Source organism: Ranitomeya variabilis, chromosome 5 (assembly GCF_051348905.1).
Source record: "Ranitomeya variabilis isolate aRanVar5 chromosome 5, aRanVar5.hap1, whole genome shotgun sequence".
In the NCBI taxonomy this organism is placed as follows: domain Eukaryota; kingdom Metazoa; phylum Chordata; class Amphibia; order Anura; family Dendrobatidae; genus Ranitomeya; species Ranitomeya variabilis.
This window is the reverse complement of record NC_135236.1, coordinates 43,994,797-44,138,975: the sequence shown is the minus strand read 5'-3', so window position 1 is coordinate 44,138,975 and position 144,179 is coordinate 43,994,797. Positions and strand designations below refer to the sequence as shown.

General features: G+C 43.2%; 2 protein-coding genes across 2 annotated transcripts; both read left to right on the top strand.

Moving 5' to 3' along the window:
• Positions 1–4,843: 4,843 nt before the first annotated feature.
• Positions 4,844–29,302, top strand: LOC143774311 (uncharacterized). The gene is made up of 11 exons (XM_077261760.1): positions 4,844–7,738; positions 9,652–9,753; positions 11,443–11,564; positions 14,876–14,934; positions 19,946–20,091; positions 20,286–20,345; positions 20,437–20,602; positions 23,508–23,672; positions 25,308–25,423; positions 26,468–26,544; positions 28,090–29,302. The coding sequence occupies exons 1-11, from the start codon at positions 5,056–5,058 to the stop codon at positions 28,123–28,125; spliced, it is 3,732 nt and encodes a 1,243-aa protein (XP_077117875.1). The 5' UTR covers positions 4,844–5,055; the 3' UTR covers positions 28,126–29,302.
• A 6,229-nt stretch (positions 29,303–35,531) lies between these two features.
• Positions 35,532–130,242, top strand: LOC143773276 (uncharacterized). Its single transcript, XM_077260762.1, has 12 exons — positions 35,532–35,642; positions 55,685–59,728; positions 97,858–97,959; positions 99,109–99,227; positions 99,318–99,376; positions 102,200–102,336; positions 105,042–105,098; positions 105,491–105,656; positions 107,193–107,360; positions 109,331–109,422; positions 129,139–129,212; positions 129,563–130,242. Exons 1-12 carry the CDS (start codon positions 35,591–35,593, stop codon positions 129,626–129,628), a joined length of 5,136 nt encoding a protein of 1,711 aa, XP_077116877.1. The 5' UTR covers positions 35,532–35,590; the 3' UTR covers positions 129,629–130,242.
• The last annotated feature ends 13,937 nt before the right edge of the window (positions 130,243–144,179 follow it).

Sequence of the window (144,179 nt, the reverse complement as noted above, 5' to 3'; positions counted from 1 at the left end):
GTATCACCTGAAGTAGGATCATCACCTGTAACTGATATATCACCTGAAGTAGGATCATCATCTGTAACTGATGTGTCACCTGAAATAGGATCATCACCAGTAACTGATTTATCACCTGAGGTAGGATCATCAACTGTAACAGATATATCACCTGAAGTAGGATCATCACCTGTAACTGATATATCACCTGAAGTAGGATCATCACCTGTAATTGATGTGTCACCTGAAATAGGATCATCACCAGTAACTGATTTATCACCTGAGGTAGGATCATCACCTGTAACTGATGTATCACCTGAAGTAGGATCATCACCTGTAACTGATGTATCACCTGAAGTAGGATCATCACCTGTAACTGATGTATCACCTGAAGTAGGATCATCAACTGTAACTGATGTATCACCTGAAGTAGGATCATCACCTGTAACTGATGTATCTCCTGAAGTAGGATCTTCACCTGTAACTGATGTATCACCTGAAATAGGATCATCACCTGTAACTGATGTATCACCTGAAATAAGATCATCACCTGTAACTGATGTATCTCCTGAAGTAGGATCTTCACCTGTAAATGATGTATCACCTGAAGTAGGATCATCACCTGTAACTGATGTATCACCTGAAGTAGGATCCACGCCAGTAAATGATGTATCACCTGAAATAGGATCATCACCTGTAACTGATGTATCTCCTGAAGTAGGATCTTCACCTGTAACTGATGTATCACCTGAAATAGGATCATCACCTGTAACTGATGTATCACCTGAAATAAGATCATCACCTGTAACTGATGTATCTCCTGAAGTAGGATCTTCACCTGTAACTGATGTATCACCTGAAGTAGGATCATCACCTGTAACTGATGTATCACCTGAAGTAGGATCCACGCCAGTAACTGATGTATCACCTGAAATAGGATCATCACCTGTAATTGATGTATCACCTGAAGTAGGATCATCACCTGTAACTGATGTATCACCTGAAATAGGATCATCACCTGTAACTGATGTGTCACCTGAAATAGGATCATCACCTGTAATTGATGTATCACCTGTAACTGATGTATCACCTGAAGTAGGATCCACGCCAGTAACTGATGTATCACCTGAAATAGGATCATCTCCTGTAATTGATGTATCACCTGAAGTAGGATCATCACCTGTAACTGATGTATCACCTGAAATAGGATCATCACCTGTAACTGATGTGTCAACTGAAATAGGATCATCACCTGTAACTGATGTATCACCTGAAATAGGATCATCACCTGTAATTGATGTGTCACCTGAAGTAGGATCATCACCTGTAACTGATGTTTCACCTGAAGTAGGATCCACAGCTATAACTTATGTATCACCTGAAGTAGGATCATCACCAGTAACTGATTTATCACCTGAGGTAGGATCATCACCTGTAACTGATGTATCACCTGAAGTAGGATCATCACCTGTAACTGATGTAACACCTGAAATAGGATCATCACCTGTAACTGATGTGTCACCTGAAATAGGATCATCACCTGTAACTGATGTATCACCTGAAATAGGATCATCACCTGTAATTGATGTATCACCTGAAGTAGGATCATCACCTGTAACTGATGTATCACCTGAAGTAGGATCCACGCCAGTAACTGATGTATCACCTGAAATAGGATCATCTCCTGTAATTGATGTATCACCTGAAGTAGGATCATCACCTGTAACTGATGTATCACCTGAAATAGGATCATCACCTGTAACTGATGTGTCACCTGAAATAGGATCATCACCTGTAACTGATGTATCACCTGAAATAGGATCATCACCTGTAATTGATGTGTCACCTGAAGTAGGATCATCACCTGTAACTGATGTTTCACCTGAAGTAGGATCCACAGCTATAACTTATGTATCACCTGAAGTAGGATCATCACCAGTAACTGATTTATCACCTGAGGTAGGATCATCACCTGTAACTGATGTATCACCTGAAGTAGGATCATCACCTGTAACTTATGTATCACCTGAAGTAGGATCATCACCAGTAACTGATTTATCACCTGAGGTAGGATCATCACCTGTAACTGATGTATCACCTGAAGTAAGATCATCACCGGTAACTGATGTATCAGCTGAACAAGAATCATCACCTGTAACTGATGTGTCACCTGAAATAGGGTCAACAGCTGTAAATGATATAACGCCTGAAATAGGATCATCATCACCAATAAGTGATGTATCACCTGAATTAGGATCATCACCTGTAACTGATGTGTCATCTGAAATAGGATCAACATCTGTAACTGATGAATTACCTGAAGTAGGATCATCACCTGTAACTGATGTATCACCTGAAGTAGGATCAACACCTGTAACTGATGTTTCACCTGAAGTAGGATCATCACCTGTAACTGATGTATCACCTGAAGTAGGATCAACACCTGTAACTGATGTATCACCTGAAGTAGGATCATCACCAGTAACTGATGTATCACCTGAACTAGGATCATCACCTGTAACTGATTTATCACCTGAACTAGGATCATCACCTGTAACTGATGTATCACCTGAAGTAGGATCATCACCTGTAACTGATGTATCACCTGAAGTAGGATCATCACCTGTAACTGATGTATCACCTGAAGTAGGATCAACACCTGTAACTGATGTATCACCTGAACTTGGATCATCACCTGTAACTTATGTATCACCTGAACTAGGATCATCACCTGTAACTTATGTTTCACCTGAACTAGGATCATCACCTGTAACTGATGTAACACCAGAAATAGGATCATCATCACCTGCAACTGATATATCACCTGAAATGGGATCAACACCTGTAACTGATGTATCACCTGAAATAGGATCATCACCTGTAACTGATGTATCACCTGAACTAGGATCCACGCCAGTAACTGATGTATCACCTGAAGTAGGATCATCACCTGTAACTGATGTGTCACCTGAAGTAGGATCCACAGCTATAACTCATGTATCACCTGAAGTAGGATCATCACCAGTAACTGATGTATCACCTGAACTAGGATCATCACCTGTAACTGATTTATCACCTGAACTAGGATCATCACCCATAACTGATGTATCATCTGAAGTAGGATCACCACCAGTAACTGATGTTTCACCTGAACTAGGATCATCACCTGTAACTGATGTATCACATGAACAAGGATCATCACCTGTAACTGATGTACCACCTGAACTAGGATCATCACCTGTAACAGATGTATCACCTGAAGTAGGATCATCAACTGTAACAGATATATCACCTGAAGTAGGATCATCACCTGTAACTGATATATCTCCTGAAGTAGGATCATCACCTGTAACTGATGTGTCACCTGAAATAGGATCATCACCATTAACTGATTTATCACCTGAGGTAGGATCATCACCTGTAACTGATGTATCACCTGAAGTAGGATCATCACCTGTAACTGATATATCTCCTGAAGTAGGATCATCACCTGTAACTGATGTATCACCTGAAGTAGGATCACCACCAGTAACTGATGTTTCACCTGAACTAGGATCATCACCTGTAACTGATGTATCACATGAACAAGGATCATCACCTGTAACTGATGTACCACCTGAACTAGGATCATCACCTGTAACAGATGTATCACCTGAAGTAGGATCATCAACTGTAACAGATATATCACCTGAAGTAGGATCATCACCTGTAACTGATATATCTCCTGAAGTAGGATCATCACCTGTAACTGATGTGTCACCTGAAATAGGATCATCACCTGTAACTGATGTATCCCCTGAAGTAGGATCATCACCTGTAACTGATGTATCACCTGAAGTAGGATCATCACCTGTAACTGATGTATCACCTGAAATAGGATCATCACCTGTAATTGATGTATCACCTGAAGTAGGATCATCACCTATAACTGATGTATCACCTGAAGTAGGATCATCAACTGTAACTGATGTATCACCTGAAGTAGGATCATCACCTGTAACTGATGTATCACCTGAAGTAGGATCATTACCTGTAACTGATGTATCACCTGAAGTAGGATCATCACCTGTAACTGATGTATCACCTGAAGTAGGATCATTACCTGTAACTGATGCATCACCTGAAATAGGATCATCACCTGTAATTGATGTATCACCTGAAGTAGGATCATCACCTGTAACTGATGTGTCACCTGAAATAGGATCATCACCTATAACTGATGTATCACCTGAAATAGGATCATCACCTGTAATTGATGTATCACCTGAAGTAGGATCATCACCTGTAACTGATGTATCACCTGAAGTAGGATCCACGCCAGTAACTGATGTATCACCTGAAATAGGATCATCACCTGTAACTGATGTATCACCTGAAATAGGATCATCACCTGTAACTGATGTGTCACCTGAAATAGGATCATCACCTGTAACTGATGTATCACCTGAAATAGGATCATCACCTGTAATTGATGTGTCACCTGAAGTAGGATCATCACCTGTAACTGATGTGTCACCTGAAGTAGGATCCACAGCTATAACTTATGTATCACCTGAAGTAGGATCATCACCTGTAACTGATGTATCACCTGAAGTAGGATCCACGCCAGTAACTGATGTATCACCTGAAATAGGATCATCACCTGTAATTGATGTATCACCTGAAGTAGGATCATCACCTGTAACTGATGTATCACCTGAAATAGGATCATCACCTGTAACTGATGTGTCACCTGAAATAGGATCATCACCTGTAACTGATGTATCACCTGAAATAGGATCATCACCTGTAATTGATGTGTCACCTGAAGTAGGATCATCACCTGTAACTGATGTGTCACCTGAAGTAGGATCCACAGCTATAACTTATGTATCACCTGAAGTAGGATCATCACCAGTAACTGATTTATCACCTGAGGTAGGATCATCACCTGTAACTGATGTATCACCTGAAGTAGGATCATCACCTGTAACTGATGTATCACCTGAAGTAGGATCCACAGCTGTGACTGATGTATCACCTGAGGTAGGATCATCACCTGTAACTGATTTCACACCTGAAGTAGGATCATCACCAATGACTGAAACTGTATCATCTGAGAAATCACCAGAAACATCCCCACTATATGTTATTACCACGGGAGGGACATCACTGATTACAGACGATTTAAGAGAAGAAACAACAACCATAATTAAGCAAACTATAAAAACATCCCCAGTTACAGATTTTTCATCAGAAACATTTCCAGCATATGATAAAACAACGGATTACTTGAAAACAGAAACATCTCCACTAGTTTATATAACAACTACAAAAAGTTCATCACCCGAACAATCAACGAATACAAGTCTAATATCAGATAAAACAACTGATGACATAGTAACATCACCAACATCTGATGTAACCACAGATATAGCATCATCAAAAACAGATTCATCAACAGCAGGAACATCTTCAGTAGTTGATTCAACAATTACCACAGGCTTGACATTACCAGGGACATTGCAAGGAACCACACCAATATTCAGTACAGCAAAGGAAGAAACAACTTTTCTCTATTCTACAATGTCTTTAGTTACTGTGTCTGATGTAACAACCGAAGTACCAGATTCCACAACAGCAGAAACATCATCTTTTTCATATGCAACAGGCAAGACATCTACAGCATCTGACATTTCCACTGATACTGATGTAACTAAAAGAACGTCACTTCCAGATACAACACGTGAAGCGACAGGAGGAACTTCTTCAGAGCCTAAAACTACAGGTGTATCACAAAGAACGACTCAAATGACTGACAAAGTTTCTTCTATACCTCTGACAAAAACATATTCTGTACCTGATATGACACAACAAGAAACAAGTCAAGTAGCTGGTACAGCAGAAACATCTACAGCCAAAACAATATTGACAATAGACTCTCTATCCACTGGTACCACAAAATTAGAAACACATCAAGTGACTGATTTAACTACTGAACCAGCACTAACAATGACTTCAGAATCAATAGTAAGTGGTAAAACATCCACAACCTCGAAGCCAGAAACAATTATGACAACTACAGAATCATTACCCTCTACTGAGGCAACAACCTTACAAATAGCCTTAACTTCCTCAAAACAACCAGGAGAAACATCACAACTGAGTTCAACCACTGTTACTGATCTGAAAACTGTAGAAATTACACTATTACCTCAAACATCATCACCTACATTTCCCGTAACAGCAGCTACAAAAGATGAAACATCAGAAGTGGCTTCTACCATAAAACAAGGTTCAACTCTTATGACCCTCACAACAAAGATGGCAACAGCTCTTGTGACTGAGGCAGAAACTGATCAAACATTACCAACAAGATCAGACACTGACAAAACAACTGTAAAACTAACGTCAATGACCACTAAGATGACAGAAGGGACATTGACTAGTGATTTAACAACCCCTGAATCATCTTCAGACTTCTCAACAAGAAAACACTCTGCTTCACCAACAGATGTAAAAACATCTGAAACAGGTACTTTGAAAACAACTTTTGCTTCAAATGAAAAAACATCAAAGGTGCTTTCAACCACAAATTCTGGTTCAACTGTTGCATCTCCTATATCTGATGATGCCACTTTTGTGACTAAAATAACAACTAAACAAACATTTCCAGGATCTTCAGCAGCAACAGCTGAGCAAACAACACGATTAAGTCAAGAAACCAGTGTAACAAATGGAGCTCAACCTACTTTTACTAAATCAACAATTGTGCAAACATCTGTAGGTTCCTTAGGAGTATCTGAGGTATCACCTTCAACAGTAGGAGACCTTTCTTCAGCAGGTTCTACAAGATTTGAAACAACTTCGGTGTCTCATACAACACGTGCTCAAACAGCTCTTGTGACTGATAAAACAAGTGCTACAACCTTAGAAAAATATTCAACTTTGAGAAGAACGTCAACATTTGGGACTAATTTTTCGACAAAATCTGAATCTTCTCCACTTACTCAAACATATGGCCAAACAGCTATTGTAAGTGATAACACAAAAGATACTACATTAGGAAAATCTTCAACCTTGGGAAAAACACCAACAGTTGGGACTGATTTTTCGACAAAACCAATATCTTTTCCAGTAATTCAAACAACTCATGGCCAAACAGCTATTGAGACCGATAAAACAGCTGGTACAGCAACAAAAACTTTAACCTCAGAAACTTCACCATCAATTGGGGCTGTTTCCGCAACAAAACCAGACTCGTCTCTTGCAACTGAAACAGCGCATGACCAAACAGCTCTTGTGACTGGTAAAACAACATCAGCATCAGCTTTCACATTAGGAACATCCCCTCTTACTTCTGCTACAATGAGGACAACTCCAAAACATGGGTCATCCCTTGTAACTCAAACACATGAACAAACAACTCTTGTGACTGATGTAACAATTAAACCATCATCATTGCCAACCATGACGGCTTCAGCAACTGTCACACCAAGTGACACCACAAGTGTACAAACTCAGGTACCTGGTTCCACCAAAACTACGGTTCCTGTGATTGTTACAACATTAGCAGTGTCAACCGCACCTCCTACAATTCAACCTCCTGTGTCCTTCTCGTCACCCCAAACAACAAAACAAGAAACAATGACTACCACGATTAAAGCTACAATTGCACCTACTACAACCACAACTACTACAACCACTACTACTACAACCACAACTACTACAACCAAACCTACTACAACCATACCTGCTACAACTACAAGACCACCTCAAGGTAATTGTAGTTCTCAGTTATTTTCTCTGCTTCTAAATCTGAGATTACTATATGGTAAACGCGTACATATTCATTACCTTAATGAGCGGTACCATGTGACCGCTGAACACAGGAAGAGCTGCCGCACCGGGGCAGCAGAGATACAGGGACGTGCAGCGACTGCTCAAGGAGGGTGAGTATGATGTCACAGCCGCCGTCTCCTGCCGCTGCTCCGCCGTTTCCCCTCCCCCTCCCCACTGGCTTTCTGGACAATGACTTGTGTATAAGTCAAGGGGGGAGTTTTCAGCACAAAAAAAGTGCTGAAAATCTCGGCTTATACACGAATATATATGGTAAATATACAATCAAGTAATTGTTTTTTCTATTCACCACCACCCAAAAAAATAAATAAAAAATAAATAAAACAAATAAAAGTTAAGTTTATGTACCCCAAAATATTGCCCCATAAAACAAGCTTTCAAATAACTATGGTGATGTATAAATACAATAATTGTGGTTCCCAGAATGTGGAAGTAAAAAAACCACAGTGACAGAATTAAAATGAGGGTCTGGCCTAAATATCAAACATGAGACTTTATTATGCCTTTATTTCGCTGCATATGTTATTTTATAAAACTAATAGCGGTCTTGTGTGTAACTTTTTTATAACAACAAGAGAAACAAATAAACACTGGAATAATTAATAAAATATAAATTTGTATTGACACTAAATATTAAAAAACTGCATATTAGCAGAGAGATAAAAAAATACATATAGAAGGGAATAAGACCAGCACAGGAAAATAAAAGGGAAAAACGCATAAAAAATGGGCCTAGTGATAATATGGTATAATTCACAGATATCAATGAGTGATGGAGAAATAACAACAGGGTAGCCTTTGTAAATAATAAATGGCAATATAAATCCACATGAACAGCTAAGTAATTACATATAAAGACATCCAACAGATATTCTGAACACACATCACTAAAGATAAATTACCACATATGAATACCCAAAAACTCCAACGTATGTTTCGCCAGGTGGCTTTCTCAAGGAGTGTGAGGCAAACTTTTTTAGTTTAAGGGAATCTGTCGGTAGGATCAACCCACCAAAGTCTTCTAGATGAGCATGAAGGGCATACAAAAATGTAATAAAATGACATTTTGATAGTTGCGATCCGATGTCTTATTCCAGAGAAATCCATATGTTACTTATTAAGTAAATGAGCTGTTAAGTTCTATGGACAAGACACTAATCTCCCTGAGAATCTGCCTCCAGAGCGTATTTTATATGAAAAGAGGAGTTACCAGTGTGAGACATGTAACTCCCCTTTCATTTAAAATATGCTCTGGAGGCAGAGTCTCTGGGAGATCTATGTCCAGCCCATAGATCTTAACTGCTCATTTACAGTACATATTAATAAAAGTGTGGATTTCTCTGGAAGAAAATATTGGATTGCAGATAACACGGTATTATTTTATTCAGCTTCCCATGACATACATGCCCATATAAACAGCCTAGGAGGGTTGATCCTACTGATAGATTCATTAGATATCTTTAGTAATGCGGCACTTTATGGTATATGTACAGTTCTGAAAAAAGTTCTGTTTTTACCACATATTCTTCAAAGGATGAAAAATCCTTTTTTAGGAGTAAAATGTCAGTCCTATATCACTGTGTTATTTAGGTTTTCAGCAGTATAAAAGAGCTTTTATTTACCACCCCAAATCTAATGATGAGATGACTCTGCTCATTCTGTCACAACCTATAGAGTAAACCTGACAATTGAATTATAGAAAATGGGTAAAGTTAGCCCTCTGTGACGGCTCACGTGAAGACAAGGCTTTCTTAACTGTAGTTAGATCATAAATCTGGATACAGTCATGTTCTAATGATCAAATTTTCCTACTTTAATTTTCTTCTTTAACAGTTATATGTCAAAATGGAGGAAACTATGATGGAATCAAATGTAATTGTACAGAAATGTTCTATGGCCCACGTTGCGAAACTATCATAGATAGAATTGAACCAGGTAAGTTATTATCTTCAGGCTTCGGCTTATTCTAGATTTACATGACATTCTGAATGTTATTGAGAACGTGTGACATCTGATTTCTAACTTTGCTATGCAGGAGCAGGATCATCACAGCCTGCTATTATGTCTACTTAGAAAAGTCAATAATTTTGTTCTGGTAGCCTACAGACCAGTCTATTTTACTTAAAGAACTATTCTGGCTAAAAACATTTATCACCTATTCTCTAGATAGCAGCTGATCTATCATTAATCACCTAAGACCCCGGTGGTCACTATGATAAAGACTGCTGTAGGTGTAAATGATTACTGTGAAAGCAGAATATGTTGCTCTCAGAGGGTTCTATTAGACAGTTATTGTGTATAGTCAAACGTGGTTTAATTTTAACATGACTGTGGATTGGTAGATTGAGATTATTTTTTCTAGTGATTTATGATGATCAAAAGGTCATAGAATAAAAGAATCATAGAATGTTAGAGTTGGAAGGGACCTCAAGGGTCATCATGTTCGACCCCTGCTCAATGCAGGATTCACTAAACCATCTCAGACAGGTACTGTATCTGTCCAGCCTCTGTTTGAAGACTTTCATTGAAAGAGAACTCACCATCATCAGGTCAGCCTACCCCCTCTCCAGTATTTATTTATTTTGGCCTAATGAGTTTCATGAACCTTAAAATCTGCATTATGATACTGATTAACCAAAAACTTGAACTCAGAAATTGAGCTAGTGGGCAACAACTAACAGAATGGTTTTTAACAGGGAAAAATTTAAAGTTCTACATCTGGGCAATAAAAATGAAAGAAGCATATACAGAATGGGAGGAATAGGGTAAGCTACAGCACATGTGAAAAAGACTTAGGTATACTAATAGATCACAGACAGAACATGAGTCAACAGTGTGATGCAGCAGCAAAAAAGAGAAATGCTATTCTGGGATGTATTAACAGAAGCACACAGTCTAGATCATGTGAAGTCATTATTGCCCTCTACTCCTCTTTGGTCAGACCTCATCTGGAATACTGTGTCCTGTTTTGGACACCACATTTAAAAAAGACCAACAAACTCGAGCAAGTTCAGAGAAGAGTGACCAGAATGGTGACCGGTCTGCAAACCATGTCCTATGAGGAACGGTTACAGGATCTGGGAATGTTTAGCTGCAAATAAGAAGACTGAGAAGAGACTTAATAGCTGTCTACAAATATCTCAAGAGCTGTCACACTGTAGAAGGATCATCTCTATTCTCATTTGTACAAGGGAAGACTAGAAGCAATGGGATGAAACTGAATGAGAGGAGACACAGATTAGATATTAGAAAACTCTTTTTGACAGTGAGGGTGATCAATGAGTGGAACAGGCTGCCACGAGAGGTGGTGACTTCTCCTTCAATGGAAGTCTTCAAACAGAGGCTGGACAGACATCTGTCTGGGATGATTTAGTGAATCCTGCTTTGAGCAGGGGGTTGGACCAGATGACCCAGAATGTCCCTTCCAACTCTACCATTCTATAATTCTAGTTTGTTCTTCTGATATTTTTATGATTGAGTTAAAAAAAATCTTCCCAAACATGTGACAAAATTTTGAAGAAGGCTTCAGGTGAACTGGAGTTACTATCTCATGGGTTTCATTTACTTCTGAAAGTTTTTATGAGCTGTTAAAAGTCAATTTTACATCTTATTTTTATCTTGCAGTAAAGTCCGTGGAAACTTCTGTGAAGGTAGAGTTGAAGATCACTAATAAACCTTTTGATGACAACTATAAAAATAATCAATCAGAGGAATATATAAAATTTGAAGCAGACTTTAAAGACGAGGTAAGGAGACAAAACACTGAAAGGTGACTGTTATGACCCCAATGGCAGAGGGTCTCAGGAATTATGCTAAGTCAGTAAATACAGAAAACCAGCTCATAGGGCAGTGGTAACTGGGCTGACCATATAACTAATCCTAGCACCACAAATACCAGCAGCCGGGGAACGTTCCTACGTTGATCCTAGATGTCTCACGCCAGCCGGAGAGCTAACTACCCCTAGAAGGGAAAAGAAAGACCTTTCTTGCCTCCAGAGGAAATACCCCAAAAAGTTGGATAGAAGCCCCCCACAAATAATAACGGTGAGGTAAGAGGAAAAGACAAACATAAGAATGAGCTAGGAATTTAGCAAAGAGAGGCCCACTAGCTAATAGCAGAATATAGAAAGATAACTTATATGGTCAGCAAAAAATCCTATCAAAAATATCTACACTGGAAATTCAAGAACCCCCGAACAGTCTAACGGCCCGGGGGGAGAACACCAGCCCCCTAGAGCTTCCAGCAAGGTCAGGAATCACATTTAGTACAAGCTGGACAAAAATGATAGCAAACAAATAACCCAAAAAACAAAGAAGCAAGACTTAGCTTAATTTAGCACGAACCAGGACCAGCAAACAGGAGCAAACAGAATGTGTCTGATAACACCGATGCCAGGCACTGGACTAAGGTTCCAGGAGGTTTATATAGCAACACCCCTGAAGTAACGACCCAGCTGGGTGCAGACAGAGGGAAGGAAATCCCAGAGTCATATCACTAGTAACCACTAGAGGGAGCCAAAAAGGTCTAATTCACAACAGGTGACCATACACTTTTAAGCGCTGTTGGCTGATGGTTTTTCCTTTTGATCTTCTTCACCCACATAAATGTGCTCACAATGGGGGGAGAAGAGTAAGCTGATGCCGGACACCTCTGGTGGCAACTTTTCAGTGTTAAGATAAAAGTATAGGGTATTCAAGTTCAACATGCCCTATCCCTCATAGACCTCTGAACACATAAGATTGTTGGTACATCTGACCAAAATTACTGAGTTTCTCCAACTACATTGTCATGTCATTGTCAAAATTACTGATAATGTGAACAGTTAAAGGGAACCTGTTACCCCCAAAATCGAAGATGAGCTAAGCCCACCGGCATCAGGGGCTTATCTACAGTATTCTGTAATGCTGTAGATAAGCCCCAGATGTATCCTGAAAGATGAGAAAAAGAGGTTAGATTATACTCACCCAGGGGCGGTCCCGCTGCGATCCGGTCCGGGGCCTCCCATCTTCTTACGATGACGTTCTCTTCTTGTCTTCACGCTGCGGCTTCGGCGCACGCGTACTTTGTCTGCCCTTTTGAGGGCAGAACAAAGTACTGCAGTTTGCAGGCGCTGGGAAAGATTAGAGAGGCCCGGCACCTGTGCACTGCAGTATTTTGCTCTGCCCTCAACAGGACAGACACAGTATGCCTGCGCCAGAGCACGAGAAGAAGAGGACATCATCATATGAAGATAGGAGGCCCCGGATTGGACCACGACGCCCATCGGATTGGACCGCCCACCCAGGTGAGTATAATCTAACCTCTTTTCCTCATCTTTCAGGATACATCGGGGGCTTATCTACAACATTACAGAATGCTGTAGATAAGCCCCTGATGCTGGTGGGCTTAGCTCCTTTTTGATTTTGGGGGTGACAGGTTCCCTTTAAGAAAGTTGGAGAAGAAATAAGCTTTAAAAAGCCTAAAGTTAAGGATGATACATTTCCTTTGTTTATTAGGTAAATATATATTTTCATTTTTTACATTTTAAAAATTACAAAAAGAAAAATGGGCCAATGCAAAAGTTTGGGGATCCTTGGTGATATGTGTGCTCAAATAACTTTGACCAAGGTTTCAGATCTTAATTATCTTGTTAGGGTTATGGCTTGTTCACTATCATCATTCGGAAAGGCCAGGTGATGCTAATTTCCCAGCTTCATAAAAACCCAGCCTCGTCTAACCTTGTTCCAAATACCAGCAGCCATGGGTTATTTTAAGCAGCTAGCTAGCACTCTAAAGATAAAAATAGTGGAGTCCCATAAATCAGGAGAAGGCTATAAGTAGATAACACAGTGTTTTCAAGTTTCCCTTTCCTCAGTTTGAAATGTGATTAAGGAATAACAGTCAACCCGAACAGTGAAGGTCAAGATAAGGTCTGGAAGACCAAGCAAAATTTCAGAGCGAGCTGTTCATAGGATTGCTAGAGAGGAAACCTCCGTTTGACTGTGAAAGACCTTCAGAAAGATTTTGCAGACTCTGAAGTTGTGGTACATTGTCCTACTATTCCGAAACACCTGCATAGATATGGCCTTCATGGAAGAGTCATCAGAAGAAAACCACTCCTGCATCCTCACAATAAAATTCAGTATCAGAAGTATGCAAAAGGACATCCAAACAAGCCTGATGCATTTTGGAAAAAAGTCCTGTGGATCGATGAGGTTAAAATAGAACTCGTTGGCCACAATAATTAAACTGATGTGTGGAGAAAAAAGGGCACAGAATTCAGTAAAAAAATATGTCTCCAACCCTTAAGCATGGAGAAGGATCAATCATGTTTTGGGCATGTTTGCAGTCAATGGCACAGGGAGCATTTCACATGTAGAAGGAAGAATGGATTCCATGAAATCTAAACAAATTCTTGATGCAAACATAACACCATCTGTCAAAAAAAGCTGAAGATGAAAAGAGGATGGTTTCTACAAATGGATAATGATCCTAAACACATGTCAAAATCCACAATAGACTACCTCAGAAAGCACAAGATGAAGGTTTTGCAATTGCCCTCACAGTCCCTTGATCTTAACATCATTGACACTCTGTGGCTAGATCTCAAAATAGTAGTGCATGGTAGACAAACAAGGAATCCCACAGAAATGGAAGAATTTTTCAAGGAAGAATGGATGAAAATCCCATGAACAAGAATTGAAAGACTCTTAGCTGGCTACAAAAAGCATTTACCACCTGTGGTAGTTTCACATGTGGATGATACTAGAAACTTACCATGCAAGGTGCACAAACCTTTGCATTGGCCCATTTTCCTTTTTGTAATTTTTAAAATGTAAAAGATGAAAACATATATATTTTTTGCCTAAAATACAAAGGGGAAATGTGTCATATTTAACTTTAGGCCTTTTCAAAATTATTTAATCTTCAACTTGATTAATTGCTCACAATAACAGTAATTTTGACCAGGGGTGCCCAAACTGTTACATGACACTTTATACTCTAGTACATATGGGGAACATATATTTTCAACTTCATTCCAGCAAAAGCAATAATCTTCATTCTTTGTTTATATAGATGAGAGAAGTCTATAAAGGTTTGGAAGGCTATAAAGATATAAAAATTTTGGAAATAAGGTAAGTTTCTTGCAGGTGGCAATTGGTCCTTTGACAGCAGCAAAAAGTTTAAGCCACAAATGAAGATCTACAGGTGCTTCTCACAAAATTAGAATATCATGAAAAATTTAATTTATTTCAGTTCTTCAATACAAAAAGTGAATCTCATATATTATATAGAGTCACTACACACAGAGTGATCTATTTCACTTGTTTATTTCTGTTAATGTTGATGATTATGGCTTACAGCCAATGAAAACCCAAAAGTCATTATCTCAGTAAATTAGAATAATTAACAAAAAACACCTGCAAAGCCTTCCTAAGCATTTAAAAAGGTCCATTAGTCTGTTTCAGTCGGCTCCACAATCATGGGGAATACTGCTGACTCGACAGATGTCCAGAAGACAGTCATTGACACACTCCATAAATAGGGTAACCCACAAATGGTCATTGCTAAAGAAGCTGGCTTCAAGACTCACCACACACAGACGTATCCAGGACATGGGCTACAAGTGTCACATTCCTTGTGTCAAGCCAATCATGACCAATAGACAATGCCAGAAGCGTCTTACCTGGGCCAAGGAGAAAAAGAACTGGACTGTTGTCAGTGGTCCAGGGTGTTGTTTTCAGATGAAAGTAAAGTTTGCATTTCATTTGGAAATCATGTTCCCATAGTCTGGAGGAAGAGTGGAGAGGCCACAATCCGAGCTGCTTGAGGTCTAGTGTTAAGTTTCCACAATCAGTGATGGTTTGGTGTTATGACCCCAATGGCAGAGGGTCTCAGGAATAATGCTAAGTCAGTAAATACAGAAAACCAGCTCATAGGGCAGTGGTAACTGGGCTGACCATATAACTAATCCTAGCACCACAAATACCAGCAGCCGGGGAACGTTCCTATGTTGATCCTAGACGTCTCGCGCCAGCCGGAGAGCTAACTACCCCTAGAAGGGAAAAGAAAGACCTTTCTTGCCTCCAGAGGAAATACCCCAAAAAGTTGGATAGAAGCCCCCCACAAATAATAACGGTGAGGTAAGAGGAAAAGACAAACATAAGAATGAGCTAGGAATTTAGCAAAGAGAGGCCCACTAGCTAATAGCAGAATATAGAAAGATAACTTATATGGTCAGCAAAAAAATCCTATCAAAAATATCCACACTGGAAATTCAAGAACCCCCGAACCGTCTAACGGCCCGGGGGGAGAACACCAGCCCCCTAGAGCTTCCAGCAAGGTCAGGAATCACTTTAGTACAAGCTGGACAAAAATGATAGCAAACAAATAACCCAAAAAACAAAGAAGCAAGACTTAGCTTAATTTAGCACGAACCAGGACCAGCAACCAGGAGCAAACAGAATGTGTCTGATAACACCGATGCCAGGCACTGGACTAAGGTTCCAGGAGGTTTATATAGCAACACCCCTGAAGTAACGACCCAGCTGGGTGCAAACAGAGGGAAGGAAATCCCAGAGTCATATCACTAGTAACCACTAGAGGGAGCCAAAAAAGTCTAATTCACAACAGTTTGGGGAGCCATGTTATCTGCTGGTGTAGTTCCACTGTGTTTTATCAAGACCAAAGTCAGCGCAGCCGTCTACCAGGAAATTTTAGAGCACTTCATGCTTCCCTCTGCAGACAAGCTTTTTGGAGATGGAAATGTCATTCTCCAGCAGAACTTGGCCCCTGTCCACACTGCCAAAATTACCAATGCCTGGTTTATAAACAATAGTATCACTGGGCTTGATTGGCAGCAAACTCACCTGACCGTAACCCCATAGAGAATCTATGGAGCATTGTCAAGAGGAAGATGAGACACCAGACCCAACAATGCAGATGAGCTGAAGGTTACAATCAAAGCAACATGGGCTTCCATAGCCCCTCAGCAATGCCATAGGCTGATCGCCTCCATGCCACGCCGCATTGATGCAGTAATTAATGCAAAAGGAGCCCGACCAAGTATTGAGTGCATTTACTGAACATACATTTCAGTATGCCATCATTCAAAATCATTTTTCAAGTTGGTGTTATAAAGTGTTCTAATTTACTGAGATAATGACTTTTAGGTTTTCATTGGCTGTAAGCCATAATCATCAACATTAACAGAAATAAACACTTGAAATGCATCACTCTGTTTGTAATGATTCTATATAATATATGAGTATCACTTTTTGCATTAAAGAACTGAAATAAATTAACTTTTTGATGATATTCTAATTTTGTGAGAGGCACCTGTATATACAGTTGTGCTCAAAAGTTTACATACCCCAGCAGAATTTTTGCTTCCTTGGCTTTTTTTCAGAGAATTTGAATGTTAACACCAAAACTTTTCCTCCACTCATGGTTAGTGGTTGGGTGAAGCCATTTATTGTCAAACTACTGTGTTTTCTCTTTTTAAATCATAATGACAACCCAAAACATCCAAATGACCCTGATCAAAAGTTCACATACCCTGGTGATTTTGGCCTGATAACATGCGCAGACGTTGACACAAATGGGTGTGAATGGTGACTTAGGGTATGTGCACACGTTGCGGATTTCTTGCAGAAATTTCCTGAAGAAAACCGGAAATTTTCTGCAAGAAATCCGCATTTTTTTTTTTGCGTTTTTTTTCCGGTTTTTTTGCGTTTTTTTAGCATTCTGCAAGCGTAATTAGCTTGCAGAATGCTAAAGTTTTCCAAGCGATCTGTAGCATCGCTTGGAAAACTGACTGACAGGTTGGTCACACTTGTCAAACATAGCGTTTGACAAGTGTGACCAACTTGTTACTATAGATGCTGCTTTTGCAGCATCTATAGTAAAAGATAGAACGTTTAAAAATAATAAAAAAAATAAAAAAATGCTTATACTCACCCGCAGACATCAGATCTCCTCACCGGCGTCCGTTCCTATAGCTGATGTGTGCGCGCAGGGCCTTCCATGACGTCACGGTCACGTGAGCGGTCTCGGCCAATCACAGGACAGTGACGTCATTCGGCAAGGTCCTTCACCGCACACCAGCTACAGGAACCGAAGCCAGCGTGCAGCACAGAGGCGGGAACACTTCGGGGGCCATCAGAGGGTGAGTATAGGACTATTTTTTATTTTAATTCTTATTTTTTTACCAATTTTATGGTGCCCAGTGCGTGGAGGAGAGTCTCCTCTCCTCCACCCTGGGTACCAACCGCACATAATCTGCTTACTTCCCGCATCGTGGGCACAGCCCCGTGCGGGAAGTAAGCAGATCAATGGACCCCTAGGTGTGCGGAATCCCCTGCAATTCCGCATTTTAATGAACATGTTGCTTTTTTTTCCGCGATGCGATTTTTTCGCGGAAAAAAAGGCTACATTTGCACAAAAAATGCGGAATACACTGAAAATAATGGGAGGCATATGTTAGCGTTTTTTTCGCGTTTTTATCACGTTTTTATAGCGAAAAAACGCGAAAAAAACGCGAAAAATACTGAACGTGTGCACATGGCCTAAAGGTAACATCCTCACCTGTGACCTGTTTGCTTATAATCAGCGTGTGTGCATAAAAGCGGAGTGAGTTTCTGGGATCCAGACAGACTCTTGCATCTTTCATCCAGCCACTGACATTTCTGGATTTTGAGTCATGGGGAAAGGAAAATAATTGTGAATGGATCTACGGAAAAGTTAGTTGAACTGTATAAAACAGAAAAGGGATACAAAAAGATATCCAAGGAATTGATAATGTCAGTTAGCAGCATTCAAACTGTGATTAACAAATGGAAAATCAGGGGCTCTGTAAAAACAAAACCATGGTCAAGTAGACCAACAAAAATTTTGTCCACAACTGTTGCGAATATGCTTCAATTTTGATTCAATGTTGCGAATATGCTTCTTTCTGACATGCTGGGTTAAATGGTTAAATATTTTATTGGTAATCCTTCTAATCTATTTGATCTTTTTGTCAGTGTAATTCATAAAAACAAGCAAACAAACAAACAAACCATCAATTCTGCCTTTGCATTGCCTCTTTTTTAGTTGGTGGTATAGATAAGTAACACTAAAGTTTACTTTATTCTACAAGTCAGTTTAATTGCGTCAGCATCAAAAATGTACTATGCTGAACTATTTAAAAAAATATATTTAATTTTTTGGGAGTGCACTTTTCTATTATTTGTTAAGCCTTTGTTATACTCAGTATTTCAATGCTTTACACACTGACACTGGCACACTTACCAGGTAAAGGGAATCTCTTAGCAGGATTTCACCCCTCAAACTAGTAATTACTTGCTTATGTATCTCATTCAAAGACAAGTCCAGAAATACCTTTACGTGGTCAGTCTGTTCCTTTTTCACTGAGAAATCATCATTTAAATTGATATGTAAATGGCTATGGTAAATCTGAAGCCTCAGTCACTCCAGCTCTATTCCCTACCCAGCGCTGCCTCCTCCTGCTGCTTGGCTGACAGCTCCCTTGTCTGAAGTCATATAGCATAGAGGCTGTCAGTCAAGCAGGAGAAGGCTTCACTGAGTGGAGAATAGAGCTGGAGTGACAGAGGCCTCAGATTTAGTGTAGCCATTTGCATATCAATTCAAACGCTGATTTCTCACTAACATAGAAACGGACTGGCCATGTAGGGGTAAATTAATTAATTTTAAAAATCACAAATTCGATTATTTCGCAAAAAATAATATTTTTTTTAATGATTTTAAGCTACTCTCACCACTTTTTTAATTAATTAAATTAATGTAACCAAATGTATTATAAGTTGCAAACTAACTCCCATGGGGTGTAAATGCCAAATTTATCAATCATCATGCAACACTTAGAAATTAAGTTTCTAAGAAGTTAAAAGTCAAGTACCACCAACTGCATGTTATATATCATCCAGATCTAAAGGATCCATGGATCACTGGCCTGGTCCTGTGCCAGCTGTAAGTTGCCAATATAGGTCGGTCCCCGGAGCCAAAGTTTAGTTCTAGGATTACATTTATTAAAGCTCCAGCATCTCCACCCTCGTCGCTGTCTCGACTGCTGGGTGGACAAAACAGTTTGACGTTGTATTGACAAGTTTTACGCTACTTTGGCAGGAATGGGAGCATCATAGTGGACCACAGAGTGATTGTGGAAATTCAGTACAACGAAGATGTCAACATAACAGACCAATATGAGGTGATCTTAGAGCAAATCAAGGATACAGTGGACGCTGTAAAGACCGATAACTGCACAGACTCAGGTTAGTGAATCTAATTTATCATCTCCCGGGTTTAACTTTTCTTGAATACTTGGGACAAACATCTAAAAAGGTTTTCCACCTAAAATAATATTTGGAAAATCAGATTTCTCTCCCAACTTAGGAGCTTGAACGAGCTCTACTTACCTTACGAGGCCCAACCTATTTGTACTTTCTGGCTGTGCTTATTCCCGCAGGTATTCTATGTTATGATCCAGATTTTGGAACGGTCACAAAGGAGGAAATCCCAAATATCGGTAGGAAAAAAAATATGCCTATCTTTTTGAACTCTTTTCTTTATTTTGCTTACTTTAATTTTTTTTTTATTGTGGTTACTTTTTTCCACAGACTTTTGTAAAGATAAAATTCTTCTGGAGTTTCAAGAATTTTACACGCAAATCATCACTTCTGAAGGTCTGACCTGCATTTCTCACTGCGATCCGTCATCCCGCTACTACCATGACTGTAATGGTGGTCGATGTGTGATACAGAATGAGACAGGTGTACAGTGCTAGTAAGTGTGCTGTCAACCTCATAGACTTGGCACAGCATGGTATGAATTTGTGATTCATCTTTGGTGAAAGTGAGATCTTTTGAGAAGATCAATGTTCACAAAGAAGGTACTACTTGGCAGGTCTGCGTCGTCTTTTGTATGTTTCCGAAACTATCAGTCTTATAGAAATCCTGCAGACAATATACAAGTTCATTTCCTGCAGATCACTTCCTTCTTCTTCTGGTAGCTGTCTGAATCTGCACCCTCTTAGTTATAGGGGTAGGGCGTAGTAATATTTTGTCCTACAGAAGGCATACCAAGCTCCTGTTGTAGCAAGTTTTCTTATACCTATACACAGGACAGTGAGAAGAAGCACAAGGGACATGTTTCAGCTCCTGGGGAGGAAGAGGAAAGAATTTTTCTTAATTTTTTTAACTTTTCTGATAATTCTCCATTAAAGCAAGCATAAACAATTGCCGTAAGACGACAAATACTGTATTAGGGCACATGAATACATTTGGAATATGCATTGAAGTTTTCCTGGCTCATAAATCAATCCTTAGCCTGTATTTTCACCCTCACCTCTGATGATAATAGTAGAAACAAGCATCTATGAACCAGAAAACAAAGAAACAATGTGTAAGGTGCATCTTATTTAAAGTCATATAACACTACTGTGACAACACAGCATTTATTATTAATTATGCCAGATGTATTATTCAGTAGGTCAAGAGACATAAGCCATTGTTCATATAAGCCTGCATGTTGACTCTTGTTGTATGTTGATTTGTTGAAAGCCTGCTGATTACTTATTGTGTCAGCCCCTACAATTTCTTCTTCTAAATAACCTTGAAGGACAAAGATGCAGGTTAATTGAACAATCGATGTTTGTTAATACGTTGCATTGAAAACCTACTGGTCTCCCATTGTAGCAGCTCTGCAGTTTATTATTCTACAACCACTGAAGGACAAAATATGCAGGTGAATTGAATTGATAATGCCCTGAATGACAGCTGTGGGTATAAAAGGGACCTGGCCACATAGCTCAACGTACTCTGTCAGCTTCCTCCTTTTTGTGGGTGCCCGCCAAATGTGGAGTGGTACTGCTTGGGATAGTTGGCCGTGAAAGTCCAGAGTCGCAGATGTTCTAATTCCTGGTGAACAAGCAGAAGGGTGAAATTCTGACATTATCTATTCACTGGGAATGTACTATATGTTATGGACTGTTAGTGAACCCAAAAAGTATCACCCTATTGTTAAACCCTCACTCTGTGTTGTCTGAGTAGCATTATGCCCAACAGTAGGGCAAATGTCGGTTCAGTGGGATGAACCCTGGTCCAAGTGGTCGTTCTAAAGACAGCTGGGCCAACAGACAAGAACACCCACTGACCCTCAAGTCTCCACACTTGGTGGCAGAAGTGGAGCAACTGGGGACTGGTGTTTGTAGACACTATCCAAGGGCTCCTCAAACAAGGAGACAGACTGACCCAACAGACCATAGGTGAGGCATACACAGCAGATTTCGGATGCCACCATGTCCATGCCCACCAGCTCGGCCTTGAGAAGTGGACAGGAGCTGATATACAGCATCAACAGGAAACTGCAACTACAAGAGGTGTGCCAGTTTTGATGGATCGAATCCAGGGCCACCAACAAATGGTCAGATTTGATCCAGGAATTCATCCTTTGGGATGTCCAGAGCTTTGTGGAGGATGATGAGTTTGATGAAGAGGAATTGAACTGCCGGCCAAATCAAGTATCCAGTGTCAGTCTGAAATTAAATACCCAGTCCCAAGCAACCCGAATCCAGGAGTTGTTGGTCGCATTGTGACCCAGAGCCTCAAGTGAGGAGAGGGCTTGTGTTATCGAGTTTTGGAAGTTCCAGTATCACTACTGTCAGCACTGGCCCCTACCTTCATGTTGGCCCACCTCCAAGGAAATCATCTCCACTACAGAGATATGTCAGTGTTTAATGACTCCAACACAGAGGTTGATGAACATCTGCAAAGCTTTGAAACCCTGATGCTGATGCACCAAGTGTCCACAGCTGATTGGGCAAAATGCCTGTGGATTTGCTTGACTGGCCATACACAGATTGCTGTTCGGTCGCTTGGGCTCAGGACTGCCTGGACTATTGGACTATTAAGGAGACTCTGTTGGTCCTTGTTACCATCACCCCTGAGAGATATCGCACCAAGTTCTGGAGTTTGTCTCCCAAATTGGCATACCTATGTAGAATTTAGCAGTAAACTCCATTGACACAGCAACCTCTGGCTCGATGGCTGTGTTGCCCACTCCGCTGACGTAATCATTTTCAAGCAACCTATGGAGAACATTACCCCATAAATGCAAGAGTGGGTAGCCGACCAGAAGCCCGACACCCCAGAGCAAGGAGCTCTGGTTCAAGTGGTCTTTCTAAAGACAGCCAGGCCAACGGATGAGAGCTCCCACTGACCCCTGTGTCTCCACAACTACATTTGCCCAGCCTTTAATCCTTGGCTTGCTAGTGTTTACTGGAAATATCAGTAAATATCTTTTGATCCGTCGATCAAAAGATTATTGTGGGGCTGCATTCTGCTAATTCTACCAGTCAAAGGTTATGGTGTACACTTTACCAGACATCCACCAAGATGCAATACTGGCTCTCAACACTTGAGTTTAGAGATCTTGATCCATCATCTTAAATCTGGAGGTTTGAACCTCCCCACTTTCTCCCCAGCAATTATTACTGCCAGAGCCTATGGTTAGGTTTTTTCTATCTTCTTATGCATAAAAATCTTAATGTCTTCTTTGTTCTAAGGTTGTCATTAATTCAAGAAAGATTGACGTTTGTTGACATAACTAGATCTTTTTATGTTCATAAATTCATAATGCCATGATTTTTCCTAGAATTGTTTTTTCAATGTTTTACTTTGTTTCCACATAGTTGTCCAAGGACAGATCTCTACATCTACTCTGGTTCTGAATGCACAGGAAGAATCCTAAAATCAGGAGTGTATGGAGGCGTCGGAGCATCCATTGGTATCCTGGCAATCATTATTGCCACTGTGGCATTCCTTTTATTCAAAGCAAAGAAGGATAAGACATCTTGGTGAGTTCTGTTGAGAAAAAACAAATTCATCTAATATTGTGGAGGCAATGTTAATACTTGTTGACCAAGCTTATTAAAGTAAAAAACAAAATGTTTGAAAACAGCTACAAATATCACAAAATAACAAAATAAACTATCCTCACATTTTCCGCCTTCCCATCTTTGGTTGATGGCAGCGCTGTATAGCCAGTAGTTATATCCTTTTAATTCACATTACCCCCTTTCCTCTCCAAAAATCTATTGCATAAGGGTGCTTTCACATTGAGTTTAGTCACCCATTCAGGGGCCCCATCAGGGTTTACATCCGAACCTTCCCCAAAGTGGCATTTGGACTTATGTGCCAATAGTTATAGATTGTAATGGTGCCGTCAGAGCGAACATACACTCTGACGTGCACCATTATTGGGAGTATTCGCCTACTGAAGGTTGCACATTCATACATAGTAGACTTAGTCTAAGTGACCGCCTCCTGCAGGCGTACACTCCCAAAAATGATGCATGTCAGAGCACACATTCACTCTGCCGGAATCATTACAGTGTATAGCCCCCTCAGAGTATACATCGAATCACAGTTTGAGAGGGGTTCGGTCATAAACCTGAACCTGGGCCACTGAACGGGTGACTAAACACAATGGGAAGCGCCCTAATACTTCTGTGATCCTCTTAATGGATGAAAATGATAATAAACAAACAAATGTCATTTTGTCTTTTTTTTGTTTTGATTCTCATAATTTTTAGCATGCATTAATGGGTTATTCTCAACGTGCGTGTTCAGGAGAGCAAAGTTCGCGAGGCTTCTCATTTCTGATTTGCTGGGGGGTATGACCTCCCCTTAAGTGACAGTTCTGGTGAAGTAGCATCATTTTTCTGCTACACTTTACCTTGCTACTGTAACATGCTCTGTTATGTCAGTGCTTGTTCTGAAGTCTACACTATATTTGTATACACTGTAGATAGTGTGAACAGTGAATATGTTAACTGCTCTGGAAACTGACGGTAGGGGCTGGAAGATTGTCATTTTGCAGGACTGATAACAGCTCAGTTAGGTACTAGTAGTGAATAAAGAGGTGAATAGCTAATTGCTGAATAGAATGGCACGTTGGTTCTATTCTGTGGGTCTGCATAGTGTTCATTAAATGTATATAGTTGTTTTTGTTCACTTTCTTAAAGGAGGTGAGATGATTAATTAAATGAAGTGATGGCTTCATGTTTTTTGTTTGTTTTGTTTTCTTTTTAAAGTGTTGATCGTGCAATATAAATAATGTGACGTTATTATTTTGGATTGTTACAAACAAGGCAATATTTTTTAACGATGGTGGTTTGGACTCCTTTTTAAATATTACAGGAGTCCCTATGACATCATTCTAAAGAGGCAGTTTGTGTGCCAGTGTTCGGTGCTTCCATTTTCCCAGAAAATATGCCTCAACAGCTGGCCACAATTTTCTGTACTCCATAGGAAATCAGAGAAGTGGGGGTTCACCGAAGAGCCCCAAAGAATTCTATGGGCATGATATTATCTAAGAACTATAGATTTCTATCGGCATGAGATTTGCTCATCTTATAACTCAATGGTTTTATTGCATTACTTGATGGATCTCTCGGTTGACCGTTTATATGTAATTTTTGATTCTTTAGGGATGTGTACAGCAAAGATAACAATGAAAAATGGTTTGAAGATTATGAAGAAGATCAATGGAGCCAAGAACATGGATTTACCAACGTGAACCTACAGGGAGACTCTAATGAGGAAGGTGAGAATAATATGACATCATTTTAGAAATTAGGAGGGCGTTCTACCAGTGGCGTAACCTGAAACTCATGGGTCCCGTTATGTAAGCTCCAACGGGGCCCCCAAATATCTTAAATCTTTAATAGCAAAAAGTATTTTTCTATAGGCCAAAGGGACTTTTAAGGCTACCTAGGCTCCAAGGCCCGGGTGCGATTGCAACCCCTGCCCCTGTTGTAGTTACGCCCCTGCGTTCTACAGAGCTTGTTCAATATTGCACTTAAAGGGAACGTGTCATGTCCATAAACTTTATTAATCTGCAGATATAGGGTAAGTCTGCAGGTTTATAGCCTTACAGTAATTCCTGGTTACTAGACTGAGAGCGTGCCTATTGGGAGAAAATTAGCTTTATATCTCCCAGAAGCCGCCAGCTCTCAGTCATAGAGGCGTGCTCGGAGAGGCTCATTACACAGTGAGCAGAGACTGTAAGGACGATCCATCACTTTTATTGACAGCTCGCAGTGGAGCACATCAATGCAGAGTAAACTGTCAATCAAAGTGCTGGGGTGTGCCTATACAATGTTGTGAACGATGACAAGAACCTCTCTGGGCACACCATATTGACTGAAAGCCAGCAGCTCCAGGAAGGAATAAAGTTCTTGTTCTCCTGGTAGCCGCACATTCAATGAGGCAGGAGAGCAATGTAATGCTTTTTACCTATATAATAGCCCTATATCTGCAGGTTAATAGCACTTGGGAACATGACAGGTTCCTTTTTATGATGAGGACAATGGACTATATTATATGCTCAATCTGTGGTAGTACAATCAGTCAATGGACATTTCCTATGGCATATATGACAAAAGTCCTGTGTTTGCAGCCCAGTCCCATCATATGAACCACAAAAGAGACAGGGATTTTGTAAAATTTCATTCAAAGGGCAGTTTCTGACCATCTTGAGGGTTATTCCCGGCTATAAATGTGGATGTACTATTAAATGTTCAATTTTCTACAGACGGTAGTTTCTCCTCTTCCTCCTTCCTCAATGTCCCTTTCTACATCTCTTAAGGTTCATCTAGTATGAGCAGTCAGTCCAATAAAGAGAAATTCACGCCCAGACTGGAAACTGTGGACACAACACTTCAGGTACTGGTATACATATTCTTCATTTTGTTCTCCGATCCCTAATACTTACATGTATCTTTGAAGTGTCGCTAAACCAGAAGCAAAGATTTCATTCACTTCCCTAGCATCGGTTTCTTAATACCCTTAACGTAACAATGTGGGGCATTTTTTGGACAGCCCTGCCACTCAGAACTCAGAGCACATTCTGCTAACTACAGTCCTGAATATTTGGCACCAAATACCTAAAGTAAAGATTCTGGACCCTAAAGTAAAATCTGTAACACTTCACCAACCCACCATGTGCTACACTTGGGTCCTCGTAAGAAGGGTCCTTGTGTAACTCATTGTTAAATCCAAAAGTCTTAAAAACTAACTTTTTGTACAGTAACAATGTTAAAAGGGTGAGGTTAATAAAGCTAATTATCTCATAATAATGGTCCCTATCAGGGGTGGAATATATTACGCAGCAAGTGGAGGAATGCTTTGATGGCCAGAAAAATTGACAAGTACAAAGATCTGAGCAACTATCAAAAGTGCTGAGTCAAAGAATATCCTAAGTGGCCGGTTTGTAGTGGTTAGTACTTCATAAAAATGGTCCAAGGAAGGACAGCCTGTTAAAGGGAACCTGTCACCATAAAATTCCTATCCGATCTACAGGTCTCATGTTATTGAGCACAAGGAGCAGATTGATATCTGGTTTTGTGAATTTATAACTTAATTCTCTGCTCATTTTGGGATTTTGGGTCCTGTGGGCAGTCCTAACAGTTACTGACAACTATCTCTATGCACTCCTACAAAGAAAGGACCACCCACTGGACCGAAAATCCCAGAATTAACAGAGGTTTAACTGATCAAATCATTGGTTAAACTGAATCTTTTCTCACCAAACTATCAAAGTACTCCACTTCCCCTGCTCTTTAACGTGGTGCCTGCAGATTGCACTGAATTTTCATGGTGGCAGGTTCCCTTCGGGTGGAGCTCCAGTGATTGGCATTCAAGAGACCTAGTGAGGATCTGAGGATCATCAGGATAGGAGATAACTTGGTGATCATTGGACGTCTGAACTCTCGGGACCTTTTATTACTGTTACAATAGATCAGCAGTACACATGTTTGATCCACTCCAATTATTTAGTTTGAGAAGTCTGAGCACTGCATTTGTTCAGCCATGTAGAGAATGGATGGAGTGACAGTCGGGGAGAAAATGTAAATGTTCTGACAATCAGTGCAAGTCCCAAAGGTCAGACCACCACCAATTATATGTGATCATCTACCCTGTGGATAGGTAATAACTACTTTTCACCATACATTCCCTTTAAGACATTTATTTGGACATAATTGTTCGATTGGAAGATCTTATTAAAGTAGTTGTGTAAATTCAGAAAATGTCCTGTTGTCCTAGCCATATCGTATCAAAAATGTAGACATTTTTCTCAGTTGTTCAGGTTAATGCCATTCTCAATTCCAAAATGTAGAATTTTGACCTCCCACTTGTCTTTCCAAATTTCTGTCATCTTCTTTGTTCTAACAGCAAGCACGTTTTTTTTTATTTTTATTTTTTATATAGATTAAAATCCAGAGGCCTGAAGTTTCTTTTGTATGATTCATCGGCGTTGCTGACAAGAACCTTATCCAAGATCCTTGGGAGAGAAAGGATCCACAAACCATACAGAGATCCTGACCTATCACCCTAGATCGTAGGACCTTGATTTGAGGCTTGTGACAAGGAAACCGATGCCTTATGAACTGATGAAGCTGAACTAACCGGAAGAAAATAATCCAAACATTCAATAAAAAACAAACACTGATTGATTTTAGAAGAAACATTTGGGTTTTGTGGTTCAGAACTTTCCCATTGGACCCTATCTCCTACAATGTTGTTTTCTGATTTGTTTTTTGATGTCTACCTCACTGACATTGAGACCTAGCTACATTGAAAAGACAACATCATACTTCTGGACTCAAAGTTTCTGGACGTTCTCATTCATTGTAGTGGACCATACAGAGAACCTCACAGTCCATATGTATTATGACACAACCAAAAGAAATTGGTGGCTGTGTGTTTATCGTGTTATAGTCAACGTGTCAATAATTATTTATACTAAACTATTTAGAATTTTTGTAATGCAAAATTGTATATATTTCACCCATAAATGTGAACTATTAAATTATTATTGTGAGTAAAATAAAAAAAATCTGCTTTGTTTATTACAAATAGAAAAAACAAAACGAAAGAAACCCCGAAAAACGATAGTTACAAACTACAATAGTATTCAGACACACAAAAAATGAGGCACTATAAGGGAACATTGGGTACAGTCTAAAGGGGTAAATATATAGAAACTATGCCTATATTACCGTGTTAGGCCCTATAGGTTGATGGCCTGCCTGTCAATGGATGTTGGCACCCAAGATGAGCGATGTGGCGCCCCTGCTCCTTGACGGCTCTCCCTTAATTCCCCTACCTAATGATAGTTATATATACAACAAAAATAAACTATTTTTAATAAAATATTGTTTTTAGGGGTTTCTTTAGTTTTGTTTTTTCTTGTCGTTGACCTCTTGGCAGTACACATTTTTTTCTTCTTTTGTTTATTAAAATTACATTGTTTTATGATGAAAACTAGATTTGGAGAACAGTCAATGAAGTATCTGCAGTCTTGAAGATCAGAAGAATTGTGATTCAAGTGATCAAAGTATTCAATAAAAGCAATCGAAAATAATAATGTGATCATTCGATAATAATCAGTGAAAAAGAGACAATTTCTTCACGTTAATTTTTGGGGCTGATAATAAAACATCATATGCATTAGAATAACTGTGAGGTATCTCATCAATGCTCCCTTCACATGTTCGAGTTTTCAGACACACACGATACTCACTTTATCATATACACGTCCCTTGTAATCCTCAAGGAAGATCATATGTACCACCTAGGTATTATATTTGGCTGATATAATGGGCCTCTTCTTTCAAGGGGCCTGATAACTGGTGTTGAGAACCAGCATAGGAGTGTGAGGTCAGTACTCAATACCGAAATGTAAAAGAAATTGACATTTTACGGGAGACATTATTTTTTTCTTAAATGCAAGTATTTTGGGCTAAAATTTTTAAAATTGTTTCTTAACAAAAATTTCGGCTTAGCTTTCCCTGTTCTTTTGTTTCCCTGCACGTTGAAGATTGTAGAATGATTTAAATGAGGATCTGTTGGGAAGTGTGTAGCTCTTTCATTAGTCTTTTTCTGACCTTCACTTTCCACTGACCACATCAAAGTTGAAAATAATTTTGATGTGGTTATGTAACAAGGTGGCATGGGGTGGTAGTCGTGGGCGAGTTCATTAAGCAACAGTTAGCGAGCATCCTGGCACCATGCACATGGAGAGATGGGTGCAGTGGAGTACTCACTTCTGCTGCTGGGATTCCCTCAGTCTCTGTCACACAAGCCTCTGGTTCCCAGGTTCCATGAAACACCACAAAGTCACAATTCTTTTCCAACAGTTGAAATTTACTAAAGGGCAAGGCATCCATCACATCAGCAGCACCGTTCACATAGGGCAACATTTCCTGTCCTTTCCCTGCCTTCTGGGCAGACTCTACTATCTCTGTAATTTCTCTCTCTTTACTCTCGGCTTTCACGGCCGTACCTCTAGCCAGACTCTGTCCTGTCTGTGCTTTCCTTTCCTCTGCCATCCAGGCAGCATCTCTGGACAGTTTATGTCTCATCTGTACTTTCAGAATCACCAGCTCTCTGTCAGCCCCTTGTCCTTCCTGGGGATGATCCTATTGAGCTGGTGCCCGACTGCACTATTCTCCAGCCTGGGGTCCCTTACTGCCATCCACAGCTTTACCCCCACAGCCTGTAACTGTCTCACTGTATGTGTCTTGCCCTTAGGCAGACTGCCCGGGTGTCTGACAGAACCAGGAAGTATCTGTCCTATACCTCCCTGTTCTGTGCTGCTCTGCTGTGTGATTCCTCCCATCTGCTTAACCCCTATGCTGCCTGTATCTAACCAACACTTCTATCTATTCTATGCTATCCTATGCTCTATCTCTACTGTGCCCCCTCTATTCTAATCCCCCTATGATCCTGCACTACTTACTAATCTATCCCTAAGCTAAAGCACAATACATCACATTACAGTACATGACAAATACATTACAGTGCACACAATAGCAAAACATTAATAAAACATCAGGGTGTCACAAGTGTACAGCATTAAGGAGAGAGAAGGTACATGAGGGTCCCCACCACCTCCTTATAGCTATACATAAGTTGAAAACGGCTCAGAAAAGAAAAATAAGGCAGGGTTCACATTTGTACATTTGCAGATGTATAACTTCTGCATCCATCAGATATTTATGTTGAAAATGTGTACAAAAGTGCATCATATGTTTGTCTACTTCCACCTAAATTTAGATATATACTTTTAATATTCCTCATTATACATCCAGCGCTGTATGAATCTGAATGTAGTGCAAAAGACGTACAGACTCAACTCAGAACAAGCTCACTGGAGGATTCTCAGTTAATTAATTGTGTAGTCAGCAATGTGCAAGAGTCTGTAAGAGCCTAAAAGTGCAAAATTTTCAATCAAACACAGTTACCTTAAAAAATCATGTAATTCTGTAAAAATAAAACCTCTTTACATCATACCCCAGAATATAAATCTAAATTATCGCAAAATAAAAACAGACCCTAAACCAGACTAAGCCAAGAACCCGAAAAACGTAAATTCAAACCATAAACCTATCTCGTAAATGATGTCTTTATGATAGACATAGTTTTAGAGTTTTTGTTGATCTTTTTGTTATTTTCTTTATCTTTATGTTAAATACTAAATTCTGAAATCTTATAGTTTTCACTTTGGCTGTTGAGCCTGGTAATAGAATAATACCTCCTGTTACATATGAATCATGAATGCAACGAAAGATAAGACTTCTATGTATGGATAACACAGGATCCACTACTCACATCCTCCTCCTCCCTGCTCAATAACCTCTGCACAGATTACAGAGCATGCCCAGAGCACTCACACAGAGCCATTTCAAGACAACAATTTCCAGTGTTCCATGTATCCATGCTAAGAGAACAGGGCAGCGTTTTTGCTCAGAGAAGATGGCTACTTCTTTAACCATGTAAAGAAAGCAAAATAAAAAAAATCAGAAAGAAGAATATATATCACTAACTGGTTTAAATTAGTAAAAAAGTGAAAGATTAAACAATCAATTAATTGCAAAAATAGACATTGATCACACTTATTCTTTCAGACTTAAGCCACATTTTCGTATTTCGGAGACCAATGCAATAGACGGTCATAGGTTTTGTTACTCAAATTCGACAGCCATCTCTGAGGCTGTCAAGGTCATGTCAGGAGACCCACAACTGGTACAGATATCGTGGTCTGTCCTCATAACATGGAACACGGATGTGTGAATCTGACCTAACAAGTCAGAAAAAAAATAAACTAAAAATGTGGCAAAATTTTGTGTGGAAACATCGCCAGTAACGCCTTGTTGCAAAATTACACAACTGTATGCCAAGAGTGCAAGTGATTTCACACAATCCAACATACAATTAAGTCAGAGGGATGGCACAAGGTCAGAAGTTCTGCCCGTGCCGACAGTCGCAGGAGTCATTTGTTATACAGAGCTGAGCTCCTGCTCTTGTGTGCTGGCACCAAACCTACCTCCGATCCCAGCCCTTAAAAGGGTAGTCCAATACTTGAACAACCATTTCTGAATCGCTCTGTTTCCCCCTTGTAAAATGATAACACTTATACTCACCTCAGGTGCCAAAACCATTCCAGCGATGTCGGTACTGACTCTTCTGGAAATTACATGACATTGTTAAATCATGAGTGCCATGTGGTCAATCAGAGCTGGCTTCACTCTTCCCACCTTTTAAAGTGAGATTTCCCGCTATCCCGTTTCCTCCAGCTGTATGTGATTAATCCAAAGGCGGGGAGAGTGAAACTAGAGCTCCTTGGCTGCAGGAAGAGCAATGCAAACACCAAAAATGAGTATAAGTGTTATTATTTTACAAGGGGAAACCAAAGGTATTCAGAAGGGATTGTTCAAGTAGTGGACAACACTTTTAAATGCCTCTCAGATGCTATTGTCAATAGTGAAAGAGGCAAGTGAGGAGTCTGGCAAAGAGAAATCTCTCTTTCTGTTACCCCATTGGCCCACCGCAGCACAATCGCAGGGTAACGGTTGTTATGGCAAAAAGGGGCGCACAAATAGCTTATGTGTCTGCCATAAGCCTCAGCCTATGAAACTCCACTGGAGGTTGGGCTTGATAGGCTGTAAGTCAAACACTGACAATATAGATAAAAGCTATGTGCTACATATGTGAACAGTTTATTATCAATGCAATCGTAGCATCGCAGGTTAAAGTCCCATTGTAAAGCTAGTAAGCACTGTAAAAAATATAACATTTTCCAGTACAATTGGCCAAAGAGGAGCTCTGGAGATGAGGAGTGGATGAGCTATGGAAGGAGATGCAGAAAGGAAGTGCTGTGGAAAGTGATGTGGGGAGCATAGAAGATCTAGGGAAAGGAGGTGCTGTGGGAGGAGATGTGGGGACCAGAGGTGATATGGGAGGAGATTTGGAGAACCACAGTGTTGTGGAAGGAAATGCATGGGGCTATAGAATAAGATGCAGGAGCATAGGAGCTGTGGGAAAAGATGCCGGCAGCATAAGAACTGTGAGAAACATGCAGGAGCAAAGAAGTCTTGGGAGAAGATGAGGGAGCGGAGAACCTGTGGGAAAAAAATTCAAGAGTGGGTAAGCTATGGAAGAAGATGTGGGTGCGGAAGAGCTGTACATGAAAACGTGGGAGCAAAGGACCTGTGGGAGAAGATGTTGGAGTGCATGAGCTGTGGTAGAAGATGTGGGGAGCAGAGGAGTGGTGGGAAAGGTGTAGGAGCAGAGAAGCCTCGGGAAAAGATGTGAGAGTGGTGGAGCTGTGTGTGAAGATGGAGAAATGGATGAGCTGCGGGAAAAGATGTAGGAGTGGAGGAGCGGTAGGTGAAGATGTTGGAGACGCTGGAGCAGAGGATCTATGGTGTGAGATGCAGGAGTGGAGGAGCTGCAGGAATAGATTGTAGGAATGTATGTGCTGCTAGAAGAGATGTGGGGAGAAGAGCAGTTATTGGATGAGATGAGGGTGCTAAGTAAAGCAGTCAGCGACTGCTTTGTCAACTCTATTGCTGTTACTAAGCCTACGTAGATTTCGGCAGTGAAGACAAGTCTGTCAAGGCTGCAGTGTTCTGCTTAAGCAGTGAACGAAATATGAAAGTTCATGTCATTACCTGAGAGCTTTGCTATCTCGACATTTGCCCATGCAGATCGCTCAACCGATGACAAGCTCATCTCCACCGTTGCGCTCTACATACGTGCATTGGTAACAGCTATGGAGAAGACAGAGCAGCTGCTGGCTGCTTTACTGATTCAGTTATCTGCTCCAAGAAATAGATGAGGAGAAATGTATTCATTATTATTAAACTCTAATTACAATAAACAGTAGGGTGGGAGGAAGATCAGAAACTCCTGCCCTGATGTGCCGAGAGTGTCTGGTTGCAGTCACTTCAGATGCTTCCAGAGGACACCTGCTTCAGTCAACAGGTTAAGATCCATCTTAGATGGAGAGCTCTTGCTTTTGCGGCAGCAGTAGAGTAATGGGAAAAAGAACCACACATGCTTGGCCACTAGAAGTGCAGTTTAGATGGATGGAAAAATAGTCTAAAAGTACTAACACTAGGGGGCACCACACAAAACATTAAAGGTTATTATTTTTTGAGTGAAGCATAATATTTCACAATAATTTATTCACAAGACTTTTGCACTATGAACAGGATGTTATATGGTGGCACAACCCATTTATTGGCTAGTCTTTCCTAACAAATCCAAGAGCACCCCATTGACTCTGTGAGAGGAACCAGGGCTGTAGTCGTGGCTGACATATATTGCTCAATCGCGCCCTGGTTCCCCGTCACATAAATACTATGTCCCCTTTTTAGCATAGCTTCTGCTTCACCTTCTGCACTATAAGGTTCCATCAGGGTTGCGGAAGTTCTGCTGCTGGTGCTGTTACGCAAAAAGAGACACATTCCAAGTTCAACTGAAAACAGACAACTTTACTGGGTTCTTCTCTCAGCACATCCAAGTCTATTGCAGCATCAACATAGGGTTTCACACAGTTTACATCCTTTGCTTTCCCTGTGCTCTCCCTCATCTCCTTCAGCACATTCCCAGATCGTCCCATCTTGTCCGGTTTCGCAGCGTCCTTCTTGTCCAGCTTCACTACTCTTAGGAGTTCCCCTGTCCACTTCGCAGCAGATAAAAAGGCATCTTCCCACGTAGTAAGCTGCCACATGATAGAGCCACCTGTGTTGCTGTACTGCTGCAATTCGTGATCTCCTGGTATTGGATGTCTGTGCTTCTTGCTTCCTACGTTATGGGGTCCACTGTGTTGCCCCTGGGCTCTAAGGCCCTGTGGGACTGCCTGGGCTCTCTGGCCCTCCTGGGCTGTTTTAGCTCCCTGGCATCACTGAACAACAACAAGGAAATGCCCCTATCTTATCCACAGCTGTCCCCCCTACATTAACTATTTACACTATCCTGTCCCCTCTAGAGTCCTAACTACTAACTGCATTCTCCCTAAGCTACAACACAATGCACATCGTACAGCATGCAGTATACAACAGTATTTACACATCATGTATATACTTGGCAGCATAAGGTATTAAAACATTTACAATCAGCAACATTTAACAACGTTGAAATGGGACGTGACTCTGTGACCCGTTACAACTTCACCTTTAAGCGTTTGTTCAATTTGTTTGTGTGTTATTTTTACTGCTCCCAAGTAACACTTCCCTGAGATATCAAACTTCCCTGAGATATCAAATTATATTACGCTGATATTATAAATGATGGCATTATCAAGCAAGTGCTAAAGATCACTGCAATATAAAGCCACGTCCTAGCAAAACCCCTCATTTTTAATTCTATACCTTCTGGATTACTTAAACTTCATGTTGGTGGTAAAGAAAGATCTGAAGACATGGAGAGAGCATTGCTCGTCCTACTGGTAATTGTGCCTATTCTAAGGACAGGTAAGATTCGGTGATATCTGACAAACCAATCTCCAATAATAGTTATTTGCCTTATTTCTAATTAACACATTTTTGATTGAGTCACTTATATATTAGGTACGAAAAAAGTAATGAATTGTTTGATAAGGGGGTCAATGATTGATTAGGGGTGATCTGGGATCACTGAGACCACTCTAGTGTTGCAGTCATTGTAGTCATTAGGGACGAGATCCCATATTCAGAATTGACTTAGTTAAACCTGCATTGTGGAGGTGCATATCAATTATGTCGGAACATGATTTTGCAAAGGACACATTGACCATTAGGCTAGACTTAAAGATTGCCCTAAGGGTAGGACTTTTTAGTAATGGTCACGCCAGTGTATATTCTCTCATCTGTGTGATACCAATCAGACTCTGATTAAACTCTGACCGGTGTTGTATCATTGTGATTAGACATGAGTGAATATATTTGGCTGCCTTCTTATTCGGCAAGCTATGGCATTACCGAATAAGCTGCCGTGGGAACCCGGATACCTGGAGGGCTCCCGATTATCAGCTGTTCGGCTCCGCAGCTGCATGTGTCGCGGCTGTGTGACAATCACAACAAGCAGGCTCTCCATGAATGTGCTGTGACTGTGACATGCAGCTGTGGCCCTGAACAGCTGATCAGCCGGCACAATCCAGGATGCCGGGTTCTCTCTGCAGCTAATTCGGTAATCTCCATAGCTTGCTGAATAAGAAGGGATCCGAAGATATTCGCTCATATCTAATTGGGATGTGATTCTCTTGATGTTCTGTCAGTCCATAGAAATTGGACTGCACTCAGGTATCATCCGAATGCAGTCCAATGTTTTCCACGCACTCATTGACTTACATGGCCAAGTGCAGTCCGATCATGGGATCCAACTTGGGCATGCTGTGATTTTTTTCTTTGATCCGGCTGGGTCCAAGCAAAGAATCTGACATGTGCACAGCAACATGGACTAACATGGGTCCGAGTGCAATCCAATGTTTGGTCCAATGGTATTCGGCCCGAAAGTATAATTTGTAGTAAGTGTTTTGATTTAGTTTTGGAAATCTTAATTTTCGCTAGTTTACCTGTATACAAAGTATATATATTATTCTTTAACCCCTTCATGACCTTGGGATTTTTCGTTTTTCCGTGTTCGTTTTTCACTCCCCTCCTTCCCAGAGCCATAACTTTTTTATTTTTCCGTCAATTTGGCCATGTGAGGGCTTATTTTTTGTGGGACGAGTTGTACTTTTGAACAACGTCATTGGTTTTACCATGCCGTGTACTAGAAAACAGGAAAAAAATTCCAAGTGCGGTGAAATTGCAAAAAAAGTTCAATCCCACACTTGTTTTTTGTTTGGCTTCTTTGCTAGGTTCACTAATTGCTAAAACTGACCTGATATTATGATTCTCCAGGTCATTACGAGTTCATAGACACCAAACATGACTAGGTTCTCTTTTATCTAACTGGTGAAAAAAAATTCCAAACTTTGCTAAAAAAAAAAAAAAAAAAAAAATTCCGCCATTTTCCGATACCCGTAGCATCTCCATTTTTTGTGATCTGAGGTCGGATGAGGGCTTATTATTTGCGTGCCGAGCTGATGTTTTTATTGATACCACTTTTGTGCAGATACATTCTTTTGATCGCCCGTTATTGCATTTTAATTCAATGTCGCGGCGACCATAAAAACGTAATTCTGGAGTTTCAAATTGTTTTCTCGCTACACTGTTTAGCGATCAGGTTAATGCTTTTTTTTATTGATAGATCGGGCAATTCGAAACCCGGCGATACTAAATATGTGTATGTTTGATTTTTTTTAATTGTTTTATTGTTTTATTTTGAATGGGGTGAAAGGGGGGTGATTTAAACTTTTTTTATTTTTTTTAGTTTTTTCACATTTTTTTTACTTTTTTTTTTTTACTTTTGCCATGCTTCAATAGCCTCCATGGGAGGCTAGAAGCTGGCACAAAGTCGATCGGCTCTGCTACATAGCAGCGATCTGATGATCGCTGCAATGTAGCTGAATTGCAGGCTTGCTATGAGCGCCGTCCACAGGGTGGCGCTCACAGCAATCCAGCATCAGTAAACATAGAAGTCTCAAGGACCTCTATGGTTACTATGCAAAAGCATCGCTGACCCCCATCATGTGACGGGGGTCAGCGATGCGCTCATTTCCGGCCCGATGGCCGGAATCGCCGGTTAAATGCCGCTGTCTACATTTGACAGCGGCATTTAACCCGCCGCTATTGTGGGCACATGTCAGCTGTTCAAAACAGCTGACATGTCCCGGCTTTGATGCAGGCTCACCGCCGGAGCCCTGCATCAAAGCAGGGGATCTGACCTCAGATGTACTATCCCGTCCGAGGTCAGAAAGGGGTTAAAACTATATATGAATTAGATATTTATATTGTAAATATCAAATTTATATATAATATAATATAAATATAATTTAAAAAAATAAAAAGGAAGAAAAGACACTGAACTTTAAGGCGGTGTCAGAAATTAACAAGAAATTATTTTGAAATTCATATAATAAATACCAAAAAACAGCCCGGGATAGAAGTGGATTTCAAAATCGACTTTACCAACCAATGTCTGGTAGCTGCTGCCAAGACAGATAAATTTATAGGATGCAGTAAAGAAGATTAAGATTTTTTTTTTAACCAATATTAGCTTTATGAAAATCACCAAAGACCTGATTGTGCAAAGTCTTTGAAAGACAATTTTCCAGCAATGTGATTACTGGAGTGGGTAAATTGTTCTAAAGTGAAAGTCTCACCGACACTGCTTGATTATCATGAAGAAGCGTTTCTGTGAACTCTTGTTTCTTGGTTATTGGCCTGGCTAAACATTCTGCCAATCACCCAAAGAATATCCACAGCCTAGTGCTGCCGAGAACAATGACAGTCTATGGGTACAGATCAATGTATTAAATGATTTTTTTTTTTACGGCTGAAGATACTGCTGAACTTTGGGATCCAGAGCAGCCACTACACCGTCTACACAGCAGCGCTTTCTGCCCCTACACTGCTGGTAACAATTTTTCAGTGTGGGGTTGCAGGTATCGGGTTCCCACCGATCTGATGTTGATGACCAATCACAGGGATTTCTTTGTACTATCTCAGGGATAGATCATCAATATTACAGTGGATGGCAATCCCTTTTAATGTCATACCCCTAACTCCATGCGTACCTTTTTGAGTGTTTTTTTAGCAGATCTGCTAAAATAAAGACACCACAAAAGTCTTGTATTGAACGATTTAAAGAGTCTTCTTATCCAGCTTAATGTAAATCCTCTTTGCCATTGATATGTTCCATTTTTTGAGTGTTTGTTTCCACTTCAGGTTTTGTAAAACATCTGGTGAAAAAAAATGGAGAGTGCATGTCCACACTAACCCAGGGGTATTAGAAAACTGTTCCCAAAACACTTAAAAGAATTGTCATAACTGCTTCGGAATAAAAGAAAAACTTTCCAAAAAAAGTAACGTCCTAGAAGCAGGTTCCAATTGAAAAACTCATCGTTCATGTTCACACAGCCTAAGATTTTCAGACAAGTTAAAGGCCCTTGGGCTTGATCAAATGAAAGGTCTTAATCAACTCCTGATATCAGAAGATGATGTGGACAGTTATTCAGATAAATAATCGTCCATCTTATACATTCCCCCAGAGCAAAAAGTTGCTCATAGAACAAGGGTCCTGAGTTGGGAGACCCCCTTCAATGGCATCGAAATGCTCGGATTAGTAATCGGTCACTCTCCCGAAATGGACAAGCCCTTTTCATTGTCCTTGATTTCGTAAAACTATTCGATTTATTAGTGACTTCTAGTGATGCAGCCAGAACGAAGGTTAATGTGGAGTCATCCTTGTTAATTGTGCAATAAGATTTCCATTGTGACATTAACTTCTTTATTACGATCCATAAATGAGTCAGAAACCAAGTAACCTTTGGAAAAAAAAAAACATATTTTATACTGATTTGGAATATGTTAACCTATTAAGGCCCGGGCTAATATGCCCGATTTTCTTTTCTTTTTTGTTGTCAATGCCTCACTTCAAGAATCAACTTTTCTTTTTTTTTTTTACAAAGTAGTCAACACTAGCATATATTTTACACTCATAAGTTGTATTTTTCAATGGCACCATTTTAGGACACATATCAATTACTGATTACTTAAGGTGAGCAAACAAAATTTGCACTGCCCAGGTCTCCCTCCAGTCCAATCTCATCCTTCGTCTCAGTTGGACCAGGGTAGTCTTCACTTCTGTGGCCAGACATCTTTTGGTCTTGATCACTTAGTAGACACCAAAGCCTGTCATTGTGAAGCTGGCCATACTGTACACATTACAGAGCTGTCATCTAACAGCCATTCCTCCCAATTCCTCATATAATTGCAGACTTCTCTAACAGTTACTTATCTCCTTTGAGTTAAAAAAAACTATTGGTCATGTTGAAATCTATGCGCCTAGAGTTCCCTGACTCTGAGAGCCATAAACGTAAGACCGTTGTCTAGTCCCGTTGCAATCAATATAATTTGATGACATTCTTCAAATGTATATGGCCATCTTAACATTTCAGCATTCTAATTTGGGGGTAATGATAGAGTGACCATGGCACCTAAAAAGTTGGACGGATGAAAGAGGCTTTGGGAGGTAATGATAGAGTGACCATGACACCTAATAAGCTTGACGGATAAAAGAGGCTTCTATAAAACTCTTTAAGTGTTGCAATTTTTATCATATCTGCCAAGAAATCGATCCTGAAGATCTTTTGTCTTGGTTGGTAAAGCAAGACCATAACTCCTCAGACCAATTATAGTACGCTTTACCCCACTATAGACAATAATTGGGATTTTGGGGGTTGGCTTGTGGCTATGAAGCCATGAAAACCACAATCAACCAAAAAAATACAGAAGAAATCTAAGAAATTCTGTTTACGAAATTCTTTCAAATATAGTTTTTTGGAGCTTGACATTCATTTGGAACCACCATATCTGCATTTCGATCTCAAAATGTAATTGATTATTATACCATCTGTTTCCATTGAGCAGCTTTCAAACACATAACTCACTAATTGGAGTCACATTTCCACTGTGTGGATTACTAGATTTATCCTGCAAAAATAGTGACTGCTCCTCGTGGCTTCCCCCGACAACATCACTTGTGTGTTCTACATTGAAGGGTTCTCTTTTTTTCATCACTCCATAATTTTAGAGTTGAAGGTAGACTTAGGTCCATCAAGTTCAACCTATAGACAAACATAAAGGCAGAAACATAATAAGTTAATACTCCGTAGTACATAAACTGCAATTGTGCATGAAAATAATATAGGGCACTTAGTTAACAATTTAGATGAAAAAATGCAAAACTCACCCCACCACTTCACGTTGACCCTAATTGGGGCAGTCCTAACTCTAATGTTAAAAACCTTACCGTTTGTCAGGTGACATGAATATGGATAAGGGCTGAGTAGAGCTGTGTGTGTACTAGCTGGGCTCAGTCCTTCTCAGCCCTTATCCACATGCAAGTCCCAATTAGGGTCACTGTGAAGTGGTGGGATGGCTTTTGTATTTTTGTGATCAAAATTATATTTAGAGCTGACCGAACCTTTCAAAATTCAGTTCTGTTCGGTTCGGCGAACGTCCCCAAGTTCGTTGAAAGGTTCGGCAAACATACCCAAACCCCTTTGAATTCAATGGGAGACAAAACCAAACATATACCTTAAAGGGGGAAAAGCTTCCAAAACAGATCAAATTGAGGGCAAATTACAGGATATGTGGCATCAATTAACCCAGAGTACAAATAGTATACCGCAAATGGGCAGTATGGATGCATGGAACAGGGCTTGGACCAGCATTTCTAGCTTAAACATTGACCAGTAACAGGTGGATGAGTAGCAGGTGTAAGTCTGGTGCTCAGAGAGCCCTGCCACCAAATTCAGGCAACACACCTGAAAGATACCCAACTAGTATTCCAAACATTTCCAAAAATTAGGGGCAGAAAACTGGAAAAGTGGCACCAATTTACCCATAGAAGAAATATGATAACGTCACAGCAGCAGTCAGCCATGGGGAATGCATGAGGTATCGGGGTCTGGGGCAGTATTTACAGCTTTGAATTGAAGTTTTAATTAAGACGAGGTGGGTAAGGGAGCAGTGTTAGCCTTCTCTGTTGGGAACTCTGAAACCTCATGCAACAGCTGAAATTGTTTTTTTCTCAGCCACACTCAACTGGCACAAAAATCACTCTCATAGGTTTCTATTGTTAAAGAAAAGTAAGGATGGTAACACAGGTAGTTGACGGATCAATTGACCCACAGAAGAACATTTTATAATGGCACAGAAATAGTCAACCATGGGCCATGCATGAAGTATAGGGGTCTGGGCCAGCATTTAGACCTTTAAATTGAAGTTTACATTAATACAAGGTGGGTAAAGGAGTGGTGAGAACCTTCTCTGCTGAGAGCCCTGATACCTCATGCAACAGCTCAATTTTATTTTTCTCAGAAAGAATCAGGAGGTACAAATATCAGCTTGGTAGACCACTAACCTGAGATAAATGTAAGGATATCAACACAGGTTGTTAACTGAAAGTCAGTTTAGGTCTGCCAGTCAAGGAGCCCTACTGCTACAGGCAACACACATGATGGAGACCCAACTTAGATTCTCCACATTTCAAAAAATTATTGCCCAACACCACTAAAGTCACATCAATTTACACAGAGAAGAAATAGTCTAATGAGCACCTGACACCCCTTCCACAACAGGCAAACCACCAGATGGAGACCCAAGTTGGAGTCTCCACATTTCAAAAAGATGTTATTAACATCAGCAGCAGTAGCAAGAGCAGGCACAGAAGCCACGACAAAGGTGTGACAGACTGCAAAAATGTAAGATCAATGCATGACACTAAAAACAACATCATGGCCTAGTCTGCACAGTCTGCGACAGGGGTGCAAAAGTCATTGGAGATCCATGACTTGTTCATTTTGATGAAAGTTAGGCAGTCTACACTTTCAGGGGACAGCTGGATGGGTTATCCATCAGAACACCACCAGCAGTGCTAAAGACACATTCTCAGAGAACATTGGCTACTGGACATGACAAAACCTCCGAGGCGTGACAGGCGACCTCAGGACACTCTTCCATTTTTGAAGACCAAAATGCGAAAGGGTCCAAATTCCCCATGATGGCTTAAATATTTGGCTTGAGATATTCCTGCACCATTCTCTCCAGTGGTTCACATGTCAGACTCTGTTCTGCTGCTGCATAGGTTGGTGTAAAAAATGTGTGAAATGACTCACAGAAATTGTTTATACCACTTACACTGCTGCTGCTAATGTTTTTGCAATGAAGCCTTCACGATCCCAGGATTTTAAATCTAGAACTGCAATGCACACTGTATGCCTCACTGCTGTTTTGGGGAAAATCACTCTTAAGATTGTCTACAAGTATGTTTCGATACTCCAGCATGCGTGCGTCCCTTTTGAGGGATGGAAGCATCTGTAAAAATATACTCTTCTACCGTGGGTCTAACAAAGTGGCAACCCAGTAGTCAGCACTTTTTCTATCCCTAAGAATACGGGTATCACGTTGAATATAATGCAGCAAGAAGGCGATCATGTGTAGGGCACATCTATGAGGTCCAAGTCTATGTTGTGTTGGTGGCAGGGTTAAACTCAAGCTTGCTTCCTCTGTCCCCCTCCCAACACTCATGGACAACAGAGAGGGGATCCTTATCCTCTTCATTTACTTACTGTTGTTTGCCCATCACCTCTTCCTCCACTATTTATTCCTTGGCTCCTGCACTTTCACCAACAGTTTGGCTCATACCATGAACCCCCTCAATCGCTGTAATCCACCCTACCATGGCACCATGTGCGATGACAGTCCGCAACTTAGAGATATTGTTATCCCTTCCGCATCCTCTTCTGCTTCCACCTCTTCCTCTGAGACTGCCACCTCCTCCCGCAGACTATTTAAAGTGTGCTCCAGCATGTATATGATCGGAGTAGTGATGTAGATTATGGCAACGTCAGAACTAACCATTTTAGTAGCCATTTTGAAACTGTGCAGACAGGTGCAGAGCTCCTTCATCTGTGCCCACTCTGCAAGCGTGATTTGCTCTGCACTAGCCCAAGCTATGCAAAAGGACATACTGCACCAGGGCTCTTTGCTCCTAGCACAGTCACTGCAACATGTGCAGTGTGGAATTCCACCATGTTGGCACATCACAAATCAAATGGTTAACCGGTAGGTCGAAAGACCTCTGTAGCAATGCAAGTCAATGACCTCCAGGGTGCGATCAGCGGAAGTGAGCACACATTGACCATGCTTTCTACAGCAGCACATCCAGGCCTGGATAGTATTGGATAAATTGCTGTACCACCAGGTTGAGGATGTGAGCCATGTTAGGCAAGTGTTTGAGGTTGCCGCCATCAGGTTCACACAGTTATCACATACAGCCTTCCCTGGCTCCAGGTTCAGTGGAGACAGCCATTGCTCAAACTAGGCCTGGATAGCTGTCCACAACTCTTGAGCTGTGTGATGCAATCCAAGGCATATTAATTTAAATACTGCTTGATTGCGGTGAGCCCCGGCAGTGCAGTACAAAGGTGGGGGGATTCTCTCTGCACTGTTGGAACAGGTGTCTCATCAAGGGAGAGGTTGAGATGCGTAGGTGGAGGCTGTAGAGGAGGTGGAGGAGCCAGAAGCAGTGCAGGAAGTGATATATACAGAGGTTTGTCCCACAATCCTTGTAGATTCCAAGATTTGTGGAGCAGCCCTTTTCCCATCTGCCCCCACAGCCACGAGAGTCAACCAGGGCTCAGTCAGTGAGATATAATGCCTCTGCCCATATTTTCTCATCCAGGTGTCAAGGTGAAATGCACCCTGGCAGACAGATTTTTTTCAGAGAATGGGTGATGTCTGCGACATGCCTGTGGTGCGCAGACACAGCTTTCTTAGAAAAGTAATGGCAATTGGGCAACTAGTACTAGGGGACTGCGACCTCCATCAACTTTCAGAAACCATCTTTATCCACATGGCGTAAAGGCAGCATTTCCATGGCCAACAGATTGGAGATGGTGTAGTCCAAGCTCTTAGCTTTGACATGTGTAGGAGGAAACATTGTTTTGTGTGACCACAACTGCAGGACCGAGGTTTGGCTGCTGAGCCGAAACAGGGTGGACTAGTGTGAACAGTACAAACTGCTGGACTGTGAAAGAGGTGCAGGTGGAAATGTTATGGTGAAGAAAGATGTGATGTGATCAGTGAAACAAAAACAGCAGGCATCTTCACTTTCATAAGAGCTGACAGGCTCTCACTCACCCTGACTGTAGGGGGTAAACAAGTGGACATTCTGTGCCCGGAGACCTGTGGGAGAATAGTTGCCATGGTGATGGAGGAGGAAGAACCAGAAGATGCTGTTAATAGGTCGGCTTGTGGTTGGTGAGGCCCGCTAGTCCGCATATTAGCGCAGTGTGATTCCCAGACTAAATCATGTTGATTGCGAATGTGCTTGTTCATGCATGTAGTAGTCAAATGATTGCAATTTTTGTCTCTACGGAGTCGTCTTTTTTTTGCAAAGTTGGCAGATACTGTGAGTTGGGTCATCCTTTACGGTCTCAAAAAAATTGCAGCTACAGTTCTGACTGAGGATGCAGTGCTTGTCATGGTTGCATCACTACCTGTCTGTGTGGAAAGCCATAATGTAACCTCATTGCCTATGTGCCGAGATACTCATCTGCATGCATCTGGGTTTGCACCCAGTGGGATCTACAACCTCATTGTCATCCTCATGTTCTCACACACCTCGCCCTGAAAGTCAACTGTTGTGAACTCTATTTTTGGGCTCCCTCTAGTGGTCACAAGCGGTACTGTGTAGTGTTATCTTTCTGCAGGTAGCCTCATCAGCTGGTTCGTTATCCTTGGTTGGTTTCCTATTTAACTCACCTGGATACTCAGTTCCTTGCCTGCTATCAATGTATTCAGTGCTCTTCAGCTCCAGTCTTATGTCAGCCAGATGTCTCTCTCCCCTTCCAGGTCGAGGTTGATGCTTCCGAGATTGGAGCAGGGGCTGTTTTGTCGCAGAGAAGCTCTGAGGGCTCTGTGATGAAGCCGTGGGCTTTCTTTTCAAGAAAGTTTTCGCCTGCCGAGCGAAATTATGATGTTGGTAATCGGGAGTTGTTGGCTATGAAGTGGGCATTTGAGGAGTGGCGTCATTGGCTTGAGGGAGCTAAACATCGTGTGGTGGTCCTGACTGATCACAAAAATCTGATTTACCTCGAGTCTGCCAAGCGCCTGAATCCTAGACAGGCTCGTTGGTCGTTGTTTTTCTCCCGTTTCAACTTCATGGTCTCATATCTGCCTGGTTCGAAGAACGTGAAAGCTGATGCACTTTCTAGGAGCTTTGTGCCTGACTCTCCGGGAGTTTCTGAGCCGGCTGGTATTCTCAGAGAGGGAGTGATTTTGTCTGCCATTTCTCCAGATTTGCGACGAGTGCTGCAGAAATTTCAGGCGGATAGACCTGACCGTTGTCCACCAGAGAGACTGTTTGTCCCGGATAGATGGACCAGCAGAGTTATTTCCGAGGTTCATTCTTCGGTGTTGGCGGGTCATCCTGGGATTTTTGGTACCAGGGATTTGGTGGCTAGGTCCTTCTGGTGGCCTTCCTTGTTGCGGGATGTGCGTTCCTTTGTGCAGTCTTGTGGGATTTGTGCTCGGGCTAAGCCTTGCTGTTCTCGTGCCAGCGGTTTGCTTTTGCCTTTGCCTGTCCCAAAAAGGCCTTGGACGCACATTTCCATGGATTTTATTTCGGATCTTCCAGTATCTCACAAAATGTCTGTCATCTGGGTGGTGTGTGATCGTTTTTCCAAGATGGTCCATTTGGTGCCCTTACCTAAGCTGCCTTCCTCCTCCGATTTGGTTCCTCTATTTTTTCAGAATGTGGTTCGCTTGCACGGCATTCCTGAAAATATTGTGTCTGATAGAGGATCCCAGTTTGTGTCCAGGTTTTGGCGAACTTTTTGTGCTAAGATGGGCATTGATTTGTCTTTTTCGTCGGCCTTCCATCCTCAGACTAATGGCCAAACCGAGCGAACTAATTAGACGTTGGAGACTTATTTGAGATGTTTTGTTTCTGCTGATCAGGATGATTGGGTGACTTATTTGCCATTGGCCGAGTTTGTCCTTAATAATCGGGCTAGTTCTGCTACCTTGGTTTCGCCTTTTTTCTGCAATTCTGGTTTCCATCCTCGTTTTTCCTCGGGTCAGGTTGAGTCTTCTGACTGTCCTGGGGTGGATTCTGTGGTGGATAGGTTGCAGCAGATTTGGAGCCATGTGGTGGACAATCTGAAATTGTCACTGGAGAGGGCTCAGCGCTTTGCCAACCGCCGCCGCGGTGGGTCCCCGACTTCGTGTTGGGGATTTGGTGTGGCTGTCTTCTCGGTATGTTCCTATGATGGTCTCATCTCCTAAGTTTAAGCCTCGCTTCATCGGTCCTTATAAGATCTTGGAAATCCTTAATCCGGTGTCTTTTCATTTGGATCTCCCGGCATCGTTTGCCATCCATAATGTGTTCCATAGGTCTTTGTTGCGGAGGTATGTGGTACCTGTGGTTCCTTCTGTTGAGCCTCCTGCTCCGGTGCTGGTCGAGGGCGAATTGGAGTACGTGGTGGAGAAGATTTTGGATTCTCGTATCTCTAGATGGAGACTTCAGTATCTGATTAAGTGGAAGGGCTATGGTCAGGAGGATAATTCCTGGGTTGTCGCCTCTGATGTTCATGCGGCCGATTTGGTTCGCGCCTTCCACGTGGCTCGTCCTGATCGCCCTGGGGGTCTTGATGAGGGTTCGGTGACCCCTCCTCAAGGGGGGGGGTACTGTTGTGAACTCTATTTTTGGGCTCCCTCTAGTGGTCACAAGCGGTACTGTGTAGTGTTGTCTTTCTGCAGGTAGCCTCATCAGCTGGTTCGTTATCTGTTATGACCCCAATGGCGAGGGTCTCAGAGGAACAAGTAAGTCTGCGACGTACAAAAATCCAGCTCATAGGGCAGTGGTAACTGGGTTGACCATATATCTACTCCTAACGCCAACACTAGAAGTAGCCGGGGAACATGCCTACGTTGGTCGCTAGATGTCTCGCGCCAGCCGGAGGACTAACTACCCCTAGAAGAGGAAAACAAAGACCTCTCTTGCCTCCAGAGAATAGACCCCAAAAGTAGGATACAAGCCCCCCACAAATAATAACGGTGAGGTAAGAGGAAATGACAAACACAGAGATGAACTAGGTTTAGCAAAGAGAGGCCCACTTACTAATAGCAGAATGTAGTAAGATAACTTATATGGTCAACGAAAACCCTAACAAAAATCCACACTGGAGATTCAAGAACCCCCGAACCGTCTAACGGCCCGGGGGGAGAACTCCAGCCTCCCTAGAGCTTCCAGCAAGGTTAGGATACAGATTATGTACAAGCTGGACAAAAATGCAAACAAAAACAAATAGCAAAAAGCAAGAAAGCAGACTTAGCTTAATTTAGCAGGAATCAGGATCAGTAGACAAGAGCACAACAGATTAGCTCTGATTACAACGTTGCCAGGCATTAAATTGAAGGTCCAGGGAGCTTATATAGCAACACCCCTGACCTAACGACCCAGGTGAGCATACAAGGGATGGCAGACATTCCCAGAGTCAAATCACTAGTAACCACTAGAGGGAGCCAAAAAGATAAATTCACAACAGTACCCCCCCTTAGTGAGGGGTCACCGAACCCTCACCAAGACCACCAGGGCGATCAGGATGAGCGGTGTGAAAGGCACGAACCAAATCGGCCGCATGCACATCAGAGGCGACCACCCAGGAATTATCCTCCTGACCATAGCCCTTCCACTTGACCAGGTACTGAAGCCTCCGCCTGGAGAGACGAGAATCTAAGATCTTCTCCACCACGTACTCCAACTCGCCCTCAACCAACACCGGAGCAGGAGGCTCAGCAGAAGGAACCACAGGCACAACGTACCGCCGCAACAAGGACCTATGAAATACGTTGTGGATGGCAAACGACACCGGAAGATCCAGGCGAAAGGATACAGGATTAATGATTTCCAATATCTTGTAAGGACCAATGAAGCGAGGCTTAAATTTGGGAGAGGAGACCTTCATAGGAACAAATCGAGAAGACAGCCACACCAAATCCCCAACGCGAAGTCGGGGACCCACACCGCGGCGGCGGTTGGCAAAACGCTGAGCCTTCTCCTGTGACAACTTCAAGTTGTCCACCACATGACTCCAGATCCGCTGCAACCTATCCACCACGGAATCCACCCCAGGACAGTCAGAAGGCTCCACATGTCCCGAGGAAAAACGAGGATGGAAACCAGAGTTGCAGAAAAATGGCGAAACCAAGGTGGCGGAACTAGCCCGATTATTAAGGGCAAATTCAGCCAACGGCAAGAAGGTCACCCAATCATCCTGATCAGAAGAGACAAAACACCTCAAATAAGCCTCCAGAGTCTGATTAGTTCGCTCCATTTGTCCGTTAGTCTGGGGATGGAAAGCGGATGAAAACGACAACTCAATGCCCATCCTACCACAAAAGGATCGCCAGAACCTGGAAACAAACTGGGATCCTCTGTCCGACACAATATTCTCAGGAATGCCGTGCAAATGAACCACGTTCTGGAAGAACACAGGAACCAGCTCAGAAGAGGAGGGCAGCTTAGGCAAAGGAACCAAATGGACCATCTTGGAGAAACGATCACATATCACCCACATGACAGACATGCCCTGAGACACCGGAAGATCAGAAATGAAATCCATAGAGATGTGTGTCCAAGGTCTCTTCGGGACAGGCAAAGGCAAGAGCAACCCGCTGGCACGAGAGCAGCAAGGCTTAGCTCGAGCACAAGTACCACAGGACTGCACAAATGACCGCACATCCCTTGACAAGGAAGGCCACCAAAAGGACCTGGCCACCAGATCTCTGGTGCCAAAAATTCCCGGGTGCCCTGCCAACACCGAGGAATGAACCTCGGAAATGACTCTGCTGGTCCATCTAGCAGGCACAAACAATCTGTCAGGTGGACAAGAGTCAGGCCTACCAGCCTGAAATCTCTGTAACACACGTCGCAGATCTGGAGAAATAGCAGACACGATAACTCCTTCCTTAAGAATACCCACAGGTTCAGCGACTCCAGGAGCATCAGGCACAAGGCTCCTAGACAGAGCATCGGCCTTCACATTCTTAGAACCTGGTAAATACGAGACCACAAAGTCAAAACGGGAGAAAAACAATGACCAGCGGGCCTGTCTAGGATTCAGGCGTTTAGCAGACTCGAGATACATCAGATTTTTGTGATCAGTCAAGACCACCACACGATGCTTAGCACCCTCGAGCCAATGACGCCACTCCTCAAATGCCCACTTCATGGCCAACAACTCCCGATTGCCCACATCATAATTTCGCTCTGCCGGCGAAAACTTCCTCGAGAAAAAGGCACAAGGTCTCATAGTAGAGCAACCAGGGCCTCTCTGCGACAAAACGGCCCCTGCCCCAATCTCCGAAGCATCCACCTCAACCTGAAAGGGAAGTGAGACGTCAGGCTGGCACAAAACAGGCGCCGAAGTAAACCGGCGTTTCAACTCCTGGAAAGCCTCCACGGCAGCAGGAGCCCAGTTAGCTACATCAGAGCCTTTCTTGGTCATATCCGTCAGCGGTTTAACAACGCTAGAGAAATTTGCGATAAAACGACGGTAGAAGTTAGCAAAACCCAAGAACTTCTGAAGACTCTTAACTGACGAGGGTTGAGTCCAATCATGAATAGCTCTGACCTTGACTGGATCCATCTCCACAGCAGAAGGGGAAAAAATGAACCCCAAAAAGGGAACCTTCTGTACACCAAAGAGACACTTTGAGCCTTTTACAAACAAAGAATTTTCACGCAGAATCTCAAAAACCATCCTGACCTGCTCCACATGCGAGTCCCAATCATCAGAAAAAACCAGAATATCATCCAGATAAACAATCAAAAATTTATCCAGATACTTCCGGAAAATGTCATGCATGAAGGACTGAAAAACTGAAGGTTCATTAGAGAGCCCAAATGGCATCACCAAGTACTCAAAATGACCTTCGGGCGTATTGAATGCGGTTTTCCATTCATCACCCTGCCTAATGCGCACATGGTTGTACGCACCACGAAGGTCTATCTTGGTGAACCACTTGGCACCTTTAATCCGGGCAAACAAATCTGACAACAGCGGCAAAGGATACTGAAATTTGACAGTGATCTTATTTAAAAGCCGATAGTCAATACAAGGCCTCAAAGATCCGTCCTTTTTAGCCACAAAAAAGAATCCCGCACCAAGAGGGGAAGAAGAAGGACGGATATGCCCCTTCTCAAGGGACTCCTTGATATATGAACGCATCGCGGTATGTTCAGGTACCGACAGATTAAACAGTCTCCCCTTAGGAAACTTACTGCCAGGAATCAAATCTATTGCACAGTCACATTCCCTATGAGGAGGCAGTGCACTGGACTTAGACTCGCTGAAGACATCCTGATAATCAGACAAATACGCCGGAACTTCCGAAGGAGTAGAAGAAGCAATAGACAAGGGCAGGGAATCTCCATGAATTCCATGGCAGCCCCAACTTGACACTGACATAGCCTTCCAGTCCAAGACTGGATTATGGGTCTGTAACCATGGCAAACCCAAAACAACCAAATCATGCATTTTATGCTGAACAAGAAAACGTATTACCTCCCGATGTTCGGGAGTCATGCACATGGTAACCTGTGTCCAAAACTGCGGTTTATTTTTTGCCAATGGCGTAGAATCAATACCCCTAAGAGGAATAGGATTTTCCAATGGCTCAAGAACAAATCCGCAGCGCTTGGCAAATGACAGATCCATAAGGCTCAGGGCAGCACCTGAGTCCACAAACGCCATGACAGGATACGATGACAGTGAGCAAATCAAAGTTACAGATAGAATAAATTTAGGTTGCAAATTACCAATGGCGACCGGACTAACAACCTTAGTAAGACGTTTAGAGCATGCTGAGATAACATGTGTAGAATCACCACAGTAGTAACACAAGCCATTCTGGCGTCTATGAATTTTCCGCTCATTTCTAGTCAGGATTCTATCACATTGCATTAAATCAGGTGCCTGTTCAGACAACACCATGAGGGAATTTGCGGTTTTGCGCTCCCGCAACCGCCGGTCGATTTGAATAGCCAAGGCCATAGAATCATTCAGACCTGTGGGAATGGGAAAACCCACCATCACATTCTTAATGGCTTCAGAAAGGCCATTTCTAAAATTTGCAGCCAAAGCACACTCGTTCCACTGGGTCAGCACGGACCATTTCCGAAATTTTTGGCAATACACTTCAGCCTCGTCCTGGCCCTGAGACATCGCCAGCAAGGCTTTTTCTGCCTGAATCTCAAGATTGGGTTCCTCATAAAGCAAACCGAGTGCCAGAAAAAATGCATCAATGTCAGCCAATGCCGGATCTCCTGGCGGCAGCGAGAAGGCCCAATCCTGAGGGTCGCCCCGTAAAAAGGAAATAACAATTTTTACTTGCTGAGCGGAGTCTCCAGAAGAACAGGGTCTCAGGGACAAAAACAATTTACAATTATTCCTGAAATTTCTAAATTTAAATCGGTCTCCGAAAAACGGTTCAGGAATCGGTATCTTAGGTTCTGACATAGGATTTCTGATAACATAATCTTGTATGCCCTGCACACGAGCAGCAAGCTGGTCCACACTTGTAATCAAGGTCTGGACATTCATGTCTGCAGCAAACACAAGCCACTCAGAGGTAAAGGGGAAAAGAAAAAAAAAATGAGAGAGAGAAAAAAAAAAAAACTCAGAACTTTCTTTCTTATAATCCCGCTTCTGCAATGCATTTAACATTTAATACTGGCCTGGCAAACTGTTATGACCCCAATGGCGAGGGTCTCAGAGGAACAAGTAAGTCTGCGACGTACAAAAATCCAGCTCATAGGGCAGTGGTAACTGGGTTGACCATATATCTACTCCTAACGCCAACACTAGAAGTAGCCGGGGAACATGCCTACGTTGGTCGCTAGATGTCTCGCGCCAGCCGGAGGACTAACTACCCCTAGAAGAGGAAAACAAAGACCTCTCTTGCCTCCAGAGAATAGACCCCAAAAGTAGGATACAAGCCCCCCACAAATAATAACGGTGAGGTAAGAGGAAATGACAAACACAGAGATGAACTAGGTTTAGCAAAGAGAGGCCCACTTACTAATAGCAGAATGTAGTAAGATAACTTATATGGTCAACGAAAACCCTAACAAAAATCCACACTGGAGATTCAAGAACCCCCGAACCGTCTAACGGCCCGGGGGGAGAACTCCAGCCTCCCTAGAGCTTCCAGCAAGGTTAGGATACAGATTATGTACAAGCTGGACAAAAATGCAAACAAAAACAAATAGCAAAAAGCAAGAAAGCAGACTTAGCTTAATTTAGCAGGAACCAGGATCAGTAGACAAGAGCACAACAGATTAGCTCTGATTACAACGTTGCCAGGCATTGAACTGAAGGTCCAGGGAGCTTATATAGCAACACCCCTGACCTAACGACCCAGGTGAGCATACAAGGGATGGCAGACATTCCCAGAGTCAAATCACTAGTAACCACTAGAGGGAGCCAAAAAGATAAATTCACAACAGTTATCCTTGGTTGGTTTCCTATTTAACTCACCTGGATACTCAGTTCCTTGCCTGCTATCAATGTATTCAGTGCTCTTCAGATTCCTTGTGACTACCTTGCTCCCAGTCTCTCCAAGACAAGCTAAGTCCTTGTTTGTTCATTTTCTGATTATCAGCGTTCATCATGTTTTTTGTCCAGCTTGCTAAAATGTGATTTCTTACTTGCTGGTTGCTCTAGGGGACTGACTTTCTCCCCCCACACCGTTAGTTGGTGCGGGGGTTCTTGAAATCTCAGTGTGGATATTTTGTAAGGGTTTTTTACTGACCGCATAGATTCCCTTTGCTATTTTCTGCTATCTAGAATTAGTGGGCCTCTTTTGCTGAATCTGCTTTCACCCCTGTGTATGTGCCTTCCTCTTACCTCACCGTTATTATCTGTTGGGGGCTTCTATATCTTTGGGGATTATTTCTCTGGAGGCAAGAGAGGTCTTTCTTTCTCTCTAGGGGTAGTTAGTTCCTCAGGCTGGCTAGAGACGTCTAGGATTTTTAGGCACGTTCACCGGCTACTTCTAGTGTGTTTGGATAGGTTCAGATTTGCGGTCAGTCCAGTTTTCCACCTCCCTAGAGCTTGTCCTATGTTTTGTTACTTAGCTGGAGTAATTTGTGATCCTCAACCACTAAGGATCATAACAGTCAACCTCCTTTTCTTACTGCCCTGACAGCACAGTATAGTCCAAGTGCACTTCTGGTATCTGAGTCTCATCAGTATCGCTTCCACCCCCAATGGTTAACGTCTGGTGACAAGGGTCTGGATTCTGCTGGGACCCTACTTCGTCTGGCCCCGGATGCAGTAGGAAAAAAATTTGTGCAGATGCTTTCCTCCTCTGGATTCTGTGAATCTTTGGAGTAGACCTCTGATGCCCATGGAAAAGAATGTGTGAACAGCTCTGCAGACTGGCCCATCTGTGGTTTCCTACACAGTCAATTGGGCAGTGGGAAAGTTATGATGCAGGAGGGAAATAAGGGTGATTGGGGTGCCACCTCTGAGGATACTGTGTGCTATGTTAAGGTAGAGAAAGAGGAGGAGAGGCCACTTTATGCAGTGCTTTCCATCCACTGGAGCACATGCTCTTTCTGACCCTCTTCTACAAGGTGCACTATTGTGCGGATGCCAAAGAAAGGGAGTCGAGTAGCCGGTCTAATAACAGATGTTGTCAGTTGTGTTTCAATAGGACAGTGTTTGTTCAGTAGAACTTTCTACTACATTACTATCTGTATATACCACTCTCTCGTTTAATTAGCTGTTTCACAACATTAGGCCCAGACCTATCAGTCACCTGTCACTGAATAAGCAATCAGCATTTATTTTCTTAGATAGTGTGCCTGTGCAACACTATTAACCCTAAAGATATTGACTAGCAAATGGGGCCTCCTGGATGAACCATAAGATTAGGCCTAACAATTTTGATTAGAAAATGGGGCCTACTGATTTAAGACTGCAACCCAATTTTAGCCAACATTATTTAAATTAGCCAATGGGGCCTCCTGGCTGAACCCCAATATTAGGCCTAATGATTTTGATTAGTAAATGCGGCCTACTGATTCATGACTGCAACACAATTTTAGCTCAAACGATTTGGATCGTATAAATATACAAATAAATGTAGGATATTGCTAACCACACCCTATTCTAATGCCTATTCTGCTGCCTGCCTGCCAGCTGAGGCTGACACCCCAGGGGGGTACGATAGTGTTCCCCCCGCTCCTTGGCGGCTGTCCCTGGTGGCCCTAGATAATACAAACCTAAGTAAAGAGTAAATGAAAAGAACCTGTTTTCTGGACAGCCAATCTGGTAGTGATATAGTGCTAATTCATCCAAGAATATACAGTAAACAGCCAGAATCAGTATCTCAGTGGGACCATATACAAAACGCAGGGAGTAGATGGTGGTGGAAAATGGCTAATCAATTATGCCAGTTGGCAGCTGACATTTCCCTGCACAGGATCCTCCACTGTGGCCTGCCTATCAGCGGAGGTTGGCAAGGGAGAGCGATATTGGCACCCCCGCTCCTCGGCAGCTGCCCCTATTGTCATTGCGAGGCCTTAACGTAGACCCTTGACCAAAATTACAGAGAGACTACATAATATGTAGCCATAAACATGCCATAGGAAAGCTACAAACAGTGATAAACTACATAATAGTAGGGCCATTGATGATGTTTAGGGTAAAGTGTGCAGAAAGGTAGCAAAAAGATAAAATCAATAGTTAGTTGGAACCAACTAGGTGAAACTGTCTAACGACTAATAAATATCAGGAGTGTTATTGGAAATATAATAAACTTACAACAATGTTTCTTTCTATTTCCAGGGATGGGAACATCTCTACGCCCGTGGTCTGGAACTTACTATAATAAAGAAGAAAGTATAATGACAGACAACTCTGTCTCTGATTCCACAGCATTACTGACAATAACATCTCCAGAAGCATATATATCACAGATGCTAGCATCTCAGGTACCTGAGACATCAAAAATGGAAACATCTTCAGTACCTGAGACATCACAGATGATAACATCTTTGGTATCTGAGACATCACAGATGGAAGCATCTCCAGTATCTGAGACATCACAGATGGCAACAACTCCAGTACCTGATACATCAAAGACGGTAACATCTCTGGTATCTGATTCATCACAGATGGAAACATCTTTGTTATCTGGTCCATCACAGAAGGAAACATCTCCAATATCTGATTCATCACACAAGGAAACAACTACAGTATTTGATTCATCAAAGATGGTCACATCTCCGGTATCTGATTCATCACAGATAGTAACATCTCCGGTATCTGATACATCACAGAAGGACACATCTCCGGTGTCTGATTCATCACAGATGGTAACATCTACGATATCTGGTTCATCACAGATGGTAACATCTCCGGTGTCTGATTCATCACAGATGGTAACATCTCCGGTATCTGGTCCATCAAAAATGAAAACATCTCCGGTGACTGATTCATCACAGATGGTAACATCTACGATATCTGGTTCATCACAGATGGTCACATCTCCTGTATCGCATTCATCACATACGGAAACATCTGCGGTGTCTGAGACATCTCAGATGGTCACATCTCCAGTATCTCATGCATCACAGATGGAAACAACTCCAGTTTCAGATTCATCAAAGATGGAAACATCTCCAAAATCTGATTCATCGCAGATGGTCACATCTCCAGTATCGGATTCAACACAGATGGAAACATCTCTAGTGTCTGAGACATCTCAGATGGTAACATATCCAGTATCTGATTCATCACAAATGATAACATCTCCATTTTCAGATTCATCACAGATGGAAACATCTCCAGTATCTGATTCATCACACTTGAAAACATCTCCAGTATCTGATTCATCACACTTGAAAACATCCCCAGTGTCTGATTCATCACAAATGGTGACATCTCCAGTTTCAGATTCATCGCAGCCGGAAACATCTCCAGTATCTGATTCATCACAAATGGTAACATCTCCAGTTTCTGATTCATCACAGATGGAAACATCTCCAGTATCTGATTCATCACAGATGGAAACATCTCCAGCATCTGATTCATCACAAATATCAACATCTCCAGTTTCAGATTCATCACAGATAGAAACATCTCCAATATCTGATTCATCACAGATGGTCACATCTGCTGCATCGGATTCATCACAGATGGAAACATCTCCGATGTCTGAGACATCACTGATGGAAACATCTCCGGTATCTGATTCATCTCAGATGGTAACATCTCCAGTATCTGATTCATCACAAATGGTAACATCTCCAGTTTCTGATTCATCACAGATGGAAACATCTCCAGTATCTGATTCATCACAGATGGAAACATCTCCAGGATCTGATTCATCACAAATATCAACATCTCCAGTTTCAGATTCATCACAGATGGAAACATCTCCAATATCTGATTCATCACAGATGGTCACATCTGCTGCATCGGATTCATCACAGATGGAAACATCTCCGATGTCTGAGACGTCACTGATGGAAACATCTCCGGTATCTGATTCATCACAAATGGTAACATCTCCAGTTTCTGATTCATCACAGATGGAAACATCTCCAGTATCTGATTCATCACAAATGGTAACATCTCCAGTTTCTGATTCATCACAGATGGAAACATCTCCAGTATCTGATTCATCACAGATGGAAACATCTCCAGCATCTGATTCATCACAAATATCAACATCTCCAGTTTCAGATTCATCACAGATGGAAACATCTCCAATATCTGATTCATCACAGATGGTCACATCTGCTGCATCGGATTCATCACAGATGGAAACATCTCCGATGTCTGAGACGTCACTGATGGAAACATCTCCAGTATCTGATTCATCTCAGATGGTAACATCTCCAGTATCTGATTCATCACAGATGGTCACATCTGCTGCATCGGATTCATCACAGATGGAAACATCTCCGATGTCTGAGACGTCACTGATGGAAACATCTCCGGTATCTGATTCATCACAAATGGTAACATCTCCAGTTTCTGATTCATCACAGATGGAAACATCTCCAGTATCTGATTCATCACAAATGGTAACATCTCCAGTTTCTGATTCATCACAGATGGAAACATCTCCAGTATCTGATTCATCACAGATGGAAACATCTCCAGCATCTGATTCATCACAAATATCAACATCTCCAGTTTCTGATTCATCACAGATGGAAACATCTCCAATATCTGATTCATCACAGATGGTCACATCTGCTGCATCGGATTCATCACAGATGGAAACATCTCCGATGTCTGAGACGTCACTGATGGAAACATCTCCGGTATCTGATTCATCTCAGATGGTAACATCTCCAGTATCTGATTCATCACACTTGAAAACATCTCCAGTATCTGATTCATCACACTTGAAAACATCCCCAGTGTCTGATTCATCACAAATGGTGACATCTCCAGTTTCAGATTCATCACAGCTGGAAACATCTCCAGCATCTGATTCATCGCAAATGGTAACATCTCCAGTATCTGATTCATCACAGATGGAAACATCTCCAGCATCTGATTCATCACAAATATCAACATCTCCAGTTTCAGATTCATCACAGATGGAAACATCTCCAATATCTGATTCATCACAGATGGTCACATCTGCTGCATCGGATTCATCACAGATGGAAACATCTCCGATGTCTGAGACGTCACTGATGGAAACATCTCCGGTATCTGATTCATCTCAGATGGTAACATCTCCAGTATCTGATTCATCACAAATGGTAACATCTCCAGTTTCTGATTCATCACAGATGGAAACATCTCCAGTATCTGATTCATCACAGATGAAAACATCTCCAATATCGGATTCATCACAGATGGTCACATCTTCGGTATCGGATTCATCACAGATGGAAACATCTTCAGTGTCTGTGACATCACATTTGGAAACATCTCCGGTATCTGATTCATCTCAGATGGTAACATCTCCAGTATCTGATTCATCACTCTTGAAAACATTGCCAGTTTCTGATTCAACACAAATGGTAACATCTCCAGTTTCAGATTCATCACAGATGGAAACATCTCCGATATCTGATTCATCACAGATGATCACATCTCCAGTATCTGATTCATCACAGATGGTCACATCTCCAGTATCTGATTCATCACAGATGGAAACATCTCCAGTATCTGATTCATCACAGACGATCACATCTCCGGTATCTGATTCATCACAGATGGAAACATCTCCGGAATCTGGAACATCACAGATGGTAACATCTTTGGTACCTGAGACATCACAGGTGGTAACATCTCCATTGCCTGAGACAACACCGATGGAAACATCTCCAATACCGGAGACATCGCATATGGTAACATCTCCAGTATCTGGTCCATCAAACATGGAAACTTCTCCGGTACCTGAGACATCACAGATGGTAACATCTCCAGTATCTGATCCATCACAGATGGAAACATCTCCGTTACCTACAACATCACAGATGCTAACATCTCCAGTACAAACAACATCACAGAAGGAAACATCTCCGGTATCTGAGACATCACAGATGGAAACATCTCCAGTACAAGCGACATCACAGAAGGAAACATCTCCGGTATCTGAGACATCACAGATGGAAACATCTTTGGTACCTGTAACATCACAGATAGTAACATCTCTGGTACCTAAGACATCACAGATGATAACATCTCAAGTACCTGAGACATCACAGATGATAACATCTCAAGTACCTGAGACATCACATATGATAACTTTTACTACAACTTTTAGAACAACCCAAAGATCAACATCAGCCACGTCAATGATCACAACTTCTTCAACCACTACCACAACAACATCAGCAACAACAACAAATGGGTTAAGTAAGTAGTACCAGAAATATTTTGAAACTTTACAAGACAATATAAATAGTACAAGTGTATGAAGTCTGAATTCAGCAATATTATTATTGTTATTATTTATTTATACAGCACCATTAATTCCATGGTGCTGTGCATGAGAAGCAGTTACATCAAAATACAAATATCACTTACAGTAAACAAAACTAACAATGACAGACTGGTACAGAGGGGAGAGGACCCTGCCCTTGCGAGCTTACATCCTACAGGATTATGGGGAAGGAGACAGTAGGTCAGGGTTGCAGTAGCTCCGATGGTGTTGAGGTGGCCGTGTGGTCATTACAGGTTGTAAGCTTTCTTGAAGAGGTGGGTTTTCAGGTTTCTTTTGAAGGATCCAAATGTGGTGGATAACCGGACATGTTGGGGCACAGAATTCCAGAGTATGCGGGATATTTGGGGGATGTCTTGGAGGCGATTGGGTGAGGAGCGAATAAGTGTGGAGGAGAGAAGGAGGTCTTGGGAGGACCGGAGATTACGTGAGGTAAGATATTGAGAGATTAGTTTGGAAATATGATAAATATGATAATATGAAAAACAGAGGAGAAAGGTTATGGATCGCTTTGTAGGTCAGTGTTAGTAGTTTATACTGGATACGCTGGGAAATTGGGAGCCAATGAAGGGATTTGCAAAGAGGGGAAGCAGGAGTGTAGTGAGGAAATAGATTAATCAGTCAGGCAGCAGAGTAAAGACGGACTGGAGGGATGCCACAGTGTTAGAAGGTAGGCCACAAAGGAGGATGTTGCAGTAGTCAAGGCGCGAGATAATTAGGGCATGCACAAGCATTTTGGTAGAGTGAGGGTTGAAGAAAGGATGGATTCTGGAAATATTTTTGAGCTGGAGGCAACAGGAGGTGGCGAGAGCTTGGATGTGCAGTTTGAAGGACAGGGCACAGTCAAGAGTTATTCCGAGCCAGTGGATTTTGGGGACAGGAGAAAGTGTGAATTCATTTATTTTTATACATAGATCAGGTAGGGAAGATATGCGAAATGGAGGAAAGATAATTAGTTTGGATTTGTCCACATTGAGCTTGAGTAAGCGGGAGGAGAAAGAGGATATGGCTGATAGACACTCTGGGATTCTGGAGAGCAGAGAGGTGACATCTGGGCCAGAGAGGTAGATCTGAGCATCATCATCATATAGATGGTACTGGAAGCTATAGGACCTTATGAGTTGTCCCAGGCCGAGTGTATAGATTGAGAAGAGTAAGGGTCCTAGGACAGAGCCTTGAGGGACACCAACAGAGGGGGCTAGATGAAGAGGTAGTATGGGAGTTGGAAACGCTAAATGTGCGGTTGGTAAGGCATGAGGAGATCCAAGATAGGGCAAGGTCTTTGACAAAGGAAAAGAGAATCTGTAGTAGGAGACAATGGTCAACTGTGTTGAAGGCAGAGGACAGGTCTAGAAGGAGGAGTATAGAGAATTGTGTGTTAGTTTTGGCTGTAAGTAATCATTAGTAATTTTGGTCAGGACAGTCTAAGTGGAATGGTGGGGACGGAAGCCAGAGTGTAGGTTGTCGAAGAGAGAGTTAGATGCAAAGTGAGAGGAAAGTTCAGCATGGACGAGCTGCTCAAGGAGTTTGGAAGCAAATGGGAGCAAAGATATGTGGCAGTAGTTGGACATAGCGCTTGTGTCAAAGGATGGCTTTTTGAAGATAGGTATGATTGTGGCATGTTTGAAAGCACAGGGGAAGGTACGAAAAGTTAGTGATAGGTTACAGATGGGTTAGGGATGGGATTAGTGTGGTGGTGAGGTTGGGGAGGAGGTGGGATGGGATTGGGTCAAGCACACAAGTGGTGAGGTGTGATTTGCAGAGAAGATGAGCAAGCTCCCCTTCAGTGATTTTGGAGAGGGAAGTTATGGGGTTAGGGCATTGGTCTGGCATACAAAGGGGTTGTGGTGGTCGGACAACAAAGACTTGCCTTGTTTGGTCTATCTTACTTTTGAAGTGTGTGACAAAGTCCTCGGCAACGATTAGGGAACTCGGAGGGGCAGTGGAGGGTGGAAGAGGGAGTTAAAAGTGTTGAACAACTGTTTGGGGTTGTGGGATAAAGAAGATACAAGGGATGTAAAATAGGCCTGATTAGCAGAGGTGAGAGTTGATTTGAATGCGAGTGTTGCTTGTTTGAGTGCAGTAAAGACGTCTTGCGAATGCGTTTTCTTCCAATGCCAGTCTGCAATTCTGGATACTAGCCAAAGCTTTTTAGTGATGTTATTGTGCCAGGGTTGTCTATTGATTTGTTGCACTCTGCTATGCATGACAGGGGCGACCGAGTCGATGGCTGATGCAAAAGTGGCATTGTAGAAACTAGTGGCAGTGTCTGTGTCGTGGAGTGAGGATATGGATGCTAGTGGTAGGATAGAGTCAGAGAGCGTGTGGGTGCCATGGTGTGAGAGGTTTCTGGGGGGGTGCGCATGTAATAGCAATATAGTAGAGATTAATCAGAATGTATGGAAACATAAATGCCAGAAAATTCCCAGGTTATACCAGCATGATCCTTATCCTTATATGCAAGAGCATGTATAACATACCATCTGTACATATATAATAATACTAGATGGTAGCCGGATTCTAGAATATGTATAGCAGTATATAGCACAGCCCACGCAGTATATAGCACAGCCCACGCAGTACATAACACAGCCCATGTATTATATAACACAACCCACGTAGTATATAACACAGCCACGTAGTATACAGCACAGCCATGTAGTATATTGCACAGCCGCGTAGTATATTGCACAGCCACGTAGTATATAACACAGCCCACGTAGTGTATAGCACAGTCACGTAGTATATTGCACAGCCACGTAGTATATTGTACAGCCACGTAGTATATCGCACAGCCACGTAGTATATAGCACAGCTGATGAAGTATATAACACAGCCCTCGTAGTATATAGCACAGCCACATAGTATATAACACAGCTACGTAGTATATAGCACAGCTACGTAGTATATTGCACAGCCACATATTATATAGCACAGCCCACGTAGTATGTAGCAGAGACATAGTATATAACACAGGCCACGCAGTATATAACACAGCCCATGCAGTATATAACACAGCCCACATAGTATTTAACACAGCCCACGTAGTGTACAGCAATGTGGGCACCATATCCTTGTTAAAAAAAAAAGAATTAAAATGAAAAATAGTTATATACTCACCTTCCGGCGGCCCCCCGGATCCAGCCCAGGCATTTAGCGATGCTCCTCGCGATGCCCCGGTCCCAAGAAGGCATTGTGGCAGTAACATGTGATGATGTAGGGGTCTCGTGAGACCGCTACATCATCTCCGGTCATTGCCGCAATGCATTCTTGGAGTGAGGATATGGATGCTAGTGGTAGGATAGAGTCAGAGAGCATGTGGGTGCCATGGTGTGCGAGGTTTCTGGGGGGCTGCGCATGTAATAGCAATATAGTAGAGATTAACCAGAATGTATGGAAACATAAATGCCAGAAAATTCCCAGGTTATACCAGCATGATCCTTATCCTTATATGCAAGAGCATGTATAACATACCATCTGTACATATATAATAATACTAGATGGTAGCCCGATTCTAGAATATGTATAGTAGCATATAGCACAGCCCACGCAGTATATAGCACAGCCCACACAGTATATAACCCAGCCCATGTATTATATAACACAACCCACGTAGTATATAACACAGCCCACGTAGTATACAACACAGCCACGTAGTATACAGCACAGCCATGTAGTATATTGCACAGCCGTGTAGTATATTGCACAGCCACATAGTATATAGCAAGCAACGTAGTATATAGCACAGCCACATAGTACACTGTGTTCCAAATTATTATGCATATTGGATTTAAGTGTCATAAAGGTTTAATTGTTTTGTTTTTCAAATAAACTCATGGATGGTATTGTGTCTCAGGGCTCAATGGATCACTGAAAGCAATCTTAAACACATGTGATAATTAGTTTTCCAGGTGATTCTAGTTAAAGGAAAACTACTTAAAAATGATGTTCCACATTATTAAGCAGGCCACAGGTTTCAAGTAACATGGGAAAGAAAAAGCATCTCTCTGCTGCTGAAAAGCATCAAATAATGCAATGCCTTGGTCAAGAGATGAAAACATTATATAATTCCTGAAAACTTAAACGTGATCATCGTACTGTTAAGAGATTTGTAGCTGAATCTGGGCACAGACGTGTTCATGCTGATAAAGGCATAATGAGGAAGATTTCTGTTGCAAGTTCATCGGATTAAGAGAGCAGCTGCTAAAAAGCCATTACAAACCAGCAAACAGATATTTGAAGCTGCTGGTGCCTCTGGAGTCCCTCGAACCTCAAGGTGTAGGATCCTTCAAAGGCTTGTTGTGGTGCATAAACCTACTGTTCGGCCACCCCACCCCTAAACAGTGTTCACAAGCAGAAGCGATTGCAGTTGGCCCAGACATACATGAAGTCTAATTTTCAAACAGTCTTGTTTACTGATGAGTAGTGTTGAGCGATACCTTCCGATATGCAAAGGTATCGGTATCGGATTGGATCGGCCGATATCCAAAAAATATCGGATATCGCCGATACCGATACCCGATACCAATGCATATCAATGGGACACAAAATATCAGAATGGTTCCCAGGGTCTGAAGGAGAGGAAACTCTCCTTCAGGCCCTGGGATCCATATTCATGTATAAAATAAAGAATAAAAATAAAAAATATTGATATACTCACCCCTCCGACGGCCCCGGTTCTCACCGGTCCAAGCGTCTGCCTCCGTTCCTAAGAATGCAGAGTGAAGGACCTTCGATGACGTCGCGGCTTGTGATTGGTCGCGTGACCGCTCAAGTGACCGCTCACGCGACCAATCACAAGCCGCGACGTCATCGAAGGTCCTTCACTCCCTGCATTCTTAGGAACGGAGGCACCGCTAAGAGCCAGGCTCCGCCGGAGGGGTGAGTGTATCAATATTTTTTATTATTTATTTTTTACATGAATATGGATCCCAGGGCCTGAAGGAGAGTCTCCTCTCCTCCAGACCCCGGGAACCATACGCACCGCACACTTCCGATTCCGATTTCCGATATCGCAAAAATATCGGAACTCGGTATCGGAATTCCGATACAGCAAATATCGGCTGATACCCGATATTTGCAGTATCGGAATGCTCAACACTACTGATGAGTGTCGAGAAACCCTGGAAGGTCCAGATGGATGGAGTAGTGGATGGCCACCATGTCCCAACAAGGCTGCGACATCAGCAAGGAGGTGGAGGAGTCATGTTTTGGGCCGGAATCATGGGGAAACAGCTGGTAGGGCCCTTTAAGGTTCCTGAAGGTGTGAAAATGACCTCTGCAAAGCATAAAGCGTTTCTGACTGACAACTTTCTTCCATGGTATAAAAAGCAGAAACGTGCCTTCAGGAGCAAAATCATCTTCATGCATGACAATGCACCATCTCATGCTGCAAAGAATACCTCTGAGTCATTGGCTGCTATGGGCATAAAAGGAGATAAACTCATGGTGTGGCCACCATCTTCCCCTGACCTCAACCCTGTAGAGAACCTTTGGAGTATCATCAAGCAAAAGATCTATGAGGGTGGGAGGCAGTTCACATCAAAACAGCAGCTCTGGGAGGCTATTCCAACTTTATTATTATTATTATCATTATTATTATTTATTGTTATAGCGCCATTTATTCCATGGCGCTTTACACGTGAGGAGGGGTATACATAATAAAAACAAGTACAATAATATTAAACAATACAAGTCATAACTGGTACAGGAGGAGTGAGGACCCTGCCCGCGAAGGCTCACAATCTACAAGGGATGGGTGAGAATACAGTAGGTGGGGATAGAGCTGGTCATGCAGCGGTTTGGTTGATCGGTGGTTACTGCAGGTTGTAGGCTTGCGGAAGAGGTGGGTCTTCAGGTTCTTTTTGAAGATTTCGATGGTAGGCGAGAGTCTGATGTGTTGTGGTAGAGGGTTCCAGAGTAGGGGTGATACGCGAGAGAAATCTTGTATGCGATTGTGGGAAGAGGAGATAAGAGGGGAGTAGAGAAGATCTTGTGAGGATCGGAGGTTGCGTGTAGGTAAGTACCGGGAGACGAGGTCACAGATGTATGGAGGAGACAGGTTGTGGATGGCTTTGTATGTCATGGTTAGGGTTTTGTACTGGAGTCTCTGGGCAATGGGGAGCCAGTGAAGGGATTGACAGAGGGGAGAGGCAGGGGAATAGCGGGGGGACAGGTGGATTAGTCGGGCAGCAGAGTTTAGAATAGATTGGAGGGGTGCGAGAGTGTTCGAGGGGAGGCCACAGAGCAGGACGTTGCAGTAGTCAAGGCGAGAGATGATGAGGGCATGGACTAGGGTTTTTGAAGATTCTTGGTTGAGGAATGAACGGAAACGGATTTGTGAAATATTTTTGAGTTGAAGTCGGCAGGAAGTGGAAAGGGCTTGGATATGTGGTTTGAAGGAGAGATCAGCGTCAAGGATTACCCCGAGACAGCGAGCTTGTGGGACTGGGGAGAGTGGGCAGCCATTTACTGTAATGGTTAGGTTCGTTGGGGAGGTCGCATGAGATGGGGGAAAGATGATGAATTCTGTTTTGTCCATGTTAAGTTTCAGAAATCTAGCGGAGAAGAAGGATGAAATAGTGGACAGACATTGAGGGATTCTGGTTAGTAGGGAGGTGATATCTGGTCCAGAGATGTAGATCTGTGTGTCATCAGCATAGAGGTGATACTGAAAGCCATGAGATTCTATGAGCTGTCCCAGGCCAAAGGTGTAAATGGAGAAGAGCAGGGGCCCAAGGACTGAACCTTGTGGGACTCCGACAGATAGGGGGCGAGGTGAGGAGGTGGTGTGTGAGTGGGAGACGCTGAATGTCCGGTCTGTTAGGTATGATGAGATCCAGGATAGGGCCAAGTCTGTGATGCCAAGGGATGAGAGGGTCTGTAATAATAGGGAATGGTCCACTGTGTCAAAGGCAGCCGACAGGTCGAGGAGGAGGAGAACAGAGTAGTGTCGCTTGCTCTTGGCGGTTAAGAGGTCGTTGGTGACCTTAGTTAGGGCAGTTTCAGTGGAATGGTGTGACCGGAAGCCAGATTGTAAGCGGTCAAAGAGGGAGCAAGAAGAGAGATGGGAGGACAGTTCAAGGTAGACGTGTTGTTCCAGTAGTTTGGAGGCATAAGGGAGAAGTGATATAGGGCGATAGCTAGATACAGAGGATGGGTCAAGAGAGGGCTTTTTGAGGATAGGTGTGATGGAGGCATGTTTAAAGCTTGAGGGGAAAACACCAGTTGTTAGTGATAGGTTGAAGAGATGGGTTAGGGTTGGGATGAAGACTGTGGTGAGGTTTGGGATGAGGTGGGATGGGAGCGGGTCAAATGCACAGGTGGTGAGATGCGATCTTGAGAGTAGAGTGGAGAGTTGATCTTCTGTAATGGTGGAGAAGTTGGTTTTGGAGGTGGAGGGCTGGGAAGTCGGGAGGAAGGGCTCTGGGGGTTGTTGACCAAAACTGTCTCTGATGCTATCAATCTTCTGCTTGAAAAATGAGGCAAAGTCTTCAGCGGAGATAAGTGGGGAGGGAGGAGGTGCTGGGGGACGGAGGAGAGAATTTAAGGTGTTGAATAACTGTTTAGGGTTGTGAGACAGGGAGGATATGAGAGATGAGAAGTAGGTTTGCTTAGCTGTGGCGAGTGTGGTCTTGAAAGTTGTGAGGGACTGTTTGAATGCGATGAAGTGGTCGTTGGAGTGGGATCTTTTCCATCTGCGCTCAGCAGCCCTGGAAGCTCGCCTCAGTTCTTTGGTCAGGCTGGTGTGCCAGGGTTGTCTGTTGATTTTGCGAGCTTTGGTATGTGTAAGTGGGGCAGCAGATTCCAAAGCTACAGCTATTGTGGTGTTATATAGAGCGGCAGCGTCATCTGCATCGTGTATGGAACTTATGTCTGTGAGAGGGAGGAGGGATTCAGAGAATGAATGTAAGTCAAGATGTTTAAGATTTCTGCGAGGGTGTGAAAGTTTGTGGGGTGGGGATTGTAGACATGGAGTGGAGAGAGATGAGAATGTGAGAAGGTTGTGGTCAGAGAGAGGAAGAGGTGAGTTAGAGAGGTTAGATAGGAAGCAGAGGCGGGTGAAGATGAGGTCCAGTGTGTGACCATCTTTGTGAGTGGCTGCAAAAGACCATTGAGTGAGTCCAAAGGAGGAAGTGAGAGATAGAAGTTTAGTGGCAGCTGAGAGGGAAGTGTCAATGGGGATGTTGAAATCGCCCATGATGATAGTGGGGATGTCCGCAGAAAGGAAATGAAGTAGCCAGGTGGTGAAGTGGTCAAAGAAGGTGGTGGCTGGCCCTGGGGGGTGGTAAATGGCAGCCAGTTGGAGGTTGGAGGGGGAGTAGATGCGCACAGAGTGCACCTCAAAGGAAGGGAGGGTAACAGAGGGTGGCAGTGGGATTGGGGTGAAGGAGCAGTTATCTGACAGGAGAAAACCAACTCCTCCACCATGCTTGTTGCTGGGGCAGGGTGTGTGAGAAAGGTGGAAGCCACCGTAAGAGAGTGCAGCAGGGGAGGCTGTGTCAGAAGGGGTGAGCCAGGTTTCGGGGATGGCGAGGAAGGAAAGTTTGGTAGTAACTAAAAGATCATGGATGTAGGGAAGCTTGTTACAGACAGAGTGAGCGTTCCACAGAACTTCATGCAAAGAAATACAAGCAGAAAATCTCCAAAAACTCACAAGTTCAATGGATGCAAGAATTGTGAAGGTGATATCAAAGAAGGGTTCCTATGGTAACATGTAACTTGGCCTTTTAGTATGTTTTGGAGTTAAATAGCTTTTTTGTTCAGTGAATGTGACCTCCTAATGCTGCAAATTCCACAAATGAGCATTTTCAGTTCTTTAAAACATATCAAATGTTTAGAAATTCTACTGTGCCTAATAATTTGTAACAGTGCATTTTGAGTTTTTATTCATTTTGGAGATTATACTGTTATCATTGTGAGGTTTCTTCAATAAAATTCGATGTATACTCTAACGTGTGATGACTTTATTAGACTGTCATTTGCACCGACCATTTAGGAAAATCCGAGAAAAATGTTATTTGCATAATAATTTGGAACATAGTGTATATTGCACAGCCACATAGTTTATTGCACAGCCACGTAGTATAAAACACAGCCCACATTGTATATAGCACAGCCCATGTAGTATATAACACAGCCCTCGTAGTATATAACACAGCCCACGTAGTATATAACACAGCCCACATAGTATATAGCACAGCAACGTAGTATATAACACAGCCACGTAGTATATAACACAGCCCATGTAGTATATAGCACAGCCACGTAGTATATTGCACAGCCACGTAGTATATTGTACAGCCACGTAGTATATCGCACAGCCACGTAGTATATAACACAGCCCACGTAGTATATAGCACAGCCACATAGTATATTGCACAGCCACGTAGTATATTGTACAGCCACATAGTATATCGCACAGCCACGTAGTATATAACACAGCCCACGTAGTATATAGCACAGCCACGTAGTATATTGCACAGCCACGTAGTATATTGTACAGCCACATAGTATATTACACAGCAACGTAGTATATAACACAGCCCACGTAGTATATAGCAGAGCCCATGCAGTATATAACACAACCCACGTAGTATATAGCACAGCCCCATAGTATATAGCACAGCAACGTAGTATATAACACAGCCACGTAGTATATAGCACAGCCATGTAGTATATTGCACAGCCCACATAGCATATAACACAACCCACGTAGTATATAACACAGCCCACATAGTATATAACACATGCCACGTAGTATACAGCACAGCCATGCAGTGTATTGCACAGCCGCGTAGTATATTGCACAGCCACGTAGTATATAGCAAAGCAGTGTAGTATATAGCACAGCCACATAGTATATTGCACAGCCACATAGTTTATTGCACAGCCACGTAGTATATAACACAGCGTACATTGTATATAGCACAGCCCATGTAGTATATAACACAGCCCTTGTTGTATATAACACAGCCCACGTAGTATATAGCACAGCCCACATAGTAAATAGCACAACAACGTAGTATATAACACAGCCACGTAGCATATTGCACAGCCACATAGTATATTGTACAGCCACGTAGTATATCGCACAGCCACGTAGTATATAACACAGCCCACGTAGTATATAGCACCGCTCATGCAGTATATAACACAGCCCACGTAGTATATAGCACAGCCACATAGTATATAACACAGCCACGTAGTATATAGCACAGCTACGTAGTATATTGCACAGCCACATAGTACGAGGGGCGATCCAAAAGTAATGATAATCAATACTAAACACAATGAATATAGTAAAAAAAAAATATTTTTCTACATAGTCTCCTAACAAGTATATACATTTAGTCCATCTCTTTTCTAAACTTAGAATTCCCTTCGAAAAAAATTCTTGATCTTGACCCTCAAAAAAATCCCCAACAGTGGTTATCACGTCGCTATTGTCGGCAAATTTCTTGCCCCGGAGGTGTTCTTTCAGCCGAGGAAAGAGAAAGAAGTCACTGGGGGCTAGATCTGGCGAATAGGGGGGTGATCCACCAGTTCAAAGCCTGCGTCTTGAATGGTAGCCATGGCAACTGCAGCTTTGTGAGCCGGCGTGTTATCTTGGTGAAACAGCACTCCAGCCCGCAGTTTGCCACGCCTTTTCTCCTTGATAGCCTCCCACAATCTTCTTATTTGTTCTGCGTAGTAGGAGCCCGTAATAGTGGCTCCCATCTCCAAATAGTCCACCATAATAATTCCTTCAGCGTCCCAAAAAATGGACGCCATAACCTTCCCTGCTGAGCTTGACACTTTGAATTTCTTCGGCGTCGGTTCGTCGGCTCGTTTCCATGTCATCGATTGTTGTTTAGTTTCTGCATCAAAGTGGTGGATCCAGGTCTCGTCCATGGTCAAAAAACGTGACAAGACATTTTCCTTGTCTGCTTGGAACTTTTCGAGATTTGCTATTGAAATGTCAACTCTTTTCTTCTTTTGCTCGTCGGTTAACATTTTTGGCACCCAACGCGCGGAGACCTTTCTCATATGCAATTCTTTGGAAAGGATTCTTTGAATACTGCCATATGAGATCCCTGTGACCTCAGCTACATGCCTGATAGTCACTCTTCGATCTGCCAATACAACTTCTTCAACTTTTTTCACGTTTTCTTCATTGAGGGACGTTGATGGGCGTCCTTCACGATGTTCATCTTCCGTCGATGTTCTTCCCAGCTTAAATTCCTTGACCCAGCGTGCAACTGTGGAATATGGAGGAGATGAGTCCCCCAATCTTTCCACCAAGTCGCTGTGTATGTCTTTGGTAGTCATTTTTTTCAAGCAGAGGTATTTGATGACAGCTCTGAGCTCGTTTTTTTCCATTTTGATGTTCACTCCTCGGCAGTTCATATTCAAATGAATGTAGCTCCCGGGAATCGTGGTCTATTTAAGTGATTTTTTTTTTCCTGGACTAGTGGGTACCTAAGAGAGAAGAAAACATTTTATTTTAATTTCTGTGTGCAATAGAACTAACCGATTATCATTACTTTTGGATCACCCCTCGTATATAGCACAGCCCATGTAGTATGTAGCACAGAGACGTAGTATATAACACAAGCAACGCAGTATATAACACAGCCCATGCAGTATATAACACAGCCCACGTAGTATCTAACACAGCCCAGATAGTATACAGGTCCTTCTCAAAAAATTAGCATATAGTGTTAAATTTCATTATTTACCATAATGTAATGATTACAATTAAACTTTCATATATTATAGATTCATTATCCACCAACTGAAATTTGTCAGGTCTTTTATTGTTTTAATACTGATGATTTTGGCCTACAACTCCTGATAACCCCAAAAACCTGTCTCAATAAATTAGCATATCAAGAAAAGGTTCTCTAAACGACCTATTACCCTAATCTTCTGAATCAACTAATTAACTCTAAACACATGCAAAAGATACCTGAGGCTTTTAAAAACTCCCTGCCTGGTTCATTACTCAAAACCCCCATCATGGGTAAGACTAGCGACCTGACAGATGTCAAGAAGGCCATCATTGACACCCTCAAGCAAGAGGGTAAGACCCAGAAAGAAATTTCTCAACAAATAGGCTGTTCCCAGAGTGCTGTATCAAGGCACCTCAATGGTAAGTCTGTTGGAAGGAAACAATGTGGCAGAAAACGCTGTACAACGAGAAGAGGTGACCGGACCCTGAGGAAGATTGTGGAGAAGGACCGATTCCAGACCTTGGGGAACCTGAGGAAGCAGTGGACTGAGTCTGGTGTGGAAACATCCAGAGCCACCGTGCACAGGCGTGTGCAGGAAATGGGCTACAGGTGCCGCATTCCCCAGGTAAAGCCACTTTTGAACCATAAACAGCGGCAGAAGCGCCTGACCTGGGCTACAGAGAAGCAGCACTGGACTGTTGCTAAGTGGTCCCAAGTACTTTTTTCTGATGAAAGCAAATTTTGCATGTCATTCGGAAATCAAGGTGCCAGAGTCTGGAGGAAGACTGGGGAGAAGGAAATGCCAAAATGCCTGAAGTCCAGGGTCAAGTACCCAGTCATTGATGGTGTGGGGTGCCATGTCAGCTGCTGGTGTTGGTCCACTGTGTTTCATCAAGGGCAGGGTCAATGCAGCTAGCTATCAGGAGATTTTGGAGCACTTCATGCTTTCTGGCACCTGCTCACAGTGCCAAAACCACTGGTAAATGGTTTACTGACCATGGTATTACTGTGCTCAATTGGCCTGCCAACTCTCCTGACCTGAACCCCATAGAGAATCTGTGGGATATTGTGAAGAGAAAGTTGAGAGACGCAAGACCCAACACTCTGGATGAGCTTAAGGCCGCTATTGAAGCATCCTGGGCCTCCATAACATCTCAGCAGTGTCACAGGCTGATTGCCTCCATGCCACGCCGCATTGAAGCAGTCATTTCTGCCAAAGGATTCCCGACCAAGTATTGAGTGCATAACTGAACATTATTATTTGATGTTTTTTTTGTTTGTTATTAAAAAACACTTTTATTTGATTGGACGGTTGAAATATGCTAATTTATTGAGACAGGTTTTTTGGGTTATCAGGAGTTGTAGGCCAAAATCATCAGTATTAAAACAATAAAAGACCTGACAAATTTCAGTTGGTGGATAATGAATCTATAATATATGAAAGTTTAATTGTAATCATTACATTATGGTAAATAATGAAATTTAACACTATATGCTAATTTTTTGAGAAGGACCTGTATAGCAATGTGTGCACCATATCCTTGTTAAAAAAAAAGAATTAAAATGAAAAATAGTTATATACTCACCGGATCCAGCCCAGGCATTTAGCGATGCTCCTCACGATGCCCCGGTCCTAAGAATGCATTGCGGCAGTACCTATATAATTATTTATAGAAGATACCCAAGTTATACCAGCTTTGCATAAATAAATATACATCAGAGATGCTCTGGTTATCCCAGCTGTACATATTGTGAGTGGTTGACTTACTCAGCTGCTTCACCAGGTAGACACAGGAACCATACTGGTAGTATTTCACCTGCTGGTTTATTATGGACAGCACAAACTTAAGCAGGGTTCAGGGAAAACAAACAGAGCCTTTCTGGCATAACAGTAAAACAAAACAAAAGGTAAAGTTTAAGGCTACTTTCACACATCAGGCTTTTTGTTTCAGGCACAATCTGGCAATTTTTGAAAAAAACGGATCTGTTTTTTTTTTTACGCCGGTTCCGTTTTTTTCTCATAGAGTTGTATTAGCGCTGGATTGCGCCTGATGGCCAGACATTTCATCCTTTTTTTTACGGATCCGTCCAAATAGTCATTTCCGGCGGCCAGAGAAAACGTCCAGATGGACTTTTTTTGTGCGGCAAAAAATGCGCACAGGGACGGGACCAGCCAAAAACGCATGAAACGGACATGTGAAACATTGAATCCAATGTCCTGATCCGTTTTTCAAAGCTTTTTCTATGGAAATCTCTCTCTCTCACTCTCTCTCTCTCCCCCCTCCGGAAGGTCAAACTCCATGTTAAAAATGAAAACCGGATCCGGAAGAAAAACGGATCCGTTGCATCAGCTTTTTCACTATTTGCAACGGATCCGTTTTTTCTAACATTGGCCGGATTCTGCCTGAAACAAAAAGCCTGATGTGTGAAAGTAGCCTAACAGAGTCCTTGTCGTGCAGTCTTCACTGCAGGGAACACGCACAGCTCCTCCAGAAGCTAAGTGGAAGTTCCACCTCTCCCAACACACCACACCCACTGCCTCTCATGGCCAGGTATTTAACACTCCTTGTGATGATCACTTGACCTTGACATCACACAGGTCCTGTCAGGACTCTGCAGGTGGAGATACGGTGGACCCCCTCCCACCACGCTCTATGGAGGTCCACTAAAGCCAGCTCATAACATAACTTAACCCTCTCACCACATAGCATGCTGGAGGAAAACAATTCTGGTTTTAAATCACTGACGCTAAGGCCGGCTTCACACTAGAGAGAAATACGGACGAGATAGAGGCGCAAAAACAATGCATTGCACACGGACCAATGTTTCTTTATGGGGCAGCTTCCATCAGCCGTATATTTCTCTGCCGTATTTTATGGGCTGGGAAAATTGCAGCATGCTGCGATTGTCAGTGTATTCCTCCAAAAATATGCCAGTGAACGTCTATGGGGGCGAGAAAAATACGGATGACACACGGACCATGCATGAGAGAAATACAAACCGATGTTCTATAGAAAAGCCGGTAATTCAGTGCGGTGTACAGTAAAATCACACTGACAGGTTACAATAGAATAGATAAAATAAATGTCTAGACATAGAATAGGTAAACATATACACTCACCGGCCACTTTATTAGGTACACCTGTCCAACTTCTTGTTAACACTTAATTTCTAATCAGCCAATCACATGGCGGCAACTCAGTGCATTTAGGCATGTAGACATGGTCAAGACAATCTCCTGCAGTTCAAACCGAGCATCAGTATGGGGAAGAAAGGTGATTTGAGTGCCTTTGAACGTGGCATGGTTGTTGGTGCCAGAAGGGCTGGTCTGAGTATTTCAGAAACTGCTGATCTACTGGGATTTTCACGCACAACCATCTCTAGGGTTTACAGAGAATGGTCCGAAAAAGAAAAAAAATCCAGTGAGTGGCAGTTCTGTGGGCGGAAATGCCTTGTTGATGCCAGAGGTCAGAGGAGAATGGGCAGACTGGTTCGAGCTGATAGAAAGGCAACAGTGACTCAAATCGCCACCCGTTACAACCAAGGTAGGCCTAAGAGCATCTCTGAACGCACAGTGCGTCGAACTTTGAGGCAGATGGGCTACAGCAGCAGAAGACCACACCGGGTACCACTCCTTTCAGCTAAGAACAGGAAACTGAGGCTACAATTTGTACAAGCTCATCGAAATTGGACAGTAGAAGATTGGAAAAACGTTGCTTGGTCTGATGAGTCTCGATTTCTGCTGCGACATTCGGATGGTAGGGTCAGAATTTGGCGTAAACAACATGAAAGCATGGATCCATCCTGCCTTGTATGGAGCATCTTTGGGATGTGCAGCCGACAAATCTGCGGCAACTGTGTGATGCCATCATGTCAATATGGACCAAAATCTCTGAGGAATGCTTCCAGCACCTTGTTGAATCTATGCCACGAAGAATTGAGGCAGTTCTGAAGGCAAAAGGGGGTCCAACCCGTTACTAGCATGGTGTACCTAATAAAGTGGCCGGTGAGTGTATATCTACAGTATATAAAGATATACAGTATATGTCATTGACACATATATATATATATATATATATATATATATATATATATATATATATATTTAATACAGAGCTAGATAGCATAACAGCCGGTTATTCAATTGACGGCTTTTGCTAACTCCTTACCAAACCCGACAGGATATGAGACATGGTTTACATACAGTAAACCATTTCATATCCATTATATTTTTACATATTCCTCACTAATAATATTAGTAGTTTGTGTGTGCAAAATTTGGGAGCTCTACGTGTTAAAATAAAGGGTTAAATCATGGAAAAAACTGGCATGGGCTCCAGCGCAATTTTCTCTGCCAGAATGGGAAAACCAGTGACTGAGGGCAGATATTAATAGCCTAGAGAGGGACCATGGTTATTGCCCCCCATGGCTAAAAACATCTGACCTCAGCCACCCCAGAAAAGGCGTATCTGTAAGATGTGCCTATTCTGGCACTTAGCCTCTCTCTTCACACTTCCCTGTAGTGGTGGGATATGGGGTAATAAGGGGTTAATGTCACCTTGCTAATGTAAGGTGACATTAAGCCTGGTTAATAATGGAGAGATGCCAATAAGACACCTATCCACTATTAATCCAATAGTAGTAAAGTGTTAAAAATCACACACACATTATGAATAAAGTATTTTAATGAAATAAATAAACACATGTGGTTTTAATATCTTTATTGTACGCTCAATCCACCTGAAGACCCTCGTTCTTATGAGAAAAAAAAGAAAATAAAAAAGCAACAATATCCCATACCTGTCCGCCGTACAGTCATGTCCCACGCTGTAAATCCATCTGAAGGGGTTAAATAATTTTACAACCAGGAGCCTACTAATGCAGCCGCTCCTGGCTGTAAAAACTGGGGAATTAATTGAATTCAAGGAAGCTTCGGTGACTTGCGGTGCATCATAGAAGCTGCTCCCCCTGGTGGCATAAACTCATATGAACTGTAGCGTGGGAATTTTTCTGAATATTTTCTCATGCTAAAGTTCAAATTAGTTTATGCCACGAAGGGGCGCAGCTTCGGTGATGGCACCGCAAGTCAACGAAGCTACGTTACCTGCATTCCATTCATTCCCCAGTCTTTTACATCCATGAGCGGCTGCATTAGCAGGCTCCTGGTTGTCAATGTATTTAACCCCTTCAGATGGATTTACAGCGTGGGACATGACTGTATGGCAGACAAGTATGGGATATTGTTGTTTTTTTTTCAGAAGAACGAGGGTCTTTAGGTGTATTGTGTGTACAATAAAGATATTAAAACCCCATTTGTTTTTTTCATTAAAATACTTTATTCATAATGTGTGTATTTTTAACTCTTTAGTAATATTGGATTAATAATGGATAGGTGTCTTATTGACATCTCTCCATTATTAACCAGGCTTAATTTCACCTTACGATAGCAAGGTGACATTAACCGCTTATTACCCCATATCCCGCTGCTACAGGGGAGTGGGAAGAGAGTGGCCAAGTGCCAGAATAGGCGCATCTTACAGATGTGCCTTTTCTGGGATGGCTGGGGGCAGATGATGGCCCACGCCAGATTTTTCCTTGATTTAACTCTTTATTTTAACAACTAGAGCTCCCAAATTTTGCACATACAAACTACTAACATTATTAGTGAGGAATATGTAAAAATATAACGGATATGAAATGGTTTACTGTATGTAAACCATGTCTCATATCCTGTCGGGTTTGGTAAGGAGTTAGCAAAAGCGAGCAATTGAATTACCGACTTTCATGCTATCTAGCTCTGTATTAAATATATATTTATATATATATATATATATATATATATATATATATATATATATACGTATATATATATATATATATTATATATATATATATATATATATATGCATATATATATATAGAGAGAGACTGTACATATGTTTTCACGAATATTTGAGCCCATGGATCCATTATATGTCCATTTGCAAGCCGGCGAGAAAATCTCCTGTACCGATGACACGCTCATACTTTTTGGAGAAAAAAGTCACATCCTCGCATTGAATACGGATCACTGTTCAGGAACCTTTCTGCGTGTCTCAGCCGTAAAAAACTGACCTTATTTTTATACGTTAGGTCTGACCCCGGCCTAATATGCGCAGTTACACATATCTCACTTCATACACTGTGCCAGTGACCCTGTCACAATATCTATATATATAATTGTCTAAGGGTTTTTCTGTCTGTCCTGGAAATCCCGCGTCTCTGATTGGTCGAGGCCACCTGGGCCTCGACCAATCAGCGACGGGCACAGTATCGACGTAGATGTCATAATGGTTGCCATGGCGACGATGATGTCATAAAGGTTGCCTCGACCAATCAGCGACGGGCACAGTCTGACACGAATTCTGGAATCATCATTGTCCATATACTACGGGGACATGCATATTCTAGAATACCCGATGCATTAGAATCGGGCCACAGTCTAGTCTAGTATAATTATAAACAGGAAACGACTACGTTATACCAGCTATACATATGTAATTAATTATATACAGGAGGTGCCCAGGTTATACCAGCTGTACATTTATAATTATATACCAGAGATGCCCAGCTTACACCAGCTATATATATAGATGTAATTATATACAGGAGATACCCAGGTTATACCAGCTGCGCATACGTAATTATACAGGACATACTCAGGTTATACCAGCTGTACATATATAATAATATACAGAAGATTCCCAGGTTATGCCAGCTGTACATATATAATTATACGCAGAAGATGCATAGGTTATACCATTTGTACATATATAATTATATACAGGAGATACCCGGGTTATACCAGATGTACATATATAATTATATACAGGAGACGCCCAGCTTATACCATCTGTACATATATAATTATATACAGGAGATGTCCGGGTTATACCATTAGTACATATATAATTATACACAGAAGATACCCAGGTTATACCATCTGTACATATATAATTTTATATAAGAGATACCCAGGTTATATCAGATGTATATATATAATTATATACAGAAGATACCCAGGTTATACCACCTGTACATATATAATTATATACAGAAGATACCCAGGTTATACCATCTGTACATATACAATTTTATATAGGAGATACCCAGGTTTTACCGGCAGTACATCTATAATTATATAAAGAATATGCCCTTCCCAGGTTATGCCTGCTGTACTTATATAATTAATAGGGATAAGCGAACGTGGTCGGTGATGCTCTATTATCACTCGTGTATCACGGTGCTTAGATGCGCTCATTACTTAGCGAGCAATGGGTGGTGCTTTATGTAAAACTCGATTGCCTGTGCGTCACTGTAACGTTGCAGACATCTTGGTTTTGGCACTACTGTGATTGGCTGGCTGTGTGACATCATCAGGGAATATAAAAGGACAGTCACCGCCGGCTGCACTACCTTCAGCAGAAACCTTGTCCAGGTTGTTTGTACAACATGTGGACCATTTGCATGGGGCACCCATGAATGTGGTGTCTGACAGAGGTGTGCAATTTGTGGCTCATTTTTGTAGGGCATTCTGTAAGAAATTGGGTATTTCTTTGTCTTTCTCCGCTGCGTACCACGCCGAGAGCAATGGGCAGACCAGATGCACCAATCAGTCCTTGGAACAAATTCTTAGTTGTTTGTCCTCGGCTGTGAAGGACTGGTGCGATGCATTGCCGTTGGCTGAATTCACCTTTAACAATTGGGTGAGTCAGTCCACCAGTATGTCTCCATTTCTGGTCAACTACGGGTTTAGTCCATATTTTGGGGAGTTCTCCTGATTGGATTCTGGTTGTCCTAGGGCAGAGGGGGCTGTACAGCATATGAAAGAACTATGTGTTGAAGTCCGTCGCAATATCTCCAAAGCTCAGGGGAGATATAAATTTTTCGCGGACAAGAACAGAGTCTCGGGTCATGCATTTCGAGTGGGGGAAAAGGTTTGGCTTTCCACATAGAATATCAACCTCAAGGTTCCCTTGGCTAAATTGGGTCCAAAGTTTATTGGTCCTTGTGAGGTTGTGGAAAGAGTTGATCCAGTAGCATACAGGTTGTGCCTCCTACTCCCCCTGAAGCTGGCCAATGTGTTCTATAAATTGCTGTTGAAACCCTTGGGGTCAGTGGACGAGGGGTCCGTGGCAGCTGCTCCACTAGTGTTGGTTGAGGGTCACAGGGGGTATGAGGTTGGACATATTGTGGACTCCCGTCTGGTACACCGCTCTTTACAGTATCTGATTCACTGGAAGGGATATGGGGCGGAAGATCGGTCATGGGTTGCCGTCCACTCAGTACATGCTTATCGTATGGTCTTGGCCTTTCATGCCAGACATCCTGAGAAGCCTTGGGGTCCGATGGCCTCCCATTAAGAGGGGGGTACTGTCATGGTCTGTTCTGAATCTGTGGGCTGGTGCTCCAGGGATATTACTTGGAGCCTCTCCTTGGCTCTGGGAGGGGTTTATATGACTGCTGTCCAGCTCCATTCCTTGTCAGTTATACTTCTGCCCTCGGCTGAGTTAGTTGACCCCCTGAGTGTCTGTGCCTACTTTCTTGTCTGATTAACTGCTTTTGACCTGGTCCGTATACTGTTGTGCTTTCATCTTCTGATTTGGTACTGTGTATGTGTGTTCCTGGTTTCTGACTTCAGCTACATCCCTGACTAATCTCCCATCTATACCCCTTGTACTTTGATTGCCAGCACGGTTTTTCACTCTTGGCCTGACTTTGACGTCCCTCCTGTTTAGCACTCATCGGCACCCCTTTCCACCTTGCCTTCCAGCAGGTCCCCGCCACGCTCAGTGACTCCCTCTGGGAATGTTGTGGCTGGCCGCACCCCCGGTCCGCCTCCGGTAGTCACGTGCCGCAGATCCTGCTGGCCAGCTGTCGCATCTACCCTTCAGATCCCTCCAGGTTCTGCGCAGTCCCGTCATGCCCGACCTGAATCAGGACCCGTGCACTGACAGGTGTATCAGTCCTGACACTGTGACTGGTCAAAAGTGCACCATGACTTTACAGACACACTGCAGTTCCACTGATGAATCCCCTTATCGGGGATGAAACACGTAGGAAGGTTGAACTACATTCATTTATGGTGTGCAGTCCATAGCAGGACATATTTCGGGCCTGTCCTTATTAGGACAGGAGCAACACAGGGGCACGACAGGGAGTCAGGTGAATTTTTACCCCCCTTTTTTTCATCTCTCCTCATATGAACAACTTATCCTGGTACTGGTTTAAGGCGAACCTGCTATGGAAATACGTCTGATACATTGGTGAGACCAAACCAATTGTTACTATTTTGGCACTGGTATGCACGAGCACTTTATGTGGTTTTGTGTCAATTTTTTTCCAAGTCTTATTTTACGAATCAGATTAAAAGTTAAGTTTTAACATTAAGGGAGACACTCCCAGCTACACTTCTTCTCTTCAGGGTTAAATATAGAAAACTCGAGGCACGGTACACATAAACTAATCAAAAGGAGGGAACCATCACCACCTATGTGCATCAATAGGATATATAATGGACAAATCGGTAACTCAAACAGAAAACACAAAGAAAAAACCCGAAACAAAGTCCAATGTAAGGTATATATAACAAAATTTATTAGAGTGGGAAAAAAAATACCAGAAATAGGCACTACACTAGGGACATGCAAATGGCAAACATAAATAATGCGTATAACCACAATGGGAATTCAACATATATATGTATATCAATGTATATATGCCATAAAGATGTAGTTTAGCAGAAATACCAGAACATATATATATTAGTAAAGTGCATGTGCATAATTAGTAGGGTGGCAGGAAGACCTGATAACATAGGCCAATGCTACAACCGATTGATGTATAACATTGTGATCATAGTGAAGCCAGTGTAATATACACCAATGTACTGGCGAAAAGAAAAAGCCACAAGGTATTTACCTGCTGTATGAAGAGATAGTCCCTAGGATGTGCAGTGCCCCGACGCGCGTTTCGGCATCTGCCTTTGTCAAGACAGATTTCCTCACCAAGGACTTCAATCTCTGAATAGCTGGGGAAAATCTCACTATCCAGGGGTGGGCAGTTAGAGGAGAATCAAAAAATACACTCAATGCCGAAATTTACAGGAGATGCCCAGGTTATACCAGCTGTATATATATAATTATATACAAGAGATGTACAGGTTATACCAGCTGTACATATATAATTGTATACAGTAGATGGCCAGGATATAGTAGCTGTACATATATCATATACAGGAGATGCCCAGGTTATACCAGCTGTACATATATAATTATATACAGGAGATACCCAGGTTATACCAGCTGTACATACAGTATATAATTATGTACAGGAGGTGCCAAGGTTATACCAGCTGTACATATATAATTATATACAGGAGATGCCCAGGTTATACCAGCTGTACATATATAATTATATACAGGAGATGCCCAGGTTATACCAGCTGTGCATATATAATTATATACAGGAGATGCCCAGGTTATACCAGCTGTACATATATAATTATATACAGGAGATGCCCAGGTTATACCAGCTGTACATATATAATTATATACAGGAGATGCCCAGGTTATACCTGCTGTACATATATAAATATATACAGGAGATGCCCAGGTTATACCAGCTGTACATATATAATTATATACAGGAGATGCTCAGGTTATACCAGCTGTACATATATAATTATATACAGGAGATGCCCAGGTTATACCAGCTGTACATATATAATTATATACAGGAGATGCCCAGGTTATACCAGCTAAACATATATAATTACATACAGGAGATGCCCAGGTTATACCATCTGTACATATATAATTATATACAGGAGATGCCCAGGTTATACCATCTGTACATATATAATTATATACAGGAGATGCCCAGGTTATACCATCTGTACATATATAATTATATACAGGAGATGCCCAGGTTATACCAGCTGTACATATATAGTTATATACAGGAGATGCCCAGGTTATACCAGCTGTACATATATAATTATGTACAGGAGGTGCCTAGGTTATACCAGCTGTACATATATAATTATATACAGGAGATGCCCAGGTTATACCTGCTGTACATATATAATTATATACAGGAGATGCCCAGGTTATACCTGCTGTACATATATTATTATATACAGGAGATGCCCAGGTTATACCAGCTGTACATATATAATTATATACAGGAGATGCCCAGGTTATACCAGCTGTACATATATAATTATATACAGGAGATGCCCAGGTTATACCAGCTGTACATATATAATTATATACAGGAGATGCCCAGGTTATACCTGCTGTACATATATAATTATATACAGGAGATGCCCAGGTTATACCAGCTGTACATATATAATTATATACAGGAGATGCCCAGGTTATACGAGCTGTACATATATAATTATATACAGGAGACGCCCAGGTTATACCAGCTAAACATATATAATTACATACAGGAGATGCCCAGGTTATACCATCTGTACATATATAATTATATACAGGAGATGCCCAGGTTATACCATCTGTACATATATAATTATATACAGGAGATGCCCAGGTTATACCATCTGTACATATATAATTATATACAGGAGATGCCCAGGTTATACCAGCTGTACATATATAGTTATATACAGGAGATGCCCAGGTTATACCAGCTGTACATATATAATTATGTACAGGAGGTGCCTAGGTTATACCAGCTGTACATATATAATTATATACAGGAGATGCCCAGGTTATACCTGCTGTACATATATAATTATATACAGGAGATGCCCAGGTTATACCTGCTGTACATATATTATTATATACAGGAGATGCCCAGGTTATACCAGCTGTACATATATAATTATATACAGGAGATGCCCAGGTTATACCAGCTGTACATATATAATTATATACAGGAGATGCCCAGGTTATACCAGCTGTACATATATAATTATATACAGGAGATGCCCAGGTTATACCTGCTGTACATATATAATTATATACAGGAGATGCCCAGGTTATACCAGCTGTACATATATAATTATATACAGGAGATGCCCAGGTTATACGAGCTGTACATATATAATTATATACAGGAGACGCCCAGGTTATACCAGCTGAACATATATAATTATATACAGGAGACGCCCAGGTTATACCAGCTGAACATATATAATTATATACAGGAGACGCCCAGGTTATACCAGCTGTACATATATAATTATATACAGGAGATGCCCAGGTTATACCAGCTGTACGTATATAATTATATACAGGAGGTGCCCAGGTTATACCAGCTGTACGTATATAATTATATACAGGAGGTGCCCAGGTTATACCAGCTGTACGTCTATATTTATGTACAGGAGGTGCATATATAACTGAACATATATAACTATATACAGGAGATGCCCAGGTTATACCATCTGTACATATATAATTATATACAGGAGATGCCCAGGTTATACCATCTGTACATACATAATTATATACAGGAGATGCCCAGGTTATACCAGCTGTACATATATAGTTATATACAGGAGATGCCAAGGTTATACCAGCTGTACATATATAATTATGTACAGGAGGTGCCTAGGTTATACCAGCTGTACATATATAATTATGTACAGGAGGTGCCAAGGTTATACCAGCTGTACATATATAATTATATACTGGAGATGCCCAGGTTATACCAGCTGTACATATATAATTATGTACAGGAGGTGCTAAGGTTATACCAGCTGTACATATATAATTATGTACAGGAGATGCCCAGGTTATACCAGCTGTACATATATAATTATATACAGGAGATGCCCAGGTTATACCAGCTGTACATATATAATTATATACAGGAGATGCCCAGGTTATACCAGCTGTACATATATAATTATATACAGGAGATGCCCAGGTTATACCAGCTGTACGTATATAATTATATACAGGAGATGCCCAGGTTATACCAGCTGTACATATATAATTATATACAGGAGATACCCAGGTTATACCAGCTATAGATATATAATTATATACAGGAGATGCCCAGGTTATACCAGCTGTACATATATAATTATATACAGGAGATGCCCAGGTTACACCAGCTGTACATATATAATTATATACAGGAGATGCCCAGGTTACACCAGCTGTACATATATAATTATATACAGGAGATGCCCAGGTTACACCAGCTGTACATATATAATTATATACAGGAGATGCCCAGGTTACACCAGCTGTACATATATAATTATATACAGGAGATGCCCAGGTTACACCAGCTGTACATATATAATTATATACAGGAGATGCCCAGGTTACACCAGCTGTACATATATAATTATATACAGGAGATGCCCAGGTTATACCAGCTGTACATATATAATTATATACAGGAGATGCCCAGGTTATACCTGCTGTACATATATAATTATATACAGGAGATGCCCAGGTTATACCTGCTGTACATATATTATTATATACAGGAGATGCCCAGGTTATACCAGCTGTACATATATAATTATATACAGGAGATGCCCAGGTTATACCAGCTGTACATATATAATTATATACAGGAGATGCCCAGGTTATACCAGCTGTACATATATAATTATATACAGGAGATGCCCAGGTTATACCAGCTGTACATATATAATTATATACAGGAGATGCCCAGGTTATACCTGCTGTACATATATAATTATATACAGGAGATGCCCAGGTTATACCAGCTGTACATATATAATTATATACAGGAGATGCCCAGGTTATACGAGCTGTACATATATAATTATATACAGGAGACGCCCAGGTTATACCAGCTGAACATATATAATTATATACAGGAGACGCCCAGGTTATACCAGCTGAACATATATAATTATATACAGGAGACGCCCAGGTTATACCAGCTGTACATATATAATTATATACAGGAGACGCCCAGGTTATACCAGCTGTACGTATATAATTATATACAGGAGGTGCCCAGGTTATACCAGCTGTACGTATATAATTATATACAGGAGGTGCCCAGGTTATACCAGCTGTACGTCTATATTTATGTACAGGAGGTGCATATATAACTGAACATATATAACTATATACAGGAGATGCCCAGGTTATACCATCTGTACATATATAATTATATACAGGAGATGCCCAGGTTATACCATCTGTACATATATAATTATATACAGGAGATGCCCAGGTTATACCAGCTGTACATATATAGTTATATACAGGAGATGCCCAGGTTATAACAGTCTACATATATAATTATGTACAGGAGGTGCCTAGGTTATACCAGCTGTACATATATAATTATGTACAGGAGGTGCCAAGGTTATACCAGCTGTACATATATAATTATATACTGGAGATGCCCAGGTTATACCAGCTGTACATATATAATTATGTACAGGAGGTGCTAAGGTTATACCAGCTGTACATATATAATTATGTACAGGAGATGCCCAGGTTATACCAGCTGTACATATATAATTATATACAGGAGATGCCCAGGTTATACCAGCTGTACATATATAATTATATACAGGAGATGCCCAGGTTATACCAGCTGTACATATATAATTATATACAGGAGATGCCCAGGTTATACCAGCTGTACGTATATAATTATATACAGGAGATGCCCAGGTTATACCAGCTGTACATATATAATTATATACAGGAGATACCCAGGTTATACCAGCTATAGATATATAATTATATACAGGAGATGCCCAGGTTATACCAGCTGTACATATATAATTATATACAGGAGATGCCCAGCTTATACCAGCTGTACATATATAATTATATACAGGAGATGGCCAGGTTATACCAGCTGTACATATATAATTATATACAGGAGATGCCCAGGTTATACCATCTGTACATATATAATTATATACAGGAGATGCCCAGGTTATACCATCTGTACATATATAATTATATACAGGAGATGCCCAGGTTATACCAGCTGTACATATATAGTTATATACAGGAGATGCCCAGGTTATACCAGCTGTACATATATAATTATGTACAGGAGGTGCCTAGGTTATACCAGCTGTACATATATAATTATATACAGGAGACGCCCAGGTTATACCAGCTAAACATATATAATTACATACAGGAGATGCCCAGGTTATACCATCTGTACATATATAATTATATACAGGAGATGCCCAGGTTATACCATCTGTACATATATAATTATATACAGGAGATGCCCAGGTTATACCATCTGTACATATATAATTATATACAGGAGATGCCCAGGTTATACCAGCTGTACATATATAGTTATATACAGGAGATGCCCAGGTTATACCAGCTGTACATATATAATTATGTACAGGAGGTGCCTAGGTTATACCAGCTGTACATATATAATTATATACAGGAGATGCCCAGGTTATACCTGCTGTACATATATAATTATATACAGGAGATGCCCAGGTTATACCTGCTGTACATATATTATTATATACAGGAGATGCCCAGGTTATACCAGCTGTACATATATAATTATATACAGGAGATGCCCAGGTTATACCAGCTGTACATATATAATTATATACAGGAGATGCCCAGGTTATACCAGCTGTACATATATAATTATATACAGGAGATGCCCAGGTTATACCTGCTGTACATATATAATTATATACAGGAGATGCCCAGGTTATACCAGCTGTACATATATAATTATATACAGGAGATGCCCAGGTTATACGAGCTGTACATATATAATTATATACAGGAGACGCCCAGGTAATACCAGCTGAACATATATAATTATATACAGGAGACGCCCAGGTTATACCAGCTGAACATATATAATTATATACAGGAGACGCCCAGGTTATACCAGCTGTACATATATAATTATATACAGGAGATGCCCAGGTTATACCAGCTGTACGTATATAATTATATACAGGAGGTGCCCAGGTTATACCAGCTGTACGTATATAATTATATACAGGAGGTGCCCAGGTTATACCAGCTGTACGTCTATATTTATGTACAGGAGGTGCATATATAACTGAACATATATAACTATATACAGGAGATGCCCAGGTTATACCATCTGTACATATATAATTATATACAGGAGATGCCCAGGTTATACCATCTGTACATACATAATTATATACAGGAGATGCCCAGGTTATACCAGCTGTACATATATAGTTATATACAGGAGATGCCAAGGTTATACCAGCTGTACATATATAATTATGTACAGGAGGTGCCTAGGTTATACCAGCTGTACATATATAATTATGTACAGGAGGTGCCAAGGTTATACCAGCTGTACATATATAATTATATACTGGAGATGCCCAGGTTATACCAGCTGTACATATATAATTATGTACAGGAGGTGCTAAGGTTATACCAGCTGTACATATATAATTATGTACAGGAGATGCCCAGGTTATACCAGCTGTACATATATAATTATATACAGGAGATGCCCAGGTTATACCAGCTGTACATATATAATTATATACAGGAGATGCCCAGGTTATACCAGCTGTACATATATAATTATATACAGGAGATGCCCAGGTTATACCAGCTGTACGTATATAATTATATACAGGAGATGCCCAGGTTATACCAGCTGTACATATATAATTATATACAGGAGATACCCAGGTTATACCAGCTATAGATATATAATTATATACAGGAGATGCCCAGGTTATACCAGCTGTACATATATAATTATATACAGGAGATGCCCAGGTTACACCAGCTGTACATATATAATTATATACAGGAGATGCCCAGGTTACACCAGCTGTACATATATAATTATATACAGGAGATGCCCAGGTTACACCAGCTGTACATATATAATTATATACAGGAGATGCCCAGGTTACACCAGCTGTACATATATAATTATATACAGGAGATGCCCAGGTTACACCAGCTGTACATATATAATTATATACAGGAGATGCCCAGGTTACACCAGCTGTACATATATAATTATATACAGGAGATGCCCAGGTTATACCAGCTGTACATATATAATTATATACAGGAGATGCCCAGGTTATACCTGCTGTACATATATAATTATATACAGGAGATGCCCAGGTTATACCTGCTGTACATATATTATTATATACAGGAGATGCCCAGGTTATACCAGCTGTACATATATAATTATATACAGGAGATGCCCAGGTTATACCAGCTGTACATATATAATTATATACAGGAGATGCCCAGGTTATACCAGCTGTACATATATAATTATATACAGGAGATGCCCAGGTTATACCAGCTGTACATATATAATTATATACAGGAGATGCCCAGGTTATACCTGCTGTACATATATAATTATATACAGGAGATGCCCAGGTTATACCAGCTGTACATATATAATTATATACAGGAGATGCCCAGGTTATACGAGCTGTACATATATAATTATATACAGGAGACGCCCAGGTTATACCAGCTGAACATATATAATTATATACAGGAGACGCCCAGGTTATACCAGCTGAACATATATAATTATATACAGGAGACGCCCAGGTTATACCAGCTGTACATATATAATTATATACAGGAGACGCCCAGGTTATACCAGCTGTACGTATATAATTATATACAGGAGGTGCCCAGGTTATACCAGCTGTACGTATATAATTATATACAGGAGGTGCCCAGGTTATACCAGCTGTATGTCTATATTTATGTACAGGAGGTGCATATATAACTGAACATATATAACTATATACAGGAGATGCCCAGGTTATACCATCTGTACATATATAATTATATACAGGAGATGCCCAGGTTATACCATCTGTACATATATAATTATATACAGGAGATGCCCAGGTTATACCAGCTGTACATATATAGTTATATACAGGAGATGCCCAGGTTATAACAGTCTACATATATAATTATGTACAGGAGGTGCCTAGGTTATACCAGCTGTACATATATAATTATGTACAGGAGGTGCCAAGGTTATACCAGCTGTACATATATAATTATATACTGGAGATGCCCAGGTTATACCAGCTGTACATATATAATTATGTACAGGAGGTGCTAAGGTTATACCAGCTGTACATATATAATTATGTACAGGAGATGCCCAGGTTATACCAGCTGTACATATATAATTATATACAGGAGATGCCCAGGTTATACCAGCTGTACATATATAATTATATACAGGAGATGCCCAGGTTATACCAGCTGTACATATATAATTATATACAGGAGATGCCCAGGTTATACCAGCTGTACGTATATAATTATATACAGGAGATGCCCAGGTTATACCAGCTGTACATATATAATTATATACAGGAGATACCCAGGTTATACCAGCTATAGATATATAATTATATACAGGAGATGCCCAGGTTATACCAGCTGTACATATATAATTATATACAGGAGATGCCCAGCTTATACCAGCTGTACATATATAATTATATACAGGAGATGGCCAGGTTATACCAGCTGTACATATATAATTATATACAGGAGATGCCCAGGTTATACCAGCTGTACGTATATGATTATATACAGGAGATGCCCAGGTTATACCAGCTGTACGTATATAATTATATACAGGAGATGCCCAGGTTATACCAGCTGTACATATATAATTATATACAGGAGATACCCAGGTTATACCAGCTATAGATATATAATTATATACAGGAGATGCCTAGGTTATACCAGCTGTACATATATAATTATATACAGGAGATGCCCAGGTTATACCAGCTGTACGTATATAATTATATACAGGAGATGGCCAGGTTATACCAGCTGTACATATATAATTATATACAGGAGACACCCAGGTTATACCAGCTGTACGTATATAATTATATACAGGAGATGCCCAGGTTATACCAGCTGTACATATATAATTATATACAGGAGATGCCCAGGTTATACCAGCTGTACATATATAATTATATACAGGTGATGCCCAGGTTACACCAGCTGTACCTATATAATTATATACAGGAGATGCCCAGGTTATACCAGCTGTACATATATAATTATATACAGGAGATGCCCAGATGCCCAGGTTATACCAGCTGTACATATATAATTATATACAGGAGATGCCCAGGTTATACCAGCTGTACATATATAATTATATACAGGAGATACCCAGGTTATACCAGCTATAGATATATAATTATATACAGGAGATGCCCAGGTTATACCAGCTGTACATATATAATTATATACAGGAGATGCCCAGCTTATACCAGCTGTACATATATAATTATATACAGGAGATGGCCAGGTTATACCAGCTGTACATATATAATTATATACAGGAGATGCCCAGGTTATACCAGCTGTACGTATATAATTATATACAGGAGATGCCCAGGTTATACCAGCTGTACGTATATAATTATATACAGGAGATGCCCAGGTTATACCAGCTGTACATATATAATTATATACAGGAGATACCCAGGTTATACCAGCTATAGATATATAATTATATACAGGAGATGCCTAGGTTATACCAGCTGTACATATATAATTATATACAGGAGATGCCCAGGTTATACCAGCTGTACATATATAATTATGTACAGGAGGTGCCTAGGTTATACCAGCTGTACATATATAATTATGTACAGGAGGTGCCAAGGTTATACCAGCTGTACATATATAATTATATACTGGAGATGCCCAGGTTATACCAGCTGTACATATATAATTATGTACAGGAGGTGCTAAGGTTATACCAGCTGTACATATATAATTATGTACAGGAGATGCCCAGGTTATACCAGCTGTACATATATAATTATATACAGGAGATGCCCAGGTTATACCAGCTGTACATATATAATTATATACAGGAGATGCCCAGGTTATACCAGCTGTACATATATAATTATATACAGGAGATGCCCAGGTTATACCAGCTGTACGTATATAATTATATACAGGAGATGCCCAGGTTATACCAGCTGTACATATATAATTATATACAGGAGATACCCAGGTTATACCAGCTATAGATATATAATTATATACAGGAGATGCCCAGGTTACACCAGCTGTACATATATAATTATATACAGGAGATGCCCAGGTTACACCAGCTGTACATATATAATTATATACAGGAGATGCCCAGGTTACACCAGCTGTACATATATAATTATATACAGGAGATGCCCAGGTTACACCAGCTGTACATATATAATTATATACAGGAGATGCCCAGGTTACACCAGCTGTACATATATAATTATATACAGGAGATGCCCAGGTTACACCAGCTGTACATATATAATTATATACAGGAGATGCCCAGGTTATACCAGCTGTACATATATAATTATATACAGGAGATGCCCAGGTTATACCTGCTGTACATATATTATTATATACAGGAGATGCCCAGGTTATACCAGCTGTACATATATAATTATATACAGGAGATGCCTAGGTTATACCAGCTGTACATATATAATTATATACAGGAGATGCCCAGGTTATACCAGCTGTACATATATAATTATATACAGGAGATGCCCAGGTTATACCAGCTGTACATATATAATTATATACAGGAGATGCCCAGGTTATACCTGCTGTACATATATAATTATATACAGGAGATGCCCAGGTTATACCAGCTGTACATATATAATTATATACAGGAGATGCCCAGGTTATACGAGCTGTACATATATAATTATATACAGGAGACGCCCAGGTTATACCAGCTGAACATATATAATTATATACAGGAGACGCCCAGGTTATACCAGCTGAACATAATAATTATATACAGGAGACGCCCAGGTTATACCAGCTGTACATATATAATTATATACAGGAGACGCCCAGGTTATACCAGCTGTACGTATATAATTATATACAGGAGGTGCCCAGGTTATACCAGCTGTACGTATATAATTATATACAGGAGGTGCCCAGGTTATACCAGCTGTACGTCTATATTTATGTACAGGAGGTGCATATATAAATGAACATATATAACTATATACAGGAGATGCCCAGGTTATACCATCTGTACATATATAATTATATACAGGAGATGCCCAGGTTATACCATCTGTACATATATAATTATATACAGGAGATGCCCAGGTGATACCAGCTGTACATATATAGTTATATACAGGAGATGCCCAGGTTATACCAGCTGTACATATATAATTATGTACAGGAGGTGCCTAGGTTATACCAGCTGTACATATATAATTATGTACAGGAGGTGCCAAGGTTATACCAGCTGTACATATATAATTATATACTGGAGATGCCCAGGTTATACCAGCTGTACATATATAATTATGTACAGGAGGTGCTAAGGTTATACCAGCTGTACATATATAATTATGTACAGGAGATGCCCAGGTTATACCAGCTGTACATATATAATTATATACAGGAGATGCCCAGGTTATACCAGCTGTACATATATAATTATATACAGGAGATGCCCAGGTTATACCAGCTGTACATATATAATTATATACAGGAGATGCCCAGGTTATACCAGCTGTACGTATATAATTATATACAGGAGATGCCCAGGTTATACCAGCTGTACATATATAATTATATACAGGAGATACCCAGGTTATACCAGCTATAGATATATAATTATATACAGGAGATGCCCAGGTTATACCAGCTGTACATATATAATTATATACAGGAGATGCCCAGCTTATACCAGCTGTACGTATATAATTATATACAGGAGATGCCCAGGTTATACCAGCTGTACATATATAATTATATACAGGAGATGGCCAGGTTATACCAGCTGTACATATATAATTATATACAGGAGATGCCCAGGTTATACCAGCTGTACATATATAATTATATACAGGAGATGGCCAGGTTATACCGGCTGTACATATATAATTATATACAGGAGACGCCCAGGTTATACCAGCTGTACGTATATAATTATATACAGGAGATGCCCAGGTTATACCAGCTGTACATATATAATTATATACAGGAGATGCCCAGGTTATAACAGCTGTACATATATAATTATATACAGGTGATGCCCAGGTTACACCAGCTGTACCTATATAATTATATACAGGAGATGCCCAGGTTATACCAGCTGTACATATATAATTATATACAGGAGATGCCCAGGTTATACCAGCTGTACATATATAATTATATACAGGAGATGCCCAGGTTATACCAGCTGTACATATATAATTATATACAGGAGATACCCAGGTTATACCAGCTATAGATATATAATTATATACAGGAGATGCCCAGGTTATACCAGCTGTACATATATAATTATATACAGGAGATGCCCAGCTTATACCAGCTGTACATATATAATTATATACAGGAGATGGCCAGGTTATACCAGCTGTACATATATAATTATATACAGGAGATGCCCAGGTTATACCAGCTGTACGTATATAATTATATACAGGAGATGCCCAGGTTATACCAGCTGTACGTATATAATTATATACAGGAGATGCCCAGGTTATACCAGCTGTACATATATAATTATATACAGGAGATACCCAGGTTATACCAGCTATAGATATATAATTATATACAGGAGATGCCTAGGTTATACCAGCTGTACATATATAATTATATACAGGAGATGCCCAGGTTATACCAGCTGTACATATATAATTATGTACAGGAGGTGCCTAGGTTATACCAGCTGTACATATATAATTATGTACAGGAGGTGCCAAGGTTATACCAGCTGTACATATATAATTATATACTGGAGATGCCCAGGTTATACCAGCTGTACATATATAATTATGTACAGGAGGTGCTAAGGTTATACCAGCTGTACATATATAATTATGTACAGGAGATGCCCAGGTTATACCAGCTGTACATATATAATTATATACAGGAGATGCCCAGGTTATACCAGCTGTACATATATAATTATATACAGGAGATGCCCAGGTTATACCAGCTGTACGTATATAATTATATACAGGAGATGCCCAGGTTATACCAGCTGTACGTATATAATTATATACAGGAGATGCCCAGGTTATACCAGCTGTACATATATAATTATATACAGGAGATACCCAGGTTATACCAGCTATAGATATATAATTATATACAGGAGATGCCCAGGTTATACCAGCTGTACATATATAATTATATACAGGAGATGCCCAGGTTACACCAGCTGTACATATATAATTATATACAGGAGATGCCCAGGTTACATCAGCTGTACATATATAATTATATACAGGAGATGCCCAGGTTACACCAGCTGTACATATATAATTATATACAGGAGATGCCCAGGTTACACCAGCTGTACATATATAATTATATACAGGAGATGCCCAGGTTACACCAGCTGTACATATATAATTATATACAGGAGATGCCCAGGTTATACCAGCTGTACATATATAATTATATACAGGAGATGCCCAGGTTATACCTGCTGTACATATATTATTATATACAGGAGATGCCCAGGTTATACCAGCTGTACATATATAATTATATACAGGAGATGCCTAGGTTATACCAGCTGTACATATATAATTATATACAGGAGATGCCCAGGTTATACCAGCTGTACATATATAATTATATACAGGAGATGCCCAGGTTATACCAGCTGTACATATATAATTATATACAGGAGATGCCCAGGTTATACCTGCTGTACATATATAATTATATACAGGAGATGCCCAGGTTATACCAGCTGTACATATATAATTATATACAGGAGATGCCCAGGTTATACGAGCTGTACATATATAATTATATACAGGAGACGCCCAGGTTATACCAGCTGAACATATATAATTATATACAGGAGACGCCCAGGTTATACCAGCTGAACATATATAATTATATACAGGAGACGCCCAGGTTATACCAGCTGTACATATATAATTATATACAGGAGACGCCCAGGTTATACCAGCTGTACGTATATAATTATATACAGGAGGTGCCCAGGTTATACCAGCTGTACGTATATAATTATATACAGGAGGTGCCCAGGTTATACCAGCTGTACGTCTATATTTATGTACAGGAGGTGCATATATAACTGAACATATATAACTATATACAGGAGATGCCCAGGTTATACCATCTGTACATATATAATTATATACAGGAGATGCCCAGGTTATACCATCTGTACATATATAATTATATACAGGAGATGCCCAGGTGATACCAGCTGTACATATATAGTTCTATACAGGAGATGCCCAGGTTATACCAGCTGTACATATATAATTATGTACAGGAGGTGCCTAGGTTATACCAGCTGTACATATATAATTATGTACAGGAGGTGCCAAGGTTATACCAGCTGTACATATATAATTATATACTGGAGATGCCCAGGTTATACCAGCTGTACATATATAATTATGTACAGGAGGTGCTAAGGTTATACCAGCTGTACATATATAATTATGTACAGGAGATGCCCAGGTTATACCAGCTGTACATATATAATTATATACAGGAGATGCCCAGGTTATACCAGCTGTACATATATAATTATATACAGGAGATGCCCAGGTTATACCAGCTGTACATATATAATTATATACAGGAGATGCCCAGGTTATACCAGCTGTACGTATATAATTATATACAGGAGATGCCCAGGTTATACCAGCTGTACATATATAATTATATACAGGAGATACCCAGGTTATACCAGCTATAGATATATAATTATATACAGGAGATGCCCAGGTTATACCAGCTGTACATATATAATTATATACAGGAGATGCCCAGCTTATACCAGCTGTACGTATATAATTATATACAGGAGATGCCCAGGTTATACCAGCTGTACATATATAATCATATACAGGAGATGGCCAGGTTATACCAGCTGTACATATATAATTATATACAGGAGATGCCCAGGTTATACCAGCTGTACATATATAATTATATACAGGAGATGGCCAGGTTATACCGGCTGTACATATATAATTATATACAGGAGACGCCCAGGTTATACCAGCTGTACGTATATAATTATATACAGGAGATGCCCAGGTTATACCAGCTGTACATATATAATTATATACAGGAGATGCCCAGGTTATACCAGCTGTACATATATAATTATATACAGGTGATGCCCAGGTTACACCAGCTGTACCTATATAATTATATACAGGAGATGCCCAGGTTATACCAGCTGTACATATATAATTATATACAGGAGATGCCCAGGTTATACCAGCTGTACATATATAATTATATACAGGTGATGCCCAGGTTACACCAGCTGTACCTATATAATTATATACAGGAGATGCCCAGGTTATACCAGCTGTACATATATAATTATATACAGGAGCAACATGAGAGCTGAGCTTTGATTGCTTCCTTTCATAAAATGAAAGCAGAGCTCTGATTGGTTCCTCTGCTAGAATAAAAGCTGAGCTCTGATTAGTTCTGCTAACATGAGAGCTGAGCTCTGATTTGCTTCTCTGGTAGAATGAAAGCTGATCTCAGATTGGTTACTCTAGCAGAAAGAAGGCTGAGCCCTGATTGGTTCCATAGGTAGAATGAAAGCTGAGCTCTGATTGGTTCCTCTGGTAACATGAAAACTGAGCTTTGATTGCTTCCTCTCGCATAATGAAAGCACAGCTCTGGTTCCTCTGCTAGAATGAAAGCTGAGCTCTGATTGGTTCTGGTAACATGAAAGCAGAGCTCTGATTGGTTCTGGTAACATGAAAGCTAAGCTCTGATTGGTTCTGGTAACATGAAAGCTGAGCTCTTATTGGTTCCTCTGGTAGAATGAAATCTGAGCTCTGCTTGCGATGGGAAAAAAAAAACATTTTGCTGTTAGAGTTCTGGTTGTCCTCATCCTGTACAAATCACACAATGGCCTCCAGGGTCTGGTGTTTGTGGCCCCCGTGCGTCCCTCATACCCGTAATACATGGCTATAGAGCATATAGACTCTGTAATTTCACACGCATTATACACAATGAGATGTAGACATGGATCCAAATCCCAGTCTTTACCTATAAATTGAAACATGTTCCCCCTCTTCTCCCCCAGTCCTCCTCTCTGCGGGTCAGGTAGCTGAGATTCGGAGTGCTGTTTGAGGCCGTCGTCACACCACAGAGGTGCAGGCCATATAGTAAACTGTTTGGCAGCGTCCGCGGCGTTGGACTACTTGTAGTTTCTAAATCGTGCGTTTTTTCTTCTTTTCCCAGAACCCTGTCAGAATGGCGGGACTCATGATGGAGTTAAATGTGTTTGCACTGATTTTTTCTACGGTCCTTTGTGTGAACTTGTCGTTGAGCGCAGTCCTCCAGGTAAGTCTGTCCTTGTAATAAAAGCACCTTATAGGTCACTAACACATATATTAGTCCCCTGCTGCCATGGAAACCGATCACGTCACAGTGGGTTTCTATGGACTTAAATACGTTGTCCCCAGATCTCCTGCTATCTTCTATCAGTAGGATATGGAATACATTTCTGGGGGTCCAACACCTGCTGCTGCTCCGACCCCCAGCATTCTCGAGAGTCAGGGTCTGCAGAGCTCCGTCAGCCTTCACTCCATTTCATTGTCTATGGGAGCGTCGGCAATGTCTTTCTCCAGCAGCTCCATTGAGCAGATGTCGAGAATGGGAACCTCCGTTGAATTCAGGACCTGTTTCTCAATGTACCAGGACCATTTTCTTAGGTCACAGTCATTTGACGAAGCAATCAGCTAGCTATCCACTTTCCAATAGACAGGAGACAACTTGAGATGTTGGGGTAAAAGTCTTCATAAAGAAGGAAGCCCCATATCCAGTTATTTGCCACAGAGGACTGTGACATCAAAGAAATTAAAGGAGCTGTCCATGACTATTTTACTATAGGTCTTAAAACTGACAGGTAGGTAGCTGCTAAAAGAGGCAACTACCTATCTATTCGACTACGTCCACTGACCGCTCCTGCCAGAGGTTCAACTGCTAAACATCAACAGAGCAGCTCTTATTTCTCCGGGCTGTTCTGTCGACGGGGTGTGACTGTCAATGTCATGAAGATTGACAGCCGGCTCTCCACATCTAGGCAACATCGAGCCGGCTATCAGTGAGCATGACATCAACAGTCATGTCCCATCGATGAGCAGAACAGAAAGTGCTGAATCACCAGTAGGAGTGGTCTGTGCCTGCAGACATCAGTGCCAGGCACAACAGACAGGTAGCAATCATCTACCTGTTTGTTCTAAGGCCCATAGTAAAAACATTAAATAGTCCTGGACAACCCCTTTAAGAAGCCAGGGTCAGAGTTATCTCTGATCGTGGATCATGGAAGCAGCTGACTGCTACCGCAGAAGTCTTCTGAGTACTGGTAAATGTTGCCCCACATCCAGTCAGCGAACTACACTCATTTTTATTTCCAAGCCTTGGGTTCCGCCTATTCATGCCTAACGTAGTAACCGTCTTCTATGTGTCTCTTTCTTTTTCTTTTCACAGTTGAAAAGGTTGATGCGTCTTTAAATGTTACCGTGAAATTTAATCAGCCGTTTAACGAAAGTCTAAAAGACAACAGCTCCTCGGAATACAAGAAATTTGAAACCGAGTTTAAAGTTAAGGTGAGATCTAAGCGTATTCCTGAACCCAACACTTATAGGTAATGGCTGATCGGATATAACATGCATTTCCTGTATACGTCCTCCATACAGATGACCTCTGTCTATCAAAATGTCGCCGGATACAAGGAGGTTCAAATAGAGTCAATTCGGTAAGTGGCCTATAAGCTTTGTTACACACCTCATGCGCACAGGGCCGCCCTAAGTAATGTCCACTAGTGATGCCCCATGAGAGCGTCCTACGATCCCTTAGAGCAGTGTTCCCCAACTCCGGTCCTCAAGAGCCACCAACAGGTCATGTTTTCAGAATTTCCTTAGTATTGCACAGGTGATTGAATACTTGCCTGTCCAGGTGATGCAATTATCACCTGAGCAATACTAAGGAAATCCTGAAAACATGACCTGTTGGTGGCTCTTGAGGACCGGAGTTGAGAAACACTGGCTTAGAGCATCTAATGCTAAAAGTGGCTGTCAGACCTTGTCCATCATTACTTCATGCAAGTGCCTAACTCATCTAGGCTTTTCACATGGAGCTGCACCAGTAAAGATGCTACCCTGCGCTTACTCAGGTCCTAATGGCTGCTATGGTACTACATTTTGCAGCTTGCCTGACTTCTCTCGGCCATGATCATGCAATATTTTGCACAGCAGAAATACAAGCCCTGAACGGAGAGTCGCCTCTTTTCTACAATTCGATTTTCACTAATAATTATTGTGATCTTACCACTCTTACAGTGCATCCTTGCTGTGTTCCCTTGACTATTTAATTAGATGTACCATGCCCCTTGAATACATAATTAGTCACCATGAATCCCCTTAGTAAATAATTTTCCAAACTGCTCATCGAATACAAATTTATATGTTTCCCCTTGGTATATAATTAGACACTCTGTTCCCTTTGAATATAGTTAGTCACTATTTTTCCCTTTAGTATGTAATTAGTCACTATGTGCCCTATGAATAATTAGCCAAAATAGATCCCCTAAGTATACATGTGCTCCTTCAATACATATTAGAAACTGTGTGTGCCTTTAGTATATAATTTGCCAAACTGTGCACTTTTAATATAAAATAAGCCAATACGTTCCCTTAGTGTATTATCAGCCACACTGTGTCCCATTAATATATAAATCAGCCACATTGTTCCCTTATTAAAAAATTGCCATGAGTATATAAAAAGCCATAATGTCTCTTATCAATAAAGCAAGGATCACCCTCACCTCTGCATCACTATCATTATTTATGGACAGGGCGCTCATTCCGCCCCAAGGGCACTGACTTCCGGCTCAGAGTTGCCAGGTCATCTTCTAGCTGCTACTTTAGCCTCTAAGGGTATGACCACACTGATTTTTGGAAGCATTTTTTTGCAATGAAAACCCTGAATAAGAACCCAGCAAAAATGCTACATGTGAACAAGGCCATCTACAATGATGTAGGAGGAGAACTGACGCTTGCATTATAAAAGGTGTTGAGCGATGAGTCTTTCCTTCCAAGAACTCATTGGGCTTGTTACTGTCCTCGTTGGCCACACAAGTCTTCTCACGTTGCTCGAATTGTATGAACAGGCTTCTCACTAGGTCTCTAGCACTGGAGTAGACAAAGAACACATGGGGACAACACACATTTTTACATATAAGGGGAAAATCGCAAGTGTCGAATGCGCAGCCCAGCCGGGCAATTTGCGCCTTCTTCATAAGTGATAGGTTGAATTATCCGGGAAATGCTTAGTAAAGTTACCTCCGATCTGCAGATTATGACACACTAATCACTAGAAAGGGGTCCCGAGTACCTCCTTTTTTCTTTGACCAAGGTGAGGAGTGCCCTTCATTAACCCTTCCACACAGGAGTGGGCATACCATTGATGCAACCTGTGCAGTTTCAGTGAGTAGGGGGTGATGCCTTTCGAAAGCGGACTGCTGTCTTACTCAGGCCATATACAATGTATTGATATGTGAATCCAACATCATACTGGGAGCAGGGAAGGGGTTTAGCGGTGCCTCACCGGAATCCAGATGAACACAGGTGCCAGGAACAAGTGGCTGGATACCACTATGATTAAGAACTTTGTTCGAAACGCATCAGGCATTTAGGGGCTTCATCCCCGGATGATGTTTTATTCTTGACATGAAAATAAAATATTGAAGATTTTAATGAAGAGACGCCTGGTGCTGGAACTTTTTTCCTTACTTTGCTATTGATATGCGAACATTTAAAGGGTTTTTCTGATACATAAAATCCCCTGTCTAATTTCGCCACCCCCCTTATAAAAGACATCACATTTTCAAAATTTAAAGGTGTTGTCCGATACAAAAAATTTACTTTATAAATATCTATTTTAAACCCTAAACACTTTTGTAATTTACTTTACTTGACATACTGTTCCCCCTACACAGCTAGCCCTTAGATCTGTTTTCTCACTTTTCTTCCTGTGACATTTTGTTCAAGTCACAGCATTCACTATGGTGTCTCCAACGGGACATCACAGGAGGATGACCCTGCAGTCATTTCCCCGCAGCTTTCTGAAACAGGATGTCATCACGAATCAAGGACTCTTAAATGAATCGCAGGGAGAAGGGACGGTAGTGACGCTGCACAGTCACTCCAGCTTCTATCATTGCTGCCCAACATTGGATGACGATCCATAGCAGGATGGTAATAAAAGTTGCATTGTGCGATGCAGACCACAACATGATGACGTCCTGTGGCAGGGCCGACCTCCTGAAACTCCCCAGTGATTGCTGGGACTCGACCGGAACATTTCGCTCAGTGGACATCATCCGTGAGACCTCCTACCATAGAGGAGCGCCTCGGTTTCTGCTGTATTTTTTGTAAACCACATATAGACTCTAGCACCCCAGCGACATCACAGGAATAGTATCATTAACCCCTTAGAATAAATCCCTTCCACCTCTGTTTTGGCACCACACCCTCGGAGCCCCTCTTCCAATTCATGACTTTCCGTGTATCTGTTATAGAAGCGGCAGCATCATTGTGGACCATAAAGTGATTGTAGAAGTGACATTTAAGGAAGGTGTAAACGTGACAATGGAGTGCGAGGAGATCTTCAAAGAAGTGGAGACGAAGCTGAACGATGACACAAACAACTGCACCGGTAAATTCGTTTTAACCGCTTCATGCTTCGAAAGCCATAAAATGGCTGAAAGAAGAGGCCGCTCCATTCTCATAACAACTAGCATATGACAGCCGCCATTATCTTATACAAGGGGGTACCCATAAAAAAAGAGAATTACTTATTTATAAATCTTTATAAACATCTTGAAAACATTAATCCAATTCACAATTGCGTCCATTAGAGGACATGCACTTGTTCCAACGGTTTTTCCACTGTTCTAAACATTTTTGAAATTCTTCTGAACTAATGCTCTTCAATGCCAGCAACGATTTTTTTTCTTGACCTCTTCAACGTCCTGAAAACGCTCTCCCTTTAGGGTTTTCTTCATTGTTGTTAATAAGAAGAAGTCGCAGTGGGCTTGGCTGTGCGAGTAAGTGGGTGAAAAATTGTTGCCATGCCATTTTTCACCAAAAATTAGTTGATTTTCAACACTATGTGGGCAGGCACGTTGTAATGATGGAGCAGCCGGTCACCCGATTGTCACAATTCAGGTAGTTTTTTTTCCTCACTGCCTCCGCAATCTCTTCAGCACTTGTTGATAGTATTGTTGGTTCACTGTGGCACCCAGAGGAGCAAATTTAACGAGAGTGACTCATTTGATGTCCGCGAAAACCAAACCATCATGGACTTCAAGTTTGATTTCACTTGCCGTGCTTTTCTTTGGTCTGGGGCATGAAGCTTCTTCCGCTGGCTGGACTGCTGTTTTGTTTCAGGATCATACGCATAACACCAAGATTCATCCCCGGTGATGACTTACTTGACCTACCTAGCCTCCTGCACCTTCTTCTTATTCCAAAAAATGAAGAAAAACTGAAAGAGAAAGAGTTTTCAGGACAAAAAAGAGGTTAAGAAAAAAAATGCTGTAGGTTCTGAGCAGCATTAGTTCTGAAGACTCTAAAAAAATGTTTCGAACAGTGGAAAAACCGTTGGGACAAGTGCATGTCTTCTAATGCACGGAATTATGAAAGGGATTAATGTTTTCAAGGTGTTATCTTAAATTAAAAACAATAAAAAGTTATTCTTCTTTTTTTGGAGTACCCCTTCGTATGTGGAATAAAAAAAAGCCCATGTAAAAGACGTCCGAAAAAAAACGCTATAAAGAAAACACCACAAACCGTTTTCTGCTTCAAAAGCGATGTGAGCACCCTGCGAACACTTACCCTAAATGTGATTTTTTTGTTATATTATATATGGCGTTAGGACTTTGGGAATATCATATGTCTGGATGTGTTTTGATTTGTTATTTTTTGGGGGCTTTTTTCTATTTATTTTACAGAAGCACATTTTTACATATTTTTTTTTACTGTAATTTCCTTTTTAATCTAACTATAATTCAATTTTACCCTACAGTATATATAGTCTTTTCATCTTCTGATTGTTTATACAAAGCCTTGTTGTTACAGTATTTTCTGTAGGGTCACACGAAAAACTTCAGCTGCTGTTTATAAATGTCGCTGAAGAGATATTATGAGAGCACACTGGCCTATAATGTTCTTGAGCTTTCCTCAAGTTATTCCTTAGCAACTGACTACAAGCTCTCAGGTTGTAGTCTGTTGCTAGGGTGCATCTTAAAGAATTTTGTAGGCTTAACATTAACTAAATATTTCATATATGACGGTGCTGAATTTCAGATTGTTGTGAACCACACTGTTTGCTTGATCAGAGGATCCAGTTTCCCGTCCTTACTTAGGAAGTGTTTAAATGGAGCCCGGTTGACCATCCATCCTGTTACTCTTTTAAAGGGATTCCCAAGTTTGAAAGTTATCTTCTATCAATGAGATCCAAGAGGTCCAACTGTGTCCACTACCTCAGTGATGCGTAAAACAGGGGTTCCGAAGAGCTCTGACTGAATGGAGCTCTGGCTGATCATGCACACATTCGCTCTATACATTCTTAAGGGAGGGCCAGAGATTGCCGGCTGACATTCGGCACTCCAGTTAGAATGAATGGAGCGGTAGCACACATGATCAACTACACCATCATTCAGTTGGGGCTCTATAGAGCTCTGTTTCTCAAGGTCCCTGGTGGCCACATCAGTCAGACACCCAACAATTGGAAAGTGACCCTCTATTTATGGATACCTTTCAAACTTGAGAATACCCCTTTAATTGTCTATGGGATGGTCCGAGATGTATGCGGCTATTTCTAGAAGTCCCTTTAGAGAATGACTGAAGAGAAGGTGTACAAGGGCAGCCTTTACTTTATGTAAATGGTTCACTTCACAGATCCATTGTTCGGATTGATGGGACCCCCCGAAATCAGCAAGTTATTACCAATCATGTACATTGGTGATAACTTGCTGATTTTGTTGAATTGACCCTCTTGCCAGAAACCATATCTATGAATTTTGCAGAATCGACTGATGATTACTAAAGATGAGAGGAACCGAAGTTAAAAGTTTAGGGTTCTTATCGGACAGTTACTGCCGATGCTAAACACCGGAGACAGAGAGATTGAGATTTTTTTCTCTAGATGTAAAGTTCAGGTGCTCCTTGTTTTCCAAGGGGTTGGGTTCTGGTTCAAGTTTGGGTACAGTTATGGTACCCAAACTGGACTTTGCTAAAGTTCAGGTTGGGAACTGGAACCTGAAGTTCCATGGCTCTGCTCATCCCTAACATTTACACATCGGTCCTCAAATGAAACCACAAACTGTTAACATCACCATATAATTTCCTCTTTTACAGATGACCTGTGCTTTACTGAGGTAATGGTCACGCCAGGACCACTGGTGACCACAGATGGTGAGTGGACACAAATACTCCTAAGTTCTTCGGTATCACCCCTTGGTGGATCTATCTAGGCTTGCACAAGATCGATCTTCCTACAGAGCATTCATTCATCAAGTCACCATGGCTCAAGATCGATCAGAAGGCCATTAAATAAGTAAATAAATCTCATCAAATCCTTTGATGATCCCAAAGGTTAAATATATCATTGGGTGCAAATATAAATCCCAGAGCTATAGGTAATACAGAATTCAACATAAAGCAAGGTTCTACCACATGTTCTAGCCACACTGGTTCTTTCCATTGTCTTGGACCTCACCCACCACGAAGAGACGCCCGTCGTCTTTTTCCAGTCAAAAAAGAATGCAATTGAAGTGATGTAGTGGTGTTTTTTTTTGCCTTCACAGGCATCTGCCAGGAGAAAATACCAGAAGGATTCAGAGACTTCTACACTCCTCTGGTGACAGTGGACGGCCTGACCTGTGTGTCCTACTGCGAACAAACTTCTCCCAAATACGTGAACTGCAACAGTGGAAGCTGTAACATAAAGAAAGACCAAGGACCGCACTGCTTGTAAGTTGTGGCTAGAGCTGCCATCTTGGTCTCCTAGTCTCCTTCTCAGGCCAGCTTCTATGGTTACATAGGGGAGATCCTGGGTTTTCCTTCAATCTTTCTTATCCTTTCCCCCCCTTGTGGTCACTATCTTACTTCTTTTTTTTACTTGATTGATTAGAAGACAAGTTCACACCAAAGAACTATGGTGCTATGATGATACCACTGAGGAACATGGTCCTGGCGAAACCTTCTTTCTCCAGCTGTAGATGCCACTTGTTATAGTTACTATTTAATCATAGTTTATTGGGTTCTGCAATTTGCCCTATCATTCTCTTACTGCTTTACATCAGTGCCCCAAACCGTATAAAATGTCCCATGAAAGATGTGTCAAGAGCAGAGTAGAGCGAATCAATACACCACTCCCTGGTCCAGCAGGCACACAAACCTTCTCCGTCCTGCCAGCATCCCAGTCATGTCTCCTGATTTGTAGGCCAGGCCATAATTGTGGGGTGACGCACCCAGGACACCACGTCAGACCTCCCAATCACAAGGAATAAGAGTCAGTGATGAGCGTTCATATAGGAGCGCTTAGGAAGCCGCCCAGGGGTGGACAGGATGTCGAGTCTCCACCGCAGCTCCAGCCGGGAACCTCCAATGGAGGATGGGAGCAATGAGACAATGAAAACCGGTCTTAGGAGCGCAGGAGAGAGACACAGACGAGAGATGGGGTTAAACCACAACGCGTTTCGACAGAGGATCCGTCTTCATCAGGTGGATGTTTATTAATGACAAAGGGGATGGGGTATTTAAAATGGGAAGCAGCAGTCAAAACAGTCACATGATATAATCATAGTCACATGTTAGATGGCATCATGTATTATAATCAAAAAGGAGAAAACAGCAACCAAGTCATATATAGCGTAAGATAAAAAAGCATGAATTCACAATGTTTTAAATGTATAAAATATGCTAAAAGCAATAAAATAATTAGATGTAAAATATTAACAGGTTAGTAGACAATAAAAAGACCAAAAGCACATAACTAAAACAGGCAGATGATAAAAAAGGCAAATAAGGTTATCTAGTCACTATCAATCGTTAAGTTCAAACCTTCAGGAGATCCAAAAGCTTTCTCTATTAATTAGATTGTTGTGTATGTGCTCAATAATCGTTAGTTTCAAAGTTTTTGGGATTCTTTTGATGCACAGTTAAAACATGTGTAGAAAGGCTGTGGGTTGATTAAGAAGCTCCTTGCCAAGTATTGGTTCATCCTGACCCAGTTTTGTCCAAGCATATTCCTCCCTGACCCAGGATGGTATTCCGCAGAAACCGCACGTTATGGAACCTTGTTGCCACACTGCCTTGAATTCAGGCTCCCCGTCCTCTCCCAATTTTTCTGAACCCTGGTTGTTATGCATGTAGCTTTCTTGTGTAGAAGACCCTGCCAGGAGAGAGGTGTGGTGGTCTTACAGCCCCCTTCTGCAGCAGCCTCAATTGTCAGTTTCCCACCTGTGACCCCACGGGACTGAGAACTCTTCTTCTTCTTCTACACAGATGCCCAGAAACCGATCTCTACATATACACATCTTCAGACTGCGCAGGAAAACTCTCCAAGTCAGGAGTCTACGGAGGGATCGGCACGGCCATTGCAGTCCTGGCCGTCATTGTCATCACTGTCATTGTTCTCCTAGTCAGAGAACACAAGAAGAAGAAGATGTCCGGGTGAGTGGACGTTGCACCATTTTTGAGTTTTTCCTAATATTCAGAATGGAGTATAAAGAGCAGAGGGTTTGCCTATAGCAAAGGAGAAAACTTCCTCCCTATGTCGGTGCCAGGTCTTTCCATCCATGACCTAGAGCTTGCTTCTCCCTATATGGCTCCTCATGGCCGATCATCCCCATGTTTGATAATAATGCAGTTCCTCTAGGGAGGGGCCTCCACATTACTGAGTGGCAAAGGGGCTGTGCTACATCCAGGTTGGCATTTTAAGCCCCTCTTTCAGTCCCACCTAACAATGCCCCCAATCCCACCCAACCCTAAGAAGTGTCCGGTGCAAAATGGTGACTGCAAGCAGCAGTATGCGCTCTCCGAGAGTTGTATGGTCTTCCTGCATGGGGGGCACGCTCTTGGGGAGACATTACGGAGTGCGGAGGAGCGCTGCTGGTACCGGAGGGGATGATATACTTTTTGAAGGGGGGAAGAAAACTTTTTTTTGAAGCTCAACATTCCTACCAATCACCTGTATAGTTGGGACGACTGCAATCGGTGGGGGCCTGAACACGCTGGCAAACCACAGCAGCAATTGAAAAAATGTATGGAAAATATATGTTCAGCTTGAAATATATTTCACACACCTGAGTGAATGTGCAGAACCTTCTTTCCCCTTCTGTTTCTATATTTTTTTTGTTTTCTTTCACCAAAATGGGTCCATTAAGACTAACTTGTTTAGTAGTGGAAAATCCCTATATGGTTTTGTTGCTGCTGTAATGGTTTACGGCCACTAGATGGTGCTGCGCTTTTTTGTATAAAAACTGTTACTGCAGTAATGATTTTTAGCCACTAGATGGTGCTGCTCTTTTACAAACTGTTAGGGTATGTGCAGAAGGTCAGTAATTGGCAAAGCTTTGGACACAGCACATGTCCGCGGCGTCCAAAGCGCTGCTGCCTATTGAACACAGGTGATTCCGGAGGTACGCAGAGTCCAACCCACAGCGTTTACTGACCGTGTGCCCCTACCTTTACTGCAGTAAAGGTTTTCTGCCACTAGACGGTGCTATCGAGTTTTTTTTTAAAGACTTACCGAAATAAAGGTCTTTAGGGACTAGATGGTGCTGCAGATAATTTATAACAATTACTACAGTAAAGGGTTTCTGCCACTAGATGGTGCTGCATTTTTTAAGGATAACTGCAATAAACGTTTTTGACCACTAGCTGGTGCTGTAGAGATTTTCAAAGGCTAACTGAAGTATATGTTTTCTGTTACTAGATGGCGCTGCAGTTAGGATATTTAAAAAAAAATATGTTACTGCAGTAAATGTTTTCTGCCACTAGATGGTGCTGCAGAGTTATTTAAAGGTTAATGCAGTAAAGGACTTTAGACACTAGATGGTGCTGCAGATATTTTTAACAGTTACTGTATTAATTGTCTTCAGCCTTTAGTTTGTGCTGTGTTCCAAAACAATTAATGCAGTAAACATTTTCTGCCACTAGATGGTGCTGCAATTTTTTAAAGGCTAACTGGAAAAAGTTTTTATCCACTAGATGGTGCTGCAGTAATTTTAAACAATTACTGCAGTAAAAGTTTTCAGCCACTAGATGGTGGTACAGAGGTTTTTACACAGATACTGCAGTAATGGTGTTTGGGCACTAGATGGCGCTGCAGAGAGTTTTACAGTCCAAACCTGAACATAAGTGCTTTGTGGTCACTGTTGCTCGCAGCCATATTTATTTGTAACAGCACACCATGTGGCCAGGTGTGGTATTGCAAAGAAAAGGAATAAAAATATGGAAAGGTAAAGTTTATTCGAAGAGGTAAAGTAGGAGAGTTAGCGGCATCCATCCTGCCTTTTGGGGTAAATCTCTTCTCTAATGTGTCAGGAGTGATCAGGGCATTCTGGTAATTGTAGTTTTTCAGCAGCTGGAGACCACAGTCTATGGATATGACATACCGTGTGTCTGTTTTACAACCTTAGGGATGAATATTATGGAAAGATGGTGGATAACGAATATTACCACGATAAGGAATTTGGCCACTCAAAACTATCAGTATATTCCGATGAGGAAGGTAAGTCCTAGCATAAGAATTTTTTTAAAAACCGTGCACGAAGGATTTTATTACAGAAGAGGAAATTGATTTATAAGAAATGAGATGCAAATTTCAAGAAAAAAAATGGAAAAATCACCAGAATTTGATTTGTATGGATCCAGCAAAATGGAGGCGTATTGGCTACCATTTTATAGGGCTGGGAAAGGGTTAAAAATGGTCAAATATTGAATTCAGTAGTCCTAGGTCCACATTTCACCTCTCCCACTGCTGCAACTTCCCACCCGGTCCTTCACCTGTCCCACCACTGCAGCTCCCCACCTGATCTTTCACCAGTCCCACCACTGCAGCTCCCTGCCTGGTCATTCACCTGTCCCACCACTGCAGCTCCCTACCCAGTCCTTCACCTGTCCCACCACTGCAGCTCCCTGCCTGGTCCTTCACCTGTCCCACCACTGCAGCTCCCTGCCTGGTCCTTCACCTGTCCCACCACTGCAGCTCCCTGCCCGGTACTTCACCTGTCCCACCACTGCAGCTCCCTGCCTTGTGCTTCACCTGTCCCACCACTGCAGCTCCCTGCCTGGTCCTTCACCTGTCCCACTGCTGCAGCTCCCTGCCTGGTCCTTCACCTGTCCCACCACTGCAGATCCCTCCCTGGTCCTTCACCTGTCCCACCACTGCAGATCCCTCCCTGGTCCTTCACCTGTCCCACCACTGCAGCTCCCTGCCCAGTCCTTCACCTGTCCCACCACTGCAGCTCCCCACCTGCTCTTTCACCAGTCCCACCACTGCAGCTCCCTGCCTGGTCATTCACCTGTCCCACCACTGCAGCTCCCTACCCAGTCCTTCACCTGTCCCACCACTGCAGCTCCCTCCCTGGTCCTTCACCTGTCCCACCACTGCAGCTCCCTGCCTGGTCCTTCACCTGTCCCACCACTGCAGCTCCCTGCCCGGTACTTCACCTGTCCCACCACTGCAGCTCCCTGCCTTGTGCTTCACCTGTCCCACCACTGCAGCTCCCTGCTTGGTCCTTCACCTGTCCCACCACTGCAGCTCCCTGTCTGGTCCTTCACCTGTCCCACCACTGCAGGTCCCTGCCTGGTCATTCGCTTGTCCCACCACTGCAGCTCCCTGCCTGGTCCTTCACCTGTCCCACCACTGCAGCTCCATGCCTGGTCATTCACCTGTCCCACCACTGCAGCTCCCCACCTGATCTTTCACCAGTCCCACCACTGCAGCTCCCTGCCCAGTCCTTCACCTGTTCCACCACTGCAGCTCCCTGCCCAGTCCTTCAACTGTCCCACCACTGCAGATCCCTGCCCAGTCCTTCACCTGTCCCACCACTGCAGCTCCCTCCCTGGTCCTCCACCTGTCCCACCACTGCAGATCCCTGCCCAGTCCTTCACCTGACCCACCACTGCAGCTCCCTGCCTGGTCATTCACCTGTCCCACCGCTGCAGCTCCCCGCTTGGTCCTTCACCTGTCCCACCACTGCAGCTCCCTGCCTGGTCCTTCACCTGTCCCACCACTGCAACTCCCTTCCTGGTCCTTCACCTGTCCCACCACTGCAGCTCCCTGCCTGGTCTTTCACCTGTCCCACCACTGCAACTCCCTTCCTGGTCCTTAACCTGTCCCACCGCTGCAGTTCCCTGCCCAGTCCTTCACCTGTCCCACCACTGCAGCTCCCTGCCCAGTCCTTCACCTGTCCCACCACTGCAGCTCCCTGCCTGGTCATTCACCTGTCCCACCACTGCAGCTCCCCACCCGATCCTTCACCTGTCCCACCACTGCAGCTCCCTGCCTGGTCATTCACCTGTCCCACCGCTGCAGCTCCCCACCCAATCTTTCACCTGTCCCACCACTGCAGCTCCCTGTCCAGTCCTTCACCTGTCCCACCACTGCAGCTCCCTGCCTGGTCCTTCACCTGTCCCACCACTGCAGCTCCCTGCCTGGTCCTTCACCTGTCCCACCACTGCAGCTCCCTGCCTGGTCATTCACTTGTCCCACCACTGCAGCTCCCTGCCTGGTCCTTTACCTGTCCCACCACTGCAGCTCCCTGCCTGGTAATTCACCTGTCCCACCACTGCAGCTCCCCACCTGATCTTTCACCAGTCCCACTGCAGCGCCCCAGGGTCCTGGTCGTTGCAGTACGGTGGGTCCGCCACTAAGGGGAGCCATGGTACGTCTGATGGCACTGAAGGAGTTCCTCTGACCAGGTATCACAGACACCAATATATTTCACAGCCGGGCCTCCAGGGGGAGCTAAGGGTTCTATTCATTAGGCCACTCCTCACATACTGGTAAAACTGGGGGTCAGGCAGGAAGTTAGAGAGAAAGCTGACTGGGTTGGAACCAGGCAACACCTTGTGGCAGAGGGTGTTGTGGGGGAAGATTTGGTAGGGTCCTTGTCAGGGGTGGGATCCTGACAGAGGCCTGGCTACAGGAAGGAACGTCAAGGGACCGTGCCTGCTCAGCATAGCGGCGGTGCCCTAAGGAAGGATCAGAAGCGAGATAGATTGTGCTGAGTGAGAAACGAGATCAAAGCAAGAAGGAGAATACCAGTAGGAGTCATGCTGTAAGACCGAGGCAACATTCTACTGAGGCGCACAACCGGCGGCCAGAACGCCGAGGAAGTATTTATAAGTTCAGCTTCAAGCAATACTTCAAACCAACGGCAGGACAGTCAGTCTCAGGCGGGCTGTCTCACCTAAATCACCTATGCAGTCTTGGGGGGCAACTTGTGGAGAGGGGCGACTCTAGGGTCCCGGAAGAGCTCCGAGCCTACCCGTCAAACGGGTGCCGTCCTAACCATAACATCAGGGAGGGACGGAGGATTAGCAGAACATCATCTAATCGAGTTGTGAGGGAACTTAAGAAACAGACACAACAGTTGTGGGGACTTTCCGTAAGCACAGCAGGGAAGGACCGCAACACATAGCGCTAGCAGGTAGGCACAGATTTCCACCTGCGAAGAGAACTCTGGAGGTGCCATTGGACCGGTCGGACTTGCGCAGCCTGGTTATCCGGAATCCGGACTGAGGACCCAGAGATCTTCAGTAAAGGTAAAAGAGACTGCACCCCTGTGTCCTTGTTATTTACTGCGACCGGCACTGCACCGCACTACCACCACCACTACCACCAACCATATCTATCATTGGCTGTGCGCCCCTCGGCAGGGTCACGGACCGGGGCCTAGCCACCGTGACAACCCCAGAGCAGAGACTCAGAGGCCCGGTACCGGGTACCCCTCGGCCCTGCGGCAGTGGGTGCGCTGCACCACCACTGCAGCTCCCTGCCTGGTCATTCACCTGTCCCACCACTGCAGCTCCCTGCCCAGTCCTTCACCTGTCCCACCACTGCAGCTCCCTGCCTGGTCCTTCACCTGTCCCACCACTGCAGCTCCCTGCCTGGTCCTTCACCTGTCCCACCACTGCAGCTCCCTGCCCGGTACTTCACCTGTCCCACCACTGCAGCTCCCTGCCTTGTGCTTCACCTGTCCCACCACTGCAGCTCCCTGCTTGGTCCTTCACCTGTCCCACCACTGCAGCTCCCTGTCTGGTCCTTCACCTGTCCCACCACTGCAGGTCCCTGCCTGGTCATTCGCTTGTCCCACCACTGCAGCTCCCTGCCTGGTCATTCACCTGTCCCAACGCTGCAGCTCCCCGCTTGGTCCTTCACCTGTCCCACCACTGCAGCTCCCTGCCTGGTCCTTCACCTGTCCCACCACTGCAACTCCCTTCCTGGTCCTTCACCTGTCCCCCACTGCAGCTCCCTGCCTGGTCCTTAACCTGTCCCACCGCTGCAGTTCCCTGCCCAGTCCTTCACCTGTCCCACCACTGCAGCTCCCTGCCTGGTCATTCACCTGTCCCACCACTGCAGCTCCCCACCCGATCCTTCACCTGTCCCACCACTGCAGCTCCCTGCCTGGTCATTCACCTGTCCCACCGCTGCAGCTCCCCACCCGATCTTTCACCTGTCCCACCACTGCAGCTCCCTGTCCAGTCCTTCACCTGTCCCACCACTGCAGCTCCCTGCCTGGTCCTTCACCTGTCCCACCACTGCAGCTCCCTGCCTGGTCCTTCACCTGTCCCACCACTGCAGCTCCCTGCCTGGTCATTCACTTGTCCCACCACTGCAGCTCCCTGCCTGGTCCTTTACCTGTCCCACCACTGCAGCTCCCTGCCTGGTAATTCACCAGTCCCACCACTGCAGCTCCCTGCCCAGGCCTTCACGTGTCCCACCACTGCAGCTCCCTGCCTGGTCATTCACCTGTCCCACCGCTGCAGCTCCCCGCTTTGTTCTTCACCTGTCCCACCACTGCAGTTCCCTGCCTGGTCCTTCACCTGTCCCACCACTGCAACTCCCTTCCTGGTCCTTCACCTGTCCCCCTAGGCAGCTCCCTGCCTGGTCCTTAACCTGTCCCACCACTGCAGCTCCCTGCCCAGTCCTTCACCTGTCCCACCACTACAGCTCCCCACTCTGCCCTTCACCTGTCCCACCACTGCAGCTCCTCGCCCAGTCCTTCACCTGCCCCACCGCTGCAATTTTGTGCCCTGTCCTTCACCTGTCCCACCTCTGCAGCTCCCTGCCCAGTCCTCCACCTATCCCACTGCTGCAGCTCACGGCCTGGACCGCCACCTATCTCACCATTGCAACTCCCTGCTTGATTCATCAACTGTCACACCGCTGAAGCTCCTCACCTGGTCCTTCACCTGCCTTACAGCTGCAGCTCCCCGACCAATACTTTACCTGCCCCACCGCTGCAACTCCCTGCTTGATCCTTCACCTTTCCTAATGCAGAAAGTCCCCACTCGGTCTTTCACCTGTCCCACTGCCGCCGCTCCCCACCTGGTTCTTCATCTGTACCACAGCTGCAACTCCCCGCCCTATCCTTCACCCGCCCCACCACTAAAGCTTCCCACCTGGTCCTTCACTTGTCCAACAGCTGAAGCTCCACACCCAATCCTTTACCTTCCCCACTGCTGCAACTCCCTGCTTGATCCTTCACCTGTCCTAATGCTGAAAGTCACTGACCGAACCTTCACCTATCCCACTGCCGCCACTCCCGACCCGAATCTTCACTTGTACCACTGCTGCAACTCCCTGCCCGATCCTTCACCTATCCCACATCTGCCACTCCCCACTCACTTCTTCACCTGTACCACGGATGCAAATCCCTGCCCGATCCTTCACCTGTAGCACTGCTGCACCTCCCTGGCCAGTCCTCCATCTATCCCACCACTGGAGTTTCCACCCAGACTTTCACCTGTCCCAGCACTGCAGCTCCCTACCAGTCCTTCACCTGTCCCACAGCTGCAGCTCCCCGCTTGATACTTCTTTACCTGTCCTAACGCTGCAAGTCCCTAGACAGTCCTTCATCTGTCCCACCGCTACCATTCCCCACTCGGTTTTCACCTGTCCCACTGCTACCACTCTCCACTCCGTTCTTCACCTGTCCCACTGCTGCAGCTCCCCACCCAGTCCTTCACCTGTCACACCACTGCAGCTCCCTCCCAGTCCTTCACCTGTCCCAGCGCTGCAGCTCCCACCCAGTCATTCACCTGTCCCACTGCTGCCACTCCCCACCTGGTCCTTCACCTGTCCCAACGCTGCCACATCCGCCTGGTTCTTCACCTGTCCCACCGCTGTTACTCCCCGCCTGATCCTTCATCTGTCCCACCACTGCCACTCCCCGCCCGGTCCTTCACCTGCCCCACTGCTGCCACTCCCCTCCCAGTTCTTCACCTGTCCCACTGCTGCCACTCCCTGCCCAGTTCTTCACCTGTCCCACCGCTGCCACTCGTCGCCTGGTTCTTCACCTGTCCCACCGCTGCCACTTCCCGCCTGGTCCTTCACCTGTCTCACCGCTGCCACTCCCCACCCGATCCTTCACCTGTCCCACTGCTGCCACTCCCCGCCTGGTCCTTCACCTGTCCCACTGCTGCCACTTCCCGCCTGGTCCTTCACCTGTCCCACTGCTGCCACTCCCCACCCGGTCCTTCACCTGTCCCACTGCTGCCACTCCCCGCCTGGTCCTTCACCTGTCCCACCGCTGCCACTCCCTGCCCGGTCCTTCACCCGTCCCACTGCAGCCACTCCCCGCCCGGTCCTTCACCTGTCCCACTGTTCCCACTCCCTACCCGAACCTTCACCTGTCCCACTGCTGCCACTCCTCACCCGGTCCTTCACCTGTCCCACCGCTGCAGCTTCCCTCCTGATCTTTCGCTTACTTTTAAACAGTCTTTGCTCTTTTATGCCAATCTTCCGGGACTGTGTCAGGTATAGTCATACCCAGATCACCTGCACTGAATAGCAAAGACCAATGTAAAGTGAACAGAGGACCGAGCAGGTAGCTGACCCCTGAGGCAGCAAGATGGGTGAGGTGTAGTGTTGAGCATTCCAATACCGCAAGTATCGGGTATCGGCCGATATTCACTGTATCGGAATTCTGATACCGAGTTCCGATACTTTCAGTATATCGGATACTGGAATTGGAAGTTCTCATAATTCAAAGAGCCAGAATTTAGCCAATGAGAACTCATTAGAAGTGTGGGCACATCCTGTTCTGCATGGTAGGCATGTAACTACTGGCATGGCTGTGATTGGCTGCTGAAATGATGTCATGGTGCACTATAAAAGTCGCCGCCGCCATTTTGGGCTCACTCTGCTGTGAATTCAGACAGGACGCTGTGTTCTGACTGAGAGCCAGTTTTGAGATAGCGATTTGCTTCATTGTGCTTTACCCAGGCTAATTTAGCAACCGCTGTGTGAGAACCTTGTTTTTGCCTTGCAGCGCTGTTCACGGCTGTGTCTGCACGGTCTCTGTGTGAGTGCAGCTCACTCTGTAGTCTGTTCTGCAGCCACAGCCGGTTGTAGTCAGCTCAGGGTGCATCACTGCCTCATACCGTTCCATTGTCCTTTTTTCAATTAGTGCAGCCTGCTGCACATTTTTTCAAATTTATCCTATTAGTGGCTTTCCATCCGTATCCTGCTAGATTGTGGAAAAACACTATATAGGATTACATAAAGGAGCTTTTTTTGGCCGTGCAGCTCCGTTTACGGCTGTCTGCACGGTCTCTGTGTCTCTGTATGCCTTTAATTAGGGTTGAGCGACTTTCATTTTTTTAAGATCGAGTAGGGTTTTGGGAAACCCGATTTTGTCCAGAGTCGAGTCGAGTGCAGTCGGCCGATTATCGCTAAAAGTCGGGGATCGACCGAAACACGAAACCCAATGCAAGTCAATGGGGAAGCATAGTCGGCAGTGAGTGGAGGCCAGGAAAACACCTACAGTGCCCATTTTAATGCCAAAAACATCCATTCTTGTTTCTGAAGCTTGCCAATCTTAATTAACTGTATAATAATAGTTGGGCATAGGGAATTGGGGGAAAGTTGTGGGGGGAGTAGGGCTGGCTCAAGTTTTTCGTGGGCCCAGGAAATGCGGACTACGTCACGGCGGTGTTGCAGGGAAAGGTAAGTATTTAAAAGTTGCAAGTGCTGTGATCCTGAGCAAGCAGGGGGGGGCCCACTCGTTCGCATTGCCACTGGCACAGGGCCCCTCAAAGTACGGCGGTGTGTTTGCATGGCGGGGGCGCCTCCCACCAGCAGCGACACTTTTGCGTACTCTGAGGGGCCCTGTGCCAGTGACGTCGCCAACGAGTATGCCCCCCCACCTGATGAAGGAACCTGCACTTTCATCTGCACCTTCCTCTTTGTCCCTGTGTAAGGTGGTATAACATGCGGGAAGGGGAACCTTACTTTCAGCAGGGTCAGATTCTGGCTGTGTAGAGTACAAGGGGAATGTAGTGGTCTAGGTCAATGTACCAGCAGACTCATTTAGCAGTGGCTGGGCAATGGGCAGGATGAGGAGGAAACAGATATAGGGCCAAAGAATAAAGTAGGCTACATGCAGTTCAAAATTGGTAACAGGACTAAACAGGCGGCATTGCTTTGTTCAGTGGAGTAGCAAACCCAAGAGCAGCAGACACTGTTTCAAGGGCCTAACCACACTAGTAGGCCAAATGCAGTTTAATATCTGATAGTATAGGGCGAAAGCCAGAATGTGGAAGCTCAGCTTTGTTCAGTTGAGGACAACACCAGGGAGGGGCACACAGACAGACACCTTTAGTAGGCCGGAAAAGCCTATTGCATTTTTTAAAATGGTAATTTGGAGCAGAAGGTTGAAGCTCAGCTTTATTTAGTTTAGGGCAACACCAGGGAGGGGCAGAAGCCGTTAGTAGGCCCTAACCACCTTTTTTTTTTTTAAAACCACTTAATGAGAGCCGGAAGGTTGAAGCTCAGCTTTATTTAGTTGAGGACAACACCAGGCAGGGGCACACAGACAGACACCTTTAGTAGGCCGGAAAAGCCTATTGCATTTTTTAAAATGGTAATTTGGAGCAGAAGGTTGAAGCTCAGCTTTATTTAGTTGAGGGCAACACCAGGCAGGGGCACACAGACAGACACCTTTAGTAGGCCGGAAAAGCCTATTGCATTTTTTAAAATGGTAATTTGGAGCAGAAGGTTGAAGCTCAGCTTTATTTAGTTGAGGGCAACACCAGGCAGGGGCACACAGACAGACACCTTTAGTAGGCCGGAAAAGCCTATTGCATTTTTTAAAATGGTAATTTGGAGCAGAAGGTTGAAGCTCAGCTTTATTTAGTTGAGGGCAACACCAGGCAGGGGCACACAGACAGACACCTTTAGTAGGCCGGAAAAGCCTATTGCATTTTTTAAAATGGTAATTTGGAGCAGAAGGTTGAAGCTCAGCTTTATTTAGTTGAGGGCAACACCAGGGAGGGGCAGAAGCCGTTAGTAGGCCCTAACCACCATTTTTTTTTTTTAAAACCACTTAATGAGAGCCGGAAGGTTGAAGCTCAGCTTTATTTAGTTGAGGGCAACACCAGGGAGGGGCAGAAGCCGTTAGTAGGCCCTAACCAAAGTTGAAGGCCAAATGCAGTTTAATTTCTGATACTATAGGCCGAAAGCCAGAAGGTGGAAGCTCCGATTTAGACAGTGGAGGACAATTTGAATTAGGGACTGCAGACAGACTTAGTAGGCTGTCCCCTGTGGACCATGCATCCACCACATTAACCCATTGCGCCGTAATGGACACGTAATCTTCCGTGGCCATGCCTACAGGTCCATGCGTCTGTTGTCAGGTGCACCTTTGTACTCACAGATTGCCAGAGTGCATGGACAATGCGGTCTTCTACATGCTGGTGGAGGGTTGGGATGGCTTTTCTCGCAAAAGAAGTGTCGACTGGTTAGCTTGTAGCGTGGTACAGCGTAGTCCATCATGGCCTTATTAATAGTAAATAAAATATATAACTAGGCTCTATGAACTTTTAAATAGGTTCCAGGGGTACACGGGCAGCATTGGTGTGGTCAGTGGAGGAGTATTGCAAGTAGGGGCTGCAGACAGGCTATCAAAGGCCTAAAATAACAAACAGTAGGCAGTCATGGCAGTTTTACATCGGTTACATGGATACACAGGCAGGCACTCCAGGCAGCATTGTGGTCAGTGGAGGAGTATTGCAAGTAGGGGCCACAGACAGGCTATCAAAGGCCTAAAATAACAAACAATAGGCTCATTGCAGTTTTACAGCGGTTACATGGATAGACGGGCAGGCAGCTTGGTGGTGAGTGGAGGAGTATTTAAAGTAGGGACCGCAGACAGGCTATCAAAGGCCTAACATAACAAACAATAGGCTCATGGCAGTTTTACAGCGGTTACATGGATACACGGGCAGGCAGCTTGGTGGTCAGTGGAGGAGTATTTAAAGTAGGGACCGCAGACAGGCTTCAAAGGCCTAACATAAGAAAATGGGCTGGCTGTAGGCACTTTATAATTGGTTCCAGGGGTACACGGGCAGCAGTGGTCTGGTCAGTGGAGGACTAGTGGAAGGAGGGACCGCAGACAGGCTTCAAAGGCCTAAAATAACAAACAATAGGCTCATGGCAGTTTTACAGCGGTTACATGGATACACGGGCAGGCAGCTTGGTGGTCAGTGGAGGAGTATTTAAAGTAGGGACCGCAGACAGGCTTCAAAGGCCTAACATAAGAAAATGGGCTGGCTGTAGGCACTTTATAATTGGTTCCAGGGGTACACGGGCAGCAGTGGTCTGGTCAGTGGAGGACTAGTGGAAGGAGGGACCGCAGACAGGCTTCAAAGGCCTAAAATAACAAACAATAGGCTCATGGCAGTTTTACAGCGGTTACATGGATACACGGGCAGGCAGCTTGGTGGTCAGTGGAGGAGTATTTAAAGTAGGGACCGCAGACAGGCTTCAAAGGCCTAACATAAGAAAATGGGCTGGCTGTAGGCACTTTATAATTGGTTCCAGGGGTACACGGGCAGCAGTGGTCTGGTCAGTGGAGGACTAGTGGAAGGAGGGACCGCAGACAGGCTTCAAAGGCCTAACATAAAAAAATGGGCTGGCTGTAGGCACTTTATAATTGGTTCCAGGGGTACACGGGCAGCAGTGGTCTGGTCAGTGGAGGACTAGTGGAAGGAGGGACCGCAGACAGGCTTCAAAGGCCTAACATAAAAAAATGGGCTGGCTGTAGGCACTTTATAATTGGTTCCAGGGGTACACGGGCAGCAGTGGTCTGGCCAGTGGAGGACTAGTGGAAGGAGGGACCGCAGACAGGCTTCAAAGGCCTAAAATAACAAACAATAGGCTCATGGCAGTTTTACAGCGGTTACATGGATACACGGGCAGGCAGCTTGGTGGTCAGTGGAGGAGTATTTAAAGTAGGGACCGCAGACAGGCTTCAAAGGCCTAACATAAGAAAATGGGCTGGCTGTAGGCACTTTATAATTGGTTCCAGGGGTACACGGGCAGCAGTGGTCTGGTCAGTGGAGGACTAGTGGAAGGAGGGACCGCAGACAGGCTTCAAAGGCCTAAAATAACAAACAATAGGCTCATGGCAGTTTTACAGCGGTTACATGGATACACGGGCAGGCAGCTTGGTGGTCAGTGGAGGAGTATTTAAAGTAGGGACCGCAGACAGGCTTCAAAGGCCTAACATAAGAAAATGGGCTGGCTGTAGGCACTTTATAATTGGTTCCAGGGGTACACGGGCAGCAGTGGTCTGGTCAGTGGAGGACTAGTGGAAGGAGGGACCGCAGACAGGCTTCAAAGGCCTAAAATAACAAACAATAGGCTCATGGCAGTTTTACAGCGGTTACATGGATACACGGGCAGGCAGCTTGGTGGTGAGTGGAGGAGTATTTAAAGTAGGGACCGCAGACAGGCTTCAAAGGCCTAACATAAGAAAATGGGCTGGCTGTAGGCACTTTATAATTGGTTCCAGGGGTACACGGGCAGCAGTGGTCTGGTCAGTGGAGGACTACTGGAAGGAGGGACCGCAGACAGGCTTCAAAGGCCTAACATAAAAAAATGGGCTGGCTGTAGGCACTTTATAATTGGTTCCAGGGGTACACGGGCAGCAGTGGTCTGGTCAGTGGAGGACTAGTGGAAGGAGGGACCGCAGACAGGCTTCAAAGGCCTAACATAAAAAAATGGGCTGGCTGTAGGCACTTTATAATTGGTTCCAGGGGTACACGGGCAGCAGTGGTCTGGCCAGTGGAGGACTAGTGGAAGGAGGGACCGCAGACAGGCTTCAAAGGCCTAAAATAACAAACAATAGGCTCATGGCAGTTTTACAGCGGTTACATGGATACACGGGCAGGCAGCTTGGTGGTCAGTGGAGGAGTATTTAAAGTAGGGACCGCAGACAGGCTTCAAAGGCCTAACATAAGAAAATGGGCTGGCTGTAGGCACTTTATAATTGGTTCCAGGGGTACACGGGCAGCAGTGGTCTGGTCAGTGGAGGACTAGTGGAAGGAGGGACCGCAGACAGGCTTCAAAGGCCTAAAATAACAAACAATAGGCTCATGGCAGTTTTACAGCGGTTACATGGATACACGGGCAGGCAGCTTGGTGGTCAGTGGAGGAGTATTTAAAGTAGGGACCGCAGACAGGCTTCAAAGGCCTAACATAAGAAAATGGGCTGGCTGTAGGCACTTTATAATTGGTTCCAGGGGTACACGGGCAGCAGTGGTCTGGTCAGTGGAGGACTAGTGGAAGGAGGGACCGCAGACAGGCTTCAAAGGCCTAAAATAACAAACAATAGGCTCATGGCAGTTTTACAGCGGTTACATGGATACACGGGCAGCTTGGTGGTGAGTGGAGGAGTAGTGCAAGGAGTGTCTGTCCCAGTACTCCCAAAATATAAATAGATGTTAATGTCTCGCAAAACAACCAAAACAAAAAAAAAGGTGGCATACTTAGGTACAGGGGTGGGCTCATCTGCTGAGTTTCTGACATAGTAATTTGGCAGTAACTATTTAATGGTGCCAATATAGGACATAGACACAGACTACTTTAAGTTGCATCATAGATGTCTACAAATTTGTATTGTCAGTGCCAGACATTGAATGATGTCAGCGAATAGACTAAAGATTGGTGGAGCTGTGCGACATAATTTTGCATGTGGTAGAGCACATTTTGAGCTGGGGTAGGGGGGAACTCTCTAGAGGCCGGCGGGACCGCCCCAGGGCCCCTCATGTTACAACGGTGTGTCTGACGTTGGGTGTGCACCACCACCGCCAGAGACACTACATTGTACTATGAGGGACCCAGTAGCAATGCCGTCAACCAAAAGCGAGCACACCCACCTCTTCAGACAAACAGCAGTCTCACGGGTGCTTGCGCCAAGTCGCGATACCACGGCCCCGTGTGGGGAGTTTGGCCATTTAGGGAGGTGTAAACATGTCGTATGCTGTACAATCAGCTGCAGCAAATTAGACATTAGAAAAGTAATTCACAGGCAAGAGCCTTTCATAGGAAAGCTAGGTGTCGGCCGGGCAAGGTGGGGCAAAAGATTTCGAAATCCAGTTGTGGTTCATTTTAATGAATGTTAGATCGTCAACATTTTGGGTAGCCAGACGAGTCCTTTTTTCGGTTAATATTGAACCTGCAGCACTGAATACTCTTTCTGATAGGACACTTGCTGCCGGGCAAGCAAGCTCCTGCAATGCATATTCTGCCAATTCTGGCCAGGTGTCTAATTTGGAGGCCCAGTAATCAAATGGGAATGACGGTTGAGGGAGAACATCGATAAGGGATGAAAAATAGTTAGTAACCATACTGGACAAATGTTGTCTCCTGTCACTTTCAATTGATGCAGCAGTACCTGTCCTGTCTGCGGTCATAGCAAAATCACTCCACAACCTGGTCAGAAAACCCCTCTGTCCAACGCCACTTCTGATGTGTGCACCCCTAACACTCCTAGTCTGCTGCCCCCTGGAGCTCGTGTGAGAACGATCACGTGCGCTGTGTGCTGGGAATGCCTGAAGCAAACGGTCAACAAGAGTTGATTGTTTGGTTGCTAATATTAGTTCCAAGTTCTCATGTGGCATAATATTTTGCAATTTGCCTTTATAGCGTGGATCAAGGAGGCAGGCCAACCAGTAATCGTCATCGTTCATCATTTTCGTAATGCGTGTGTCCCTTTTTAGGATACGTAAGGCATAATCCGCCATGTGGGCCAAAGTTCCAGTTGTAAAATCTCCGGTTGTGATTGGTTGAGGGGCAGTTGCAGGCAAATCTACGTCACTTGTGTCCCTCAAAAAACCAGAACCCGGCCGTGACACGCAACCAATTTCCTGTGCCCCCGGGAAAGGTTCGGCATTAAAAATATACTCATCCCCATCATCCTCCTCGTCCTCCACCTCCTCTTCGCCCGCTACCTCGTCCTGTACACTGCCCTGACCAGACAATGGCTGACTGTCATCAAGGCTTTCCTCTTCCTCTGGTGCAGACGCCTGCTCCTTTATGTGCGTCAAACTTTGCATCAGCAGACGCATTAGGGGGATGCTCATGCTTATTACGGCGTTGTCTGCACTAACCAGCCGTGTGCATTCCTCAAAACACTGAAGGACTTGACACATGTCTTGTATCTTAGACCACTGCACACCTGACAACTCCATGTCTGCCATCCTACTGCCTGCCCGTGTATCCTCCCACAAATAAATAACAGCACGCCTCTGTTCGCACAGTCTCTGAAGCATGTGCAGTGTTGAGTTCCACCTTGTTGCAACGTCTATGATTAGGCGATGCTGGGGAAGGTTCAAAGACCGCTGATAGGTCTGCATACGGCTGGCGTGTACAGGCGAACGTCGGATATGTGAGCAAAGTGCACGCACTTTGAGGAGCAGGTCGGAGAACCCAGGATAAGTTTTCAATAAGCACTGCACCACCAGGTTTAAGGTGTGAGCCAGGCAAGGAATGTGTTTCAGTTGGGAAAGGGAGATGGCAGCCATGAAATTCCTTCCGTTATCACTCACTACCTTGCCTGCCTCAAGATCTACTGTGCCCAGCCACGACTGTGTTTCTTGTTGCAAGAACTCGGACAGAACTTCCGCGGTGTGTCTGTTGTCGCCCAAGCACTTCATAGCCAATACAGCCTGCTGACGCTTGGCAGTAGCTGGCCCATAATGGGACAACTGGTGTGCAACAGTGTCATCTGCCGATGGAGTGGTTGGCAGACTGCGTTCTGTGGAAGAGCTGTAGCTTCTGCAGGAGGACGAGGAGGAGGAGGAGGAGGGGGTGCGAACGCCTACAGCCAACTGTTTCCTAGACCGTGGGCTAGGCACAACTGTCCCTAAATTGATGTCGCCTGTGGACCCTGCATCCACCACATTCACCCAGTGTGCCGTGATGGACACATAACGTCCCTGGCCATGCCTACTGGTCCATGCATCTGTAGTCAGGTGCACCTTTGTACTCACAGATTGCCTGAGTGCATGGACGATGCGCTGTTTAACATGCTGGTGCAGGGCTGGGATGGCTTTTCTGGAAAAAAAGTGTCGACTGGGTAGCTCGTATCGTGGTTCAGCGTACTCCATCAGGGCTTTGAAAGCTTCGCTTTCAACTAACCGGTAGGGCATCATCTCTAACGAGATTAGTCTAGCTATGTGGGCGTTAAAACACTGTGTACGCGGATGCGAGGATAAGTACTTCCTTTTTCTAACCAGAGTCTCATGTAGGGTGAGCTGGACTGGAGAGCTGGAGATCGTGGAACTTTCGGGTGTGCCGGTGTACATGGCAGACTGAGAGACGGTTGGAGACGGTATTGTTTCCGCCGGTGCCCTAGATGCAATATTTCCTCCTACAAAACTGGTGATTCCCTGACCCTGACTGCTTTTGGCTGGCAAAGAAACCTGCACAGATACTGCCGGTGGTGCGGAAAATGGTGGCCTTACAGTGACGGAAGGGATGTTGCGTTGCTGACTAGCTTCATTGGCCGAGGGTGCTACAACCTTGAGGGACGTTTGGTAGTTAGTCCAGGCTTGAAAATGCATGGTGGTTAAGTGTCTATGCATGCAACTAGTATTTAGACTTTTCAGATTCTGACCTCTGCTTAAGCTAGTTGAACATTTTTGACAGATGACTTTGCGCTGATCAGTTGGATGTTGTTTAAAAAAATGCCAGACTGCACTCTTCCTAGACTCGGATCCCTTTTCAGGGATTGCAGACTGAGCTTTAACCGGATGGCAACGCTGTGCTCCAACAGGTTTTGGCTTTGACACGCGTTTTGGGCCAGATACGGGCCCGGCAGATGGAACCTGTTGCGATGTTGATGCCTGCTGCGGCCCCTCCTCCACCTCCGCTTCTGAACTACTGCCGCCTGCACCCTGTTCCCCCAATGGCTGCCAATCGGGGTCAATAACTGGGTCATCTATTACCTCCTCTTCGAGCTCGTGTGCAACTTCGTCTGTGTCACTGTGTCGGTCGGTGGTATAGCGTTCGTGGCGGGGCAACATAGTCTCATCAGGGTCTGATTGTGGATCTGTACCCTGAGAGGGCAATGTGGTGGTCTGAGTCAAAGGAGCAGCATAGTACTCTGGCTGTGGCTGTGCATCAGTGCACTCCATGTCAGAATATACTTGTAATGGGCATGGCCTGTTAAATGTTTCACTTTCTAAGCCAGGGACGGTATGTGTAAAGAGCTCCATGGAGTGACCCGTTGTGTCGCCTGCTGCATCCTTCTCTCTTGTTGTAGTTTTTGCTGAGGAGGACAAGGAAGCGACTTGTCCCTGACCGTGAACATCCACAAGCGACGCGCTGCTTTTACATTTACCAGTTTCGGAAGAGGAGGCAAAAGAGCTAGAGGCTGAGTCTGCAATGTAAGCCAAAACTTGCTGTTGCTGCTCCGCCTTTAAAAGCGGTTTTCCTACTCCCAGAAAAGAGAGCGTTCGAGGCCTTGTGTAGCCTGACGACGAAACTGGCTCCACAGCTCCAGACTTAGGTGGAATATTTTTATCCCCACGACCACCTGATGCTCCACTACCACTACCATCATTACCAGCTGACAATGAACGCCCACGACGACCTCTTGCACCAGACTTCCTCATTGTTTTAAAATCTTAACCAAAGTAACTTTATTTGTTGCTGTCAAACAACTTACACGGTGAGCTATAACTTCAGTATGATTTCAATATCCCTTAACAGGTTGGTGAGACCACAAGGAAAATCAGGCACAATGTTACACACTCTGTTTTCTGTGGCACAAAATCACAGAGATGACACACACGCAGGACTGTCACTCAAGCACTAATGTCAATATTAATCTCCCACCTAATTTATTTATTTTTTTTTCTCAGGGAGACTTTAGAAACCAAATAATATTAAAAAAAAAAAAAAAAAAAAAAAGGCTTTCTATGGCCCACAATTAGAGAGAGAGAGGTGGCACACCCAGGAGTCAAGACTGGCGCACAAGCTGAAAGGGCAATATTACTCTCCCACTGTTTTTTTATGTATTTTTTGTTTTTTAAGGGAGACTTTAGAAACCCAATAATATTTAAAAAAAAAAATAAATAGGCTTTCTATGGCCCACTGAATGAGAGGGAGAGAGGTGGCACACCCAGGAGTCAAGCCTGGCACACAAGCTGAAAGGGCAATATTACTCTCCCACTGTTTTTTTATGTATTTTTTGTTTTTTAAGGGAGACTTTAGAAACCCAATAATATTTAAAAAAATAAATAAATAGGCTTTCTATGGCCCACTGAATGAGAGGGAGAGAGGTGGCACACCCAGGAGTCAAGACTGGCACACAAGCTGAAAGGGCAATATTACTCTCCCACTGTTTTTTTTTTTTAGGTTTTTTTTTTTTTTTTCAGGGAGACTTTAGAAACCAAATAATATTAAAAAAAAAAAAAAAAAAAATAGGCTTTCTATAGCCCACTGAATGAGAGATAGCACACACAGCAGTGGCACACAAGCCCTGACTGAGGCCAATATTTTTCTCCCACTGATTGATGTAGTGTTTTTGTGTTGAGGTAGATTTTAGAACACAAATCAAGGAAAAAAAAAAAAAAATGCTTTCTATGGCCCACTGAATGAGAGAGAGGTGGCACACCCAGGAGTCAAGACTGGCACACAAGCTGAAAGGGCAATATTACTCTCCCACTGTTTTTTTATGTATTTTTTGTTTTTTAAGGGAGACTTTAGAAACCCAATAATATTTAAAAAAAAAAATAAATAGGCTTTCTATGGCCCACTGAATGAGAGGGAGAGAGGTGGCACACCCAGGAGTCAAGACTGGCACACAAGCTGAAAGGGCAATATTACTCTCCCACTGTTTTTTTATGTATTTTTTGTTTTTTAAGGGAGACTTTAGAAACCCAATAATATTTAAAAAAAAAAATAAATAGGCTTTCTATGGCCCACTGAATGAGAGGGAGAGAGGTGGCACACCCAGGAGTCAAGACTGGCACACAAGCTGAAAGGGCAGTATTACTCTCCCACTGTTTTTTTATGTATTTTTTGTTTTTTAAGGGAGACTTTAGAAACCCAATAATATTTAAAAAAAAAAATAAATAGGCTTTCTATGGCCCACTGAATGAGAGGGAGAGAGGTGGCACACCCAGGAGTCAAGCCTGGCACACAAGCTGAAAGGGCAATATTACTCTCCCACTGTTTTTTTAGGTTTTTTTTTTTTTTTCAGGGAGACTTTAGAAACCAAATAATATTAAAAAAAAAAAAATAAAAAATAGGCTTGCTATAGCCCACTGAATGAGAGATAGCACACACAGCAGTGGCACACAAGCCCTGACTGAGGCCAATATTTTTCTCCCACTGATTGATGTAGTGTTTTTGTGTTGAGGTAGAATTTAGAACACAAATCACGGAAAAAATAAATAGGCTTTCTATGGCCCACTCAGTGAGAGATGGCACACACAGGGATGGCACTGTAGCAGAAATGCCAATCTTAATCTCCCACAAAAAAAACAAAAAAAAAACAGGGACTGTCCTACAATTACTATCTCCCTGCAGTAATCTAAGCCAGGTATGGCAGGCAGCAATAGGAGTGGACTGATGCACAAATTAAATAAAAAGTGTGGACAAACAAAAAAGATAGCTGTGCAGAAAGGAAGGAACAAGAGGATATGTGCTTTGAAAAAAGCAGTTGGTTTCCACAGTGGCGTACACACAGCAATACAGCTATCACGGAGCCTTCTAGGGCAGCCCAATGAGCTACAGCGCTGAGGAAAAAAAAAAAAAATAGCTTCCACAGTCCCTGCACACCGAAGGTGGTGTTGGACAGTGGAAATCGCTACAGCACAAGCGGTTTGGTGGTTAGTGGACCCTGCCTAACGCTCTCCCTGCTTCTGACGAAGCGGCAGCAACCTGTCCCTAAGCTCAGATCAGCAGCAGTAAGATGGCGGTCGGCGGGAACGCCCCTTTATAGCCCCTGTGACGCCGCAGACAGCAAGCCAATCACTGCAATGCCCTTCTCTAAGATGGTGGGGACCAGGATCTATGTCATCACGCTGCCCACACTCTGCGTTCACCTTCATTGGCTGAGAAATGGCGCTTTTCGCGTCATTGAAACGCGACTTTGGCGCGAAAGTCGCGTACCGCATGGCCGACAAGCACAGGGGTCGGATCGGGTTTCATGAGACGCCGACTTAGCCAAAAGTCGGCGACTTTTGAAAATGATCGACCCGTTTCGCTCAACCCTACCTTTAATGTCTCCGCCACCTCCCCCAATACATCCTACATTATTCTTAGTTGTTTTCCTTCATTTAGAATTAACCTGCAAGGAAAGAAAGGGTTTATTTTAATTCCAATATTTTGGTCCCATTGACTTACATTGGTATCGGGTATCGGTATCGGCGATATCCGATATTTTTTGAATATCGGCCGATCCAATCCGATACCGATACTTCTGGATATCGGAAGGTATCGCTCAACACTAATGAGGAGCGATCTAGGGCAAGAGAGCTGGTGTTTGTTTACTATTTTTTCACTGCTTCTCTATTCCGCGATTGTTACGTTTTGGGGTGTGGAGAGACCTCAGAACATAATTACCGTATTTTCGAGGCAAATTTGATTTGGACTGAATCTTACTCGAATCTGCCAGAATTTTTGATATACTGAGATTCGCTCATCTCTGATTGATGCCTTTGGCGTTATGTGGCGGAAAGTGGACCACTAACTCCATGATAGAAAGGTAGAAATGGTCTTATCGCTCCTTCCTGTCAATGACAAGGTGTCACCCTGTGGAGGGAAGGTAGACTCCTAGTTCTCTTTGGTCATGGGTGTCATCCTGCCAGGAGGGAGCATTTTTTATTCTGTCGGTTTGTCATGTTTCTTTATCAGTCTGAAGGGAAAGATTGATGAAATGTAATATTCTACTTTGTGTCCTTTCCTTTTCTGTAACAGAATTTTATAGGAAAACTATCTCCAGGAATCAAAATTTCAGGCCATCTCTGGAGAAAGTAGACCCAAACATAAAGGTAAGATCATTTTTTTTGAGACTTCTCACCCCATAAAACATATGTTTGGGATTAGATGTAGCGCTACTCACCATGTATCCAGAACATCCACTCCAGGGCTACCACTAGGTGTCGCTTCAGCCTATTGTACTGATAATGCAGACAGTGATCTGTGATCAGTGCAGCTCAGAGACATTGCCTCCAGTCACAGCGCACCATGAGGTCAGGCATGGTATTGCATGCAAAACATGATGGACTGGAAAGATGAATAAGATAAAATATCACAAACTGCAAATTATGTTGACACTAAATGTATGTGTATCACGTAAATCTTCTAAGCAATCTTTTACCATTTGTCTTCTCTTATGCAGGTGGAAATTAAGAGACCAGAGACCCTTTATATGAGAAACGAGGTATATCACACCTATGATCTGTAACTACGCTGCATGGATTCGGTGGGACGCACCAGGGACTGCGATGAGAACCCCGGCTATCTCGTTAATGAGGAGATATTTTTTTTTATCAGGGGAAAAGTGGTCATGTCTTTGTGGCCATACTCTATGGAAATCTAATAGGACTTACTGAATCCTATAAATTATAGGGTGCAGCTTCTTATACAGCTCGGGTGGGCTACAAAGTAAACCTTACAGGTTCTATCTTCCCTTTCTTCAAGGACCAGAATGAAATCAATGATTCCAATAAATACCATACAATGTTCACCGCAGTTCTTCACACTATGGCTCAGTTTCAAATATTTCTTAGGGTCCAAAACTAGAAGTAAAAAACGGAAATCAGCAAAAGTCGACTTCTTCTAATCCCGATTGCTTCAAAATGGGTTTCTGGATGTAAAATGGAAATACAAATATTGTGTCTAACTGGCAGAAAGGATCACAGGATCTGTTTCCCTCTCGTGGATCCATGGTCACCAGGTCCAGTATTGTCCATTTCTGCCATTCTGGAAACCACGCTGCGCCAATAATTTCCATAACACAATATTGCATTGTTATTTTCTGTGTATAATTAATACTGTAAATAAATTATTGTTTTCCCCATTGTATTGTGTTAGTCAGCAGCCACCACTAGTGGGAGCTGAAGAGCATCCGGCATACAGACTTTGTTACTCCCCCCCGTTGTCTGCAGTGTCGGGCCCTCCATATTCCCCCTATCATGGCTGACTCACGATCTGAACATGATAATCCAGTGCGCTCAAGTTATGTTACCCTTATTGGACTTACAGACCTGCTCAGGCAGCTAGACTCTCCTGAGTATTCATGTAGTGGGCGAACACAACACTGCATCAAGCTTGAGAGACTCCTGACAAAAACCAGCTCTGCTTATTTTGTTGTGCATGCTACATCAAGATCCAGAGTTTTCTTGATGAATCCACCTCTGCTCCTCATATTGGGCTCTTCTATCATCCACTAACAAACTCAGTTCTGCTCCAAACACTGAGCTCTGCTATAGATTGAGATTTGCATGCCAAACCCGGATCTGCTGCTAAATCCAGATTGTGAGTCTGCTGAAAAACCCAGCTGTATTCTACATGCTGTACTCTGCTGCATCCAGAGAGACTCCTGACAAAACAAGCTCCAGGCCACCTTCCGGGTTCTGCTACAGTATTTCCATATTGTCAGTCTCTTCATCTCTGCTGAACATGCTGGACTCTACTACATCCTAGTCATGAGTCTCCCAGCCGATTTAATTTTGCTGTGCTCTGAATTGCTCTAAACAGCTAATCTTACCCCCATTGGGTCTCCTTTACTATTCTGCTTTGTGTGATGTTATTATAGAGTCATAGAATGTCAGAGTTGGAAGGGACCCCCAGGGTAGAGGTGTAACTAGAGTGATGGGCCCTGGTGCAAGATTTGGACCAAGCTCCCCCATCCTAAATAATATATATGCGCACTTCATTGTGGTATGTTTGTCCCTCATCCTGGCCCTTTCCTGGTATATATATCACACATCTTTATATATGTCCCCCGTTCTGTGACTGTTCTTTAATGTGTAGAAAAAACAAGCCATGATACTCACCAGGGGCGAACATAGTAGTCATTGGGCTCCAAAGCAGAAGTATAATGCATTTCCCATAGTCAACCATATAGTACAATGTCCTCCCCATAGTCCCCCAAATAGTACAATGTAGTCTGCATAGTCCTCCATATAGTACATTGCACAGCTCATAGTCCTCCATATAGTATATACATTCCCCATTGTCCTCTATATAGTATAATGCACTCCCCATAGTCCTCCATATAGTATAATACACCCCCATAGACCTCCATATAGTATAATGCACTCCCCATAGTCCTCCATAGAGTATAATGCAATTCCCAATAGTCCTCCATATAATATAATGCACTTCCCATAGACCTCCATATAGTATAATTCACTCCCCATAGTACTTCATATAGTATAATGCACTCCCCATAGTTCACCATATAGTATAATGCAGTCCGCAAGACCTCCATATAGCATAATGTACTTCCCATAGTCTTCCATATAGTATAGTGCACTCTGCATAGTCCTCCATGTAGTATAATGCACTCACCATAGTCCTCCATATAGTATACTGCACTCCCCATAGTCCTCCATATGGTATAATGCACCTCTATAGTACACCATGTAGTATAATGCACCCCATAGTCCACCATAAAATATAATGTACCTCATAGTGATCCATAAAGTATAATGCAACCCATAGTCATCTGTAAGGTATAATGCACTCCATAGTCATCCATAAAGTATAATGCACATCCATAGTCATCCTTAAAGTATAATTAATTACCTAGTCATCCATAAAGTATAATGCACTCCATAGTCATCCATATAGTAAGTACCCATATAGTATGGTATGTACCCAGTATGTACCAAGTAGTACCCATAGTCATCCATATAACACCCCCATAGTCATCCATAAAGTATAATGCACCCCATAGTCATCCATAAACTATAACGAACCCCATAGTCATCCATAAAGTATAGTGCACTCCATAGTCATCCATAAAGTATAACGCACCCCTATAGTCATCCATAAAGTATAATGCACCCCATAGTCATTCATATAGTATAATGCACCCCATAGTCATCCTTTAATGTATAATGCACCCCATAGTCATTAGTGGACTAATGGTCAACTCCTCCAGTTGCTGTCCATCTGTCCTCTGTTGTTGCAACCCGATAGCCATGCTGCATCAACGTCCTGTGTCCAAGCTGATGACCAATAGTGTGTCTAGACCAGGGGCTCCACAAATCCATCTCACCATGTGAGACATAACAGACTTACCATTGAACTCAACTGGAAATGTGTTGTGTGAGCTCCCCCTAGTGGTGGCTCCAAGCAGCTCAAATTCTTCTTAACTCTTGATTGAAGGGAAGCAGGGCACGCTATGTAAAAAAAGAAAAAAGAAGAATGGAAATATCCCATCTGCAGAAACTGTGTCTGTGGATGAAATGAAATGGACTCTACAGCTTTAAAATTTGCTGGTACAGAGAATATCCATAAACCAGTGTAGTGTGTCTAATGGTTGCATAGTCGATGGGAGGTATGTGTTGCAGAGATGGCTTGTCTCTGTGATGTAACCCGGATTATCTTCTTTAGTTCACGTAAGGTCTAAGAGGTTCTCTTGCCTCACCGGGTTACGGGTAGTTGTGAGAGATGGGTGGGTCTGGCTACCCACATCCCTAACCTCTGGGTGTGGTTACAGCCTACATAATGGAGGCTGTTGTTAGGCACATGGTCTGTATGTTGGGAGGAAGAAGGCCTCCTGTGTATGTTTGGCTCCAGACCGAGCCTGAATACTGGATGCTAATCCAGCCTTGGTGCCCACAGGTCTGGCGGACATTTGTATTTTGTTTGCCTGATCTGAAGGCTGTTTGTTTTCTGTTTGGCTTCCGGGTTTATGAAGCAATAAACCCACATGAACTTTTAATGGACCAAGCCTGCTGTCTTCCTCCTGTCACACCCAAGTGAGTACAACCCCTACACCAGGTAGAGGAGGAGACTTAAGGAGAAAGATTCTCATTAGAGAATAATACTGGATCTTTAAACTACAAACCTGATCCCCAGGGGAGTGAATATAAGACAAGATCTTACTCTACAACACATGTAGCGTGTTTCGCAGAGACATGCCAAATTGATTTTATCCCTCACAGCAAAATGAGATCCAAGATTGTCCAACAAATGCACATGCGACTTGTTGTTGGAGAGTAATTATGAACGGCTTTTTGCTTTCTTATACCTTGATTAAGGCTTAGCGCCAATCCACCTGCAAGGAAAGACGGTTTCAGGACAAAATTCTAATTTACGTCATATTTTCCCATAGGAACCTGCTGGTGAAATAATATGACTCAAAGAATATATTCACCATTCTAGATACACCAAACATGACCATCCACAGTTTGAGAATTTCTGTGGTTTCAGAAGGCAGAAAATCCTGACACTTAAAACAAAAGAAGTGATTATGTCTCCCGATCACAGATATATCTCCGGGTAGTTTAGAAATCAGATGATTATAAAGATGGCATTGACATTTCCATGGTGCACTCTGCTGTCCCTGGTCTGATTAGATGTCCAGTTTACATCAGAGGCAATTATTTTCATGTATTTATTAGCATCTTCTTGATAGTGAGGACACAAACTGAGAAGACATTTAGTCTTTCCAAGTTAGTCGGGTCCTTGCTAATCTAATGATCTTGAGATCCACAGTGATGCTGTGATTCTTTATTCACCTAATCCATGATAATATTGATGATCTATCACAAATTCACAATATCAGAACCAGAACTTCGTCCGACACACCACACTCCCACTGATAAGTGATTTTCTAGATCTTCAGTCCCAGGTTCTAGAGTACATAAAATTTAAGGCAAAAACTAATAGAAAGAGTCACAAAGGAGAAGCGATAGGCCGTACATCCCTATAGAGCCAGAGTGACCTTGTGACTAAACCATAGCTCCATATCTGAAGGATTCTGTAACTACTTCTTAGATCCTTGTAAATCCATGAAAACTACATATTAGTTCTCTAACCGTATTAATATTCCCTGCATGCCTTCTGTCTCTTTGAATTGTGCCCTTTGAAATTCTCGCTCTGTGTGTAATAAACTCTCCTTCATCCATGACTTCTTCCTTTCTAATTCTCTTAACCTCCTGGCTCTTACTGAAACCTGGATCCAGCTGTCAGACACCACCGCTGCTGCTGCTCTTTGATATGGTAGACTACACTTCTCTCATACCCCAAGATCAGATGATAGAGCTGGTGGAGGCGTTGGTCTGCTCCTATCACCCAAATGTACCTTTCAGGTTATCCCTCAAGTACCCTCACTTGTCTTCCCTTCTTTTGAGGTCCATGCTGTCAGACTCTACATCCCCTTCTCCTGCGAGTGGCGGTGGTGTATCGTCCTCCAGGTCCTTTCCATCAGTTCCTGGATCACTTTGCTACTTAGCTTCCACACTTTCTCTCCTGTGACATCCCCACCCTCATCATGGGTGATTTCAACATCCCCATTGCTTTTCCCCTCTACCCACCTGCTACCCACCTTTTTTCTCTAACCTCCTTTGGCCTCTTGCAGCATACTAACTCTCCAACGCATGAAGACAGAAACTCCCTCGACTTGGTCTTCTCTCGGCTTTGCTCAGTGAATGATTTCGCAAACTTCCCTCTCCCGCTCTCTGACCACAACCTTCTTTCATTCTTTATCAAGGACTGCCATCCCACTCAGGTCACCACTACTTTCCATACATATAGAAATATACAGGTGAGTAAAACCCAGAAACTTATGAAGAACATGCAGTCATCATTGGCCCCTATCTCCTCCCTCTCATATTCTGATTCTGCCCTGAAGCATTACAATGAAACCCTGCAAAGTGCCCAGGATGATGCTGCACCTCCTATACATAGAGCAACACGGCACAGATGGCGACTACCCTGGCACATGCTGCAAACATGTTTCCTACAGCGATGCTCCAGGTGTGCCGAACGTCTGTGGAGAAAATCCAATCTACTCGAAGATTTCATCCATTATAAGTTTATGCTTAAACCATACATCACTGCCCTTCACCTCTCCAAACAAACCTATTTCAACACCCTCGTCACCTCGCTATCCAAAAAGCTAAAACGTCTGTTTGACATGTTTCATTCCCTACTCAACCAAAGAGTCTAGGCCTCAACCACAGATCTCCGCTCTGACGATCTGGCCAATTATTTCAAAGATTTTTTTGACCATATCTGACAGGAAATTATCTCCCAATCCCCTCATACGATGCACTGTCCTCCCTCCCCCACTGCATCTAGCTCACTCTCTGACTTTGAACCAGTCACAAAAGAAGTGATCAGGTTCCTTGCATCTTCTCGCCTGAGCACTTGCACTAGTGACCTCATTCCGTCACATCTCCTCCGGTCCCTTTCCCCTGCTGTCACCCTCCACCTAAAAAAAATAATAAACCTCTCTCTCTCTTCTGGTATCTTTCCCTCCTCATTTAAGCATGCTATCATACATCCATTACTTAAAAAACCATCTCTCGACCAAAACTGTGCCGCTAACTATAGACCTGTCTCTAATCTTCCCTTCATCTCTAATCTCCTGGAACTCCTGGTTCACTCCCATCTTATCCGCTATCCCTCAGATAACTCTCTTCTCGACCCTCTACAATCTGGTTTCCGCTTTTTACACTCTACTGAAACTGCCCTCACTAAAGTCTCTAATTACCTACTAACAGCTAAATCTAATGGTCACTACTCCATGCTAATTCTCTTGGATCTCTCTGCAGCATTCAACACTGTAGATCATCATCTCCCTCTCACTATGCTCCGCTCCATCTACCTCAAGGACACCGTTCTCTCCTGGTTCTCCTCCTATCTCTCTGACCGCTCCTTCACTGTATGTTTTGCTGGTTCCTCCTCCTCTCATCTTCCCCTTACTGTTGGGGTTCCTCAAGGATCAGTCCTAGGCCCCCTCCTCTTCTCTTTGTATACCTCCCCTATTGGTCAATCAATTAGCAGATTTGGTTTCCAGTACCATCTCTATGCTGATGACACCCAATTATACACCTCTACTCCTGATATCACGTCTGCCTTTTTAGAAAATATTAGTGATTGTCTAATCGCTGTTTCTAACATCATGTCCCTCTATCTGAAACTGAACCTGTCAGGAACTGAACTTCTTGTGCTTCCTCCCTCTACTTTTGTGCCTATGACCGACATTGCCATTTCCATGTGTGGTTCCTCCATTACTCCCCAGTAACACGCCCGCTGTCTTGGGGTCATACTTGATTCAGAGCTTTCATTCTCCCCCCACATCGGATCACTGGCTCGCTCTTGTTATCTGCACCTCAAAAACTTTTCTATAATTCGCCCTTTTCTTACTTTCGACTCTACAAAAACTCTTACTGTTGCTCTTATTTATTCTCGTCTGGACTATTGTAACTCTCTACTAATCGGCCTCCCTCTTACCAAACTCTCCCCTCTCCAATCTGTCTTGAATGCTGCAGCCAGGATCATATTCCTCACTAGGGTTGAGCGAAACGGGTCGGCAATTTTCAAAAGTCGCCGACTTTTGGCAAAGTCGGGTTTCATGAAACCCGACCCGACCCCTGTGTGGGGTCGGCCATGAAGTCGGCGATCTTCTGAATCTGGAATCGGAATTCCGATACCGATTCCCGATATGTTTAAGATATCGGGAATTGGTATCGGAATTCAGATTTAAGTGTAAAATAAAGAATTAAAATAAAAAATATCGCTATACTTACCCTCTGACGGGCCCTGGTACTAACCGGGAACCTTCCTTCCTTAGAATCAGCCTTCCAGGACCCTACGGTGACGTCACGGTGACGTCGCGTCTTGTGATTGGTCGCGCGGTTGCCCATGTGACCGCTCGCGCGACCAATCACAAGCCGCGACGTCACCGTGACGTCACCGAAGGTCCTGGAAGGGCTGATTCTTAGGAAGGAAGGCTGCCGGAACGAAGCCGAGGGTGAGTATATTCCTATTAGGTATATACTCACCCTCGGACATGCCCTGCCGATGCCTCTACCCTGTGCCAGTCATTACACTGGTTACTAGTGTTGAGCATTCCGATACTGCAAATATCGGGTATCGGCCGATATTCGCTGTATCGGAATTCCGATACCGAGTTCCGATATTTTTGTGATATCAGAAATCGGAATCGGAAGTTCCCAGTGTATGGTTCCCAGGGTCTGGAGGAGAGGAGACTCTTCTTCAGGCCCTGGGATCCATATTCATGTAAAAAATAAAGAATAAAAATAAAAAATATGAATATACTCACCTCTCCGGCGGACCCTGGACCTTAGCGGTGTAACGGTGCAGCCTCCGTTCCTAAGAATGCAGTTAGTGTACAGGACCTGCGATGACGTCGCGGTCTTGTGATTGGTCGCGTGACCGCTCATGTGACCGCTCACGTGACCGCGACGTCATCGAAGGTCCTTCACTCACTGCATTCTTAGGAACGGAGGCCGCCGGTTACACCGCTAAGGTCCAGGGTCCGCCGGAGAGGTGAGTATATCCATATTTTTTATTTTTATTCTTTATTTTTTACATGAATATGGATCCCAGGGCCTGAAGGAGAGTTTGCTCTCCTTCAGACCCTGGGAACCATCCAGGATACCTTCCGATATTTGTGTCCCATTGACTTGTATTGGTATCGGGTATCGGTATCAGCGATATCCGATATTTTTTGGATATCGGCCGATCCAATCCGATACCGATACTTTCAAATATCGGACGGTATCGCTCAACACTACTGGTTACCCATCCACTCCAGAATTTTGTATAAACTTATTACCCTCATCCACAAAGCACTCCATGGCTCAGCGCCACCCTACATCTCCTCCCTTGTCTCAATCTACCACCCTACCCGTGCCCTCTGTTCTGCTAATGACCTGAGGTTAGCATCCTCAATAATCAGAACTTCCCACTCCCGTCTCCAAGACTTTTCATGTGCTTCACCATTTCTTTGGAATGCACTACCAAGGTGCATACGATTAATTACCAGTAATCACAGTTTTAAGCGAGGCCTAAAACCGCATTTGTTCAGACTGGAATACCGTCTCAATGCTTTAAACTAACTATCCATGTATTGCCCATTCAAAATTTCATCATGTTCTCACATGCTTTATGCATTTAATAGCCCTCTGTGTCTGTGTTGTTACATAATAATAATAATCTTTATTTTTTATAGAGCGCTAACATATTCCGCAGCGCTTTACAGACATTATCATCGCTGACCCCAATGGGGCTCACAATCTAAATTCCCTATCAGTATGTCTTTGGAATGTGGGAGGAAACCAGAGTGCCCGGAGAAAACCCAAGCAAACACTGAGAGAACATACAAACTCTTTGCAGATGTTTTACTTGGTGGGATTTGAACCCAGGACTTCAGCGCTGCAGTGCTAACCACCGAACCACCGTTCCGCCCTTACATATTCAGGCTCATAACCGGTTCTTACACTATGACTGGTCTGAACAACTAAGCAATTGTTACCATCCAACTCTCGTGACTCCCCTTTCCTCATAGATTGTAAGCTTGCGAGCAGGGTCCTCACTCCTCTTGGTATCTGTTTTGATCCATGAGTTTATTGTTATGCTGTAATGTCTATTGTCTGTACAAGTCCCCTTTAAAATGTAAAGTGCTGCGGAATATGTCGGCGCTATAGAAATAAAATTAATATTATTATTATATTAGGTAAATTACATGCAGATTTTACACTCCACTCACTTTTTCCTGCAGTAACAAAATTTACCACAAGGTAGGGACTCTGGTTTTCGGTGAGAAGCGTTCTTAGTAATTATGGCCTTGTGTTCGTTATTTGTGATTCAGTTTAATAACAAGAAGCAGATAAACCTGTGAATAACAAAGAAACAGAATACTGATGAGATGGTGCCTGGCTACTGACAAATATTGCCACTATATCTGAGTTGGAACTGATAAGATCCAACATGTTCAACAGTAACTGTCCACTCCTCATACAAAGTAAATTGCTCCTCTCAACCACGAGGAGAACGTCTAGAGCTGTACTTTTGGGGAGGCGTCTGTGACTAAAAACTTGTGTGAAGCACCTGTACTAGGGGGACATCTGCATTTTATGGGGCTTCTATGATGGACCTCCTTTAATCCACATCTATGGCTATAGTTTTATTGGTGGCACCTGGTGCGGGAGTCTTGTTGGGGTTATTCATAATCTTTGTGTGGTCATCTATGGTGGGACTATTTTGGTGCCATTTGTAAATAGACTCAAGTGAGGGCATCTGCAGTAGGATTATTTTAAGGGGAACCTTTTGTGGGACTGTTGTAGGGTTTATGGGCATGTGTAAATGGATTCTTGTGAGACTAAGTTGAGGGGTCATCTGTGGTGAGGCTCTTTTGGGAAGTAATCTGTATGGAGACTCTTTTGGGAGTGTCACCTGTGGTGCAACTCTTTTGAGGGGGTCATCAGTGGTGGGACTCTTTTGGAGGGAGAGTAATCTGGGATAGTAGTCTCTTTAGCTGATGATCTGTAAGTAGACACTTGTTGGGGGCATCTCTGTGGTACTCTTTTGAGGGGTCGTTTGCAGTGAAACTCTTTTGGCAGTGTCATGTGTGATGGAACTCTTTTGGCATCTATGGTGGTTGAACTCTTGGAGCTATGAGAAAATGTAGATTGATTCTTGGGGTGACATATGTGGTGAAGCTCCATGAGAGAAGCATCTGCAGTGAAGATCTTGGGACGATAACTTTGGCTAGAGATTTAAGGGGAGGCACATGAAGTAGATCTCTTTTGAGAATCATATATAAATAGTCTCTTATGGAGGCATCTTTGGCACCTGTAGTGGAGCTGTTGAAGAGGACATCTGTACTGGGCCTCTTGTAAGGGGAAAAGGAGTTTGTATATGGATTTTTATGGGGTCATTAATGGACGGTCTTTGTTGTGGGCTTATGTAAACAGATTTTTGTGCCTCTAAGGCTGGACCTTTGCAGAGTGCAACTGTAATGGGTCTTTTATAGTAAGGGAAGCATCTGTACATTGACTCTTGAGGAAGCATCTCTTGTATGGGAACCTATGAAAAACTACTTTGGGGGATCTGTAAATTGACTTTTGTGGGGACATCTGTGGTTGGACTTTTTTGGAGGACAACTGCAGTGGGATTCTTGTAAGGGGATAGGCTACTGTAAATGGACTCTTAAAGAATAACTGCCATTTTAATTTTTATTTCTTAAATCAATAGTACACATGAAAATAAGAAAATGATAATTATATCATATATTATAATATATCTTATCGGAGAAATTCTCCAACTAGACTGATCATTCAATCTTAATTTTCTAAATTCATGGGTAAAATCTGTCTATAGATTTTCTCATTACTGAGATAGGAAATGGCAGTTGATGCTCATAAAGTTCTATGGAGAACTGTTGACAGATGCCTCAGTAGGACTTGCAGCAGAATGTCAGTGCAGCGCCCCAGAGTCCTGGTCGTTGCAGTACTGATGCTCCGCCGCTAAGGGGGACTATGGTACGTCTGATGGCACTGAAGGAGTTCACCTGACCAGGTATCACAGACACCAATACACTTCACAGTCTGGCCTCCAGGGGGAGCTAAGGGTGCTATGTATTAGGCCACTCCTCACAATCTGGTAAAACTGGGGGTTGGATAGGAAGTTAGAGAGAAGCTGACTGGGTTGGAACCAGGCAACATCCTGTGGCAGAGGGTGTTGCAGGGGAAGATTCAGGGGGGTCCCTGTCAGGGGTGGGATCCTGACAGAGGCCTAGCGAACAGGAAAGAACGTTACGGGACCGCGCCTGCACTCCATCGCGGCGGTACCCCAAGAAAGGACAAGAAGCGAGGTTTATTGTGCTGAGTGAGAAACGAGATCAACGCAACAAGGAGAAACACCAGTAGGAGTCGTGCTGTAAGACAAGACAACATCCTACTGAGGCGCGTAGCCAGTGGCCGGAAGCGCCGAGGAAGTATTGAGCTCCAGGCCTTACTTCAAACCTACGGCAGGACAGTCAGTTATAGGCGGGCTGTCTCACTCAAATCACCTAAGAAGACATAGGGGGCAACAGTTGGAGAGGGGCGACACTAGGGTCCCGGAAGAGCTCCGAGCCTACCCATCATACGGGTGTGTCCTAGCCATATCATCTGGGGGATGAAGAAGAACATCAAAATCGAGTTGTGAGGGAACTTCAGAAACAGACACAACAGTTGTGAGGACTATCCCGTAAGCACAGCAGGGGAGGACCACAACACACAAGCGCTAGAAGGTAGGCACAGATTTCCACCTGCAAAGGGAACTCTGGAGGTGCCATCGGACTGGCCAGACTCCTGCAGACCGGTTAACCGTATTCCGGACTGAGGATCCTGAAGCCTTCAGTAAAGAGGTAAAGAGACTGCAACCTGTTGTCCTCGTTATTTACCGCGACCTGCACCGCACCATAGCCTTATCACCATCCACACCTTTCATTGGGCACCCCTCAGCAGGGTCACGGACCGGGTCTAGCCACCGTGACAACCCCAGAACAGAGACTCAGAGGCCCGGTAAGGGGTATCCCCTCTGCCCTGCGGCAGTGGGGGCGCTCCAACTTGGCGTCATGAACAGGATCTACTTAAGCCTGAAGAATCAGGTCATGTGTGCCTTGGAACTGTGATTTATTATACTTGGACTGTGACTTATTGCAAAGACTGTGCATTGCCACTTGCAAAAAAAAGTTCCCGCCAAAACCCGCCGCCTTTACAGCGCAGAGGAAGAAGAAGGGCGTGTCATGGGAGGAGATTACCAAAGCGGCGCCAAAAGTAGCGACCGCCCCCTCCGACTTCTGCTGCGAGATGACGACCTGCCCAGCAGCAGAGGAGAACCGCCCCCTGACTTGCAGCGGCAGGAACGAGGTGAAGAGGGAGCTCGACCTTGGAGAAATGGCGGAGCCAGGTGCATGCGTTGCCGCCGAATGCCGGACAGCGATGATGATCAGCAAGTGCCCGAGCGACGGCGAAGTGATCCTGGCTTACCCTCACCCGCCAGAGGCGGACCCGCATCCACCGCAGCTGAAGGATCTGAACTCCTTGGAGCCGCCGGCAGAGGAGCCGAGCCTACCTATCCTGACCACGGAGTCAGCAGGTGCGGAGCCATGGAGAGCGGAGCCACATCGAGAGGCCACCTTGGAGGAGTCGCGGTCCAGGCTGCAGCCGATTCCAGTGTCCTTGTCAACGGAACAGATCAACATCGGTGGAATCACATCAGGCGCAGGTATGTAAGGTGCCCCTACTCCCCCGACCGATCCTGCTCTCCTGACCGATCCCGCTCCCGCAACCGATCCTGCTCTCCTGACCGCTCCCGCTCCCACGACTGCTCCTCACCCCAGCAGACCGGTTAACCGTATTCCGGACTGAGGATCCTGAAGCCTTCAGTAAAGAGGTAAAGAGACTGCAACCTGGTGTCCTCGTTATTTACCGCGACCTGCACCGCACCATAGCCTTATCACCATCCACACCTTTCATTGGGCGCCCCTCAGCAGGGTCACGGACCGGGTCTAGCCACCGTGACAACCCCAGAACAGAGACTCAGAGGCCCGGTACCGGGTATCCCCTCGGCCCTGCGGCAGTGGGGGCGCTCCAACTGTGTCTGCCATCTCTGTCCCCGTAATGTAAAATTCTGTCATCACTGAACACAGAATTTCGCCATGAATTAAGGATGAATGATCAGTCCGAAAGAAGCAGATTTCTGTGATAAGATATGTTCCATAGTTTCTTATTTTCTTGTGTACTATTTATTTATGGAATATATATCTTAAAATCTAACTCTTTAAAGGGGAATCTGCACAAGGACTTTGAGAAAGTTTCTAGATGCTACCTGCAGTCCTATGTAACACCACAGATAGCAAACTGATCAATCTCAGAGTGATAGCTCTCCGAGTACAGAAAATGTAGTAGATGTCACCTGCAGTCCTATGTAACACCACAGACAATGTAGTGATAACTCTCTGAGTACAGATAATGTAGTAGATCTCTCTTGCAGTCCCATGTAACACCAAAGACAAGGTATAGTTACACTGAACCCCTCACCATCAGACTGATCAGTGTAACCCTTTGCTGACATCTCTTACGTTATGATTGTGACGTTTCTCTGCAGAATCTGATCATCCATAATTGCCGGATTCTAGATGAAAAGAAGATGAACAATGAAGATAACATTGTGTGCTTATGAGATTTGTGTTACCTGTGGTCTTCTGCTCTTGAACCTTCTCCCCGTACAGTGTTGGTGTATGGAGTCTGCAGGAGGACGTAGAATAGAGCATATGGTGAAGTGTACCGCAGGGAGGATGGAGGTTGTCACACAGATAAGAGAGAGATGTCATCAAGGATCATAGTCACACACAGAAGGAAGTCCTCTCAACCTACTGGAAGATCTCACTTGGTCCAATCAAAGATCAATTGCACCCTCTGTTTCCCATTTTTTAGCTCCTTAAGGCGCTAAAATGAAGGGGCAGAAGAGCTCAGCTGATCTGTAGACACCTTTGGTGGTGCTCAGCTCTTCCCCATGTGAGAGCATGGGTTGGTGCTCCGCTCTTCGAGGAAAGCCATATAGACGCCCCCTGAGCATTAAGGAAAAGGGGATATGACTTTCGGAGATGTGGACCTATAACTCCTTGAGCTTTGTTTATATGGCTGTATAGACTTTAGGCAAGAGAAAGGATCCCAGTATGTCCGTGCGATCAGAGATCGTGGGGACCACAATGCCGGTGACTGGCCGCAATCACAATAACACAGCCGTGGTAATACCCATTTTGGTTTTTTTAGCTTTGTTTTTAACCTATTAGGATTTACCCCTTAGACCTCAGTCCAGAGCCTCTCACTAGCCAAATCAGTTCTCATGCTTCGCACTGACGAGGGCCAACAGCCTGAAACACAGTGTCTGCAAATTGAGATACTGATTTGGCTTTTATGCTAAGTCATACTGAAAGACTCGTTAAAGGGTTGATTGTAACTTGTAGGATCGCT

Bases quoted from the DNA above. Each gene is read 5' to 3' on its own strand.
- LOC143774311 (XM_077261760.1), top strand. From the start codon at position 5,056: ATGACTGAAACTGTATCATCTGAGAAATCACCAGAAACATCCCCACTA. The intron at 7,739-9,651 runs GTAATTGTAGTT...CTTCTTTAACAG, and splicing joins AACTACAAGACCACCTCAAG to TTATATGTCAAAATGGAGGA. The intron at 11,565-14,875 runs GTAAGGAGACAA...TTGTTTATATAG, and splicing joins AAGCAGACTTTAAAGACGAG to ATGAGAGAAGTCTATAAAGG.
- LOC143773276 (XM_077260762.1), top strand. From the start codon at position 35,591: ATGGAGAGAGCATTGCTCGTCCTACTGGTAATTGTGCCTATTCTAAGG. The intron at 102,337-105,041 runs GTAAATTCGTTT...CCTCTTTTACAG, and splicing joins TGACACAAACAACTGCACCG to ATGACCTGTGCTTTACTGAG. The intron at 105,657-107,192 runs GTAAGTTGTGGC...TCTTCTACACAG, and splicing joins GACCAAGGACCGCACTGCTT to ATGCCCAGAAACCGATCTCT.